The sequence below is a fragment of the Lactuca serriola genome, chromosome 7 (assembly GCF_051521515.1).
Source record: "Lactuca serriola cultivar US96UC23 chromosome 7, Lser_US96UC23_V15, whole genome shotgun sequence".
In the NCBI taxonomy this organism is placed as follows: Eukaryota; Viridiplantae; Streptophyta; class Magnoliopsida; order Asterales; family Asteraceae; genus Lactuca; species Lactuca serriola.
In genome coordinates this window covers 40,086,471-40,230,649 of record NC_136414.1, presented here as the reverse complement: position 1 = coordinate 40,230,649, position 144,179 = coordinate 40,086,471, and the positions used below count along the sequence as shown (strand labels likewise).

At 39.5% G+C, this 144,179-nt stretch overlaps 4 protein-coding genes across 4 annotated transcripts; 3 read left to right on the top strand and 1 right to left on the bottom strand.

Annotated features, from left to right (window-relative positions):
- Positions 1-37,604: 37,604 nt before the first annotated feature.
- On the top strand, positions 37,605-102,507 carry LOC145063896 (uncharacterized). Its single transcript, XM_079011458.1, has 4 exons — positions 37,605-38,330; positions 100,721-100,803; positions 101,630-101,684; positions 102,484-102,507. Exons 1-4 carry the CDS (start codon positions 37,605-37,607, stop codon positions 102,505-102,507), a joined length of 888 nt encoding a protein of 295 aa, XP_078867584.1.
- Positions 102,508-121,541: 19,034 nt separating this feature from the next.
- Positions 121,542-124,198, bottom strand: LOC145061675 (Transketolase family protein). Its single transcript, XM_079009211.1, has 4 exons — positions 123,861-124,198; positions 123,614-123,720; positions 123,474-123,517; positions 121,542-122,708 (listed from the first exon to the last, which is right to left on the bottom strand). Exons 1-4 carry the CDS (start codon positions 123,961-123,963, stop codon positions 121,736-121,738), a joined length of 1,227 nt encoding a protein of 408 aa, XP_078865337.1. The 5' UTR covers positions 123,964-124,198; the 3' UTR covers positions 121,542-121,735.
- Positions 124,199-131,112: 6,914 nt separating this feature from the next.
- LOC145063894 (uncharacterized) lies at positions 131,113-131,649 on the top strand. The gene has a single exon (XM_079011457.1). The coding sequence runs from the start codon at positions 131,113-131,115 to the stop codon at positions 131,647-131,649; it is 537 nt and encodes a 178-aa protein (XP_078867583.1).
- Positions 131,650-132,213: 564 nt separating this feature from the next.
- LOC145063893 (uncharacterized) lies at positions 132,214-133,857 on the top strand. The gene is made up of 3 exons (XM_079011456.1): positions 132,214-132,610; positions 132,709-132,852; positions 133,166-133,857. The coding sequence occupies exons 1-3, from the start codon at positions 132,214-132,216 to the stop codon at positions 133,855-133,857; spliced, it is 1,233 nt and encodes a 410-aa protein (XP_078867582.1).
- The last annotated feature ends 10,322 nt before the right edge of the window (positions 133,858-144,179 follow it).

Below are 144,179 nucleotides of genomic sequence, written 5' to 3'. Positions count from 1 at the left end.
AGAAAAACCCTCTCCTCACAACAAAGATAAAATTTTCACTCGGTCTAAGAAGAGATATCCAAACGACTTCTGTGGATAGCTGATGAAAATACAACGCTCACTACAAGGTTCGAGCTTGTTGTGAGTCTCTCGTCTTACAAAAGCCTTGCAACCCCAAATATTGATATGTGCTAACGATGGAACCTTCCCTGTCCACATTTCATGAGGTGTTTTGGTGACCTTTTTAGTTGAGACTAGAATAAGGATATGGGCGACAGTCTCTAAGGCATACCCCCAGAATGAGATAGGTAACGAAGCTCGACTCATCATGGAGCGAACCATGTCTAATAAGGTTTGATTGCGCCTCTCAGCCACACCATTAAGTTGTGGTGTCCTAGATGGCGTCAATTATGAAACAATTCCACATTCCTTAAGATAGTCATGGAGCTCGATACTAAGATACTCTCCTCCTCGAGCAAATCAGAACATCTTTATCTTTCTGCTGAACTGATTCTTCACTTCTTGTTTAAACTCTTTGAACTTTTCAAAGGTTTCTGACTTATGCTTGATTAAGTAGATACAACCATATCTACTTTAATCATCAATAAAAGCCACATAGAAGCGGTTAGCATCCCTTGTGGCGAATCTGAAGGGTCCACACACATCTGTGTGTATGAGATCCAACAAACCCTCACCCCTTGCACAAGAACCAGTGAAGGGTGACTTGGTCATCTTTCCAAGAAAACAAGATTCGCATGTGTCATCTGACTTTAAGTCAAATGACTCCAACACTCCATCCTTTTGGAGTTGGGCTATGCCCTTCTTGTTGACATGTCCAAGATGACAATGTCATAAGCATGCTTTATTCAAACCATAGGACGAATCGATATGCAACACATTATTTTCTAAGTTATCTACAACCATCACAGTTTCATATATACCATTACAAGGCAATGCTTCAAAACAAAATTTACCATTATAATAAGCATTAGTACTACCAATCTCACTACTAAATGAAAAAGTAAAACCTTGTTCATACAAACCATGAAAAGAAATAATATTTCTGGCTATATCAGACGAGTATCAACAATTATTCAATTCTAAATTTAACCCACTACTAAGCAATAAAGAATAAACTCCAATCTTGGTGACATGCGGCTTTTTCCTATTCCCCGTGATCAAGTTCATCTTCTCGTGCTCCACATCCCTACTTCTTTTTAGACCCTGCAAATCAGAATAAATGTGAAAACCACATCTTGTATCAAGGACCAAGAATTAGCATGTGATGAGTTATTAGACAGAATAGTAAAAATACCTACAAAAGTGGGCTTGATCTTCCCATCCTTTATATCCTGCAAGTATTTGGGGCAACTTTGTTTCCAGTTCCCCTTTTCATGACAATGGAAGCATTCTGCTTCCTTTAGAATGGAAGAGGGTTTAGCAGAACCAACTTTGGTCCCAATGGAAGAGGATCCATCATGGGACTTTCCCTTGTGGCTCTTAGAAGGAGCCATCCTCGTCTTTCCCTTCCCTTTTCTAATTACCAAGACAGGGGCAGCAACAGTAGGAGAAGGTACAACAGAGTTGCCTTTCAAACTGCTTTTAACGATTCTCACAAGACCTTGAAGCTTTCTTAGAGTGACCTCCTCCTAGTTCATATGATAAGTCATACGAAACTGATCATAACAAGAAGGAAAATAGTGTAGGATAATGTCAATGGCCAACTCTTCATTAAAGTTAACATTAAGCTTCAACAAGCGGTCCACAAACCTTTGTATCTTTTGTAAGTGGGTTGTGATGGACTCTCCATCCTTCATTTTGGTTGTGATTATGGAGACAATGATCGCATACATTTCCTGTCGAGCACTTTGATGGTATCTTTCCATCATATCTTGGTGCATTTCATAAGGCCAAAAGTCCTCATAGGACTTCTAAAGTTCAGCAGTCATGGTAGAAATCATGATACACGACACTTTTTTCGCGTCCCTCTCATGAGTCTTATACTCAGCAATCTGTTTGGGAGTAGCAGTTTTTTCATCAATCTCCCTTAGCTCTTTATCGAAAAAATATTGCTTGTCCTCATACCGAATGGCCATTCGAATGTTTTGAATCCCGTCATTAAAGTTCAATCCATCAAATATAACCCTCCCACATAGGTTCATGAGGGAGAAAGAGCCCGAAGAGTTTGGGTTTGATGTGGTGTTTGAAGTAGACATCTGAAAAGAAAGACAAAGTTTAGATTTGATACGGATCCTTAATATAACACCCAAATGAAATATTAAGGCTAGGACCCAACACAATATTTCATAATTCGAAAGAGGGATGCCGTCATCCAATTGCAAAATATTTGAAGGTAAGTAAATGACGATTTACCAATTTTCACCATGAAAAACAAAATTGATTATTAAGTTTTAAATGGATTGAAATTCCTAGATTCTTTTAAGATTTATTGAACTTCTCAATGGCATGTTTAAATCTCGATTATGCCCTTCAAGTTTGTGATTGAGATACCGAGGATCACAAACAAGGTGTGAATAACCATGCAAATGTGCTTGGACTCTTGATGTTACATATCACCTAATTAATGTGTCGGTTAACCACACATTCTCCATTGATCTATGATAAACATCAAGCTACCCTATGCCACCCTTGTTAGTCCCAAATTAGTGTTTCAGTTAACCACACACGCTTCACTAACGACTTAGCAAGGTGCAGAGTGCAATTTCATGGAATAGCACCATTTTCACATTTTTCCTAAAGTAACTAAGATTGGGAATTTATAAATATTTAGTTACTTTATAATATCATTATACTTATTAATGAGGATTTTCCTATCCTACCCGTTCGGCTAACGACCCTCCACCAGTCAAGGAAGCGGTCGGTGAGAGTGGACGCCCATTCAATCACCATTTTATAGGCAATTTCCTTATACCCTCTTATAGACCGACTTCGTGAATGAAGCCTACTAACGGTAAGACTAAATTGATTTATACATATATATATATATATATATATATATATATATATATATATATATATATATAAGTATTATACTTTAATATTATAATAGTATAGGGTTGAATTTTAAACTTTTAAAATTCTAGGGTTTGGAATTAAAGTTTCATAAATGAGACTTTTTAAATCTCAAAACTTGAGGACAAGTTTTGAAACTCTTCAAAAACTCTTGAGTTTTAGAATTTATGTTACATAAAAGAGATTTTCCAAGTTCCATAACTTGAGAACAAGTTATGAAACTCTCCAAGACTTTTGGAATTCTATAACTTAAAGATTTAATGCTTCATGATTGAGACTTTTCATATTTCATAACTTGAGGACAAGTTATGAAACTCTTCAAGAAACATTTAAATCAAATTTAAACTAATACAATTATCAAATAATATGTCATTTACCAATTTGACCTAATTTAGTTCATATAGCATGACAATTTCTAATTCTACAAATAATTAGTTTTTCCACAAAATCAAGTAATTATCTTAAAATTGTCAATCATCATGTTATTGGATGGGGATAATCATTACCATACTAGTAAAATCAAATTTTACGAACCAAAATAATTTGTGGTAATGATCCTAATCCAAAACAGGCCAAAAACTCAAAAATTCTGCCAACATATGACCCAACTCATCGATCCAAGCAATGGACTCGCCAATTTCATGGCCAAATTCATCCAACTCGTCGATTCCCTCTTAGGACTCATCGAGTCCATCAGGCAGTGGCCATAAATGTCATTTTTTCAACTTTGAAAATCAAACAATTGCATCAATATAATAGAAAACACCCATGGCTCTGATACAACTGATGGGTTTTATGTACTCTAACATCCCCATGGTGCACATACAACCCTAATGCTTTGGATCTAAGTTTTCTCTAATTATACATGCAATATTGTTTTTCCAAAGCATGAAGCCTAAACTACCATACAACTTGACATATGAATCATGAAAACTAGTTAGAAGATTACCTCTTGTTGTAGCTTGTTTGTATTTGGAATTTAAGAGCTTAGCACCCCAAGTGTGATGCCTCAAATGTTTCACAACACACCAAGAATGTAACGACCCGTCTCCGATATGATGATTCCATAGTATTTAATTAGAAGTTATCAAGAGTGACTCGGCGAGTCTATAGCCCGACTCGCCGAGTGGGGACGGGATTTTGAGCACGTGTAAGTCGGCGACTCGGCGAGTCCATATTCGGGACTCGACGAGTCTACCTGCCTGGAAGAAACCCTAAATCCCCAGGTTGCTCACTATTTAAACAACCTTATGAGCCCCAATCTCGCCTCCTTCACCCTCAGAGAGCTGTGAGAAAACCCTAATCCATCTTTGAGTGATTTAAGTGTTTCGGGTGTGGATTTTGAAGGCTTCAAGAAGAAGAAGAAGAAAGGAGCAAAAAGAAGAGGTGTAGAGCAAAGATCCAAGGGCAAAATCAAAGTTCATTGAGGTATTTCCCTGGATTCCTTCTGTTTTATGCTTTATACCTCCATTAGAACTCTTCTAGGACTAGTTTGATGCTTTTCTCAAGCCTTATGATTGTATGGATGTTCTAATAGGTCGAGATATCCTTAGATCTGTTCATTGAGGAGTTGTAGAGCCCGGATCTATTGCCTTTTTGAAGATACTTTGCATGAAAACCCTAGATCTAGCCTTTATTATGCTTTTTGAGCCATTTTATCTTTATGGATGCATATGGGCACGTAAAGATAGAATCTTTACGTGCTAATCGAGTTAAGGGAGCCCAGATCTATAAGTTTTATACACTGGATTCAAGTAGAATCGAGTTTAGAGTTGCTGCATGCAAGCGACTCGGCGAGTCGGAAGAACGACTCGGCGAGTCGAGTCGCGAGTCCTCGATTTTCCCTTTCTGAGTGATGCCGAGTGGGGACCAGTGAGTAGTAGAGTGAACTCAACGAGTTGGAGGTCAGACTCAGTAATGGAGGGACTCGGCGAGTTGTTCATATAACTCGGTGAGTCCAAGGCAATCTTCTTAGCTCGAAGAACAACTCGTCGAGTTGTTCATACGACTCGGCGAGTCGGATGCAGATTGCCTGAGTTTTAGGATTGAGAGGGAACCCGTCGAGTTGACGCCATACTCGACGAGTAGCAGCGAGTAGGGTTGAGAAGTGAGAATATGGACTCGGCGAGTTGGCGGCCCAACTCGGCGAGTCAGGTCAACTGTAGGTTGACTTTGACCAGGAGAGTTGACTTTGACCAAAGGTAAAAGAGTCATTTTACCCCAGTATAATGATTAGCATTTGATTGAGTGTGTTATGGATTGTAGCCGGGGAGATACCGGAGCAGCAACAGTTAGCTTCCAGAGCCATACACACAGCAGCCAGTTCACGAGGTGAGTTTCCTTCCAGTAGGAACGGGTCTAAGGCCATAATGCCGGCCCGTTCAGTTAGCAGTAGTTTTTGGGCTTCGGTCCAATGCAGTAGTTAGTATGTTTGACGCCTTCGTGGCTCAGACAGGAGTTATGTGCTTATGCTAATTGATATATGATGCTATGATCAGTCAGCTTCGGATTTCGGTCCGATGTAGGGGACAAGGTCCCAGTCAGTTAGCTTCGGGCTTCAGTCCGATGTAGGGGACAAGGTCCCAGTCAGTTAGCTTCGGACTTCGATCCGATGTAGGGGACAAGGTCCCAGTCAGTTAGCTTCGGACTTCGGTCCGATGTAGGGGACAAGGTCCCAGTCAGTCAGCTTCGGACTTCGGTCCGATGTAGGGGACAAGGTCCCGGTCAGTCAGCTTCGGACTTCGGTCCGATGTAGGGGACAAGGTCCCAGTCAGTCAGCTTCGGACTTCAGTCCGATGGAGGGGGCAAGGCCCCAGTATGTGCTTTATATGTTATTGCATGGTATGTGGTAGTTTGGGGGAGCTCACTAAGCTTCGTGCTTACAGTTTCAGTTTTGGTTTCAGGTACTTCCACAAGCAAAGGGAAGAGCTCGGGATGATGGCATCGCACACACCACAACTTTAGTTTTGTCCTGGGAGTTGATTCAGTTTTGATATGTTTGGATACAGTTGTGATATATCTTTCTCACAGTATTTTATTATGGATTTCGAACACGCGGCATATGGTTTTATTATGTGATACTCAGATTTATGGTTTTTGGTTATATTAAAAATCGAAAAATTTTTGGGTAGTATTTTTGGGTCGTTTCAAGTTGGTATCAGAGCCTTGGTTTGAGGGATTCGGATACACTTCCGGGTGTATCTGAACTCAAATTAAGGGAAAAGTAAAAAGGTTTTTAAAAAGGAAAATGTTTTCTAAAGAATTTTGAAAGCACTTAGAAAGAAAGGAATTTTTTTAAACGAGATAAGGGTGTGGTGCATGCGATCAGCCGAGCTCAAGTAAGTACTCCCAAATTACCCATACAAGTTTATTAGTTCAGTTCCAGTTTCAGTTTCAGTTTCAGTAGAACAGCATGCTAGTATAGGACTAAGGATCTAGGAGGATGCCTTATGTGCCTGCTATATGTGTTTCAGCTTTATGAGAATTGCATGCTAGTATTGAGCAGACAACAATAGGATAGCCTGTTTAGGTTATGCCTGATAGTATGAGTTTAGCATTGTATGCTACTACAGTTTCCTCGTTATGGGGAAAGGATTGCTTGAGTAGTTTCTTGTGTCCGGATGCTGCTTGCTTTGTGCTTTGTGGGACTCCGAGTGATGGGAGTTAGCCATCAGGTGAATACGTCACATCACATGTGATCAGGGTTGAATAATCTCAGAGTGTTGGATTTGGCCCTATTTCACAGCTCTCGTTTGAGTCCAACCGTTGTAGGGACGAGCTCTTTACTCGAAGAATTATCTGAGCCTCATCACATGTGATGGTATTTAGGTGATGACTAATTAGCATTATAAGGAGGCCTTCAGCTGCTGAGGGCTGGTTGAGAGGAGTCAGAGATTTCCCTAGGGCAAGCCTAGGATGAGAGTAGCAGAGATCAGTAGTAGTAGAAGTGACTAGGTGGAATCAAGGCAGTTCTTGAGGAAAGTATGGATAGATGTGGAAGGTAGTATGGGCCCGTACTACTGAAAGCAGAGGATCCGTAGTCGAATCAAGGAAGGCCGAGACAAGACCAGGAAGCTAGTAGTAGTATCGATGATCCCTCGAGATATTTCAGTTTTCTGATGTTGCTATGATGTGTTTCAGAATGGTGGTATTACATTCGAGGTCAGCAGCCGACAGTGGAGGTGCCGGGGAGGGATCAGGATCAGGCTCGGGAGACGAGCGCATGGACGAGCAGACCCACGAGTTTCTTTCTTCAGAGATTACTCGCATCATTGTAGAGCAGACTCATGTGATCTTCGGTTCGATCAAGGAGGGTATCCTAGAGCTAATGGATGAGAGGTTGGGCACTTTCCATGCCGAGGTGGCGGCCATGATGGGGTCGCGCACACTTACGTTCAAGGAGTTCCGGGCATGTGGGGCTCCAGACTATCACGGGGCGCGGGACCCCATAGCGAGTACTAGATGGTTGGCGGATGTGGCCAACGCGTTCCGCACGAGCAGGTGTCCCGAGGGGGACAAGGTTAGATTGGCGTCCTGTCTTCTGAAGGACAGGGCACGAGATTGGTGGGAGGAGGTCGGACATACCATTGGAGATGATGCAGCTTTGGATGCCATGACGTGGGCTGATTTCTCTACCAGGTTCATAGTGGAGTTTGCACCGGTTATTGAGGTGCAACAGTTAGCCAGAGAGTTTCAGGACCTCACCCAGACTACAGAGACCGTGGCGGAGTTCACCGCCAAGTTCAGGGACTGGGCTCTTCTTGTTCCTCAGTATGCGGCCGATGAGGAGATGAAGAAGGCCCGTTATCATGAGATGTTGCGGAGCGATATCCGCCAGTTTGTGAGCCGGTCCAGCAGTAAAACGCTGGATGACATGATTGCTAGAGCTCGAGAGAATGAGATTGATTTAGAGATGGAGAAGAAGAGGAAACCGGAGGCGGTTTCGGGTTCAGGTAGTTCTGGCAAAAAGCCCAAGGTTTCAGATCACGATCTAGGATTCAGCCGAGCCACGGTCGATGTGGAAGGTGTGGGAAGATGCACGATGGGGTGTGCAAGGCAGGGAGTTCCGGCTGCTTCAAGTGCGGTCGGACTGGGCATATGAGCAGGGATTGTACGGCTCCTGTTTCTGTCGTTGCAGCATCAGATCTGATTTGCTTTCAGTGCAATCAGAGGGGACATAAAAAGTCCCAGTGTCCGAGTTTAGCCACAGCAGGGAAGGTGGCTGCACCTGCCCCTGCTACTTTGAGGATTACAGATGGCCGGCAGGGCCGAGCCGAGGCGCCAGTGGCGAAGAGTAGGGCGTTTCAGATGACAGCAGAGGAGGCGCGAGTGACTCCTGATGTGGTGACGGGGTCGTTCTCTGTGAATGGCATTTCTGCTATGGTATTATTTGATTCGGGGGCTACCCGCGCATTTGTATCACTTGCGCTTAGCAAGAGATTTAGTAGAGCTCCAGGGGAGCTGGATTGTCCACTAGAGGTTGAGATAGCAGATAACAGGACCGTGAGGGTCGCCAGAGTATATAGAGGGTGTTCGCTTCAGTTGTTTGACGAGCAGTTTCCGGTGGACCTGGTTCCTATTCCCCTGAGAGGGAATAAGGTTATAGTAGGCATGGATTGGCTGAGCCCCAATGGGGCGGTGATTGATTGTGAGCAGTTAGTGAGGGTTCGCACTCCCAGTGGGGGAGAGTTAGTGATTCAGGGCGAAAGGCCACAGCGCGGACCGACCTTTTGTTCCGCCACGAGAGCGAGACGTTATTTCCAGCAGGGATGCGTCGGATATATAGCTTATGTTGTAGATGCCCGGGAGAAGGGTAAAGTGGCAGTAGATGATGTTCCGGTAGTGCGAGACTACCCGAATGTATTTCCTGAGGATTTATCGGGAATACCTCCTGAGAGGCAGGTTGAGTTTAGGATCGACCTGATTCCTGGTGCGGCTCCGATAGCCAAGGCACCGTATCGCCTAGCTCCCCCTGAGATGCAGGAGTTGTCTACGCAGCTGCAAGAGCTGCTAGACAAGGGTTTCATTCGGCCGAGTAGTTCGCCTTGGGGAGCGCCGATCCTGTTTGTGAGGAAGAAGGATGGGTCGCATCGTATGTGTATAGATTACCGGGAGTTGAATAAGGTAACGATGAAGAACCGTTACCCACTTCCGAGGATAGATGATTTGTTTGACCAGCTTTAGGGAGCGTCTTGGTTCTCCAAGATCGATCTACGCTTTGGTTATCATCAGATGCGGGTTAGGGATGAGGATGTACAGAAGACTACTTTCAGGACCAGGTATGGTCATTATGAGTTTGTGGTGATGCCATTTGGGCTCACCAATGCTCTTGCCGCGTTCATGGATCTCATGAATCGCGTGTGCAGGCCGATGTTGGATCGGTCAGTGATATTATTCATAGATGATATCTTGGTGTATTCCAAGACGCAGGAGCAGCACGAGGAGCACCTGAGGGAGGTGCTGGAAGTTTTGAGGAGGGAGAGACTTTTCGCAAAGTTCTCCAAGTGTGAGTTCTGGTTGCGCGAGGTGCAGTTCCTTGGTCACCTCATCAACCAGAAGGGTATTTTGGTAGATCCGGCCAAGATAGAGGCCGTGATGCAGTGGGAGGTCCCGAAGTCTCTATCCGAGATTCGGAGCTTCCTAGGGTTGGCAGGGTATTATCGGAGATTCATTCAGGATTTCTCCAAGATAGCAGTGCCGCTCACCCGACTGACCAAGAAGTCGGTGGTATTTCGTAGGGGGCCTGAGCAGCAGGTAGCATTCGAGACCCTCAGACAGAAATTGTGCAAGGCTCCGATCGTTACCTTGCCAGTGGGAGTAGAGGACTTTGTAGTCTACTGTGATGCCTCAATCACAGGTATGGGAGTAATGTTGATGCAGCGAGGCCATGTGATAGCTTACGCCTCGAGACAGTTGAAGCCTCACGAGGCTAACTATCCTACCCATGATTTAGAGCTGGGGGCGGTTGTGTTTGCCCTCAATATTTGGAGACATTATCTTTATGGGGTCCATTGTACTATCTACACGGATCACAAGAGTTTGAGGTACCTTATGGATTAGCCGAGTCTGAACATGAGGCAGAGGAGATGGTTGGATGTGCTGAAGGATTATGACTGTGAGATTCTTTACCATCCAGGGAAGGCCAACGTGGTGGCCGACGCCCTAAGCCGCAAAGTGTCGGCATCCCCTATCAGAGATTTGTGTTTGAGGATGACAGTGATCACTCCATTGTTGGAGCGGATCAAGGAGGCTCAGGTTGAGGGCCTCAAGGAGGAGAGGCAAAAGTGTGAGAGGATAGTGGGCCGAGTAGCTTCGTTTGATTATGACAGTCGGGGATTGCTGACGTTTCACGGGAGAGTGTGGGTACCGTACTGGGGTGGAGTACGGCAGGTGTTGACGGACGAGGCTCATAAGTCTCGATTTTCTATCCACCCAGGGGCGACGAAGATGTATAGAGGTCTTCGACCCGATTATTGGTGGCCCTGCATGAAGCGGGACGTCGCTTGGTATGTTGAGAGATGCCTAACCTGCAGAAAGGTCAAGGCGGAGCACCAGAGGCCTCACGGCAAGATGTAGCCATTAGACATTCCCGTGTGGAAATGGGAGGACATCACCATGGATTTTATCACCAAGCTTCCCAGGACCACACGAGGAGTAGATTCGATATGGGTATTAGTGGATCGGTTGACAAAGAGTGCTCATTTCATCCCGATCCAGGAGAGTATATCGGCAGAAAAGTTAGCCGATATCTATGTGCGTGAGATTGTGGCACGTCATGGAGTGTCGGTATCGGTGGTGTCAGACCGAGATGTCTGTTTTACATCCAGATTCTGGAAGCGGTTCCACGACGAGATGAATACTCGTCTCCATTTCAGCACCGCTTTCCACCCTCAGATGGACGGGCAGAGCTAGAGGACGATCCAGACTCTCGAGGACATGCTCAGGGCATGTGTTCTGGATTTCGGTGGCAGTTGGGATACGTATCTTCTATTAGCGGAATTTTCATATAACAACAGTTATCATGCGAGCATTGATCGACCTCCCTTTGAGATGCTTTATGGGAGGAAGTGTAGGACCCCGATTTGTTGCGGCGAGGTCGGTCAGCGAGTCATTGGGAGCACAGAGGTGGTGCTCAAGACGACCGAGTTGATCCAGCAGGTCCGTAGTAGACTGCAGACTGCGCAGAGTCGGCAGAAGAGCTACGCCGACAGGAGGCATTCAGACTTGGAGTTCCGGGTGGGCGATATGGTCCTTCTGAAGGTCTCACCTTGGAAGGGTGTCATCAGGTTCCGGAAGAGGGGCAAGCTGGGTCCCAGGTTTATTGGTCCTTTCAGGGTTTTGGCCCGGGTGGGTCGGGTTGCTTATCGGTTGGATCTTCCTGTAGAGCTTAGCCAGATCCACAACACTTTCCATGTGTCTCAGTTGAGGAAGTGTTTGGTGGATGAGTCAGCAGTTGTTCCCCTAGAGGATATTCAGCTTGATAGCAGCCTGAATTATATTGAGAGGCCAATTGCGATTCTGGACCGAAAGACAAAGACCCTGAGGAACAAGGAGATTCAGTTAGTGAAGGTGCAGTGGCAGCATCGGAAGGGGTCTGAGTGGACGTGGGAGGCTGAGGAGGAGATGAGAGAGCACTACCCGGAGATATTTGCAGATTCAGCCGTAGCAGACTTCGAGGACGAAGTTTGAGACAAGTGGGGGAGAATTGTAACGACCCGTCTCCGGTATGATGATTCCATAGTATTTAATTAGAAGTTTTCAAGAGGGACTCGACGAGTCTATAGCCCGACTCGCCGAGTGGGGACGGGATTTTGAGCACGTGTTAGTCGGCGACTCGGCGAGTCCATATTCGGGACTCGACGAGTCTGCCTGCCTGGAAGAAACCCTAAATCCCCAGGTTGCTCACTCTTTAAACAACCTTATGAGCCCTAATCTCGCCTCCTTCACCCTCAGAGAGCTGTGAGAAAACCCTAATCCATCTTTGAGTGATTTAAGTGTTTTGGGTGTGGATTTTGAATTCTTGAAGAAGAAGAAGAAGAAAGGAGCAAAGAGAAGAGGTGTAGAGCAAAGATCCAAGGGCAAAATCAAAGTTCATTGAGGTATTTCCCTGGATTCCTTCTGTTTTATGCTTTATACCTCCATTAGAACTCTTCTAGGACTAGTTTGATGCTTTTCTCAAGCCTTATGATTGTATGGATGCTCTAATAGGTCGAGATATCCTTAGATCTGTTCATTGAGGAGTTGTAGAGCCCGGATCTATTGCCTTTTTGAAGATACTTTGCATGAAAACCCTAGATCTAGACTTTATTATGCTTTTTGAGCCATTTTATCTTTATGGATGAATATGGGCACGTAAAGATAGAATCTTTACGTGCTAATCGAGTTAAGGGAGCCCAGATCTATAAGTTTTATACACTAGATTCAAGCAGAATCGAGTTTAGAGTTGCTGCATGCAAGCGACTCGGCGAGTCGGAAGAACGACTCGGCGAGTCGAGTCGCGAGTCCTCGATTTTCCCTTTTTGAGTGATGCCGAGTGGGGACCAGTGAGTAGTAGAGTGAACTCAGCGAGTTGGAGGTCAGACTCAATAATGGAGGGACTCGGCGAGTTGTTCATACAAGTCGGCGAGTCCAAGGCAATCTTCTTAGCTCGAAGAACAACTCGTCGAGTTGTTCATACGACTCGGCGAGTCGGATGCAGATTGCCTGAGTTTTAGGTTTGAGAGGGAACCCGTCGAGTTAAGAAGTGAGAATATGGACTCGGCGAGTTGGCGGCCCAACTCAGCGAGTCAGGTCAACTGTAGGTTGACTTTGACCAAGGGTAAAAGAGTCATTTTACCCCAGTACAGTGATTAGCATTTGATTGAATGTGTTATGGATTGTAGCCGGGGAGATACCGGAGCAGCAGCAGTTAGCTTCCAGAGCCATACACACAGCAGCCAGTTCACGAGGTGAGTTTCCTTCCAGTAGGAACGGGTCTAAGGCCACAATGCCGGCCCGTTTAGTTAGCAGTAGTTTTTGGGTTTCGGTCCAATGCAGTAGTTAGTATGTTTGACGCCTTCGTGGCTCAGACAGGAGTTATGTGCTTATGCTAATTGATATATGATGCTATGATCAGTCAGCTTCGGATTTCGGTCCGATGTAGGGGACAAGGTCCCAGTCAGTTAGCTTCGGGCTTCGGTCCGATGTAGGGGACAAGGTCCCAGTCAGTTAGCTTCGGACTTCGATCCGATGTAGGGGACAAGGTCCCAGTCAGTTAGCTTCGGACTTCGGTCCGATGTAGGGGACAAGGTCCCAGTCAGTCAGCTTCGGACTTCGGTCCGATGTAGGGGACAAGGTCCCGGTCAGTCAGCTTCGGACTTCGGTCCGATGTAGGGGACAAGGTCCCAGTCAGTCAGCTTCGGACTTCAGTCCGATGGAGGGGGCAAGGCCCCAGTATGTGCTTTATATGTTATTGCATGGTATGTGGTAGTTTGGGGGAGCTCACTAAGCTTCGTGCTTACAGTTTCAGTTTTTGTTTCAGGTACTTCCGCAGGCAAAGGGAAGAGCTCGGGATGATGGCATCGCACACACCACAACTTTAGTTTTGTCCTGGGAGTTGATTCAGTTTTGATATGTTTGGATACAGTTGTGATATATCTTTCTCACAGTATTTTATTATGGATTTTGAACACGCAGCATATGGTTTTATTATGTGATACTCAGATTTATGGTTTTTGGTTATATTAAAAATTGAAAAAATTTTGGGTAGTATTTTTGGGTCGTTTCAAAGAACAAGAGGAGGCTTGTGAGAGAGAGGCTAGGAAGTACAAATCGGCTAGTATTCTCCTTTTGAATGCATCAATTGATTTTAGGGAGTTAGGGGTTACTTTCATAGCTTAGGGTTTCATCCATGCAAACCCTAATTCACCATGACCCTTCATATTTCATAGTCCTTTTAGGATAAACTTCATCGACTCTTATAAAAGTTTAGTACAACCCTAATCAACATGGATCATTGGTCCAAACTATAAGTATTATTGATTTACCTAATCAGTCCCCGTAAATTTAATCAGTCTCTTTTGATCACTAACTTAATTCCAAATCAATTCTTGATCAATACTAATTAAATAATATGATTTCTCAATTAATATAGTATACATATAATATATTAATAAATCACAAATAACCTCTTTTTCAAATATACATCCTATCAAATTGTTCCAATGAATTGCAACCCAAATAGACAATGCTACTTTCGGGTCCTGTACATACCAGTTATAGTTATGGGCTTAGACACCTAATCTGTGACATCCCTATATTTCTCGGCCATAAAAGACCGATTTAATTTATGCTTTTTAAAATAAAATCAGAGAAATCTTTTTATAAGATATTGCGGAATTGGTCCCCAAACAATATATGATAAAAGTTTATCAAAATCCTTCATTAAGAAGGTATATATATATATATATATACATATATATATATATATATATATATATGTATATATATATATATAACAAAACGTCAGGATGTCATGTTCCGATACAGATCAAAAGCATAAACAAGACATTATAAGCCTTTTAATAATTATTTACAACTACTGGCCTATAATCCAAAAATCTCTCGTCATCCTCCGACTATGCTCGGGGTCCACTACCTGTAATCATAAAACTGAGTGGGTCAGGCTTGGGAGCCTGGTGAGCATATAGGGTTTTCAACCCACAATAATAATATACTTATTAAGTTCACCAATCAACAATAACCCTGATTACCCATTCCCGTTGTCCTCACTTTACGTCCCTAAACACCTATCACAAGGGACCTAGCCTAAGGATTATCATCGGGATGGACACTACTGCTAAGGGGTTTCCTCAGCCATACATGTCCTTAAGGCAACCATGAGGGGGATGAAGTACACCAATGAACATATAATTCATCAACACCTACAAGTTGCGAACCTGCTAGTGTTCCACTGGACTATCTAGAAAGTCCGTGGTCGTCATCTATACTTCGCTAGATGACAACAACAACAACATCAACATCGAGGCCTCTCACCATTTTAACACACATCAACTATTTCATCTACCCATGTTCTACCCAACATATTTTGTAGAAAAAAACCATATACAGTTTAAAACTTGTATAAAACATCAATTCAACAGTCACCTCGAATAAACAATTAGCATATTTACACATAACACGTATTTCAAGGTAAATACTTCATATCTATGCGTAAATTAAAAGTAACTACACACTCACGTATTTTGGTTAAAATCGGGCAGCAATTCGTTTCCTAAAACGATCGTTTCTAATAAAACCGGGAGTTTTATTGAGAAACTGGGCTCTGCGAAAGGTCGGGCTTCGAAACCGAAAAGATAAATTTTCCTGGCTTCTCGGGCACTTCGTGGGGTATTCCGGGCTTTACAATCGCTACCAGGGCTTTGGGGGATTCTAAGATGAAGAAAATATGAAGAGAGGGGCTAAAAATGGAAAAATTCCAAAAGTAACCGGGAACCCTCGCAGGTACCCTTCTATTTATAGGGTCCGAAGTTCTGATCCAAGGGCTGAGAAGTCTCCTGATCCGACGGCTAAGAGGCTTCGCAGGGGGGTGGCTCGCACATGGCTCGCATGGCTCGCACATGCGAGGGCTTGCTGGTGGCTTCTAAGTGAACCGCGACTTGCTGGCGCACCTGCGAGGCTCGGAGCTAGGCTATGCGAGGCTCGGAGCTGGGTGCGAGGCTCGGACAGAAGGCTGGCAGCTTTGGATTGGGCCTTCTCCTCGGTCGAATCAGAAGATGACACGTGGCTTCGCATGACTCAACAGCCTAGGTGACTCAGCAGCCTAGTGACTCAGCAGGACACGTGTCACATTCTAAGCGAGGGTGACGTGGCAATTGTGACTATGCGAAATTTCTCGGTTTTTGTGCCAAAAACTTCTAAAATTCATAACTTTCGCATACGAGCTCCGTTTTTGACGTTCTTTATATGCACACGTAGCTAAAATTACGATCTACAACTTCCGTTTACACTTCGTCGGCTAATTTTGATTTTAAATTTTATATTATTATTTTTAACAGACCGGGACAGGAAATCCGTTAAAAATTCATAACTTCTTTATTCGATGTCCGTTTTCGTCAGACTTTTTACTGTTGTGCTCCTAATGACGAGACCTTTAATTCTCGTTTAGGTTGTGTCGGCTAAAAATCACTCGGTCTAAAATTCGTGTTTTTAGCTGTCTACTGCTACGCTGAAACTTCGAAAAATCATAACTTCCTCATACGAAGTCAGATTTGGGCGTTCTTTTTATCGAACTTCTCGGTTTAACGAATACTACAAATTTCATTTAGATTACTAAGGCTAAAAAGTAGCTTATCAAAGAACTCACTTTTTACGACATTCAGCACCGTGCCGGTTTTGTTGCGAAACTTCGACAGGTCATAACTTCTTCGTTATAACTCGGATTTTGGTATTCTTTATATCCCCGAAATCCTTGTTTTGACCACTAAAACTTTATGTAAATATATCGGGCTTATCTCACACTTTAATTTTGATGCTTATTTTTATTCTTAATTAATTAAGCCTTGATAATTAAGCATAAAACACATAATTCACATAATATTCACATAAATCCTTTTCATTTCTTCAAAATGAGTTACAAAGGTTAACCTAGACTATCAACTCAATACAAATGCCTAGGCTAGAAACACGAGTGTTACAATTCTCTCCCCCTTAGGATGATTCCGTCCCCGGAATCACATATCACCAAACAACTGCGGGTAGCGACTCATCATGTCACTCTCTGTTTCCCTAGTGAGATTTGGTCCATTCGTATGTTTCCAGTGCATAAGCACTAAATCGACCATCTTGCGTCGTAACTTCATAGTCTTACGGTCAACGATTGTCTCAGGTTCTTCGATCAACCTCTTGTTTTCATCCAACCTTAACTCAGAAATCGGAATTATGTCGGGCACATCTCCTGTGAACTTTCTCAAATAACACACATGAAAGGTGTTGTGAATACCCTCTAGTTCTTCCGGTAACTCTAGCTTGTAAGCTTGATTCCTGATCCTCTAAAGAACTTTAAATGGTCCAATAAACCTTGGACTCAACTTCCCTTGTTTCCCAAATCTTATAAGTCCCTTCCACGGCGAGACTTTAAGTAAAACCGAATCTCCAACATCGAAGGATATCGGTTTTCTTTTCTTGTCAGCATAACTCTTTTGTCGATCTTGAGCAGCTAACATCCTTTCCCTTATCACTTTCAACTTTTCAACAGTCTCAGGGACTATTTCAGGTCCCATAAACTGCTTTTTCCCAGCTTCCAGCCAACATGATGGCGTTCGACACTTTTCCCCATACAAAGCGTGATAAGGTGCCATCTTAATGCTTGAGTGGAAACTATTATTATAGGAGAATTCTACTAAAGGTAAGTGTTCATCCCAGTTACCTTGGAACTCTAGGGTACATGCTCTTAGCATATCCTCTAATGTTTGAATCGTTCGCTCGCTCTGACCATCGGTTTGCGGATGGTAAGTTGTACTCAAACACAACTTGGTACCCAATTCCTCTTGTAGACTCCTCCAAAATCTTGAGGTAAAACGAATATCACGATCGGACACAATCGTTAGCGGAACACCGTGAAGCCTCACAATTTCCTTCACGTAAGAATTCGCAAGTTTATCCATAGACCATTTCTCATTTGGCCGCTATGAAATGCGCACTCTTAGTGAAGTGATCAATGACCACCCAAATCATGTCGTGACCGTTCCTTGTTCTGGGTAGTTTAGTCACAAAATCCATGGTGACGTCTTCCCATTTACCCATGGGTACGGGTAAAGGTTCTAAACTCCCATACGGTTTCTGATGTTGTGCCTTAACCCTAGAACAAGTTACACACTCGGCCACATACTTAGCAACATCGAGCTTCATCGTCGGCCACCAATAATAGGGTTTCAGATCCCTATACATTTTCGTACTGCCGGGATGAATTGAGTACATGGTCTTGTGAGCTTCTTCCATCAGAAGATCTCTTATTCCGCCCGTCTTAGGTACCCAAATTCTATCTTGGAATACCTTGAACCCTTGGTTGTTTGTACCGAACACTAACGTTTTTCCCAAACGTTCTTCCTTTCGGTCATTTTTCTCTAAATCTTCCTCTTGAGCTTTCTTTATACTTTCCACAATTGTCGAGACATCTTCAATTCTCAACGCTCTTGTCCTTTTCTTTTCAAGTTTTACCTTCCGACTGAGAGCATCAGCAACCACATTTGCTTTACCAGGGTGGTAAAGTATTTCACATTCGTAGTCCTTGAGTAACTCTAGCCAGCGTCGTTGCCTCATGTTCAATTCCTTATGATTAAAGAGATATTGGAGACTCTTATGATCAGTGAAAAGTTTACACTTTGTGCCATAAAGATAATGCCTCCATATCTTCAAGGCAAATACTACCGCTGCCAACTCCAAATCATGAGTGGGGTAGTTCTTTTCATGCTCCTTCAATTGCCTCGATGCATACGCGATCACTTTATCCCTTTGGGTCAGAACACAACCTAACCCAACTCCAGATGCATCGCTATAAACTGCAAAGTCATCAACTCCTTCAGGCAATGAAAGAATCGGTGCTTCACACAATCTCTTCTTCAACTTCTCAAAGGCTTCCTTATGCTTCTCATTCTAAGCATAAGTGGCTCCTTTGTGGGTCAAAGCTATTAATGGAGTAGCAATCGAAGAAAAGCCTTGGATAAACCTTCGGTAATATCCAGCTAATCCTAAAAAGCTTCGAATCTCCGTAGGACTTTTTGGTTGTTCCCACTTCATTACAGCTTCAATCTTTGTTGGGTCAACCATTATTCCTTCTTGGTTAACCACATGACCTAAAAATTGGACTTCTTGAATCCAAAATTCACACTTGGAGAACTTTGCATACAGCTTCTCCTTTTTCAGGACTTTTAGCACTTCACGCAGATGCTTTTCATGCTCCTGGTTGCTTTTCGAATAAATCAAGATATCGTCTATGAATACTATCACGGATTTATCTAAGAATGGTTTACAAACCCTATTCATCAAATCCATGAAAGCTGCTGGGGCATTGGTTAGTCCGAACGACATAACCAAAAATTCATAGTGTTTATATCTCGTTCTAAAAGCAGTCTTTTCGATATCCTGCTCTCTCACCTTTAGTTGATGGTATCCCGACCTAAGATCGATCTTCGAGAAATAGCTCGAACCCTGCAACTGGTCGAACAAGTCATTGATCCTTGGCAATGGGTACTTGTTCTTTATCGTCACTTTGTTCAGCTCTCTGTAATCGATGCACATTCTCATGCTTCCGTCTTTCTTCTTTACAAATAACACAGGGGCTCCCCAGGGTGATGAACTAGGTCGAATAAAACCTTTGTCCAATAACTCCTGAAGTTGTGTCATAAGTTCTTTCATTTCGGTTGCGCTAATCGATAAGGTGCTTTCGCTATCGGCGTCGTTCCTAGTAACAAGTCGATACGAAATTCTACTTGTCGATCAGGGGGCAATCCAGGAAGATCTTCGGGAAAGACTTCCGGATAATCACACACCACCGGAATATTCTGTACCTCCTTCTTTTCCATCTTGGCATCGATCAAGAACGCTAGATATGATGTACATCCCTTGGCCAAACACTTTCTGGCTTTCATTAGGGAAATGATTCCAGAGTCTACCCTGCGTTTGTCTCCGTACACCATGAACGACTCTTTCCCTGGCGGGTTTACTTTTACTATCTTCTTTCTACATAGTATTTCTGCGTCGTTGGCGCTAAGCCAATCCATTCCTAAAACTATGTCGAATCCATTTAACTCGATAGGCAATAATTCATCTTGGAACTTATTCCCATCCAAGTCAATGAGGATGTTTTTCATACGATGGCTAACAGGTACAAACTTGCCACTAGCAATCTCGACTATTATAGCATTAACTAGCATATCTACAGGCAAAGCTAGCTTTCTACCAAATTCATGCGATATAAAGGAGTAATTGGCTCCAGAATCAAACAAAATTTGGGCAGGCAATTCGTTTACGAGAAAGGTACCTGAAGCGACATCGGCTTCTTCTTTCGCAGCTTCGAGCGTCATCTGGAAGGCTCTCGCCTTCGGCTTTGGTGGTAGATTGGGTTTTGCTGCGTCCTTCTTCTTCGGGCAGTCCCTCAAAATATGCCCGTCTTCATTGCACCCAAAACATACGTTCTTATTGAAGGTGCATTCATTGGCATAATGCCCTAGCTTTCCACATTTGTAACAAGTGACTTCCACGCTGCACTTCCTAGCATGTTTCTTCCTACACTTGTCACACCACTTGGCTTTGCTTCCTCCTCCAAACTTTCTCGAACCAGTCTTCGAGAATTTGTTCTTTTTATTGGAACCTGAAGTTCCTTCAAACTTTCTCTTTTCGCCAACTTCAACCTTGCTGGCGGCTCTCCCTTTTATCATGTCTTCAACAGACTTGGCAGCCCAGATAGCTGCCTCCAAAGTAAGTGCCTGACGTACTGGCACCGCGTACTCCCATGGAAGTCCCTTTGCGTACCTGTCTATTTTTGCCAACTCATCTGGGAAAATACGCAAAGCAAACTCCATTTTGTCTGTGAAGTTATTTGTATATTCGTCAACGGTCATACTCCCTTTCTGCAACGTTAGAAATTGGTTTTCTAATTCAAGTACGTTTTGGGCCGAGCAGTACTTGCGCTTGAAGTGCACCAAGAACTCTGCCTAAGTTAATTGCAGTGGCTCATTAGGGCTTAGGGTTTTCCCCAAAGTGCTCCACCAACGAGCAGCACTACCCTTGAACTGGCGTACTGCAAACGTAGTTTGTAACTTGCCTTGGCAATCACAAGTCATGAAAGCCAACTCCATTTCCGAGATCCAGTCCATTACTACGACAGGATCTTCTTTTCCATTGAAGGTCGATGGCTTGCAAGTCATAAAGTCCTTATACTTGCACCCATTTCTCTCCACTCTACCCTCATGGTTATTCCTCCCAACCACAAGCGGTTCACTATGACCAACCGATCTACTGTTGTTCCCTTCTTCAGATCGATCGTCATTTAGTTCACGTTGATCAACAGGAACTGAAGGTTCATCCCTGTCGTTCAGCAACATTTGCCTCAATTCCTCCCTCTGTTCAGCCAACATGGCCTGAATCATAGTTCGTACTCCAGCCATGGTGATGGGTTCGGATGCAGCTCCTACTATAGGCACCTGTTCCACCACTTGAGGTTGAGGTTTTTTAATTTCTGTTCGCATTTCCAACTCCACTCCGAGTTCTTGCCATTATAATCTATATACCGAATAAGGCGAATTTAGGTCTTTATCCTTGTTAGACATGTCAATTCCCTTATCACTCCGAAACGTTTACATGTTAGTTCTAATCTCGTATTCATACGCTTAGAATCCTACACACATAAAGTTTCCAGATCCGGTCAGCAACAGACCATAGATCCGAACAAATAATGGCACACATGGCAAACACATAACATTTAGCACATAAGGGCATTTTAGGCATCTTCCCTAAAATAAACTAGTGCTCGTGTCTAAAATATGGTAGACACTCATCTCACAATCATCACTTAGCATTCTAAGTTCAAGTCTAGAAATTCTACAATTTCTTAGTTCGCTTAAACTAATGCTCTGATACCAACTGTGACATCCCCATATTTCTCGGCAAGAAAAGACCGATTTAATTTATGCTTTTTAAAATAAAATCAGAGAAATCTTTTTATAAGATATTGCGGAATTGGTCCCCACACAATATATGATAAAAGTTTATCAAAATCCTTCATTAAGAAGGTATATATTTTCCATATATATATATATATATCAAAACCTCGGGATGTCATGTTCCGATACAGATCAAAAGCATAAACAAGACATTATAAGCCTTTCAATAGTTATTTACAACTACTGGCCTATAATCCAAAAATCTCTCGTCATCCTCCGACTATGCTCGGGGTCCACTACCTGTAATCATAAAACTTAGTGGGTCAGGCTTGGGAGCCTGGTGAGCATATAGGGTTTTCAACCCACAATAATAATATACTTATTAAGTTCACCAATCAACAATAACCCTGATTACCCATTCCCGTTGTCCTCACTTTACGTCCCTAAACACCTATCACAAGGGACCTAGCCTAAGGATTATCATCGGGATGGACACTACTGCTAAGGGGTTTCCTCAGCCATACATGTCCTTAAGGCAACCATGAGGGGGATGAAGTACGCCAATGAACATTTAATTCATCAACACCTACAAGTTGCGAACCTGCTAGTGTTACACTAGACTATCTAGAAAGTCCATGGTCGTCATCTATACTTCGCTAGATAACTACAACAACAACAACAACAACATCAACATCGAGGCCTCTCACCATTTTAACACACATCAACTATTTCATCTACCCATGTTCTACCCAACATATTTTGTAGATAAAAAGCATATATAGTTTAAAACTTGTATAAAACATCAATTCAACAGTCACCTCGAATAAACAATTAGCATATTTACACATAACACGTATTTCAAGGTAAATACTTCATATCTATGTGTAAATTGAAAGTAACTACACACTCACGTATTTTGGTGAAAATCGGGCAGCAATTCATTTCCTAAAACGATCGTTTCTAATAAAACCGGGAGTTTTATTGAGAAACCGGGCTCTGCAAAAGGTCGGGCTTCGAAACCGAAAAGATAAATTTTCCGGGCTTCTCGGGCACTTCGTGGGGTATTCCGGGCTTTACAATCGATACCAGGGCTTTGGGGGATTCTAAGATGAAGAAAATATGAAGAGAGGGGCTAAAAATGGCAAAATTCCAAAAGTAACCGGGAACCCTCGCAGGTACCCTTCTATTTATAGGGTCCGAAGTTCTGATCCAAGGGCTGAGAAGTCTCCTGATCCGACGGCTAAGAGGCTTCGCAGGGGGGTGGCTCGCACATGCGAGGGCTCGCTGGCGGCTTCTAAGTGGACCGCGGCTTGCTGGCGCACCTGCGAGGCTCGGAGCTAGGATATGCGAGGCTCGGAGCTAGGTGTGAGGCTCGGACTGAAGGCTGGCAGCTTCGGATTGGGCCTCCTCCTCGGTCGAATCAGAAGATGACACGTGGCTTCGCATGACTCAGCAGCCTCGGTGACTCAGCAGCCTAATGACTCAGTAGCCTAGTGACTCAGCAGGACACGTGTCACATTCTAAGCGAGGGTGACGTGGCAATTGTGACTATGCGAAATTTCTTGGTTCTCGTGCCAAAAACTTCTAAAATTCATAACTTATGCATACGAGCTCCGTTTTTGACGTTCTTTATATGCACGCGGAGCTAAAATTACGATCTACAACTTCCATTTAGACTTCGTCGGCTAATTTTGACTTTAAATTTTATATTATTATTTTAACAGACCGGGACAGGAAATCCGTTAAAAATTCATAACTTCTTTATCCGACGTCCGTTTTCGTCAGACTTTTTACCGTTGTGCTCCTAAAAATCACTCGATCTAAAATTCGAGTTTTTAGCTGTCTACTGCTACGCTGAAACTTCGAAAAATCATAACTTCCTCATACGAAGTCAGATTTGGGCGTTCTTTTTATCGAACTTCTCGGTTTAACGAATACTACGAATTTCGTTTAGATTACTAAGGCTAAAAAGTAGTTTATTAAAAAACTCACTTTTTACGACATTCAGCACCGTGCCAGTTTTGTCACGAAACTTCGACAGGTCATAACTTCTTCGTTATAACTCGGATTTTGGTATTCTTTATATCCCCGAAATCCTTGTTTTGACCACTACAACTTTATGTAAAGATATCGAGCTTATCTCACACTTTAATTTTGACGCTTATTTTTATTCTTAATTAATTAAACCCTAATAATTATGCATAAAACACATAATTCACATAATATTCACATAACTCCTTTTCATTTCTTCAAAATGAGTTACAAAGGTTAACCTAGACTATCAACTCAATATAAATGCCTAGGCTAGAAACACGAGTGTTACATAATCCTACAACTTCTAATGACAAAGTAAGTGAGAGGTACATGGAACTTGAAGTAGCTCAAGAACCATAATCTTATGTAGTAATTGTTGGCGCTAGTTTTAACAAGGATTGTTAAACTTGAATAATAGCTATTCACAAACACAAATTGTTTGCATTAGTGGTAGAACTCATTTATGACTTGATAAATATGGAATCTCTTATTTATGAGATTTTATTGATGGTTTCTGGAAAATCCATCAAATACCAAGATGCTATGTCAGATCTCGAATTTGATAAATCACTTAGAGTCGTGAACATGAGATGATATCCATATATGAGAATCATGTATGGGCTTGATTAAAATTTATCCCAATAGCAAGGCTATAATGAGACAATGATTCTTCTAGAAAGAATAAATTACATGGATAACCATACACATTTAAAGCAATACTTATTGTAAAAGGATTTTCTCATACTCATGTCATTGAATATGATCCTCATTATACTCACAACATTGATTGTGATAAAGCCTTTTTCACATGTAGCTATGATTATATCAACAATAATATTCTTTGCTATAAATTCATATTCTTAATATAGTAAATAGATTACAAGAAAGACCGCTTTTCTTAATAGACTCTACTCGAAGATATCTATATAGATTAGCTGGGAGGTTTTCTTAATCCAAGTTATCCTAACAAAATGTGTAGAGCTTGAGATCCACTTGTGGATATAAAGCAAACATCTAAATGTTATAAACCTCATTTTATGTAAAACCACAAGGTGTATTTTTTATATCAAAATGAATAGAACATGTGTGTTTACTAAGAACTAGTGGGAGCATAGTGAAATTCCTGATCTTGTATGAATAAGACACACTTAATCATTTGAAATCACATTCTGACTAAGCAAGGTCGTTTTCACCTTGACTCGGAAGGTGTTTCTAAAATGAAAGACCTAGGAAGGAGAAGATACATTCTTGGAATGTAAAATCTATAAGGGATAGATAAAATGAATGTTAAAAGTTTCATTTCCTTATACATATATTGGTAATATCTTGAAACGGATGGAGACAAAAGATTCTTTTGGAGAATTCTTAGCATTGTCATATGGCACCATTTTGAGATAGCCTGAAAAATACATAGCTTATAGGTTTGAACTAGATGAAATGATTTATATTCCATTTGCTTGGAAAATGAGTTCATCATTTTCGCCATATTATGCATAGGACATGGTTTTTGATCGTGCTGTAAGCATGTCATAGGATACTAATTGAATACATGGTTCATTCACTAGATGACTAAAAGAGCATTCTAAGAGTACTTTAGAATAAATAAGAGAATGTATATGAAACAATCATTTTAGAAAGGATCTTTATGGAAAGATCTACACAAGATGTTAATTTCTTAACAAATATAAATACTTATGAATCATAATTCGATTTAAATTCATTATGGAATGAAAGGTATGTTTTGTTGGAATGAGATCCAAGCAAAACATAATGACATAATCTACTACAAAATAAGAATACACTACTTTAGAAGTTGAATTCAAATATGATTGGATGAATGGGATCATTGAGAAACTATGTTGATTTCTTCCATTCAAGGATCACATAGAAATCTTTGTGACTTCGAGAGTATACTTAATCAAGCTAAGAGACTCTATATCACGAAAGAACACCAATCATATTCTCCAAGATATTCAGTTATACTTAGAGTAAAGTCAAATATGGAGATCATTGTATTCACAGAATTCACACAAATTAAATTTCTTCATATCCATTGAAAAAGTCGTTCGTTCGAGCTAAGTATGAATGGTCACACTACAACTATAAGACTTTGTTATTCTAGAAATGGATTTTGATTTGGATTTAGTATTTGGATACTGGAACATTATAACAATAACTATTAGATAATTATCTGATATATTGGGATGTAGTCATCACATTAATACTTATTGTGTTCTATATTAACATGTTCAATCCAGGAATAATGTTATTCTCTTAAAAGTTCATAGTCGGTTATAATTGTGGGAGAAATTATGAATTAAGAATAATATGAATTGGATTGGTTGACTCTCACTAGATGAAAGTAGGCAAATGGTTGTAACCAAGTTTCATAGGTACTTGTCAGAGAACTAGTATTGAACTAACTTGCATCAAGATCATCTCATGGATCGTTATCATGAATGATACTTGATTAAAAGGTACTATCTTTGTATCCTTAACACCTGAGATACATAGTGGGATTTAAGTGTAGGGAGTAATATGCTTTGATATGGTCAAATGTTGTTCCTTAACTAGGCAGTTATAAAAGCCATTTTCAGGTATCTTGTGAACTATGCAAGAGGCTTATGTAGTCAATATGGGATTCGTTCCTCTTATGTGTTGAGAGTTAGACATCTAAGGAACCTTACCAAATTTTGAAGAACTAATGAGATTGATTGCGATCCGTATCTCATGTTCAACATGATGTTTGTAACAAAGGGATATGTAACGACCCAAAAATACGACCCAAAAATTTCTTTTAATGAAGCGTTACTTTAAAACAAATCCATCATTCCAAAACATAAATTGAGTATTAGTTTTCAAAACACATGTTCATTATCAGAGTAAAACATTCCCAGGCTGATTGATCTATGGTGTGTGCCATGCGATCATCCCGAGCTCCATCATCCGCTACCGGAAGTACCTGAAACCAAAACTAAAAGCTGTAAGCACGAAGCTTAGTGAGTTCCCCAGATACCACATACCATACAAACCATTCATAGCCAAGAACCATACATAACCGACTTATCCATAATCTAGTAAGGTGCTATGTGCCAAACATAGTCTTGCCATTATGCCACGGGCCGCACGTGGTCTTCCTGGTCAAGCCTGGGCCGCTCCCTGGGTCTTACAGACAAGTGCCAAGGGCCACCCCCTGGTCTTCCAGACGTGTGCCAAGGGCCACCCCCTGGTCTTCTATGCAAGTATCACAAAGACAACCGTACATACTACTCTACTTAGCTAAACAGCATATAGTGTGCCAGAAGCCACCTCCTGGTCTTTCATATAAAATAGAATACAAAGCGCCAGGAGCCACCTCCTGGTCTTTCATACATAATAGAATACAATGCGCCAGAAGCCACCCCTTGGTCTTTTATACATATTGCCTAGGGCTAACCCCCGGGTCTTCCTGTCATACATAATAACATGTTGTGCGCCAGGAGCCACCCCCTGGTCTTTCATGCATATTGCCTAGGGCTAACCCCCGGGTCTTCCTATTATACGTAATAACATACTGTGTGCCAAGAGCCACCCCCTGGTCTTTCATGCATATTCTAAATGTGCCGGCATTGGTGCCTTAGACCCATACAAACAGTGAGGAGACTCACCTCGCGCTGCTGAACTCTGCTGATAATCCTCTGGCTTCTGACCGACAACTCTCTGAATTCCTGCTCCACCCGCTCCCCAAGCTACCAATGTCAAAGCAACACTGAGTCTAACTGACCCCCGAAAGACAACCAAGTCAACTCAGGCCAAAGTCAAAGTCCTGGTCAAAGTCAACCTTCCAGGTCAACCCTAGTCGTCGAGTCACCCTACTGACTCGCCGAGTTCATAAGTCCAGAGTTCTTCCACTCGCGACTCTACTCGCCGAGTCAGTACATGACTCGCCGAGTCTGCCAATTTCCGAGTCCTGACCTGTCCAACTAACCGAGTCTCTAGTCGACTCACTGATTCGAGTCTAAGCTTGAAGGGTTTGGGGTTTCGCGACTTGACTCGCCGAGTCCAAGACCATCTTCATCCAACTCGCCGAGTTGTTCTTCCAACTCGTCGAGTTCATGCCCAACTTCATCCGCCTCGACGAGCTGTTCATCCCACTCGTCGAGTTCCTCCTCATCTTCAAGCTACTCGCCGAGTCCACTCAAAGGACTCGCCGAGTCCATTCAGATCTACATACATGCAGAGGACTTTCGAGTCATGCATGGACTCCAAACTGTAGATCTACCCTTCCCAAGCCTATCCCCCACGTAAAGTTGCAAACTTTACGTGTAGAGAGGGAGATCTAGGCAATAAGCACCATAAACTAGGGTTTAAGGCCAAGGGGCTTCAAAATCGACTCAAGGGTTGATACTTTATGCTTCTCCAGTCCCTAACACACCTGGATCTGAAGTAGCAACTCCAGATCTGGCTCCTAACTCAAAGTAATATCATTATGGCTAAAGATCCCCAACAACCACACATAAATCTAAATGCAAAAAGGGTCCAGGAACTAGTTTATACCTCCAAAAGCTCAGAAATGTCTTCCCAATCCCGGATCTACAGCCCCCTTCTTGCACTCTCAAGATTCTTCTTCTTTCTCCAAGCTAAATGCACTCTTGAAGGAAATAAATGGCTCAAATAGAGGATATGGCGGCTAGGGTTCAATATCCAGGGCTTAAGAGGCAGTAAGGAACCTTAGGAAGAAGATTAAGACGTTTATATAGGCTCCAAGTCCCGAATTTAGGGTTTTCCTCGCACAGACCCTACTCGCCGAGTCGCCTTGGCCGACTCGCCGAGTCGCCTTGGCCGACTCGCCGAGTCCCTCCTAAATTTAGGGTTTTCTTTCCTTTCTTGGCCTTCAAAACTTTGGGTGTTACAGGATAACTGATAAACTTACCTTATACACCAATTGTAGCTTTGAGCTTTTTGGGAATTGGGTGTTGATAGAATGGCACAAAGTCGTATGTTGTTAGGAGCAGTGAAATGTTGCTAGACATTCACCACTATTTATATTAATCTAATATGAGTCTTGTGCAAGTGGGAGATTGAAAGGTCTCGTATGCTCAAGAGTCATATTAAAATGATATTGCTAATTAACATATAATACTAATGGGTCACACTAACAACAACTTGATATAATTTATTATTTATTAGAAATTGATTTTAGTAAATATTCAATAAAACTCTTATAATTAAATTGGAAATTATTTATTTCATGGAAATAATAATTTTCATTAGCAAGTAATATAACACATTATTTCATAATGTATGAATTAATAAGTCATGTACAACATTTTGGACTAGATAAATTCTTTTTTCTTTTACCAAAAAGTTAAAGTTTATATTTTATAAACTTCGTTTATAAAATATACAACTTTTGTCTTCTTCCTTTTATTATTTTTATAAAATAAGAGTCAAAAGACAAGAGTATGGCTTTCGTGTTTGTTTAATCAAAAGTAATTAGAAGCATGGGAGACATGTAAGCTTTAGGGAGATGATTGTCTAAAGTGGAAGGAGCTAATGGTTAATGACTTCACTTTAAGACAATATAAATATGAGGATTCCACTCTTGAATTGGGTGATTCATTCCTCCCTCTTAAAACCGTAACCTCCTTAAAGGAGGTTGCTCTCTCCCTTTTGTTCTTCTTTTCTTCAAGATTACTTGCATCTTCATGCCCTCTTTAAGTTAATATTAGTTATGAACTTAAAGCTTAAGGGATTAAGATTTTATGGACTAGCATCTACATCAATCTGAGTCATTATTGGTGTCTTAAAGGTTCCACATTCTTCAAAATTCGAAGTCTTCTGTTGCCATATTTTTCTAGTTTATGAAGCTATTTTTTAACTAAAACCCAACAGGTTGTTATGAAAGTTTATGCTCCTTTTCCCACTGAACACTTCACAAACATCAAATTTAAGGGATTCAGAGGAGCAAGTCGCATTGAAGAAGACTTCACACTTGCTGATCTACCATGTATGAATCTGAATGATTGGATTTCATTTTTTCTAATTTTATCCAAGGATGAAGTGAAGTATGAGCCAAACGTTTCTCATTTAAAAAGAATGTTGATTTACTACATCCATGAAGTTGCAAAACTGGATGTGGAAATCGCTTCTGTACTGAAGAAAAGGCCAGTTTTGAGATCTGAAGAGGATCCAATGGACTTTCAAGAGTGGAGGCTGGGTAAGATTAAGAAAACAAATTGGAGCATGGTGTATCAACGGAAAGAGGGTGAATATTTTCAGAAATGTTTGTTCTTTTTATTAGACAAAACATTTGTACTCCACTACTACACTGAACAACATCATAGGCTTAACTGTCGCATGAAAAGCAAACAATGATGCAAATCTGAAGTGCTTCAATGACATGATAAAGTGGTATCTTGTGATCATAAATAATCTTCTGAATTTGATGACCAAGTTGTTCAAGGTTCAGAAGATACAACAATGAAGAATCTCCTTTCTTTATTTAACACAAAGGGGGAGATTCTTGGGCTATTTAATGTGTGTGTCAAATGTTTTGTACATATATAGTCTTATTTATAACGGATTGGGCCTATCCATCCAGGTTTATGGTTTGCAAGGGTTAGACTACTTAATGTGCATGCATGTATCGTTCTAGGGTTATTGATTGTATTTTCCCTACTTAGCTTTTACAAAAAAGTTCACGTTGAAATCTACTAAAGCTATTCAATCTAAGCATTCGACACCTTTTGATCTACATTGTTCGTGTTATTTTGTTCACATCATTTACAGAATCTATGGATCTACGTTTTATTGTTTCAACAAAAAGATTCAAGCATGTGAGTCAAAATTTATTTGTTCCTTTTTTACCTAATGGGAAAAACGATATGTTTGGACCTCTCGATGATTTGATGTCGACAGCTGAAGAGCTTGGCCTAGCCTGGACATAATTGTTTTGTTCAATTAGTAGTCCGATTTCAGTCGTCATAAATCAGGAAATCGAAAAACATAATTTTGGACAATGAGATTCATTTCAATCTATGTATCATATACATACGACATCTAGAAGAACGTAGGAATATTTGATCACTTATCTAAAGGACAAATATCTGATCGGATCAGAGTTTGACAATTGCTTTAAAAAGCACCATTTGCTATTAATTTAGAAGTTATACCTGTAATTTAGTTTTAGACTTATCCAAGTGGGAGATTGTTCGATTAGGTGTCTAAGCCAATAACTGAATTAGTATAAATTTGAATTATTAGCAAAGTCCTTTTGGGTTGCCCTCAAACCTAGTAGTTGACTAGATTGCTATTTGGAGAGATAGATTAATTTATTAATTTATTATATAGTTAATCAATTAAATAGAAATCAAAATAAATGATTTATTAATATATTATAGGAATAATATATTATTTAGAAATAGTATTGTTTAATTAAGAATTAATTAGAAATTAATTGGAATTAATTTTGGGGTTAATTGGATTAATTAAAAGTGGAAGGATTAAAGGTAACAATGTTCAAAAGTTGAACATTGACCAATTCTAGAACCTCCCTAGGAGGAGGGACGAAATTCTAGTTGGTTATAAGGTTTCTAGAGCTTTTCTTGGGCTCTAAGGAAACTTGGATGCCTTAAGGGGAAAGCAAAAAGGATAAGGCTTATCTAAGGAAATTGTCTTATCCTTAGCCTCCTTATCACCTATATAAACCCTCCTAAGGGTTCACAATTTCGTTCATCCCTTCTACAAGAGATAGAAATAAAAATTGTTCCTCCTCACCTCTCTCCTCTTTAGCCTCCAACTTGCTAGGTTTTGAGTGTGACTCATTAGAGGCATGTGACTTCTGGTGCTTGCTTTCTAAAGCTAGACCAATAAAAAATAATTGTTTATTTACCACAAAAACATAGGGTAAGTATTTTATAATAATCTTTTAGTTATTTTCGAAAATAGTAAGGTACTTCTAGAGTTCTTGACATTCAAGAGTTGTTTGCAGATCATAGTGAGAACATAGATCCTTTAGGGCGCATGTGAACTTAGTGTTTATATTTTTCCACCAAATTAAGATTTTTGTAACATGTAAACCCATCAGAGTTCCTATTGAAACTATTCTTTTCCACCTTTGATAATCATCATTATAAACTTTGTAGTTGTATTAAATTATAGGTGCTGTTTGTTTTTTCGAAGCGAAAATTCATGATGTCTGTAGACTACCTCTGCAACAAACGAGGTGGACCAAACGGATGCAACCTTAAGCGAAAAAGTATGTTTGTTTTTAAACATTTGCAGGCTGGTGCAATAAACTGGAATTTAAAAAAACTGATTTTTCAAACTGAGAATAGTTCTCAAACACTAAAATTTTAATAATTAGAGTCTTAAAATATTGAAAGAATACTAAAAAGAACATGTAAAAAAATAAAATTTCTAAAAAAACTGAAATAATATAAAAGAAGTTATCAGTTTTTTTAGAAACAACTAGTTTTAGCGGATATAAAAGAAAATTATCAAAAATATTAAGAAAATATTATAAACAATATCTAGAAAATTCGTAAAAGAATCACACATATTAAAAAAGATGTAACTGAAACTTAAAATATTATTAAAAGAAACAGTGAAAAAATTAAAAAAATCAAGTTATAAAAAAATATAGAAACTATAAAAAGAAAATGTATCAAAACCATAAATTAATGTTTAAATAACAATACAAGTTATACCAAATTTCTAAAAAAAATCACTTGGAAAAAATAAAAATTAAAGTGACTTGAATAGGCAAGTCAAGTGTTGTTTGGAGCAGAATACGTACAAAAAGTTTTTTAGTCAGAAGCCTTCCCAAAAAATAACTCTTGCGAGATGATAAATGATATGCGTGTGCTACGTCACGCAACAAAGAATAGTCGAAGTTTTTCTAAAAAAAAACAAGCAGTCTCATATTTTATCATTTAGACAATATGCTTATACATTGTTACTTTTATACCTTGTTACTTGTCAAGCGATTACACTATTTCACTTTCATTACATCATTTGGATTAAAGTCATAGCTTCCCATTATTTTCGACAAAATTGCAAGAATTGTCCCTATGGTTAGGTGGAAATTGCCACTTTGGGCCAAAAAGGTTTGTGCTAGCACTCGTGGTCCACAGGTTTTCATTTTGTTGCGAGTTTGGTCCATTTGTCTTGATTTTTTAATAAAATGACGATTTTACCCTTTGTTTTTTCTTTTTTCAGTTTTTTTATTATAAAAATTAAAAAAGGAAAAAGAAAAAAAGAAAGTAGCCCTCCTTACTCCCTCTCTCTCTCTCTCTCTCTCGTTCTTGATTTTGATCTCCGACGAAGAAAGGAGGTTGCCGACCACCACCTTCGCAGCCCATCCCTGCCTCCCTCCGGTTGTGCAGGACCACCAAACACCCATCCCTTCACCCTCCTATCTCCAACAAATCAACCCCAGTTATCTCTCCCTGTCGTGAAACGCTCCCATCATCTTCTTCTTGAACTTGTTCCTCACCTACACCACCACTCTACCATTCAAGACCACTAAGTTTTGGAAAATCAAGAAAAAAAATCAAGATTTTGAGATTAAAAAAAAATCAGAACTAATATTCCTCCACCAGCACCGACTCAACCTCCAAATCGACCACCATCTGAACCCTTAGTCTTAATCTTGCCATCGCAGATCCACCTGCAACTTGAGAACCAGAAGCAGAAAGAGGAAAATACTCTAAAAAACGATTATCATTGTAAACCATTTGTGTGTATATGTGTTCAACCCTCCAAACACATACACACACCCACACACACACACAAAATTCCTTTTATCACATCAAGATTCATGAACAAAAATCGGACATAGAAATTGACCAATCGAAGCTATCCTGAAACTCTTAACCTATTCAATTTGCTAGAGGTGGTGGTGACGAATCAGATCTGAAAACCAAGCTGAGAAATAATCCCATCTTCGGGAGGCTGTCAAACTCCGACAGATTGCCATGACCACCACTGCCTTTACCACCGGACTTCTCTTCCTCCATCGGCAGCTCAATGGTTACAGAAAGATAACAGAGAGGTCGGCGTCGTGGTTTTTTATAGGGGAAAGGTTGGTCTGCAAATTTTGTTTCTGATTGAAGAAAGAAATTAGGATCAGTAAATCTAATTGGATCTGTTATATTGTTTTCTTATACTGATTGAAGAAAGAAATCAAAAGGGTGTTCTATTAATTGAAGAACCCTAAATCTAACTGTATTTTTCGATTTCTTTCTGGGGATGATGAAGAAGTTGCAGGTGAAGGATTTTGAATAAGAAAATGAAGGTAGGTGGGTTCTGATGAAAAACAACGAAGAGAGAGAGAGAGAGAGAGAGAGAGAGAGGGAGAGAGAGAGAGAGAAAGAGAGAGAGAGGGCAACTTTCTTTTTTCTTTTTCCTTTTTTAATTTTTATAATAAAAAAACTAAAAAAAGAAAAAACAAAGGGTAAAATCGTCATTTTATAAAAAAATCCAGACAAATGGACCAAACTCGCAACAAAATGAAAACCTGTGGACCACGAGTGCTAGCACAAACCTTTTTGGCCCAAAGTGGCAATTTCCACCTAACCACAGGGACCATTCTTGCAATTTTGTCATTATTTTCTTATCTTCTTCTTATCATTTCTCTTTTATCTTCCATTATTTTCTTACATTCTAGACAAAACCGCAAATTTGGTCCCTGTGGTTTGTAAAAATCTTTGGATGCAGTCCAAAATGTTTCCAGCTTATATAGAAGATCCAAAATCAAGGTTTTATGGGTTTTTGGTCCAAAAAAACTTGAAAAGACGGTTATACCCTTTTACTTTCTTTTTATATATATATTTTTTAAAAATTTTCAAATACTATTTTAATTTAAAAATAAAAATAAGAGAAAATAACTCTCTCTCTCTCTCTCTCTACTTTCACTTGTAATCAAATGAAAAAAAAAACAGATCAGTAAACAAATCCATGTCAAAAATGGAATAAGAATTGCCCATTTCCCGACCATCTTATTCCCATGTTAATCAAACACCCCGCCCCCGAGTGAATCGATTGAACCCACCTACCTCATCTTTATCTTGTGCCTCATCGGAAAAACGTGATACGGTGTCTCCGACGAATTTAAGCCTCTGTCACTGACAAGCTAAAACTTGTTGCTCCCCTAATTTGATCTCCATTCCTGCAATTAAAGGGGATTTTTTGGTTGCTGGTCTTACCCCTCTTTGTGAAAATCAAAAACCCAGAAGATGAGATGATGTAAACCGAAAACCCAGAAGAATATTTAAACCAAGGGCGGAGAAGATGAAGTGGGTGGGTGAGCGATTTCATCAGATCTCTTGACTCCTAAAACCAACACCTCCATTAGCGAATTTCATTTGTGAGATGCTTGATTTGCATGATGTATATGTGAGAGGTTTCATTTGTAGTAGAATGCGAGAAAGAAGAAGATGGGAGGGGGTGGTGTTGAACATGCATCAACGTATGTGTCTTCGTTATCAGATAATTCGTCAATGATGTTTGTTTTGGAGTAGAACCTGCAATTGTTTATGAGCCTCAACACCTGAAACAATATCTAAATCTATAAACATGTGCGTTGAATCTGAAATCAAGAGAGACCTTCTTGTAGCAGCAGGGGCATTTAAGATCAACATTCTGGTACATGTTACACATTATGATGATTTCATTCATGTCTTTGATCGAGATTCTAACAAACAAATATGTATAATCTTGTACCCAAGTAGCAAAAATTTGGGTTTTTTTTTTCCGGATTCGATAAATGAGAAGAAGAAGAAGAAGAAGAAGAAGAAGAAGAAGAAGAAGAAGAAGAAGAAGAAGAAGAAGAAGAAGAGAGAGAGAGAGAGAGGATAATACATTTTTTTCTTTTTATTTTTAAGTTAAAATGATATTATAATAAGTGTAAAAAAAATTAAAAAATAAAATAAAAAGGTATAATCGTCTTTTCAAGTTTTTTTGGACTAAAAACCCAGAAAAACTTTGATTTTGGACTTTCTGTGCAAGCTGAAAACTTTTTGAACCCCATCCAAAAAATTTTGCAAACCACAAGGACCAAATTTACAGTTTTGTCTACATTCTATCTATCTTACTCTTTTATCTTTGGTTCCTTACGTGATACATATTTAGGCATTATATATTCACTTTTAACCTATACTTACCATAATATTAGTAACTGTTCCTTATACTCTTATGTTTGTCTTTCGATGATAAATCATATCACCAATATTAATTTTTTTATTAATATTACTTATACCATTAACCATAATTTAGATCGATCATCGTAGTGACATGAGTCAATTCTTTATTCAGTGTTGACATTTCAAATTCGGTTTTGCATGGGAAACAAGAGCACTAGCTTCTTCTGTATCTTTTTGCCCTTTGGCCATCTTTCGTTCTTTAGTGTTCTTTCTTATTGCTCTAATCAGCATCTCATTTCTCACTTCTCGTATATTTATTTCGAGACATCTTTATCTTTATTTTCTAATATTTGAAGAGTTGGTGTTGTATGTAATCTAATCCTAAAATATACATGTGTCTTTTATTTTTAGCTTCCTAGCTTCTAGCTACTGTTTTAATAGAATTTTTGTTGTTTCATAAACAAATTATTGCATCATCAAAATCACACGACCAAAATATTGGTCGGTTGTATAATTAAGATTTTTACATTTTCCATTCAAGATTTAAACATCTCACATCCGGTTTATCAATTTATGAAGAAAACAAATTTTCATCAAATTGAAAACAAAGGAAACTATAAAAAGTATTTCCTCTAACATATCTCTACTTCGCATATCCTTCAAACCATGATACTAGGATGCACATCCATGAAAAAATAGTCAATGTGTCTTGCATACTACACTTTAGTAGGTCACATATTCGTTGAGGAGTATTCAACAATCAATATCCAATAATGTTGATCTTTAAGAATAATATGATGTTAACTAATATCTAAAGCCATTTCAATTTATCCGTTATTAGAGTTGTATACTTGTATGCGATTGTTCTTTCTTGAGCCGCATTGATAGGAACATATAGATATAGACATTTTGCCCATTGTGTATTTATTATATATGTTAGAAGATAAGATGAAGACACTATTAATTTGTTGATGCGACATTTTTGCCCTTCAAATGGGACAATAAGTATCACGTGGTGGGGTTATTTCTTGCTCAAACGATAATCTACGTTTGATGTGCTCCTTTTTCATTGTGAAGCATTCTAAAACACCATGGCAAAAAAGAATCCAGTGAGTACCTAACTAGTAATTCGATCAAAAAATAAACATATATATATATATATATATATATATATATATATATATATATATATATATATATATATATATATATATATATATATATATATATTGTTGGGTTAATCAGTTTTGGTATAGGAAAGTTGCATTTTATTAATTCCCAGTTTTAGATTAGGAGTCAAAGTCTTTTATTTTATTGTTTTAGAAGTTTGAGTATGTTTCAATTTCTTCTAGTATAAAATAGGTGTCAAGGGTCATTAGTTTTATTTTCAATTTAAATACTTACGTTTTAATAAAAACTTTGTGTGCAAGTCAATAACTTTTCACTTATTTTATTCTTTGTTTCGTTTCTCCTTTATACACTATAAATTTTTCTAGTTTATTTTTTACACTTGGTATCAGAGCAGTTTCGTTGAAGGGGGTGTGATTCGAGGTTGATTAGAAGCAACCCCGGTTTCTTTTAATCGGGCTTATGAGAGACTAACCGGAGGCGCGGATTAAACGAACGGGAAGACGTCAAAGCGGGTGGCTTTGATTCTGTTCGTTTTGCGGGTGACGAAAGACGGTAAAGGTGGTCGTGACCTTGTCTTGTTGTCCGGTGGGAGAGTGCTCTCGGAACAAACTTGATTAAAGAAGTCGGGATTAAGGAGAAAAGGATGTCGTTGGTTAAAGAAGGAGGTTCGTTGACATATCAAGCTCCGGTTTTGACACCAACGAATTATCAGGTGTGGCCGGTTAAAGTCAATTCAATTATGGATGCACATGGCATATGGGAGACGGTCGAACCGAAGACGTCAGATAAAGCACCAGATCAAAAGAAGTCAAAACAAGCTCTTGCTTTTTTGTTTCAAGCGATACATGAAGACATGGTGTTGCAAATGGCGAGTTACACCGACCCAAAGCAAGTGTGGGATGAGCTAAAAACACGGTATTTGGGAGTGGATCGGGTGAGAACGGCTCGACTTGCAACCTTAAAAAGGGAGCTTGAAAGTTTACGCATGAAAGAGGATGAAACGTTTGATGATGATTTTGTGACGAAATTATCCGGTTTAGCATCAAAAGTAAGGAGTCTTGGATATGAGCTTGAAGAAGGTGATTTGGTAAAAAGGTTACTAGATTTGATGCCTAAGTCGTTTCTCCAAATCGTGGCTTCAATAGATCAATGTTTCGAGTTGGATTCAATGTTATTCAATGAAGCGGTTGGTAGATTAAAGGCGTACGAGGAGCGTATAAGAGGAACTGAGAAAGTGGAGGACACTCAAGGTGGGTTGTTGTTGGCTAGTGACGAAAAGTCACATGTTTGTAAGCATTGTGGCAATGGACGTTCAAATCGGGATGACTTTGGACATGGCCGGGGAAGAGGTCGGGGAGAAGTCGAGATGGTAATGAACGTGTCCGGGATAAAAGTCACGTTAGATGTTACAAATGTGGTGAGCTTGGTCACTATAAAACCGAGTGTCCTAAATGGGAAAAGGAAGAAGCGGATCTAATCGAAGAGGAACCGACATTGTTTTGAACGACGAGTGGCTCGTATGACAAATCCGATTAAGGGGGTGATTGTTGGGTTAATCAGTTTTCGTATAGGAAAGTTGCCTTTTATTAATTCCCAGTTTTAGATTAGGAGTCAGAGTCTTTTATTTTATTGTTTTAGAAGTTTGAGTAGGTTTCAATTTCTTCTAGTATAAAATAGGTGTCAAGGGTCATTAGTTTTATTTTCAATTTAAATAGTTACGATTTTAATAAAAACTTTGTGTGCAAGTCAATAAATTCTTCACCTATTTTATTCTTTGTTTCGTTTCTCCTTTATACACTAGAAATTTTTCTAGTTTATTTTATATATATATATATATATATATATATATATATATATATATATATATATATATATATATATATATATATATATATATATATATATATATATATAAACTTGAACTTTCAAAACGTCTTCACATAAGATAACTAACTAACTAAAACTATGTCTTGTTTACTCCCAAAGTCGTGGTTCAAAAGACTAAATCTGATATTGATATTTTTGCCTTGCAAAATACACAATAAAACTTTGAACCGTGAAAGGAGTTTTGTAAATATAGACTCTTTTTAAAATCTCTTTTCGAATTTGTCCCAGGGCACAAACTGACTCATCCATTCTCAATATTATAAAACAGATCCTCATAATTCATAAATTACAGTTTTGATATGCTACATCATTAAATAGAACTATTCAGTATTTTCAAATGGATACCAATAATAAATATATTACACTATTATGAAATTACAAACCAGTTCAATGCGACATTATAACACAAATCAAAGGATATATCACAATAAGAATTAAACACATAATTATAACATCAAAATAGCACAAAAGACACTAAGTTTATATTAAAATTTTAATTTGATATTGTGTTTTTTTTCTCAAATTTGACACTGCGTTTTTCAATTTTTTATAATTATGACCACTTGATTGGTCAACCCGGTTATTTGCTGATGTGGAATGATGACGTGGCATGCTGACATGACATGTTGACGTGTCAAAATTGAATTCTTTTTCTATAAAAGACACTAAGTTTTTATTTTTTCGATTTTGACACTAAATTTAATTTTTCTTTTAATTTTAACATTCTATTTTTTTATTTCAAATCAAACATCATTTTTTTCTAGTTTTGTTCAATGTTGACAATTTTCCATTTGAAAATGTATAAAAATTTTTTTAATATATTTTAAAACGTATGATACATTTTTTTCATTTAAAAACCATATGTTTGTATAAATACAAGGTTTTTTTTTACATTCAAACCAGAATTTTATGTATAAATATATATTAGTTATATAAAAACTTTATTTTACATTAAATATGCAATTTCAAAATGAGTTTGGAATTTTGTAAGCGTGTAGTCGATCAAAACCGATATATTCAATTTGCAACCCGTAAAATTTTCACATCTTATTCAATGTTCATGATTTGTTTGGTTCTCATGATATAACTAATGAATATTTATACATTTTAATTTGAATGTAAAAAAAAAAAAAAAAAAAAAAAAAAAAAAAAAAAAAAAAAAAACCTTGTATTTAAACAAAAATGTGGTTTTTAAACGAAAAAAATATATTTATACGGTTTAAAATATAATAAATAATATATTTATACAGTTTCAAATGGAAAATAGTCAAAATTGAATAAAATTGGAAAAATGTTGTTCAATTTGGAACAAAAAAACAGAGTGTCAAAACTAAAAGAAAAAATTAAACTTAGCGTCAAAATCGAAAAAAAAAAAAAAAGTAAAAACTTAGTGTCTTTTGTTAAAAAAAATCAATTTTGACACGTCACCATGTCACTTCATCATGTCACGTCAGCAGGTAACCGGGTTGACCGGTCAAGTGGTCAGAATTTTAAAAATTTAGAAAACATAGTGTCAAATTTAAGACAAAAAAAATCACAATGTCAAATTAAAATTTTACTGTAAACTTAGTCTCTTTTATACTATTTACCCTTAATAAAATTATATATTCACGTCGTATTCTTCTTGCATGAGAAATTATACAATTTCTTCTATTTTGTCCAGGTTGGTGGCATAGGCCACATCGATGAGGTTTGTTAGGATGATGAATGTCCATCTCATTACAGCTTGAATGCCTCCAATCCTGATAATTTGAGAGTTTCGAGTAATCATTTTCAATCTTCCAATCCAACTTCAACCAATAATTAGTGTGAAAATTTGGTACACAAGCATACTTATAATGATGTTTATGTTAAATTAATGCACTAATTGTTCATAATTGAAAGAGGGTCATCCCCTCTATGCCGATAAATTTAAAGAGCATGTGAACATAGAAATTCTCCATTTTTCACTTATCATATGTGTATGTTTATTGGAAATAATGGACTAATATCTCAATTTCCTCCGGTGTTACTTATCCGTAACATTCTGAAAACTATGTAAACATCTTCATTGTAGTCAAACTTAGTTAAATTGTGGCTTTGTGCATGAAATTATTTTTAATGTGTCGAAGACAAAAACGATGGTATGTTAACGACTCTTTACATTTCTATAGATTTTTCATTGCATGAATTATTTATTGATGCATATATAAAATTACACATAATTATCTATCTTGAGAAACAAAATGTTTGAGCTAGTGAACGAATTGGTGCATCGGAGAGTTTGGGCTCTAATGCTTCAAAATTGCAGGAAAAAAAAAAACTACAAAAAGAGTACTGGTTTGCGGCATTATTTGTCGTTGAACAACTTTTTCAACTTCAATAACAAAATTGAGCGCGATAATTTTCTCATAAGTAGCCAAGTAATTCATTACATCTAGACTTTAATCATTTACGAACCATTAAATATTAGACTGCCAATTAAAATAGTAGCATTGTGAGATATTCAATGTATATGCCATTTGTTCAATTCCAACAGGTGCATAAACAAAGTACTTAAATTCTTCATGGTGTATTTTATGTCCAAAAATATTTGAGGTGAACAAAGTTGAAAGATCACAGTTTATGAAATCATTATCATATTCAATATTACCATTATAATATAAAATAATTATAAACGGACGATCTAAAATCATAATAATAAATATATCAAAATAAAATATACAATAAATCATAAATCACAAGATGAAAAGACATAAATATCTATGATATCTATGATGTTTCTTATTAGTGTATGTTAGATATATAAACAATAATAAATAATAAATACCTTTGTTATGGTTGAATGAATGATAAAAGGAATGAATGAAGGGAGGCATTCTATTTGTTCTAAGTGATGAAAAAAATGAGAATAAGAACGTAAAATTTATAAGGGTGTTATCTTTTCAATTAAAAAATCAAACATACAAACATTCATTACTCATACATGGAAATACACCAAAGGTACATATAAAATAAGCTAATTTATAATTCCAAAAAGCAAACTGATTAGACATTTCATTTAATTGCTTCCTTGAGTTTTCCTAAACAGTGAAAATCGTATTTGTGGCAGATGTGCTTTTATAAACGGGCTATAATCAACATGTGACTTTTGGAGTCTTTAAATTTTAAAAGAGTAAACTACATGAACAGTCCTATGGTTTGGGTTAATTTGTAAGTTTGACCCTTGATTTATTTTTTTAACGTGGAAATCTTTTACTGTTTTTTTTTACACGTTTGGTCCCTACTGTTTGTGTTTGTTACGTGTTTGGTCATTATCTTACCTAAAAATATTATGATTTAAATAGGGAAAATAATGGGGTAGGTAAGGTAAGGTGAGGAGAGTGAGATTGAGGGTGTATTTATTTGAATAAATTAAAAAATCAAGGACAAAATAATTATTTTAGGTAAGACAGGGACCAAACGCATAACAAAAACAAACAGTAAAAACCTTCCGAGTTAAAAAAATTGGTTATTGACCAAACACACAAATTATCATAAATCATAGGGACCATACATGTAATTTACGCAAATTACCATACCTGGTATCTTGAAATTTGAAGTTTAATTTTTATGTTTAAAAAAACTTTTCGATACTTTTTTTGTTTCAAAACTTTTAATAAATTTGAAATTTAGTTTATAAGTTTAAAAAAACCTTATAAATGATCTCTGTAATTTCAAAACATTCAACCTACAGTCTTTTATCCACATAAAAAAAAAAACTTATATACCCTTTCTTTCTATTTCTTTTTAGAATTAATTTTATATAATTCTATTTAAAAAAAATAGGAAAACAAAATAACTAATTCTTTAGTCTCTCTCTCTCTCTCTCATATTCAATATTTGTATTTATTTGAAATTATAGATGAGACATTTTTTTGAACGACAAATACTAACGTATATCTACAGTTGGACTTGAACCCTCAACCTTAAGAAGGGATGACAGCACTGGATACCGTTGTGTTAGAAGCCTTTTGGTGGATAAGACATATTTAATTAATTATTTTGCTAAAAAGAATATATAAATCGTAATTATATATATATATATATATATATATATATATATATATATATATATATATATATATATATATATATATATATATATAGGAATGAGTTCTATGGAAAACAAATAACTAGGGCAACATCTACCGGAACCAATAATCAAATGACACGTGTCCATTTCTTTCTGTACAAGTAATGTATTGTGGAAGTTATTGTGAAAATGATGTGTTGTCATGTTTTCATTGGTTTAAATATGTGTTGTCCTAATCATTCATTTTCCATATAACTCTTCCCTATATATATATATATATATATATATATATATATATATATATATATATATATATATAAGGGTAATTATTTTAGTTTTTAATATTAAAATAGACAAAGTTGTAAAAATGGTCTCTATGGTTTATAGTTTTTCAGGGTTTTGATACAAACCTTGAAAGATTTGGATAAATGGCCTTTTTAGCAGATTGATTTAGTGGATTTGGTATCCGTTTAACTTAAAATGTATATTTTATCCTTTTAAATATAATTTTTTAAACTTTTTTATCATTTACTAAAATAGATATATATTATTAAAATAAATATATATTATTGTTTTTGTAAATTTGGTAACCGTTTGTAACATCCCGACTCCCATGTATAATATTTATATATGTAATTATGAGTTAAGTGGGCAACTCGACAAGTGGGTGCCCCAAGTCGTCAAGTAGAGACGGATTTGATCACATGGGTTATGGGGACCCCTAGGGGGTAAAATGGTCTTTTACCCATTCCAAAAGTTGAGAGAGAAAACAACTTAGTTTATTTAGAGTCGTGATTTAAGTGTTGATTAGAGATAATTATCCTATATGTTAAGCAGAGGCTAGTTCGAGATTCCTGTACGATGTGATTCATTTGTTTGCTTACGAGGTGAGTCTTCTCACTATACTTACCTAGAGTGCTAACCTTTGTGTGACCGGAGGGTGTTATGTGCTTATATTGAGTATTGGATATCCTGCAATATGTCTTTGTGATTTACGATGTGTTATTTTGAGCTTACTGAGTTAGAACCAGAGGGTCTACCCGAGTTGTGGGACCAGAGGGTCCCACTGAGACATATTGACCAGAGGGTCTTATTTGAGCATAGCCATGAGAGGCTAATGAAATGTATGGTATTTTGGGGAACTTACTAAACTTCGTGCTTATTGTGTTATGTGTTATGTGTTATGTGTTTCAGGTACTTCTCAGGATCACAGGAAGACACCGACTTGATTGTACACACACGAGTTGGAGATTTGTTTTGGAGGATCCTGGATTATGTTTTAAACAATTTATGAACATGTGTTTTTGATAACTTGATAGTTTTGGGGGTTTTGTGATTGTGTTAATGAGATTAAAGTGAATTTTAAATGAAAAAATTTGTTTGAAAATTAACGGCGTTACGCCGTTAAACTTGAAATGTCTATTTTATCCTTTTAAATATAGTTTTTTAAACTTTTTTTTTATCATTTACTAATATATATATATATATATATATATATATATATATATATATATATATATATATATTATATATATATATATATATATATATATATATATATATATATATATATATATATATATATATATTATTAAATGAAAATGGCCTATAAACAACCCTCATGATATCTGCCACCCACCTCCTCCTCTACGCATACGATTCATCGAACATCGCCTCATTCCCTTCCACCAACACCCGCCACCACTTCCTTATCCTTCCATGATTGCCTTCTACATCTCACTAGCCTCAACCATTTTTGAGTTTCCACCCTTTTATGTCGCCCCTCCCATGTTCTGACTCTTGTCGTGTTCTCCAATGAGTTTGCTGGTTATGATTATCAATCTCAAGATCGATTTTGTGCAAATTAAATTCCAAAGAAGATCCACCTTAATTAATGTCGTAGATGGGGTTAATTTCCTACATTTATATCTACACATTTCCTAATTTTGATGATTATGAAATCACTCGTTGAAAAGATTGACGAACTAAGAACTCTAAAAAAACATTATGTCAAAATCAAGATGAAATCACTTATTCGGAATTCAGATTCAGGATTAGTGTTTATTTTTGTAAGTTTTGGTTTGGTTTTCAACATCGATCTTCAAACGTGTCTATGTTGATTTTTTCAACTTGGATATGTTTTTATTTCTTCAGCAACATCCTAAAAACCATGGTAAAAATTATCATTTCCAAAAGATATTTTCATAAAATCCATGGGATCATCAAAAATTGTTTCCAAAACAAAACCATAAAAATCGAAGTATCAATAGCATCTTTCAAAGAATAAATCAGCAGGAGCATATGTACGATCATGCCTTCGCCTTGCCCCAATCATCTGAAGTACCTAAAAACATTTAAATCCACAATTGTAAACCAACACTTAGTGAGTTCCTCCAAAATACCCCACACAACAATACACATACAATACATACACACATGAGCATATAGTTTGGATGGACCGCCTCGCAAGACCTCCAGGATGCTTGGATCGCTCTTCTCAGCCTATAGTCTATTGGAATGCCTCGTAAGGATTATAATAGTTGGACTGCTCCCTTGGGCCTACAGTCTGATTGGACCGCCTCGTAAGGACTATAGTACATTGGACCGCCCGAGTATCTTGCCTTCCAGCACAAAGCAGGACCACCTCAACCCAAACCATAATATGTCTACATGTGCACATAAACAAACAAACAGACAATAACAAACAATACATGTAAACATAACAAATCTACCAATCAAACAAATCGGTACAACATACCAACATCCTACACACAAGGATACATTGTAACACCCAAAAATCACAAAAAATTTTAAATTTTCAAAAACAACCCATTTCGACCATAAAGTGTTTACAAAACCATTGTTTCAAAAGGATAAATATGATCATAATTTTTCCCAAGACCTATTAACATAAAGCCAAGAGATGTGCACGATCACGCCTTCACTTTCCCGCGATCATCAGAAGTACCTGAAACAATAAACTGAAATTGTAAGCCAAAACTTAGTGAGTTCCCCCAATGTACCACCATGCAACACATAACATATACAATACAACATGTTGGGTCCACAACCTCCTGGTTGGAATACCTTGGCCCACAACTTCCCAGTTATATTGCCATGCATACCACGTACTAGGTCCACAACCTTCCGGTGGGATTACCCTGGCCCACAACGTCCCAGTTGGATTGCCCCAATCTGTTAACTAACATCAAAAAGCAGTAGTCTCAAACCCAACATAAGTCAACATATAATAGATAACAAACATATTCAGCGGACATATAATCATACAACCGGTAATCACAGGTAGTCCTATAGGTCTACTAGTCTAACGCCTATCAGTAGCTATCATATAATCATACAGATCTACTGCATGCTCAACATATAATCAAAAAAATTATAGCTGGATATCGAACGATTGGGCCGGCCTTAGTGCCTTTGACCCGCAAGTACAACAAAGAAAACTCACCTCTCAGTATGAAAAAGACCGCTGAAAAAAACACAACTCTGAATATCAACTCAAACGGTAACCTATTCATCAAATAATGACCAATATCACTTAACACTCAGAATACCCAAAATAACCTTAGGTCGACTTGCTCAAAACAGGTCAAAGTCAACAAACTAGCTGAGTCAACCTAGCTAAGTACATTGGATGTTCCTAGCTGAACGCGAGGTGTAACACTCAGTTTCATATTTAACTTGTTGCTTGGGGCTGCGGCCCAATCATCAGTTCTCATGGGGTTTAGGGCTTCAGGAAAGGAAGGATTTAGTCCATTTTGGATGTAGTTTCCATGGTTTAAGTGATCCATGTATTTGATTATGCCTTTGGAAGCCAAGGGTATGACTGTAAATTGATAACTCGATTTTTTATGGGTTTTGGGTTTTAATTGGAAGGTTTTAAGGCTTGGGTGTGTTGTTAGGAGCTTAGGGATTCTCGCCACCTCTTCATGGATATAAGATTCGTTAGAAACGGACCTAGGATGAGTGAGTAATGGCATTTTGAAGTTATTGACAAAATTGCCCTTGGATGGAAAAGTTTATAAATCAGTCCCATGCATGCAAGGATGCATGCGTGTGTTTAGCTGGGTACGCCCAACGTAAGCTGGGGTACGCCCAACGTAGATATGGAAAAGTGGACGCATGTTTTGGAGACATACGCCCAGCGTACGCTCAGGATCCCCAAAACCCTAATTGTTAGGATTTGCACCATATATAAAGACCTTATGCGCTCGAACCTTCATCCTTTTAGCCTCCATTGTCCCTAAAGAGTAGAAATCGAACCCTAAGCCTCTTGTATGCCTTGTGAGCTATTTTGGTGTACATTTGGGGTGGTCTTGGTGGTTTAGAAGAAGAAGGAGCAAGAATGTGAAAAGAGCTTGTAGATCCAGGAGTTTAGCATCTTTTCTGACTCATTTGAGGTATCATGCTTTAACCTTGTCCATTGCATATTTAGATATTGTTTTGGGATGTTATTTGTGGCATTTTGGCCCCATAGTTGAGACTTCTTGTGTTCTGGTAGTTCCAGTCCATAAGAGTTGTCCTTTTGAGCTCTTGGAAGCATTTAGAACCATAAAAATCGGGCCTTGATGATTAAGCCACAACCATGCGAGAGTTAGATGGTCACAAAGTGTGTTTAAGGACATAAATCATGTCTTAACCCCCATATATGCATGCAAAGACATAAAGTTTGTAACTTTATGGCTTAAGACGTCTTCAATGGCCTGGATCTATGTTTTGGATATCGGGACTTAATGAATTAAGTCACAAAGGAGTTTCTTAGGAGGTTGGTCAGTATGTCGGTTGTACCCCTCGTACATTGCGCATACTAGGTCAACCTCCCTGAAGTTGGTCAACGCCAGCGTACGCTGCACGTATGTGCCATGTATGTCGCGCGTACACATGCAGAGTGGTCAAAGGTGTTTTTTGGGCCTTAGGATGTTGGGCATGAGGTTGTTGGGTGTCATGACCCACTGTGAAGTAAGGGCTTTAGGCCTAGACCTAGCTTTTGTATCGGGCTTTAGTGGGCCTAATGTTTTTGGGATTTAGTGAGCCCAATGGGCTTAGACCTTTGGGTCATCGGAGAATTATTAGTTGATAAGGGTTATTGGGCTTTAGGGTAAGGCCCATGTAAGGGTTTGGGTCCAATTTGGAAAATTAGGCCATTAGTGGGCTTATATGGATTTTGGAGTTTTGGGCTTGTTTGGTTTTGGGCTTGGGCCTTACTTATGAATCTTGTTGGGCCAGGGGTAAAATGGTCATTTTACCCCAAGTATGGATTATGGATCATGGTTTGGGACCTAATTGCTAATTGGGTGGCATTTTGGTATTGATAGCTCGAGGAGTTGCCAGGGCAGCAACTAAGGATTTCTTGTAGTGAACTTCAATAGTGTGAGGTGAGTTACCTTCTCTGTATGAGTGGGTCGAAGGCACCAATGCTGGCCTACTAGTATTTCTTTATAGTAGAGATTATTGTCTTTGTGATAATTGTCTGGTATGCCACTATCTGGAGAGATTTATGTGCTTGTATGCTATATTATTATGTGGTAGTGGTAGGAGGGGTGAAATAGACCCCGTAACTGGTTGAAATAAACTGGAGGGTAGTTCGGGCACCCAGATATGTCTGACAATATGTTTATGATATGATATTATGTGGTAGTGGTAATGTGGTGAAATAGACCCCATAACCGGTTGTAATAGACCGGAGGGTAGCTCGGGCACATAAATATGCCTGGCATGGGTAGGTCGGCCACCCAGGTATGCCTGATTGGGTAGGTCGGACACCCCAGTATGTCTGACATGGGTAGGTTGAGCACCTAGGTATGCTCGGCAGGGTAGGTCAGGCACCCAGATATGTTTGATAGTATGTTTATTATATGGTATGTGGTATGATGGGGGTACTCACTAAGCTTCGTGCTTACGGTTTTCAGTTTTGGTTTCAGGTACTTTTTCTTAAAAAGGAAAAGAGTCGGCATGATCGCAACGCATCACACTATGATTTTCCGCATATGAGATCTTTGGGGGTTGTACTCTGATAATATTTTCTATGAAATTTTTTGGTTAATTGACATACTGGTTTTGATATGGATTGGCACTATTGATGTTTCGGACTACTGGTTTTTGTAATTACTTATTTAAAAATGAAATTTTTGGTCATGAATTTTGGGATGTTACAGGTTGGTATCAGAGCCTTGGTTTGAGGGATTCAGACACACTCTTGGGTGTGTCTGGACTCAAATCGAGGGTTTAAGAGATTTTTACAAGAAAAATAATTCTTCTAAAATTTAAAATTAAGGGTTTTTATAAAGAACAAGGAGTGTGATGCATGCAATCGGTCGGGCTCAAGTATGTTTTCCTCAAGATACCCATACATGTTATATTATGATATGAAGTATGAATATGTGAACTACATGCTAGATTAGGGCTAAGGATCTAAGAAGGATGCTTTGTATGCCTACTGTATGTGCCTATTGAATTGTATTCTAGTATTGATTAAATAGTGGTAGGATGGCTTGTTTAGGTTATGTCTGATTGTATGAGCCTTAGAACTGCATGCTAGTATAGATTCCTGATAAGAGGATAGAATGGATTGATGGAGTATGTTGGTTAGATTTTCCATTATTTGAATGATGCTTGCATTGTGCTTTGTGGGACTCTTAGCAATGTAAGCTAGCTACTAAGTGAATATGCTAAGTCACATTTGGCACAGACTGGATAATATTAGAGTGATGGACTTGGCCCTATTGCGCAACTCTTGTTTGAGTGCAACCGTTCTAGGATTGAGTCTTTTACTCGAAGGATTATCTCATCTCTATTGTATGTGGCTATATTCATGAGGTAGCTAGTTGACATTAATGGGAATTCCTTTAGCAGCTGAGTATTGGGTGGGTTCAGGAACCTAGGATATGCTTCAGTGGGTCAGTAGTGCGGTTAGTGAGTTTTGGGTGCATCAGTTTGAAGAAGTGATTTAGAGGATCCCGGAGGATCGCCGAGGAAAGTATGGATAAGTGTGGAAGGTAGTATTAGGCCCATACTACTGGAAGCACAATCCATACTTGAATCGGTAAAAGTCCCAGAGAATCTAAGAAGCTTAAGGGAGGAGAATTCTTGGTTATGTTCTGATCTTGAGGATAGTGGCTTTTCAGGTTGGTGATGAGCACGCATGGAGGTGGTTCAGGATTAGGTCTCGGCTCAGGTAGTGAGCCAGTCGGTGGAAGGAATGCCAGGATTTTGAGTTCGTGTTGGATTGAGGAGATGGAAGGTGTTTTCCACACTAGTCCCTACCCCATAGAAGCCAAGGTTCGGTTCGACTTGGATATTCTGTATCTAGCAGCAAGGAGTTGCTGGGAATTGATTGTGTGATCTATTACGCTTTCTGATTTGGAGACTATGTCTTGGGAGGATTTTGTGACCCGGTTTAGGGCAGAGGATGTTCCAATTGTTGCAGTTCAGCCATTGGCGAGTGAGCTGGTGAGCGTGTCAGGGTGTCAAACCCTGATTGATATGACTTCCAGAGCCCAAGGACGGGAGATCGATTCGTAGCATCTTGGGAAGAGATGGACATACCAGATGCATACAATGGAGAGTCCGGGGAAAAGACCCAAGTATTCAGACCATCGATTGAGGTGGCCAGCAGGGCCAGGATCAGTGCATCATGTGTGGGAAACGACATGATGGGGTTTGTTGTTCCAGGGGTATGGGTTGCTACAAGTGTGGCGGTGTTGAGCATGTCAGCAGGGACTGTCCTCAGGGGGCAAGCCCGTTATGTTTTCTCTGCGACCAAGCAGGCCACAAGAGGTCCGTATGTCCGAGGAAGAGGGGAGGAGCAGTGAGTGCGCCTGCTTCGGCTATTTTGCGAATCTCTGGATGGTTGGGAGGGTAGGGCAGGAGCCCCATTAGAGAGGAGTCAGGCTCTGCAGTGTCAGACAAGAGAGGTCAGGACTCCAACGGTCGATGTTGCGTGTATGTATCTTTTGCTCTCTTTTCAATTTTATTTGTACTTTGTTATTGGGAACCTCGCATTGGATTGGGTAAGCATTATCTATGGTTTGGTCCTTTACTATTTTCTGGGTTATCAAGGATTTTTATATGCCATTCTGCATGCCGAGAAGTCCTTGATAAACCTACAGATTAACGTATCTTGTAGAGTGGGTTCCGCGTGTACCGTTATTGTTGTGGGTCTTTGTCAGGATCCATTCAGGAGTATTGCTTGGAGGATATTTGGTCAGGAATTAGCAGGGTAGTTCTCCAGTGAAGCCAAGGTTCAATGGTTCTATCATCTGTTCGGGTATGAACGACATTTGCCTAAGAAGGAACTTTGGAGTTCAAGGCACTACCATTGCTAGGAAAGGACTGGTAGCATGAAGATGGTGGTGTTTGTTGCGTGAGTTGTTTGATCATTGGATGAGTCAAGGGAATCGTATCTTCGCGTGGACTGAATTCGGTTAGAGTTCAATGATTCCTTGAGAATAGAAATCAGAGTAGAAGTTCTTTAGTTCATGGCTAGAGTCATGATTGTCAGTCGCATGTATAGGAACTCAAGGAATTGGTATGGTATCATGGGAGGTGATTTGAATCATCAGACTGGTTAAGGCCTCAAGAGTATTCTTCCAGATTTCAGGAGTTGGGCAATCGTTGAGATTGGCTAACAATGGAACGCTAGTATGGTAAGCACATGTCATAGGCAGTTCACGCTATATGAGGCTCGATGGTTTGGGAATCCATCAGACTTATGGGATGAAGGAGCTTCGTCGAATCCATGTGGGGGAGAATCGACCAAAATTTCCGAGTGTTGAATCCGGTGTGGAACTAAGGAAAGTTTCACATACTGGTCAGGAATAGCGACGACCCAAGTGGTCGTTTAGATGAAAGTGGTGTAAGTGGGAGTTCAGGGAACTCACGACATTTGTAAGATATCTTCTTGTTCTGCATAGTAGTTTGTGGATGGATTCAGGTCGAGGGTTATGTCGGAGCCTCGCTGTCTGTTCTTGTCTGATAAAGGCTTTAGGGTTCGAAACCTAACTCAGACACTTGATTGGGAGCATGGTCTGGTGTGTGTTTGACTCAGGATGAGTATTGTTGGATTGGTGGTAGGCCCATGATTGTCAGATAGTACTAGGGTGATGTAAGACTGCGGGTGTAGCGGTAGCATTCACTAGGTTGTCAGATAGTGTTAGAGTGTTATAAGAATGCAGGTCTAGCCGTAGCATTCACTAGGTTGTCAGATAGTGATAGAGTGTTGTAAGACTGTGGGTGTAGCCATAGCATCCACAAGTTCGTCAGATAGTGCTAGAGTGTTGTAAGACTATGAGGGTAGCTGTAGCATTCGAAAGGTTGTCAGATAGAGCTAGAGTGTGGTAAGACTATGGGGGTAGCCGTAGCAGTCTCTAGGTTGGTAGATAACATGGGATTGTTGTTAGATCACGGAAAGAACCACAACACCTACCAGTTTTGGTACAACAGTAAGGGCGTGGCAAACCCACGAATTGGGATACGGGTTCACCTAGATGGATTAGACCTGTTTGAGCCAGTGATAAGACCGTAGGAACACCACTGCAGTCACAGGATTAAGGAAGCGATGAACCGTATAAGGTCGTTTGTGATATAAGGATACCTTTGGTCATCTAGCAATCACTTTTAGCCTTGGATTTGATGTCATCAAGATTCGACGAAAGGACCCAATCGATTGGGTGAGAAGGTCGTTAGGGCCATAGTGGCTTGATAACTAATGGCAACTATCAACAAATGAGGATTTTGTTCGAAAGTCATGTGGGGCAACTACATAGGAGTATTTTGGCTCAACAACAGGGCTGGAACCCAGTATTGCTGATGACGGGCAGATGAATTGAGAACAGGGAGGTCTCGGTGAATTTTGAAAAAGAAACTAGGAGGCAGCATGTTGTTTGGGGCAGTTAAGTGTTTTGGGCAGTTTCAATGTTTCGGGCAATATTAGTGTTTTTTTAGGATTTCATGTATGGATAGAGTAACTGGTTGCTTGGGATAATGCTAAATCACTCATAACGGGATTACATAATCTTAGAGTAATTTATTTGGCCCTGTTGTGCAGCTTTCATCTGAGTCTAACCGTTGTAGGGATGAATCTTCCACTCGAAGGATTATCTGAGCCTTCTGTTAAGTATAAGTGTTTTGCAGCTGGTTTGGGTCAGTGGACTATTTATCGTAAGTCACATAAAGATGATCAGGGTTAGAAATGTATGTTTATTTTGCTACTCGGTAAAAGGCTTGATTTGGTAATATTACGACATGGGCGATCTGTCACGAAGTAAGACCAATGCAGATTTTAGGACTCGGAAAGGTAGAAGTGGCCTAGCAGGAGCTTAGGGGTTGTTTTTCTTCGGGACGGAATTTTGGCTGTGGTTTCGGTTATCTCAGGAAGATTATCTTATGCGTTGAATCTTCGGTTGCGTTCCTCAAATTGTTGTTTTGATATGAGTGTTAGTAAGGAGCAATTTCGAGGACGAAATCTAATTTAAGTGGAGAAGAGTTGTAACACTCGGTTTCAGATATGCCTTGTTGCTTGGGGTTGCGGCCCAATCATCATTTGTCATGGGGTTTAGGGCTTCGGGAAAGGAAGGATTTAGCCCATTTCGGATGTAGTTGCCATGGTATAAGTGATACATGTATTCGATCGTGACTTCGAAAGCCAAGGGTATGACTGTAAATTGGTAACTCAGTCTTTTATGGGATTTGGGTTTTAATTGGAAGGTTTTAAGGCTCGGGTGTGTTGTTAGGAGCATAGGGCTTCTCGCCACCTTTTCGTGGATATAAGATTCGTTGTAAAAGAACTTAGGATTAGTGAGTTATGGCATTTTGAAGTTATTGACTTAGTTCGCCCTTGGATGGAAAAACATGCAAATCAGTCCCATGCATGCAAGGATAAATGCGTGTGTTTATCTGGGAACGCCCAGTGTAAGCTGGGGTACGCCCAACGTAGAGATGGAAAAGTGGACACGGGTTTGGGAGATGTACGCCCAACGCACAGGAAATACGCCCAATGTATGCTCAGTATTCATAAAACCATGATTGTTAGGGTTTGCACCATATATAAAGACCTTATGTTCGCCCCAACCTTCATTCTTTTAGCCTCCACTATCCCTAAAGAGTAGAAATCGAACCCTAAGCCTCTTGTATGCCTTGTGAGCTATTTTGGTGCACATTTTGGGTGGTTTTGGTGGTTTAGAAGAAGAAGGAGTTATAAGAAGGTGCAAGAACATGAAAAGAACTTGCAGATCCAGGAGTTTAGTATCTTTTCTTACTCATTTGAGGTATCAAGCTTTAACCTTGACCATTACATGTTTAGATATAGTTTTGGAGTGTTATTTGTGGTATTTTGGACCCATACTTGAGACTTCTTGTGTTCTGGTAGTTCCAGTCCATGAGAGTTGTCCTTTTGAGCTCTTGGAAGCATTTAGAACCATAAAAATCGAGCCTTGATGGTTAAGCCACATGTAACATCCCAAAATCCAAGACCAAAAATTTCATTTTTTATTTAATAATTCATAAAATAGATTATTAAAAACATCATTGAGTTGTCCCATATCATAAAAACCCATAAGTCATATGTCTCGAAACAAATCATAATAATATCAGAGTACAAATCCCAAGAACATCATAGTGCGGAAAATAGTGGTGTGATGCGATGTAGTCATGTCGACTCCTTTCCTTTCGATGAAGATGTACCTGAAACCAAAACTGAAACCGTAAGCACAAAGCTTTGTGAATTCCCCCATCATACCACGTGCCATATAATCACATAACGCCTAGCATATCTGCGTGTTGGCCTCCCCTTCCGTCTCTTTCAACCGGTAACTGCCTTGCATATTTGGGTGCTAGCCTCTCCTTCGGTCTCTTTCAACCAGTAACTGCCTAGCATATCTGGGTGCTGGCCTACCCTTTGGTCTCTTTCAACTGGTAACCGGGGACTATTTCACCCCCTACAACTACTGTATAATACCCTAGGATATACTTATAAATCATATACAACGTTACATATCTGGGTGCTAGCCTCCCCTTCGGTCTCTTTCAACCGGTAGTCGGGGACTATTTCACCCCTTCCACTACTACATAATAACATAACACACTAGCATATAAAGCATAACAGATAGTGACATACCCGATAATTATAACAAATACAATTATCTCAACTATAATCAATACTAGTGGGTCGGCATTGGTGCCTTCGACCCACTCCTACTAGAAGGTAACTCACCTTGATAACTGTGAATAGCTGTACAAACTCCAACTCTGAAATTAACCCCTCTCAAACTCCTATACAGAAACATTTCCTTTAATTACCCTTCTCATACTTATAACCCCCTTAAGGGTCAACTTTGGTCAAAGTCGAAGTCAAAGTCAACATCCTCGTCAAAGTCAACATTTTGGTTGACTCAACTCGTCGAGTTAGTCCACCAACTTGTTGAATTCCATGAACCATAAGTCCTGAAATCATGATCCAACTTGTCGAGTTCCTCCTATCCATGGAATCGGGACTTCTCCAATCAACTCGTCGAGTCCTCCTTGAACTCGTCGAGTTTTTCCCTTTACAGACTCAGGACACTTTGACCAAACTCGTCAAGTTCCTCTATGGACTCGAAGAGTTCTTCAGCCTGTTGATCCATCTTAATGGCTTAAGTCCTTATCCTTCAAATCCAAACTCCATACCTCTACTACATATTGAAAATGTCCTATTAAGGGTAAAGTTTCCAACTTTACCTGTTAATATCCCTACTTAACGGGTTTAGCTCAATCCCTAATTCTTTAAGACCTAAATCTTGACCCAAAAGCCATAATACTTCACACTAAAGCATAACAACTGAGATCTAGGCCCTAGACACCATATGAATATGTAAAGTCCCTAACTTTCCCTCCATGCATGGCCTTTTGGAGCTTAAAAGGCCAAAATGACACCTTAAAGCTTGCATGGGCTTCCATTGCCATAAAGTTTGCACCTTTATGTCATGAAACCCCTTCTAGTACCCAGATCTGAAAGAGTAATCACTTGGGACGTCCAAGTCTCAAAAGCAAGCAATCTCGGACCAAAACATGGAGAAATCACTCCAAAACTAGATCTAAACATTGAATAGACAAGATAGGAGCTTTATGCCTCCAATGAACTAGAAATAGAGCTCAACTTCTGGATCTACTCTTCTCCTTCACTTCCTTGCTCCTTCTTCAAGTCTCTTCTTTACAAAAACCTTAAGAAAGCACTAAGAATGGCTTAAAACTCTCAAAAATGTATTAGGTTTTCGAGGCTACAGTTTGGGACAATGGAGGTTGTAAATGAGGCCAACCTTTGGAGGTTAAGGTGTTTAAATAGGGTGCTAAACCCTTAAAATTAGGTTTTCATTATGGCACCCCTACTCGTTGAGTTGGGTCCCTCAACTCATCGAGTAGACTTTAAGTTCCACGTCCAAAATCCATTCCTACTCCACGATTTTGGGACCTCCAACTCGTCAAGTTCCTAAAAAAATGAATAAATCTTATTTAAAATACATACCAGGAACAGAGCGTTACAAATCTCCCCCACTTATTTTAGACTTTTTCCTCGAAAACTATAGCATCTGGAAATAGCTCTGGTTAGTGCTCCCTTATCTCGTCCTCCGGCTCCCAAGTCCATTCTAAGCCCTTGTGGTGCTGCCATTGCACCTTCACTAACCCAACCCTCTTGTTCCTCAGATCCTTTGTCTTCCTGTCAAGAATGGTTGCCGGTCGTTTGATGTAGTTCAGGCTCTCGTCCACCTGAATATCCTCTAGATGCACCGTTGTGGAGTCATCTACCAAGCACTTTTGCAGCTGGGAGACATGAAACGTGTTGTGGATCTAACTAAGCTCGGCTGGCAGATGTAGTCGGTATGCAACTCGGCCCTCCTGGTCCAAAACCCTAAACAGACCAATATATCTGGTGCCCAACTTGCCCCGCTTCCTGAATCGGATGACACCTTTCCAAGGTGACACCTTCAGGAGGGTCATATCTCCTACCTGAAACTCTAGGTCTGATCGACGTCTGTCGGCGTAGTTCTTCTGTCGACTCTGGGTCGTCTGGAGTCTACTCCAAACCTACTGGATCGTCTCTGTCATCTTGAGTACCACTTCAATACTCCCCATGACCCTCTGTCTAACCTCACGCTAACATATCATGGTTCTGCACTTCCTCTCATATAACATATTGAAGGGAGGACGGTCGAAGCTGGCATGGTAGCTATTATTGTAGGAGAACTCTGCCAAGGGAAGATAGGTATCCCAACTACCACCAAAGTCTAATACACATGCCCGCAGCATATCCTCCAAAGTCTGGATGGTCTGCTCGCTCTAACCATCCGTCTGCGGGTGAAAAGTCGTGCTGAAGTGCATACGAGTACCCTACTCCTCATGAAATGTCTTCAAGAATCAGGAAATGAACCGTACATCTCGGTCCAAAATCATGTAAACTGGCACTCCGTGTCTTGCTACTACCTCTCTGATGTAGATTTCGGCCAACTTCTTGTCCGAAATGCTCTCCTGGATCGGGATGAAATGGGCACTCTTGGTCAATCGATCCATGATGACCCAAATCGAATCCACTCCTCGTGCGGTCCTGGGAAGCTTCTTGATGAAATCCACAGTAATATCCTCCCATTTCCACATAGGGATATCTAACGATTGTGTCTTGCAGTGAGGTCTCGAGTGCTCGCCCTTGACCTTCCTGCAGGTCAGGCATCTCTCGAGGTACCATGCTACATCCCGCTTCATGCAGGGCCATGAGTAATCAGGGCGAAGATCTCTGTACATCTTTGTCGCCCCGGGATGGATGGAAAATTTGGACTTATGCGCCTCCTCCATCAGGATTCTGGCGCACACCACTTGCATATGGAACCCACACTCTACGGTAAAGTGTCAAAAGCCCGCGACTATCATAGTCGAACGAGGAAATCTGGCCCACTATACATTCACTCTTCCGGTGTTCCTCCTTCATAGCCTCTTGTTGGGCCTCCCGGATCTTCTCTAGAAGCAGATTCACCACTGTCATCCCCAGACAGATGTCTCTGATCGGGTCCACAAATGCCTTGTGGCTAAGTGCATTGGCCACTACATTGGCCTTCCCCGGGTGGTAGAGGATCTCACAGTCGTAATCCTTCACCATATCTAACCACCGACGCTGCCTCATGTTGAGATTTGGCTGATCCACGAGGTACTTCAAGCTCTTGTGGTCCGTGTAAATGGTACAACATACCCCATAGAGGTAGTGTCATCAAATATTGAGGGCAAAAACAACCGCCCCCAACTCCAAGTCGTGTGTCGGGTAGTTTGCCTCGTGAGGCTTCAGGTGGCTCGAGGCTTAGACAATGACGTGCCCCTTCTGCATTAACACTGCGCCCAAACCCAAGATGGACGCATCTCAGTATACTACAAAATCCTCAATGTCCCCTGGCAGAGCTAAAATCGGCGCCTCACACAACTTCTGCCTCAATGTCTCAAACGCTACCTGCTGCTAAGGCCCCCAATAAAACACAACTTCCTTCTTTTTCAGTCGGGTCAAATGTACTGCTATCTTGAAGAACTCCTATATGAATCTCCGGTAATAGCCTGCTAACCTGAGGAAACTCCAAATCTGATATGGAGACTTCAGAACCTCCCATCTCATCACGACCTCTACTTTGTTCGGGTCAACCAGAATATCGTTCTGGTTGACAAGATGTCCTATAAGCTGCACCCCACGCAACTAGAACTCACACTTGGAGAGCTTGGCATACAAGCTCTCCCTCCTCAGGGTACCAACACCTCATGCAAGTGCTCATCATGTTGCTCCTGCGTCTTGGAGTAAACCAAAATGTCATCAATAAAGACTATCACCGACTGATCCAACATAGGTCTGCATATGCAGTTCATGAGGTCCATCAACACAACAGGGGAATTGGTGAGCCCAAAAGGCACCACCACGAACTCATAGTGGCCATAGCGAGTCCGGAAAGCAATCTTTTGTACATCCTCATCTCTGACTCACATCTGGTGATAGCCTGAATGCAAATCTATCTTGGAAAACCAAGATGCCCCTTGTAGCTGGTCGAAGAGATCATCAATCATCGGGGGTGGGTAACGGTTCATCACCATTACCTTGTTCAGCTCGCGGTAGTCTATACACATCCGATGCGGCTCGTCTTTCTTCTTCACAAACAGGATTGGGGCTCCCCAAGGCGAACTGCTCGGCCTGATAAATCCATTGTCTAACAGCTCCTGCAGCTGTGTAGACAACTCCTGCATCTTAGGAGGAGCCTCTTAGCCCACTATACAAGTTACAGATGAATTACATAATCAACCCATATACTTAATTAGTTATCTTTTGATCACTTAATTAATTCTTGATCAATACTAGTTAAATAATACTATTAATATATTAGAACTTATAATATATTAATAAACCACAAGTGTTGTTTCTCTCATTTAGTCTATCCAATTGCATGGTGCAATGCAACCCAAATGGACCATGCCAGGTCGGGTCAAGTACATACCAAACATAGTTATGGACTTAGACACCTTATCCAACAGTCTCCCACTTGGATAAGTGTAATAACTATAACTGCAAGTATGACTTCAGGAACCGATCAGCAATCGTAGCTCTTTCAAGGTCTCTCGGAACTGAGAAGATGATGATACACCATTTAAGATAAGTGATCATATAATCATCTATTCTAGATATCAGCCAGACAAATACATGGAACAATGTCTTACTTATTGTCCAGCAGTTTGTTTCCCGATTTCCGATTTGTTTGACAAAGAACTTAATGGAACACATCAACTTAGTTCTGACCGGGCCCGGTACATAGGTCAAAACAAAATCATCGAGGGGCCCAGATATCAGCTTCTAATCCAAGAAGGAACAGATAAACTTCGACTCATATGTTTGTTCTACTACTCATTGAATTATGCACAAGAGCACGTTTTATAACATCGAGTTACCAATGTGTTTACATACAATCAATGCATAACCAACTCATAAGTAACGAATCTAGGTTTGAAGACTTATATGATATTACCGTCTCATGATCACTCGAGCTAAATTCCATGAAGTGATTCCAGTGAGCATGGGTTGAGTCTAATGCTCAGAACTTATGAGCACTCATGATTGTTGTAGCCATGTCCAACACCTTAGACCTCCGCAACCAATCATGAAAGTCTTGATTCATACCTAATTCCGAAATATGACCGACTGTGGAGGTTCGAATAATATGATATACCAAACATAATTATTCTGGAAGTCAAAACATGCAAAAGAAATATAGTAAACGATCGACAAGAGATAGCAACACTTTACTCATAAATAAAACACCTGTTATTCATCATCTAATGTCAATTACACTTTACAAATTTCAAGGTTATATAACTACTAAATCTAATATCATCCTTTAGCCCTATGCTCCAAGCATGTTGGAGATGCTTAACCTGAGTCAGTCCCTTCGTGGGGGGGATCTGATGGATTCTTATCCGATGATACCCTCTTTTCCACGAGGAGTCCTTCTTCTATTCGATGTCTGATGAAATGGTATTTTCTGTCGATGTGTCTGGATCTCCCGTGATCCCTTGGTTCCTTGGCTAAGGCAACTGCACTTTCATTATCACAGAAAATTTCCATTGGCTCTTTAATAGCTGGTACAACTCCAAGGTCTCCAATGAAGTTCTTCATCCATATCACCTCCTTTGCTACCTCACTAGCTGCTATATACTCTGATTCGAAAGTTGAATCAGCCACTGTCTCTTGCTTGGAACTCTTCCAAGAAATTGCTCCTCCGTTTAAATTAAAGACCCAGCTTGACTGAGAGTGGAAAGTATCCCTATCAGTCTGAAAGCTAGCATCACTATTCCCTACAACTCTCAAGTCATCACTCCCACCGAGGGTAAGGACCCAGTCCTTAGTCCTCCGTAGGTACTTGAGGATATTCTTTATCGCAGTCCAGTGTGACTTTCTAGGGTTCCCCTGATACCTGCTAACCATGCTCAAGGAAAAGGCTACATCAGGTCGAGTACACGTCATAGCATACATGGTTGATCCTACAACCGAAGCATAAGGTATTCGACTCATTTATGCTATCTCAGCCTCAGTACTAGGGCTTTGTCTCTTACTCAATCTGGCGTTACTCTAGATGGGTAACTCTCCTTTCTTGGAGTCCTGCATGCCGAATCTCTTCAGCACCTTATCCAAGTAGGTACTCTGACTAAGTCCAATTAGTCTTTTACTTCGGTCTCTCAAGATCCTTATCCCTAGAATATAGGCAGCTTCTCCTAGGTCCTTCATAGAGAAACACTTCCCAAGCCAGGACTTAACTTCCTGCAGAGTTGGGATGTCATTTCCTATGAGTAGTATGTCATCCACATACAATACCAAAAACCTAACTATACTCCCAGTAGCCTTAACATATACACAAGATTCATCTTTACTCCTAGAAATGCCAAATTCTTTGACTTTCTCATCAAAGCAAAGATTCCATCTGCGAGGTGCTTGCTTTAATCCATAAATGGATTTCTCAAGCTTACACACTCTATTAGGGTACTCTGTATTGACAAAACCCTATGGATGGCTCATGTAAACATCCTCAACCGACTTTCCATTAAGGAAAGCGGTTTCGACATCCATTTTCCATATTTCATAGTCATGAAATGCGGCTATGGCTAACAGAAGCCTAATAGACTTAATCTTGGCCATTGGAGAAAAGGTCTCATCATAATCAACTCCCGGAGTTTGTGAGAAACCCTTTGCAACCAGTCGTGCCTTATAAGTGTGTACATTACCATCCATGTCGGTCTTCTTCTTGAAGATCCATTTGCACCCTACAGTCTTACGACCTGGTACATTCTCAACCAAGTTCCAAACTTGATTGTCATACATGGACTGTATCTCGTTGTCCATTGCCTCTTTCCACTTGGCTGACTCAGGGCCTGCTATGGCTTCCGCGTAACTGTTAGGTTCATCCAGACCTATCAATGTCTCATCACTGATAAGTGTATCACCTTTTGCACTAATATGAAATCCATAGTAATGCTCAGGTGCATTCCTAACCCTTGTGGAACGCCTTAAAGGTACAGACTTGTCAATTGGCTCAACATGAGTTTCCTCCTCAAGTTGAGTGCTAGGGTTTGAAGTTCCTTCACCACTTGACTCTTGAATTTCTTCAAGGTCAACTTGCCTCCCACTGTTTCCTTGGCTTATGGACTCTCTCTCTCTCTCTCTCCCTCTCTCTCTCTCTCGACAGCCCTCCTAGCTACAAAGGCCACATTTTCACTAGGTCTGTAGAAGAGGTAACCAAAGGATTGTTTTGGGTAGCCGATGAAAATACACCTCTCGCTTCGAGGTTCGAGCTTATCATGAGTCTCGCGTCTCACGAAAGCCTTGCAACCCTTAATCTTAATGTGGTCTAGTTTGGGTACTTTACCAGTCCACATCTCATGAGGAGTTTTGTCAACTTTCTTTGTAGGGACTAGATTAAGGATATGGGAGGCAGTCTCTAAGGCATACCACCAAAATGAGATTGGTAGTGAAGCTCGACTTATCATGGAACAAACCATATCCAACAAGGTTCGATTATGCCTCTCAGCCACACCATTCAACTGCGGTATCCTGGGAGGTGTCAATTATGAGACAATCCCACATTCCCTAAGATAGTCGAGGAATTATGAACTAAGATACTCACCACCTCGATCGGATCGAAGCATCTTAATGTTCCTGCCCAATTGATTCTCAACTTCCTGTTTAAATTCTTTAAACCTTTCGAAAGTCTCTGACTTATGCTTGATTAAGTAGACATATCCATATCTACTATAATCATCAGTAAAAGTCAGATAATAACGATTACCATCCCTTGTGGCATGTTTTAAGGGTCCACACACATCCGTGTGTATAAGATCTAACAAACCTTCACCCCTCTCACAAGAACCTGTGAAAGGTGACTTTGTCATTTTTCCAAGTAAGCATGATTCGCAACTATCATCTGACTTTAGGTCAAATGACTCCAAGACTCCATCCTTTTGGAGTTGGCCTATGCGTTTCTTGCTTATATGTCCAAGACGACAATGCCATAATGATGCTTTATCCAAGTTATTATCATTAACAGAATCAATACACAATACATTATTCCCTAAGTTATCAACCACAGACACAGTTTCATACACACCATCACAAGGTAAAGCTTTCAAATAAAGAACATTTATTAAAGAAAGCATTAATCGAACCAACTTCATTATCAAATGAAAATGTGTAACCTTGTTTATAGAATGCATGAAAGGAAATACTGTTTCTTGCCACTTCTAGCGAATAACAACATTTATTCAGATCTAAACTAAACCCACTACTTAGCGATAAAGTATAAACTCCAATCTTGGTGACAGGTAAAGCTTTCATATTCCCCATGATTAAGTTTATTCTTCCATGCTCCACATTCTCACTTCTTCTTAGTCCCTGCAAGTCAGAACAGATATGAATACTACAACCGGTATCAAGGACCCAAGAATTAGAATGGGGTAAGTTATTAGATAAGATAGTGTAAATACTTGCATGGTTGGGTTTAACTTTCCCATCCTTCACATCTTGCTGGTATTTTGGGCAGTTCCGCTTCCAATGTGACTTTTCATGGAAATAGAAGCATTCAGCCTCTTTTGGGTCAGAAGAAGGAGTGATGAAACCTTTCTTGGTTCCACTTGAAGAAAATCCATCAAGGTCCCTAGCCTTGGTACCCTTAGAAGAGCTCTTCCTCTTCTTCCCTCGACCTTTCCCGATTGCCAAAACTGGGGCGGAGCTTGGAGTAGGAGTGTTAACAACCGACTTACCTTTAAGACCTGTTTCTGCGGTCTTGAGGAGTCCCTGAAGTTTGCTGAGTGTGACCTCTTCCTTATTCATGTGATATGTCATGCGGAATTGATCATAGGACGATGGTAAGGAGTGAAAAATGATATCTATTGAAAGCTCCTCGGGGAAGTTCACATTAAGCTTCAGCAACTGATCCACATACCTTTACATTTTCTACAAGTGGCTCATGACGGATTCCCCATCCTTCATCATGGTTGTTATCATGAAGAAAATGATTTCATACCTCTCTTGTCGTGCACTTTGATGGTATCTTTCCATCAGATCTTGGTGCATTTCAAAAGGGTAGAAGTCCTCATAGGACTTTTGGAGTTCCGCTGCCATGGTGGCCAACATGATGCATGTCACTTTGGTAGCATCCCTTTCATGTGCCTGGAAGTCAGCGGTCTCCTGGGGAGTTGCAGTGGTCTCATCAATCTCCTTAAGCTCCTTGTCAAGGACATATTCTTTGTCCTCGTAGCGGGTAATCATCCTGGTGTTTCTGATCCATTCAATGAATTTGGATCCATCAAAAGTGACTTTCCCACACAAGTTCATAAGGGTAAAGGAGCCATTAGGATTAGAGCCAGAAGCAGCGTTGTTTGAAGACATCTGAAAGAAGAGGACAAGATTAGTTTAGATATTAAGAGAGTCCTTAACAAAACACCCAAATGTAATATTAAGGCTAGGATCCAATCACAATATATTATAACTTAGAAGAGGTATGTCGTAATCCAAGTTATAACATATTTGAAAGGTAGGTAAATGACGATTCACTAATTTCCACCATGAAAAAACGAAATATAAATATTTGGTTTTTAATTGGTTCTTAGAAATTCCTAGATTCTTTTGAGATTCAATGAGCTTTTCAAAGGCATGTGTCAATCTCGAGTGTGCCCTCCAAGTTTTGTGACTGGGATACCGAGGATCACAAAACGAGGTGTGAAGTAACCATGCCAATCACTTGGTACCCTTAAAGTTTATCACTCAACCGATGTGCTGGTAAACCACACACGCTCCACCGATACTATGATAAACCTTAAGTCACCCTTTACCTACCTTGTTAAGTCCAATTTAGTGTGTCGGTTAACCACACACGCTCCACCAACGACTTAAACAAAGTTTAAAGTGTAATTTCATGGATTAGCACCTTATTCACATTTTTCCTAAAGTAACTAAGATTGAGAATTTAATAAAAGCATTTAGTTACTTTAATATATTCATCATACTTTTAATGAGAATTTATAAGTCCTTTTCTTACCCGTTCGGCTAACGACCCTCCACCGATCAAGGAAGCGGTGGGTGAGAGTGGACACCCATTAAGTTGCCATTTTATAGGCAACAACCTTATACCCCCCTTATAGACCGGCTTCGTGAATGAGACGTACTAGCGGTAAGATGACTTGATCTTATACATATATATTATTAACTTATAATATAAAGTATAAGAGTTGAATTTTAACTTTTAAAATTCTAAGGGTTGGAACTAAATTTTTAATCAAGACTTTACTTGTTCCTAAACTTGAGGGCAAGTTTTGTAAACTTTCAAAACTTTGCATTTCTTATAACTTATGAGTTAATTGAATAATAAAAATGAAGACTCTTCATTTTTATAACTTTGGTGTTCTTTTAATGGCTTTAATAAAAGTGTGACTTTTGATTTTCCATAACTTGAGGACAAGTTATGGACTCCATTAAAAGACATTATGATCATGAATTAAACTACCATGAGGGTTACAAGCAATTCCTATGATCATCTAATCTTCATAAGTTCAAGAACATGAATATGAACACTTTCAAGAATCAAAAATTACACTTAAAAAACTTGTAATTTTGATAATTGCCAATGTAAATGGATTAGCATAAACATTATACCATCTAAAATAAGTTTTATTACACCAAAACAGTTTAGGGTAATGTTTCTTGTCCATTTCTAGCAGCAAAAGTTGAAAATCTACATTCTGAAGCTCCTACTCGTCGAGTGCACGAACCTACTCGGCGAGTAGGATGAATTTACACATGAACTCGGCGAGTCCCCCCATGGACTCAGCGAGTTTAGCAAGCAGACAACACAAAATCGAATTTTTTCAACAATTTAGCACAAATAACAAACAAACAAGCCTAGGCTCTGATACCACTGATGGGTTTTAAGCATTCTAACACTTCCTAAGTGTACATGCAACCCTAATAACCTTGGATCTATGTTTGTCTAATTATCATGCAAAGTTGAATTCTAAGGTTATATTCCTATCTAGCATACATGGGGAACAATTTTTAACTTGAATGAAAGATAGAATAACTTACCTTGTTGTTGCTTATGATCCTTGAAACCTTGTGAGCCTAGCACCCCAAGTGTGATGCCTCAAATGCTTCACACAACACCAAATGCAAAGGAGTAAACTTTTGAAAGAATCTTACACTTGCAAAAATCGGCCTAGCCCTCACTTGTTCATGTGTAGCCGATTTTGGTGGAGAATGGGTTCCTTATATAGTGTTGACACATCTAGGGTTACACCATGTATACCTTAATGTGTCATGACTCTTCATTTCCATGACCCATGGGTTTGTAACTCCCATGGAGCATCCTATGGGTTTAACCCAACTTGATAATCCATGGAGCCTCTTAGCCCACTATACAAGTTATGGATGATTTACATAATCAACCCATATATTTAATTAGTTATCTTTTGATCACTTAATTAATTCCAAATTAATTCTTCATCAATACTAATTAAATAATACTATTAATATATTAGAACTTATAATATATTAATAAACCACAAGTGTTATTTCTCTTATTTAGTCTATCCAATTGCATGGTGCCATGCAACCCAAATGGACCATGTCGGGTCGGGTCAAGTACATACCAGAAATAGTTATGGACTTAGACACCTTATCCAACAATGTCATGGTATCGGGTCTTCTTCATCTCCTCGTCACCTGCATACTGAGGCACCAGTAACGCCCTCTCCCTAAACTTGGCAGTAATCTCCGCTATCGACTCTATAGTCTGTCTCATATCCATAAACTCCCTGGCCAACTGCTGAAGCTCCACAGCCGGCACAAACTTAGCCCTAAACCTGGTCACAAAGTCCGACCAAGTCATAGCCTCAATGTTTGGGGCTCCTAAAGAATCACTGACTACCTCCCACCAGTTTCTAGCTCTGTCTCTCAAACATCCCGCACCATACCGGACCTTCGACCCCTCAGGCAGAAGCTCGTCAATTGTGCAGACTCGATGTCTGCAATCCATCTCTTGGCCACAATGGGTTCCTTCACCCCATGAGAGTTTGGTGCACCACATCCCCTGAAGACTTTGAAGAAAAGTGTCCGGGTCCCTGACTGGCTATATGTCATGTCACTCCGGAATGCCCTGAGGCGATCCTCCATTAGCTCAATGATCCCATCCTTGATTGACCCGAAAATCACCGGGGTCGCCTCAAGGATGCCTCTTGTAACTCGCGTAATTTGTCATCAACCGGATCGGAACCCAAACCCAAACCTGAACCTGATCCAGACCCTGAACCTCATGCTTCGTGACGTGTCACCACCATTCTGAAACAAAACACATAATCGACAAGGTCATATATAATCTCGAGAGGTCTCACACACTCTACAAGTTCCCTGGTTCCATCTCAGCCCTCCTTGACTTGAGTACGGATCCTCTACTTTCAGTAGTACGTACCTTCCACATCAATCCGTACTTTGCTCAAGGATTTCCTTGACTTCACCAATTCCCTTTCACTACTACTGCTTGATGCACTAATCTCATCCTAGGCTTACCCTAGGGTAACCTCCGACCTACTCTCCGCCATCAGCTGCATAAGAAATCCTTGCTACCTTTACCTAACTAGCTCACGAATACCATTATTTATCACTAAGACCAGATAATTCTTCGAATGAGAGGTCTCTCCCTACAACGGTTAGACACAAACGAGAGCTGTGAAATAAGGCTAAACCTAACCTTCTGAAATTATTTAGTCCTTGTAATATGTAACTTAGCGTATTCGTTTGCTAGTTAGTTAAAGATAACTAGAACTCCTAAAAGCACAAAGCAAGCAACATTCGGGCGTTGAGTAACCGAAACCAAGCATATCCTAATCAGGCTATCATATCACTGACTAATCAGTACTATCATGCATCTCAATAATCACATACAGCTGGTATATCAGGCATCTTCCTAGATCCTTAGCCCTAATCTAGCATGCAGTTCTCATACATATATAGTAGGCATACAAGACATCCTTCCTAGATCCTTATCCCTAGTCTAGCATGCAGTTCTCGTAATCATATCATATATCATAACAAACATGTATGGGTATCTTGGGGAAAACTTACTTGAGCTCGGCCAATTGCACGCATCACATACCTTGTTCTTTCTCAAAACTGTTTATTTTGATTTTTAGAAAAATTATTCTCTTGTAAAATTATTTCAAACCCTCGATTTGAGTCCAAATACCACCGAAGGTGTGTCCGAATCCCTCAAACCAAGGCTCTGATACCAACTTGTAACACACCAAAATCCAAGACCAAAATTTTCATTTTGTTCTATGAGAATAAAAGTGATATCTTGGCCACTTGATGATTTGTTTTGACTTATGTGCCGGGCCCGATCAGAATGAAGTTGATGTGTTCAACTAAATTCTATGTCAAACAAATCGGAAATCAAGGAACTCCTACTGGACAATAAGCATTGTCAACATGATATCCAGAACAGAGGATTATACGATCCTTTATCTAAAGGACAAGTTGATCAGAATAAAGAGCTACGATTGCTAATCGGATTTTGAAGTCATATGCGAGGTATAGTTACTAGACTTATCCAAGTGGGAGACTATTGGAATAGTGTCTAAGCCCGTAACTATATTTGGTGTGTACTTGACCCGGTTGTGCATGGTCCTTTTGGGTTGCCTTCTTCAAAGCAACTTGACAAGGTAATTTAAGGAGAAAGAGAGAATATTATGGTTTATTAATATATTATAAGAAAAATATATTAAAGGAGAAATCATATTTATTTAATTAGTATTGGTCATAAATTAATTAGGAATTAATTTGGTGACCAAAAGAGATTAATTGAATAAAGGGGTATAAACTGTCAAATGTATGATAGTTTAGTTTTGGGTTAAGGAAACCTAATGGGCTTGAGGGGGAACGAAATTATGATGGGTATCCATCATATTTTCGTCCAAGGCCTTATTCCAGAAGGTTCCTTGGGCTGCTTGGTGGCTAAGTTGTCCATTAGGGTTTAGACTTAAACCCTAGTAGCCTGTAAGTATAAATATGACCCCTAGGGCATTGAATTGGGATACCACTTGATTCTAAGAGAACCCTAGGCCGATTTCTAGCCTCCTTCTCCCTCTCTCATATTGCCTTCTCTTGTGGGGTTTGTGAACCATTAGAGGAGTTGCATTTGTGACTCTAAGCTCAAGAGAAGAAGAGAAGAGGATCTAAGCCAATATTTGAAGAGGTAAACATCTAGATCTGATTCTATATATTGTTTTTGTTATTTGTATGCTAGATTAGGGTTTGTAAGTCTTGGAATCAAATCATGTTCAATAGAGAAACCTAGATCCGAGCATTAGGGTTTGTATGAGCACATAGGAACGTTTCTTATGCATAAAACCCATCAGTGGGTACATAGGGTTTTCAACCCATAGTAATATAGTTAATTTGTTTCTTCACATACTTTATGTCCAACAATTGACCCGATTACCCATCCCCATTATCTTCTTTATTTTTAAGGATCTACCCTAAAAATCATCTATTCTTCCATATTTATTCCTAAGGAATAGGCACGAATTCCATCGCTGCCAGGGTTTATCTAACATGCACTAAGTCCATAGTTGTTGATGTTATCTATTGGGCACAACTGCCAATGTTCATTTATAAGGCACTAAGTCCATAGTTGCCAATGTTCAATTGTAAGGCACTAAGTCCATAGCTGCCAGGGTTTTAGAGTACATATGGTGAACATGTCATTCACAAACATCTACAGGTTGTGAGGTTGCTAGCGTTCCACTGGATTGTATAGAATAGTTTGTGGTCGTCATCTATACTCTGCTAGATGACAGGATCAGTTTTAAAGTCAAGGCTTTTCATCATCTTTCACCTCTCATCATTTATATCATCTTTCATCTCTCATCATTCGTCTACCCATTTTTATCCAATATATTTATAGGTATAAAAATACATATACAGTTTAAATCACGTAAAACATGTATAAATCGTTCATGTAGCATAGATATCAGGAACATAGATAATAAGAACATATAGCATGTATTAATACTTCATATCTATGTGTAAGATGAAAGTAACCATGCACTCACTTGTTAAAGTGACGACTCGAACTTCGGGCAGCGCTTCGCTTCTAGTAATTGTCTTTTCCATCGATGTAACCTAGTATTATTATCACTAAGTTTTAGTCTAATATTTATTGCGACTAATTATTAGTCTAAATTCATAATTAACTCAAAGTCCATTTCAAGATCTATCAAGTAAGGAACAACCATGTAGGATCATATTGGAGGTAGGGTCCGTTTGTTATACAAAGTATATTGTTTGGAAATCCCACTTTAAACACCTCAAGAATCATAGCCTAGACATCATCCCCGTAAGTAGATCAACCAATATAACGACTTGGAATCACTGATAAATCATGTTTATAGGTTCATAATAACAATAATGAACTTAAACATAAGTTATACTTAAAGTACGGTAAGCATAACTTGACTTACAGGTGGTTTAGCGAGGAACCGAGCTCTGTGTAAGCAGAACTTTTGAGCTGAAAGCTCTTCTTCTCAGGGCCTTCTGGCGCTTCGGGACTCGCTACTAACACCTAGGAGGTGCTATGGAAGGGCTTAGTGGGTTTGGGGGTGTTTAAGAGAGAATGGGTTGAAGAGGTGTGAAGAAACGAGTGATTTGCACCTTCTATTTATAGGCTGTGAAGAGGCCGTATGTTGGGCGTACTCCAGCATTATGTTGGGTGTAATGTGGCCACATGTCACCATCTGGTGGCAAGCCGTGGGGAATAAGCTGCGGCCCAGATCGTGCCGTGTGTCACTTGCTGGTTACTCCAAAAACTATTTATCTTCTAAAATCTGTAACTTTCGCAAACGAACTCTGTTTTTGACGTTCCTTATATCCATTCGTAGGTATCGAAGGGATCTATAACTTTCATTTAGACTCCATTGACTAATTTTAATATAATTTTTAAAGTTATATTTTAACAGGATTGCATATTTGAAGTCCGTTAAAAATTCATAACTTTGTCAACCGACATCCGTTTTCGACTGTCTTTATATCGTTGAGATCCTATTAACGAGATCTTTAATTCTCGTTTAGGTTGTGTCGGCCAAAAAACGATCGATCTAAAATTTGATTTCCGGGCTGTGTACTGTTACGCTAAATCTTAGAAAATTCATAAATTCCTTAAATGAAGTCAGATTTATGTGTTCTCTATGTGCACGATCTCGGTTTAATGTCTACAACGACTGTCATTTAGGTCGCTAAGGATAAAAAGTATTTCGCCAAAAAATTCACATTTTACAATACGTGGAGTCGTGTCGGTTTAATCATGAAATTTCAATGGATCATAACTTCATCGTTATAAGTTGGATTTCAACGTTCTTTATATGTACGGAATCCTTGCGACATATACTATAACTTTGGTTAAGATTATGTATTCTAAATAATCTTCTATCCAAAATTCATTTTAACGCTTATTATCTCTAAATTGACTAGCCCGAATATGTGGCCGTTACATTATCCAAACACTGTCATAAAACCATAGTTAATCAGAGTGTATCAAAAAACATCCAAGTACATTAGAATTTTATAGAACGGGGAACATTATGGTGTGTGCACTGCAGTCATCCCAAGCTCTTCGCTTTCGAAATAGAAGTACCTAAAACATAAACTTTAAATCGTAAGCACAAAGGTTAGTGAGTTCCCCAAGATACCACATACCACACATATAAAACATACAATGGGCCCACCCAGCGTCGATCCCCACTCGGTAAACATATATGTTAGTTATCAGGCCTCATCTGGCATCGGGCCCCGCCCGGTATACATATAAACATATAAACATACAATCATACAACACATGCAATAATCACAAAGATAAATCACATACAGTATAGTCAACGGGCCCTTCCCGGTAAACATATAACACATATAACATGCCATAGTCACACAAACAAATAGCATCCTAAACATAACAAACCATGGGACAACATTAGTGCCTTCTACCCGCTAAACACAGTGAGGAAAATCACCTCTAGCTGCTGAATCTCTCAAATAAATCTCGCTCTACTGGTCCAAAAAATCCATGCGCTAACATCATCAAATAATACCCAATTAATAATTGGATTCTCGACCCATAATCAAGAATCTAAGCTACTTGTCCAATCTCCAAGGTAAAAGACCATTTTACCATTTTTCTTACTTGGCCTAAAACTAAGGCCCAACCCATTAGCTCAAAAGGCCCATATTCCTAAATGGCATCCCATGGACCAATAAGGCCTAACTTCCAAATTAGGCCCAAAAATCAGTATCGACCTAATCCCAAGAAAGTCCATAGTCTATCCACAGCCCAAACTCAGAAGTCTAATGGCCCAACAAGGCCCAAACCCTAAAAGGCCGAAGCATGGACATCTTAAGGAGTACACCATACGTACTTGAAACATACGCCCTGAATACCGAATGTCGAAGCACAACGTACAAGTTGCCAATGCATGAAACCTGTATTACGCTAAGCGTACTCTCCTACGTATGCCCAACGTATGCATCAGAGGCCCAATAATCCGAAATAAGCTCTTAATGGTAAATACGAATGCATCCAAACACTTATCTGAATCTAAATGATGTCTTAACATGTAAAGTTGGCAACTTTACTCCTTTGTATGACCTAATGGGAGCAAATCTTTGTTTTTATCCACATTAAGAACACCAACTCTTGAATGTATCAACAAGAACCCTCAAGATGACATTTTTATGACTTAACAAAGTGACAAGGACCAAATATGAGGCTGAAAGGTCTTGGAGTAGCTCTTACTCACACAATCAACAACCTTGGTACCAAAACATGGAAAACACCACCCAAAACTAGATATATACTATACAGCCATAAAGTTTGAAGCTTTACGCCTCCAGAAGGTAGATCAAGATGCACCAAGCCTGGACCCATTAGCTTCAAGCAATCCCACACTTCTCAAAGAAGTTCCTTCTTCTTTAATGAGCACCAAAATGCAAGAAATCAAACCAAAAGCTCAAGAAACACACCAATGGATGCTAGGGTTTTGTTTCTTGGGTTTAATGGGATGGAGGCTGAAGATAAGACGGTTTGAACACAAGTTAAGGAGCTTAAATAGAGTCCAAGACCCTAAATTAGGGTTTGGGTCTGACTGGAGTACGCACAACGTACTCCATGAGGCATCCACGACCGACTTTCCTAATACGCCTAGCGTACTCCTATGTACGCCCAGCGTACTAGGCTTAGCCTTAAACCTACTAAACTTCTGAAAGCCATAACTTCTTCAGTCTAAGCCCGATTTCGACGATCCTTATATCCACAGAAAGGTAACAAGAATCTATACGCTTCTATCAACTCTCCTTTGCCTTAAAATTTTCTGAACTTAAACCCAAAATTCATAAAAGGCTTGAACTAACACTTTACCGATATACCCTTGGGCTCCAAAACACAAACCGAATTCACGGGTCATCCAAACTACATTTTCCACACTCAAATGGAAAATTATTTCTTTCCTAAAGGCCCTAAGCCTTAAGATAACTGGTCTTCGGGTCACGGCCCCGAATTAGAAAATGATTCAGAACAGGGTGTTACAATATATATATATATATATATATATATATATATATATATATATATATATATATATATAGTTTGGTAATAGTTGGTTTCGTAGGTTTCATAATTATAAATTATTATCATAATAATGTTGTTGGATTGAAAACCCAATGTGTCTCACCAGGTTTCCCAACCTAACCCACTCAATTTATATGCATCACAGGTTAAGCAGTTATCGCGGTCAAATATATAATAGTGGTCACCGGCCGTTATTTGAAATCGCGGTTTTCGTAGCGGTATAGCGGTGATATAACGTTTTTTTATATTATTTAGAATTTATATATATTAGAGTATTAATCAGTAAATCATACTTTAAAGTTCAACCTAATCTAGTTGATTAGTTAATCAGTAATCATATTCAGTTAATCATACTTCACATATCATAATTAGTTAATCATACTTCACAGATCGGTTACCAATGCCCCAGTTAATCATACTTTAACACAATTAACAAGAAAACATATGAAATGCTTACTATTTTATCATACTTTAACACAATTACAGTTATCAAATAAAATTATTAAGCAATTTGATAGTTAATCATAATGTATTACTTCAAGTTTTCAACACAATTAACAACACAACACATACATGGTTTCAATGGAAGTCATGACAGTCACAAAATTGCAATTTTATTCAGTTGAACGACACAAAAGTTTTAGTTAGGGGTTAAGAAAAAAACAATTTTATTCAATGGAATGACACAAAAAAATGTTATTTTTTTATGTAAAATAGCCCAAAAATGGAATTTATTCAAATAGTGGTTATAGCGCTGCTATAACGGTGACCATAATTGCGGTAAATCGCGGTGCTAATAGTGTCTCCGCTATTCTAAACAACTATTTCGAAATTGCGTTTTCTTACCTCCGCTAACCGCTATAGTGTCGCTATAGCACCTCTATTGTGCCGCTATTGACTACATAGATCACAGGTTACATGATTAAGGCTCCTAGAACTTGATTAAGATGTCAAGTGATTAAGAGACAGCCTGCATTACTTTCAGGACCTTAGGTCTTTATGTTGTAACAATGTTATGTATTGATTGACATCCTTAGAGTTTTGTATTTTGAAACAACATATTTGCTCAAAGATATTTTAATAAAACAAATCGGTTTCCGCAAAATGTTTTATTATATTGGGATTTCCGGCAAACAAAAGTGCTATGATTTTAAAGCGTAAAGAAAAAAAACTTTTTTCTGAAAAATAAGGGATGTCACAGTTGGTATCAGAATATTAGTTTAAGCGAACTATAAATAGTGATTATTTCTAGACTTAAACTTAAAGATTAAGCGATGATGCTGAGAGGTGTGTCTTGAATATTTTAGGTTGTATGCCTCAATTTAAAATAAAGACACAAACACTAGAATATTTTAGGGTAAATGCCTTAATTAATGTTATGTGCTAATAAAATTATTTTATAGCATGCCTTAGGTTTTATACCTTACTCTTTGTTAGGAGCACCAACATACTTTAGGAGTAATGCCTTGTTTGCTAATATGTAGTAATTGATATGTGTTATAGCATGTGTTAGGTTGCCTACCTAGATTTGTTATTAATTAAAGGAATTCAAGGTCTATTGCCGACCTTGATTTAGAAAAAGAGAATTTTATGTGCATAGGGTTCAAAACGGTTAACTACTATATTATAATTGGCATGTAATCTTTCGAGGAGATAAGAAGACTTACGATAGTTAACATCAGTTACTTTATAAATAGTATATAAATACCAATAGAGTGGTATCATACCTTTAGAGTGCATTTGGCGAAATGATAGTACCTTCAGAATGTCATTGTACATTTGAAGTACATTGATAAGTGGCAAGACGATAAGAGTTTGGCGATTCTACCGCCGACCAGATTGAAGCATTGATGGCTTATGGATTTAGAAGTATTGAAGATAGTGATAAAAACTTCAAACAACATCGAAGTTGGAGTTATATAAGATGATATGAAGAATTCATAGAATTTAAGAAACACAAAAGGAAAGGCCAACAGAGTTTTCAGACTCATTAGGCCGATACTTTTTCAATTGTTGAAATATAGTATGCAGTTTGAGTGGAGTGTTTGTTAAGAGATGATATATACCATATACAGGATACTCTGACTTGGTATTTAATAATACTGAGTGATAATTGACTTCTATCACATCCTTAAGAGAATTCCATAGTGTGTTAAGCCGATTGTAACATACAAGACTAGAATAGTGTAATTAATTATTGGTATGTGAAGTTCTAAATAACGTACTCATTTAGTAAAATTATAATATTTAGCTAAAGAGGTGATACATCTATAGTATTACACAAGGAGAAATGTTAATGACATGATATGAAAAAGGCTAAGTGGAAGGTAGTAAAACATGTAGAAGTGGAACTGGAATGCAAAATTTAGGATTAACTGCTATAAAGTAAAGGACGATGATGTGCACGGTGACTTTCATGTATCAAAAGGTGGTGTAAGTATTTGGAGAGCGTTGGTCTCCATATCACTAGAGTAAATGTTGATATAGAGTGCCTTGAAGACTGGACCCTACGCGAGAAAGAAATTATACAAAGAATTTGAAAGTAGAGTTCAAAGAGAACTAAGAAAAAGTGTTATTATATGCTAGATCTAGCATATGTGCAAGAAGAATCCTATAAGGTGAGTGTAGGAAGCTTTAATATATGCTTAGTATAGAAGCATAAATCCAAGTGGAGTCTAGGAAAGTTTGTTGTATGTTTTCATTTTGAAACATAAACATATGCTAAATTATTTTGTGGTTTTCATGTGTTGTGACTTGGGAACATCGAGGCAATTCTTGGGATAAGTATGAACAGGTGGGAATGGTAGTATAGGCTTGTACTACCAGAATCACATGATTCATACTTGGATCATGATGAGTCACAAGGTTACTGAGGCACTAGTAGTTGATTTTTTTTTGTTTGTTCTCGTTATTACATGCATTAGGGGTGATAACTAGGAAAGTAGTTTTGACTCAAACCCAAGTGGTCAGGAGGTATTGATTCTAAATGATATAAATTTGTGTAAGTGAGTGGATTGGTTTAGAGTATCGTTTCTTCTGTAGTGACCGAATTTAGTCGGGAGATTAAAGAAGGTGATGATTGAAGTGATCGACAGAAGTATTGTAACCTTCATTAGGGCTAAGCAACCAGTAGTTAGAGATACTACCTGCTATGATATGGTTTTAGGTCGTTCTTTTTTGACCAAAAAAGGAACGATCAGGTTGTTAACACAATATGGAAGATGTCTTCCAGGTTAATGTCTTTTGTAGATATGAGAGTTTAGTTCATTAGATAAGTATTGTGTTATGCAACGAAAGGTCATTAGAGTAACCATTTGATCTGTTACTATAGCTTAAGTAAAGACCATATATTGGTTTGTGGTACTTTTATCTCGTTATTACGTAAATATGTTTATGTAATATTTTATAGTGGGTTGTTAGACCTGAATATGTGTACGAGATTTCGTGATATGGTGCTATTACGAACCCAATGATTTGTTAAATGTTGATTTGTTCGGTAAGGGTTATACACCCTAGTTAACTGATATTGTTTGATAGGGATAACAAGTTATAGGGTTAGGTCGTTAAATGATTGTATTTGGAAACTTTACTAATTTGGTGACAAATGGTTACCAAATCTAGTTAGTGACCAGGTAATCGATCACTATGATTGATATAGTGGTACAATTAGATAAGTTCTAATGAACTTGATATATTGTCCAAATAAGGTTGGACAAGTGATAATTTGGAAAGCATCACAGAACTGGATGCCAAAATAATAGTTAGTCTTCACTAGCTAATCAAGTGAGTAACCTTATCTTTCTCTAGATTATTAACATCTAGATATATGATATTGTTATGTATGATCAAAGTAGAGTATAATATCTAAATTGTTATTTATTAGTATCGTATGAGTTGAGTATTTGTTATAAATGAGAATTATAGTTGTCTAATGTTGTATGCGAGATTCAGTAGAGTAGTTGAGAACTATAGTATTTTATTACTGTTTGAATAAATATATGAATATAATTGAGATACATAAAGAAGTATTATATTTTAGCGAGTATAGTCGAGATATAAAGCGTAGTATCAAAAGATGTGTTAATGAGTGATTATGGTTGAGATATATAGTCTTATATTATGATAGGAGTTAGGAAGTAAGTATTACTTGGACATATAATAAAGTATTGATATGAGTTAATGAGTTTGCATGATTGGGATTTAAACAGATAAAAAGAGTATGAGCATATAGAGAGAAATAGAGAAAGTAGGAGTAACAAAGAGAGTATATGGGTGTAAAGAGGAAGTGTAAGTATAAACATGGAGAGCTAGAGTGAGTGTGAGTGTAGAGAGAGAGCATGAATATAGAGACGACTGGAGAAAGAGATGGTATGAGTATGTAGAGAAAGAGAGAGAATGTGATTGCGTATAAAGAAAGAGAATGATATATATATATATATATATAGAGAGAGAGAGAGAGAGAGAGAATGAGTAGAGAGTCAGTGTAGAAAAAGAATACGAGGAGTTAGGAAATGAGTAATCGTAAACTTTAGTTGGTAAGATAGTTTCGAGTAACTATACATCTGACGGTTCATGTATTTATGTCATAATTGGTATGTGTAACATTGTTAAGAAATATACACTAAGCTCTTTCATAGCTTATATTTTTTATTGTTGTGTTTTTTGTAGGTAAATTTATTTAAGAAGTAAGGATCAAAGAAAAGAGATAGTGATACTCGACGCAGATCATTGTATTTTATTTTCTTTGAATTGATCTTTTGATAACTACTTGTACTCAACTATTAATGTAAGTATATCCAGTGTGTTTTTAAAAATAATAAGTGAAACTTTTTTGTTGTACCTTATGTTAAAAATTCAGTGTTCCAACAAGATAAAAAGTTTCTAACTTCAATTATATATCCGATTATGATAGTGATGGTGGTGAAGCAAAAATCCATCTTTATTTCCTTATATCTATAGATTTTTGAAGTTAGCATTGGTTTAGCCAGATACAACAGCAACACTAGAGATGTTGGGCTATATTTAGTTGTTTATGCTTTGTTTTGAATGTATTATGTTGTTCTCGGTGGGCTTAGTGTGTTCTCGGTGGGCTTTAGGTTATCGGTTTAGTATATATATATGGTCTTTATATAGCCGTTCTTAGCTAATGCGTTTTTAGTGAATACTAGTGATTCACGACTGAAGTGTGATTGAATGTACTTGACACTTATTAAACAGAATTGTGTGCATTCATATTATTGAAACGTGTTCTTAATATATCTAATTGATTGTTTCGTATCATTGTTTGATTAAGATTCCGCATTAAATCAAACGATTGCATTGATACTTTGATAGATCCGATTTCAGGGACTAACAAGTGGTATCAGAGCCTTAAAATCGATTTAATGCCATTTTAGTATCAATTATCAAAACAATAATTTGCTTGTGGTGCTTTCTAGGTTGTTTTGAAAAAGGATTTTTGCTTTTCAGTGTGCTGTTGTCCATCGTGTTCACTATTTTCTTAGTGTTCTTCACTAATTTTGGAGGATATTCCGTTAGAGATCGTTTTTGGTAAATTACCAAATTTGGGATTCATTGGATAAGGAAAATCGAATAAAAACCTTGATTTCGGTTTGGTTTTAGTGTTCTTGGCGGCTGAATAACGTTCTCAGTAACAAGATATAGGGTTCTCGGCTTGGAAGAGTTCTCGGCCAAGGAATATCTGTGACAACCCAATGTTATTCCGTTATATAATTCCGTTTTCGCTAACGGAATATGCCGTTCTATAAAAAGTCCCGTAAATTGGAGTCGTCAAATAAATAAATATTCATTTATTTAATTATATTTCATGTGATCATTACCATAGTAAATTAAATATAACCCGTTAATGTTATTTACATTTAATGGAATAAAGTTATATTATTCAACCACTTAACCCGGGTAAAAAGTTTAAACCCCATTAAACATTAGCATCGGGTAGTCGTGTACCGGGTGCAATACCCGAGGCATATATAAGAAGAGTGAACACCTCTTTGAACTCTTTTACCACTCAAACACTCTCTCTCTCTCTCACTACTTTCTCTCTCTAGCTCGTTTTCGGCTCCAAAACCGCAATTTCCGGCTCCTAAACGTAAGATCTTCAACCCTAACTTGTTCTAAACATACGATATTGTCTTTATAGCTCAAAAATCACATGATTGGGACATGGAAAAGGAGTTTACGGCCTAAGAACCTCCTTAGGCCGTAAACACCCAAAAGTTGGCCAAAAGTCCCAAATTTCCTTCTTTTAAGCTTGGATACTAGTTAGGGATTTTACCTAGGAGTGTTTGAACATCAAAACCATGACAATTAGGGCATTAAAGAGAGTTTATGGCCCAAGCACATGCTTAGGCCGTAAACACCCTTTTTCCATGTAAAAATGCCCCAAAACCCTTCCAATGCATGTTTAGGCTTGAGATATGATTTTAGGAAATACCATTTCGAGTTTGGGGCCATTAAACATCACATTTTGAGGGGTAATTTAGAGTTTACAGCCGAAGCACAAGCTAGGACCGTAAACTCCCCCAAACCTCACCAAATGAGGGTTTAAACCCCCTAATTAGCCCTAGACCTTCACTAGAAAATTAAAGGAATTGATTTAAGGGCTTTAACATCAAAATTGGGGAGTGAACAAGAGTTCACGGCCAAGCCATGAGGCTTACGGCCGTAAACTCCCAAGGAGTGGCCTTTGGGCCGTAAACTCCAAGGGAGTAAACTCTTGGACCCCCTTAGTACCCCTTTTGGCCTTGTACAATCCCCGAGAACCACTTCCAATCCATAAGACCTCGAATCAATTTAGAATATGTAAAAGTCTTTAAATAAAAGTATAAGTGGCTAATTTCTTGTAAAACATATATATCACATGTTAATAGGGACTTAAAAGGTGTACAAGTCCTAAATTGACACCAAACGCGCAACCGACACTTTCACCCGATTTACCCGATTTCAGGTGAGTTCATACCCCATAATGAACCTTTCTAACATTTTCATATGTTTTAGGGGGGAGGGGGATACAAGTCAAATATACATTTTTATGGAAATCAATCACATGTGATTTACTATCCGTAGTTCAAATCACATGTGATATATCACTATGCTTTATAAAAGAACTTTAAGCTTTCAAAACTACTTTGGAAAATTAAACTATTTTCTAAATGCTTTCTTTGGTCAAGATTTTTATTAAATTACTTTTCTTATAAAATGTATCTACATTAATATATTTATATAAGTAAGACTTGAAGGGCTTAGGACCGATAGCTCGCCTTATTTCCTGTTCTTGTTTGATGTGGGCTTAGGGTATTTGTTATCCGTCTGACTGTCGTTCATTTCTTAGTTATATATCATGTATATCGGTGTTAGATACGAGCATTTTCATCTCATTCGATACCTATATTACTTAATTGCCAAGAACCACACACACTAAGTTAACTATAATAGGTATAGTTAAGGTCACTACTACTTGTTACCGCTACTACTATACATACTATAATTCATACTATTACAAAACGATACACGAATAAGAGAACACACTATGAACTACATAAAAGACTACTACACTATATTACAAGAGAAAACACTAACTTGGAAGATAACACACTAAACTCTTTTCAAGATACTCTACGTGCTACATATTGTGACTAGAGCTTTCCTGAAGGAAGGCGACGCTACATGTATAGATCTATACGGAGCAGACACTATTAGATCCCGACTGTTAACTTCAGTCCGAGCCGAGCAGGCCCAGGGATGGCACTACTTCACTACACTGTGCATGTCCGGGAAGGTCATGGGATCCTCTATTACTCACACTATTGGTCACATAAAAAGGAATACACTATATCCACACTAAAATAATAAGACTAAAGTCTCAGTTAATATCCCGAAGTAAAATAAGTATCTATTACTAATGGAAGTTCGCACCACTATCACTGTCAACAGGCATAACTTTTCTTTTACCTACACTACATACTGGAGATTTAGTACCCCACTTTTACAACAAACAGTTTTCAATGATAAAACTTACATGCAACTTAGAGTCTTTCACTTACGATGTATTTTCCAGAAAATATAGGATTTTCTAGAGTTTTCTACTACTTATAAATGTAAATTGCAGTTTTTCACACTATATGTTCTAATACATTTTATACAAAATTCACACTAAATTCTTATGAACTCACCAGCTTTATGCTGATACTCGTTTTCAAAATAACTTGTATCCTCAGGTCAAAGATAGACAGGTACAGGTGCAGCATTTTGGAGAAGATGGAGCATACAAGATCCATCTCTTATTTTTGTATTATTTTTGGTGTCTATTGAAACTTTACTGAACACAATTGTAATTAAACTCACTATGTAATGAAATGGTTGTATGTTTCTTGTTTTTACTATTATGCAATTGTGATGATACTGTACATGACGTCCTCCACCTCGAAACGTATTCCGCCGTTATCGGTTTTGGGGTGTGACAATATCGTTCTCGGTTGACTGTTTTCGGTCAAACAATTGGCTATTAGGGATCTCTGTCAAACTGGTTGACTTTCATGGTTTTCGGTCAAAGGGCATTTATCTTGGTTTTCGGTCAAAATCAAATTGCACGATCAGATTTTTACTGTTGGTAAATTATGAGCTCTTACAACAGTTCAATAAGTGAAACCTTATGCTCTCAGTCCTGTGAAGATAAAATAAATAATACCATGAACAAAATGAATTATTAGTTAGAGAGGTTTTTGATCTTAAAAATTAATTCTATGAAATTAAGAAAGTAAACAAACCACTTAAAGAAAAACTAGAAGCACAAACTAAAGATTTAAGTAGGATTAAAGAAGAATATAGCACCAAATGTGTTCACTATCGTTTTGCCAAATAGAAAACTGTGAACTTAACTGTCGAACTTGATGCATTAAAGGCTAAATTTAAGGATGCTGACTTTAATTTTAAGAAATTTGATGTGTCAAGTGAGATAGTTGAGCCTATCATTGAAAAACAGTTAAAGTGGAAGAGTAACCAGAAAGAGGGTCTGGGTTATCACAGTGTACCACCTCTTTTCAATGATAACTATGCTCCAACTTCATAGAGACAAAAAAATATGCTCAACATGGTCAACCTACTGTAATTGCTTCAGTTAAGACTGAACAATCTGGCAGAACTGAGAATATTGAGGTGAACGATACTAATGTTTCTACTTCATGTGCAGAGAAAATAACAGTGCAAGATGGGTGCGAGAAAAACAAAGATAATTCTAGTTTTGATGAAAACTCTTCAAAAGCTAGCAATTTTAAGCCACATAAAGTTGTGAAACAATCTGTTAAATGTGCATGTACTTGTGGAAATTTTGTTGGACAGGGACCAAGTTTTGAACGTACTCCTTTTAAAAGACAAACCTGCTTTAACTGTGGAATTACTGGTCACATTGCCAGAAATTGTCCAAATCGTGCATATATTACCAATTATGCCCAAGGTAGGCAGAACGTATCTCGAGGAAGATCTTTCAAGAGAAACTCCTCGAGATCATGTGATGATGACTTGAATACTGCCAAGACCAAAAATTAGACTCTTAAGAACTAAAAGGTCATGTTTGACAAGAGATCTGATTTGAGAAATAGTTCAGTCAAACCATGATCAATAAGGTCAAAGTCATATTAACGATCAGTCTCAATCTCTAAAACAAGTACTGAAGCATCCATCTGATTAAACAAGAAAATGGTTAAACCTGACTAGAGATGCGTACCAAAAGTTCCTACTTCCAAATCACCTATAAATTCTAAAATATCTTCATTTTCTGTGTTTGATAAACATGATATGACTTGGGAATGCGTATCATGCGTAGATGGAAAATGTCAACCTAGTTTCAAAATGGACTGGATTCCCAAAACCAATTAATCCCGCACTCTGTGCCGAAGCAGCTATGGAGGAATATCATCAGACTTCGGTATGTTGATAGTGGTTGTTCCATGCATATGATAGGAGACATCTCTCATCTGCATGACATTCAAAATTTTAATGGAGAGCATGTGTCCTTTGCGGGAAAAGAAAATGAAAGATCACAAATGGGGGTTACATCAATTGCTGAATTATGGTTTGAATTTTCTAACTCTTCTATTCTCTGTGATAATAATGATGATTTTTAATCCTCCAAAAACCTATTTTTTTTAAAAAAAAAACCAAGCTCATGCTTGTAGGATTTCTTAAGATGATACGTTTCGAAGACTGAAATTTCTTTTCAATTTTATTTAGTATTTCTTATTTTATTTCATTTTGTTTTACTTTTAGAAAAAGAAATTTCTGACAATCTTTTGGGAAGTGATATGAGTTAGTGATAAAGGGCAAACGAAATACGTGTAATGCACTAAAGCTGAATTGTCTAAACACTATGTTCAATGTGTTGGTAGGCATAAAGGACTAAAACCTATGGAGTAGACAATGTGGACTCATTTGAACTTAGAAAATCTCAATTGGACTGACAATATGACGCTTGGATAGATTTAATAGTAAAATAGTCAAGGAGGCCTATGACATAAATTGAAGCTAACTATCATCTAGATCTGTGGCTCAACACTTCATTGGCGTATGGACTTGTGTCCTTAATTCTTATGTTGACAGGGGGTGACTAACTGGTTCTGATAAATTAGGTCTGTTTAAAATCATTATTCTTTCTTTCTTAGTCAGCCATATGTTGTCCCCTCTGCATGATCGGAATATTAGACCTGGGACACAACATATGCACTCAGATGATGCTCACTGCTTTTAAGTTAGTATATTGTCTCCTACATATATCCTACTCTCTAAGTTAGTCATATGTTGTCCCCTTTGCGTGATCGGTAGATCTGACATGGGACACAGCATATGCATTCCACAATGATTATTTACTCACCTGAAGTAAAGGATTTCGAAGAAATTTCCTTGATTACAGGGGTATGCCTTGAAGTGGGGAGCATGTTCCAATGTACTAACATTAACTGTACCCATAACTAAAGGATGACTGGTAGATTTTACTAGCTAAATTTAAGTGGACAACAATATCCCTGGTCGTCGTCAGACAAAATGGTCTATCTAGGAATATAGTAACTATATATCGTCGCTCATGATCTGTCCTAAAAAATGTCATTTGTGCTTAAATGGATCACAATATTAATGATTGATCAGAGCTTTTCATGAACGTGTGTGATGATAAACCTCATTAATTTGCTTCATAACGTTTGATCCTAAAAGCTTTTGTTTTATTAGAATCTGTTTGTTACATTTTTTTTATTTAAATTTGTACATATTTTCACTGTTTTGCGCAAATTTAGCGGGAGAAATCATATCATAAAAAAACAAAATAATAAAATAAAATAATTAAAAAACAAAAACAATAAAAAATATATTTAATTTCGTTTTTTTTGTATTCGGTTTTTGAAACGTAAAATCGAAAAAAAAATATTAAAAAAATGGGGAATTTTTTTTCTTTGGGCCGAAATTGTTTTGGTGGGCCATTTGGGCCGACTTCTCGGTCTTATATATAATTTTCGTTTTTGGCTGGTTAATGTTTATCACCGGAAAACCCCCAAATTGTCATCATTGTTTTCTCTCATCTTTCTTCGAGATTTTCTGCAACCTACTTAGTCATTGCTTTGTTGCAAATTGTTCGGTGAATCAAGTATCTTTTTGATTTTCGATCATGACAATGGTATTTAAGTTGTTTTTGGTGTACTCGGTTTCACAAATTTGCGAGTTTTTAAGTGGATTTTACAAGGTTTTCGACGAACTGCGTTGGAACAGCATCTGATGAGATTTCGGGTTTTCGGTTCAACCCGGATTCGACTGAGAACATATGAAGATCCGACCCAATCTGACTGCAATCTAGATTCTCGGCTGAAATCAACCAACATTGACTGAAATCGTCTGGTCAATAAGTGATCTCAACCGAAATCGATCATCTTTGATCGAAATCGATTGAAATTTTTAACTTTGACCTTGACTTTGACCAAAATCGAATTTCAGACTCAATATATATATATATATATATATATATATATATATATATATATATATAGAGAGAGAGAGAGAGAGAGAGAGAGAGAGAGAGAAAGTGAGAGAGAGAGAGAGTTAAGATCATATATAACCATTAATTATTATGTGAATGTATGGCTAATTCTTGACCAATAGTTTGATAGAAGTAATTTTGTAATTTAACTAATTAAATTAGATATTATATATTATAAATTCCCTATAATTTTGGTAACTCAGTAATGGTTTCCTATAATTATGATCTCTATAAACAAACTTGCCGGCAAAATCTTCTTGTCACCTCTCCTCAATCTATGCAGTGCCTATTGATCAATAGATGTTTCTAGCTCTTCTATCTTATTTTGCTATAGGGTTCTAGAGAGGTGCCCCAATATTCACACATAAATTTTCTTAAATAACACTTTGATGGTGGAAAAAAATGTTGGAATAGGAAGACGCATAAAAACTATCATAGAGTGCTGCCGCGTTCTTTCTTCCGGTAAATATTTATGTTTAATTGTAATAATTGTTCATATTTGTTATTTAATTTGTGTTTAATACCTTTTTGTCGGTAATTGATTCTAGATTACTTGCTTCATAAATCAATTGATTCTTGGCGTTTATGTTTATTGGTTTTCACGATTAACATGTTCTTGTCTGTTTTTTATTATTAATATTTTTGTTTATTGTTTTTTTAACATTCAATGAAGAATGAGACATGCTTCCTAAATCTCTATTTAAGAAAAGATACGTGATCGTATATAGACAAAATTCACTAACAGCATTTGGGACCTATTTTTATTTCATTTTAGTTTTAAATTAAATTCACAATTTGATAAGTAAATTCAATTTGAGGAGTACTGGTCCAATGAAAATCATAGCTTTTTTGTTTTCTCTCTTATTTTATATTTTCGAATTATCTTTAGCACTTATTGAATTACTAATTCAACAACCGTTAATCATCTTTTTGTGTAATAGCCATTATTATCATCTTGTCAAGCAACATTCCAACACTACTAACTACAAACCCATACGGAGCAGAAAAAAATAAAGAGAACGAAAGGGTAAAAATATCTTCAAATGAATAAATTCTTCAAGAATCGTATTCTTCAAGTATTTTTCAAGAACAATTGACTTATTCAAGAATTCTTTAATTGTATAAAAAAAATGGTGTTACATACATGCAAATCGATTGTATATATAAATGAGACATTTGATGTAACAATCATTTTCGAAGAAATATACGTTTATATGATTCAAATAAAAATATTAAAATGAGATATTTTGATTTACCTGTTATTCTTAAAAAATATGAATATAAGTAATCAATAAAGTTCATAGAGAAATCAGTAAAATGAACCAAATGAACGAAGAAAAATCAGCAAATAAACCAACACAGCGAAGGTAACGGTTATTCCCAAAGAATATAAACTACTGGATGATGTTAATTCATTTAATCATGTTTAAGGATCAGTATATTCTTAAAGAATGCAAATTCTTCAAGAATATACTAAACTATATTCACATATTTTTAAGGAATTCTACGCTATTTTTTTCAAAGATATATATTTCTAAAGAATGCAAGAAAACTAACAAACTTTTTAAGAAAAAATCAACATGGTTGATGTTTACTAAATGTCGTACGTTATTAATTTAAAATGAAAAAAAATATTTTATTTTTTTGAATTTTAATTTTAAATTGTATCCCTTAAAATTCTTACTTTTCATAACTTGTGATTAACCGAATAGTCTAATTTACCCTTTTCGATTTTTTTTAAAATGAAAACAATTAATTTTTTTTACAATTAATTACCATCATGCCATTATCATCTTAACCACTCATTGTTTTGATCTAATGGATAAAATTTGGTTATACAATCATACAATATTTGCAATTCACATTTGATCCTAAACCTATATATATATATATATATATATATATATATATATATATATATTAAAGGTGTTTTAATAAATGAATAGTGAACTTTTGTGTTTTTGGCAGAAATGATCCCTTGATTATAGAATTTTGGTAAAGGGGTGTTTTGTGGAAAATGTTTTATTCTCTGTCCCGTGTTGGTCATCGTGCCCGGTCTCTCAATATTTGATGTTTATCGGTTTTCGTTTGCTTCACGATCCTTCCACCACCTCCCAAATCGAGTATCCTCTCTTCTTCTACCATTTGCTCCCTCCGCTTCTCTTATACTTCTTCGTCGCTTCTCCAACCTTAAGCAATCAGCAAGATAACGCACGAACCTCCTATCACTGCAATAGTATATGTTTAAAAGAAACATTGTTCTTTCCGATCAGGTATGTATTTTGTGTCCCCCACCTTTCAACCCATCTAGTCCATCTCCATCTTTCTCTTCTCTTTCTTCCATCCTTCGCTAAAATACCATCCTCCGCTAAAATGCCTCCTGCGATCGGGCACCAGGACCATTTATGTTGACTACCACAATGCCACTGCTCGCTGCCATGACATGGCTACAACCTCCTAAAGATGTCGCCTCCATTTCTTCATGTTATTCACTAGGGTTGCTCTAGATTTGAATCGACGATGGCTGTTGTTTGTTTGGGTTTAAGACTTCCATAACAACTTCCCTAAATTTTGTTAATCTCTCCTTCGATTAAGCGCCACCGTCACTATTCACGTCTGTTTTTTTATTTCCTTTGCAGACGTTTCTTCTTCGTGGGTGATTCAGAACGACTTGAAGGTAATGTTTTCTTCTACTTTGAGGGTATCGGCTATGGTGGTGGGGTTTCTTGGCCTTTGTGTGCGTGAACAGGGCTGGATTTTGAAGATTTATGGAGGTGGTGACCGGTAGTTGATATCGAGGGCTAGGGGTGCTATTGGGTGCCAGTGATGTGACAACCCGAAATTGATTCCCTCATATTTAACCCCTCCTTCCGATAATAAGCCTCGTTTTATTTAAACTGTCTGTTAACCTTATGGAAGAGGTTAATTAATGTGAGGATTTTATAATGACTTGGAAAGGGTTGAAATAAATTGGAAACACTACAATATTCCCATGAAAATTTTTAGTTTCAACCAAGTCAAAATACTACCGTTTCATCGGGTGCGACTAAAAAGCCCCGTTTAACGGCAGTATCAGGTAGATTTCCATTGAGCCCCAAATCAAACCCCTATATAAGGGGGAGTGGACTCCATTCACACTCTTTCCACTATCTCTACAACTTGTTTTCTGAGCCAAAAACGTCCATTTCGAGCCTCAAACGAGTAAGCAATCTACCCTAACTTGTTGTATAGCTTAACTAACATGCAAATTCGTGTTTAAGGAATCAAATAGGGGCAAGAGTAGGTGTTTATGGCCCAAGAACACTCTTGGACCGTGAACACCATTAAATGGGGTTTTTAAGCCCCAAAACCCCTCTAAACTACCCCTAAGACTTAGATATGGCTAAATGACTTATGGGAACGGACTTAGAACACCTTGAACTTAAATTTTGGGGAGTAAACTTGAGTTTACTGCCCAAGATCATGCTTGGGCCGTAAACTCCCCTTCATGGGGAGTAAACTCAAATTCAAGTGTGAGAAATGCCCTCAAACACCTCCTATAGCCTTGGAAAAATGTCTAGAAGCAAACCCATTGAAGTAAATGCTTTAAACATTAAAGAAACCAAGGGAATAGGAGTTTACGCCCGTAAACCCCCCTAGGAAAGGTCCATGGGCCGTAAACTCCCAAAAAGTGGCCAAATGATGCCCTAACACCCCCATTTGACTTGGAAAAATACATAGGATTTTATTATTTACCATTTAAGACCTTAAAACACAAAAGAAATGAGCACATGAGAGCTTATGGCCGGAAAATCCTTGTTTATGGCCATAAGCTCCCTAAAATGGTGCATTTGAGGCCTTAAACCCTTTCTAAATCCTAGATTTGAGCCTAGCAAAATTCCACAATTGATATAAGACACTTTAGCATCCTAGAACACCCTCACCATGAGTTTACGACCGTAAACTCATGGGGAGTTAGTCCCAGGGCCGTGAACTCTATAAAGAGTTTACTCTCGAAGAGTAAACTCCCTATCTAAGCCATTCGCACCCTTAGATGTTACCCGGGACACTCCAAGCACTTAACCAAAGTGTTTTCCGCACTTTAGGGTGCGTATACTTGTTTAATTAGTATTATATGTACTAATTGTATGTAAACATATGTTATCATATGTTAATAGGTCACTAAGTGTGTTCAAGTCTTTACTTGACACCGAGCACCCAACCGACACCTTCGTTCGATCCACTTACAACAGGTGAGTTCATACCCCTGAATTAACCTTTTTTTGAATGTTTTTACATGTTTTATGGAGGGGAATACAAGTTAAACATGCCAGTTATCACATCAATCACATGTGATTGATAACCTGCATGCACAAGGATTTATTACATTGTCAACTGTTTTACCAAGTATGATATTGTAAATGGTTTTCCAAAATGTTTTCACTTGTTCAAAGCTCTTCTCAAATTGTCTCTCACGCGGTATGTTTTAAATTCAAACTCAGTTACAACAGCATTTTAAACAAAGGTTTTCTGTATTTATATTGTTTTATCAAAGTTATAATCTAAACTTGTTTATGAATGATTTTAGAGGGTTTCTAAAGGTTTTCAAACTTCTTTTACAAAAGAATACCAAGTCATGATTTTCTTAAGTACAAAGATTTTTCCAAAGTTTTTCTTCTATGTTTTTATACTCCTACTTTGTTAGATACTACTGCTTCGTTATACTTCCACTTAGTTAATGCTACTACTTCGTAACGCTTTTACTTCGTGATACGCTTTTACTTCACCATACGCTCCTACTTCACGATACGCTTCTACTTGTTAAACACTTCAACTTCGTTAAATGTTCCTATTGGTTAAATGTATGCATGTGCTTGTATAGATATATATATAAATAATGTTTAAAGGACTTAGGAAGGCTTGTTCGCCCTATTTCCTTTTCTTTGTTGAGATGTGGTCTGGTGGGATCCGATATCCGTCTGAAGGTCGTTTGATCATTAGTTATATATTATGTATACAAGCATAGACATATAGGATTACATCGATCAGTTCACTTCCCTTGGGTAGCAAGGGCATCCTCCCACTCGTCACTCATAGATCAGAGTCACTAGTAACTATTATAGGAATAGTTAGGAGACTCTATCTCTCACTCTATCTCTCTCTTTCTCTCTCTATGTCTCTCTCTTACTTTAGAATGTGATACACTATTTCCCACTACGGCGCTTCATTGCGCCAACTCCATGGAACCTGAGTCTCTGGGAAGGAGAGAGAACATTATGTGTATAGATCTATACGGGATTGACACTCCCACACTCTGACTACTAGCTACAGTCTGCGCCGGTAAGGCCCATGGGTGACATGAAGCCACTACTACTACTGCCACTACCTCTACGCATGACCTGGAGGGTCATCGGATACTCTATTGTCGATCAGCATGGTTACATACGAGTTCACATTCACTCTTTGTTTTAGACCTTGCAAGACGTATCATTCAGTTGATATTGTATGGGGTCTGTGTTCACTGTTTTTAGGCCTTGCTAGACGTATCTTTCATTTGATACCGTCTGGGGTCTGTGTCTCCTTTTGTTAGACTAAGCCAGGCGTGTCGTTCACTCGATACTCTCTTGGAGTCTATGATTTCTTTGCCTTAGTCAACAGTATCTTCTGCTGACGCATATGCTATTTTCCCTTGTATTTTACTAGTGATATTCTTCTACTTCCTTTAAACTCAAATACCGTATTTTGGTAATGATAATATTTTAGGGAAATTCTCTTCAAAACATAACACTGTCGGGTCTTGGTAGAAGACTACTTTTATTTAAGAAAATATAGGATTTTCTGGAAAGGACTCTAATACACTCTTGATTCTAAACTACTACTACTTATATAAAGTTATTTGGATAAAATGACACTAAATACTTATGAACTCACCAGCATTTATAAAAATGCTGATACTCACTTTCAAATAACTTGTATTCTCAGGTCAGCAATAGACAGGTACATTCCAGGAGCTTTTGATGAAGACAGTTTAGTACCAAGCTGCACTTATATTACCACTTGTATTACTTTGCTGTTTCTATGTAATGTAAACCCTGTAAAACTATTACTATTAATGCAATGGTTGTTGTACTTTGATTACTATACTGCATATGTTGTGATACTTGACATGACATCATCCATCCCAGAACGTTTCCGCCGTTTCCGGTTTTGGGGTGTGACAGATTGGTATCAGAGCATTGTTTATAGTGAGTTAAGTATATCAATTCATAAAAGATATACAACCTATAAATATATAGGGATAAAACACTCTGACCAAGAATTATACTTTAAAATATAAGCATATTTTACCAAAGTATAAGAGCATCCAGAATCTAAACACTCGAACACAAGTATCACAAGAAGAACAAGAATAAAAGTCTTCGGATGTTGAGCCTTACCGTCAAACCTGGGCAGTTATGTAATCGTAAGATGGAATAAATGTAACCTGATCAACTACATTTATTCGAGATGCGATGAACGTGTGCTTAGGAGTGATAGTGGTGTTGCAACAGGTCTGAAACTTACCAACTAGGTATGCTAGAGCCAAACATAAAGTTTAAAAATACTATGGGAGTATTTTGGAATACTAAAAGACTCACATTAATCCCAAAATCATATTCAGAAGATAAGAAACAAACAAGAATTAAAATACCATAGGGGTATTTTAGGATCCATAGATAACCTTGTGTGAAGAACTAAAAAGATCCTTATCAATATACCTAAAATTACATAGGGTATACTCCCAAGGTTATATATAATAAGGATCCCATAGGCTAAGAATGTGTGGTTTCGCTCTACTTCCTTTTCCTCGTTGGGATGTGGATATAGAGTAGTATCACATATTCGAAGGCCTATCGGATCTAAGCTATATATGATTTGTATACCCTGTGTAATCGTAGCAGGACTCGATATGGATCACTCAGTGAAATGTTAATAATCTCTTAGGATTCTTTAGACATTTCCCTTCTTGCACGAACCCTGTAGAAAACCCTATCCACTTCAGTGCTTGACAGAAGAGTTGATTCAGACCCAGAAGAGGTTCATTGAGAAGATTTCCAGTTCGGAAATAAATGAACTAGGTCGAGACTATTGAATTCACCAAGTGCCTATATCTTTTAGGGGCATGGTGGAAAATTCGCCTAAACTTCCGAGATTTCCAGTCATCCATCCTGAAGTGATGACACTCAGAGTCAGAATCAGAAGGAAGGCGGAGTAGAGATTCAATATGTCCATACGAGGAGAGAACCCTAGGTAACTACCCGAAGGAAACCAACGCCGGTCCCAGTCAAATATACGAGGTAGACAGAAGGAGCCAGTACATGGAACCCGAGAAGTGTCTTTTCCTCGTGTTCATCACGCTAATACACCCATAAAATAATACAATTTAGTGAGTTAGTGGTCACACTACTCACACTATGTGTTAGGTAAATCGCCTTTTCCCGTTGCCAGTAACACAATTAGAGCGGATCCCCACATCTCTATAGAGAGTTTAGCCATAAGTCTTCATGAGCCTTTCTTTTCGCGGTATTCGTTCCGAACTGTTCTAAGATCTCTCCAAGCCGGACAGTGAAACCTTCCCAGTATAAAGGTAACTTAGTAGGAACGACTCTCATCTTATGGCTTTTTCCGATACTCATACTCCTACCTTAAATACCAGGACTACATAATAGGGATGTAGGTCGACACTCAGACAACCAATATCCGAAGCACGGGAAAAATTTATGCCTAATACAGTAAGGACAAATATGTCCAGGGTTAACCATCGTCTCTCATCCGCTTGAGTTCCTTTCCGTATAGGGAAAAACCATGCCTCCGAGCAAGCGTAACCAATCCACTAGCAAGAAACCTACTCTCCTACTCGATGAAGCTACCTTCCAGATTGCAGTCTCGGCAGCCGTTGCAGCTGCCATGGCTCAGCTGAATGCTAACAACGCCAATGTTAGCAAGAGCCCTATCGGGAATTCCGATCCTAGTGGTGGACAGCAGAAACCAACCCCTGCATACCCAGCCACCCAAGGACCTCAACCAAATCCACTGAAGAGAAAACTCAAGATCGAGGAGGGATGTACCTCGGCTCAAGGACCTTCCGAAGGGCAACGAGCTAAGACTGTCAATACCACTGCCAGCCCTTCCACCCCGACTTCAAGAAGACCATACCTAGGAAACCTTCCCCACTGCAGCAAGTGCAGCTACCATCATCATGGTGTCTGTCGGGAACTCTTTTGTGCTAGGTGCAATATGAAGGGCCATGCTGCTCGCGTCTGCAGAATCCTGGTTAAGTTTATTACATCAACCACCAATGTGGCAGACAACCCAGTTTACCGCCTATGTGGTAAGGATGGACACTTCAAGAAGAACTATCCAAACTGAAGGAAACAACAAAGACTCAGGAGGAGTCTGACTCTAATGCTTAGGGAGAAGCATCAAAGAACCTGGTAGATTTTGGTACGTCTCTCAATCTCAGATAACTAATCGGAAACATTAAAAGGCTAATTCAAAAATGTAAATATTTCCCCAGTAAGGCGAAAGTCGCAGCACTGTTATAAAATTTAAAATTCATCAGGTGAAACTACAATGGCTAAACATATACGTTACGACCATGTATAATTGAGATGGATAGACCTAGAGTGAGTGAATGCCGCCTCATTTCCTGTTCCTCGTTTGGTTGTGGATTTAGGGCGGAGTCGCTCAGTCAACAGACCTCCCCACCTTAATTATACATGACTAGTATATGTTTGGCAATTATAGAAATGCCTCGTGAGAATCCATTCATGAAAAGGTACTCTATTCAGAAACACTCAGGACCCTCTATAGTTCCGCTTCGACTCTATCAGTCCAAGTATCCGCAGCAGTGATACACGGGACGAAACCCGAGGCATCTAGAACTTGTGTGCCCGTTCGGCACATGACTCTATCGATCCTCATTTTATATCATGTCGAAGTATGCCAACTTTGACGCCTCTATCGATCATGGTTCGACTTCGTGCAACCATGTGTAAATCCTTAGTGCTGTGTAAAAAGAACTTTCTCCATAGCCATTCGGCAAATAAAGGTTCTTCCGAACCTAAACAAAATTAGAATAATAAAGACTAAACCGATCCGTCAGTCGTCGCTCTTATTTCAAAACCCTTCCGAAGTACCCAGGAGAAGAGTACCGCGCGCTGTTAACCAACCCTTCTTAGACAGAAAGAAACTGAAGTGAAGACACTGCAGGTATTCCAGAAGATGATAACCACCCGAAGCATACTCTGTAGGTCCCCCAGAAAGACACTTCGCACCTCGCAAATCAGGTTCGTGAACCCAGAGGATAGAACTCATGGGACTGACTACTATAACTGAGCATATGCATAAGGGTGGTATATAATTAAGATCAAAAAGATTTAAGATGTGTGCTTCCTCCCTACTCCCTGTTCCTCGTTGGGTTGTGGGTCTGGGGTGGATTCGCACAACTGAACATCCTGCCGACCTCAATTATATACGCTTTGCATACACCAAGTATTAGTGGTTAAGCCAAGTATGAGCTCTACCACGAACCTCATAGTAAAACCCTTCATCCTAACCCCTACGGGTTGAGCTACTATAATGACCACAAATCCGAAATTTGTTGTCATCCCGGTTAAGCCAACATAGTAGCTAACACCCTCAGTTGATAAAGAAATCTGAGTCGTAAGAGTCAAGGACATTGACTACGACCATCCACTCACGCTTAATTCCCAGAAATAGGCATCTCAGCGGATATCCCGTATCCCTGGAAGCTACGATAAGTTAAATTCTGAGAAGAGTGGATGAGGAGATTAAAGTTCCAAGTGATGGAACCCTATACTCATTAGATTTGGCATAAAACGAGAGAACTCAGAACCTTCGGAAGAGTAGTTGCAGAAGATGTTCGCACTACTCAGGCACTTCGTCCACCCCATTACCGACGAATAGTACCTAGGACCTTCCGCCCTCTCGCGTGGAGGAAATCACCGTCGCCCTATAGACGATGGACCGCATTCTCCGAAGTGAACACTAGAATACCGAGAACCACGGGATAACCTCCGCATCCAAGTATACTTGGTCAAAATATGGAAGTAGTTTCGTTAAGCCTTATAACCCAGATCCCGAAGAGATTATAGACTTGACACCAGTCTAGGTGTTAGTCGATGGGTTATACAGGAGCACGCGCTTTCCGCACTAGAATAAACTAACACCTTGGAAATTAGGGCATGTCTTACAAGATTCATTGGACTATCAGGTGTTCCATGAATACTATCTCACGCAGAAATAGTAGAACCACCTCCTGAGATAGTCCAACACTCGGTTGGTGAAACCCTATCTCCCCGACCCTGAGGGTTTCCGTTAGGAATATCTCAAGATTCATTAGTGCAGGTTCGTGTTGCACAAGATTGAGATAGCTACTCTATAGCAAACAGATACCCGTAGACACGCAATCCATCCGATGATCTAGAAACAACCTGAAGGACTACACTTCCAGTATGAGAGAGAACGTTTAGAAATTCGGAATGGCGATCATGCCAGTGATGATCTCGCCATAGAAGTACACTATGTTCTAAGTACTGAAAAGCTCTACCCTTCCGAGGGCTTAGGACCATCCGAGATTCTTTACGGAGATTGGTCCAACCCTCGTCATACCACTACTACTTTCGGAAATCCTACAAGTTTCTAGACTTGCTCAGTACGTGCCCGACGCCACTCTTTGTATCCCACCCATCTTGATAGAAACCATGGAGAACCCTAACTTCGTAGACATACCTGTAGGAAATCGCTAACTGCATGAGACGGAATCCACACCCCATAGGCGAAGGTTTGTTGGAATGACAGACACATGCCATAGATCACTTGGGAGTGCAAGGCAAACTGAATAGGAAGTACCTTCATCTCATTACTCGGTCATTTATACCTAATTCCTTGCGTAAACCTGAATTTCGGGACGAAATTCCCTCTAACGGGGGGATGATGTGACAACCCGAAATTGATTCCGTCATATTTAACCCCTCCTTCCGTTAATAACCCTCGTTTTATTTAAACTGTCCGTTAACCTTTTGGAAGAGGTTAATTAATGTGGGACTTTTATAATGACTTGGAAAGGGTTGAAATAAATTGGAAACACTACAATATTCCCTTGAAAATTTTTAGTTTCAACCAAGTCAAAATACGACCGTTTAATCGGGTGCGACCAAAAAGCCCCGTTTAACGGCAGTATCGGGTAGATTTCCACTGAGCCCCAACTTAAACCCCTATATAAGGGGGAGTGGGCTCCATTCACACTCTTTCCACTCTCTCTACACTCTCTCTCTACAACTTGTTTTCCGAGCCAAAAACGTCCATTTCGAGCCCCAAACGAGTAAGCAATCTACCCTAACTTGTTGTATAGCTTAACTAACATGCAAATTCGTGTTTAAGGAATCAAATAGGGGCAAGAGTAGGTGTTTATGGCCCAAGAACACTCTTGGACTGTGAACACCATTAAATGGGGTTTTTAAGCCCCCAAACCCCTCTAAACTACCCTTAAGACTTAGATATGGCTAAATGACTTATGGGAACGGACTTAGAACACCTTGAACTTAAATTTTGGGGAGTAAACTTGAGTTTACTGCCCAAGATCATGCTTGGTCCGTAAACTCCCCTTCATGGGGAGTAAACTCAAATTCAAGTGTGAGAAATGCCCTCAAACACCTCCTATAGCCTTGGAAAAATGTCTAGAAGCAAACCCATTGAAGTAAATGCTTTAAACATTAAAGAAACCAAGGGAATAGGAGTTTACGCCCGTAAACCCCCCTAGGAAAGGTCCATGGGCCGTAAACTCCCAAAAAGTGGCCAAATGATGCCCTAACACCCCCATTTGACTTGGAAAAATACATAGGATTTTATTATTTACCATTTAAGACCTTAAAACACAAAAGAAATGAGCACATGAGAGCTTATGGCCGGAAAATCCTTGTTTAGGGCCATAAGCTCCCTAAAATGGTGCATTTGAGGCCTTAAACCCTTTCTAAATCCTAGATTTGAGCCTAGCAAAATTCCACAATTGATATAAGACATTTTAGCATCCTAGAACACCCTCACCATGAGTTTACGACCGTAAACTCATGGGGAGTTAGTCCCAGGGCCGTGAACTCTATAAAGAGTTTACTCTCGAAGAGTAAACTCCCTATCTAAGCCATTCGCACCCTTAGATGTTACCCGGGACACTCCAAGCACTTAACCAAAGTGTTTTCCGCACTTTAGGATGCATATACTTGTTTAATTAGTATTATATGTACTAATTGTATGTAAACATATGTTATCATATGTTAATAGGTCACTAAGTGTGTTCAAGTCTTTACTTGACACCGATCACCCAACCGACACCTTCGTTCAATCCACTTATAACAGGTGAGTTCATACACCTGAATTAACCTTTTTTAAATGTTTTTACATGTTTTATGGGGGTGGGGATACAAGTTAAACATGCCAGTTATCACATCAATCACATGTGATTGATAACCCGCATGAACAAGGATTTATTACACTGTCAACTGTTTTACCAAGTATGATATTGTAAATGGTTTTCCAAAATGTTTTAACTTGTTCAAAGCTCTTCTCAAATTGTCTCTCACGCGATATGTTTTAAATTCAAAATCAGTTACAACAACATTTTAAACAAATTGTCTCTCACGCGATAATGTCTAAACTTGTTTATGAATGATTTTAGAGGGTTTCTAAAGGTTTTCAAACTTATTTTACAAAAGAATACCAAGTCATGATTTTCTTAAGTATAAAGGTTTTTCCAAAGTTTTTCATCAAAGTTTTTCTTCTATGTTTTTATACTCCTACTTTGTTAGATACTACTGCTTCGTTATACTTCCACTTAGTTAATGCTACTACTTCGTAACGCTTTTACTTCGTGATACGCTTTTACTTCACCATACGCTCCTACTTCACGATACGCTTCTACTTGTTAAACACTTCAACTTCGTTAAATGTTCCTATTGGTTAAATGTATGCTTGTGCTTGTATAAATATATATAAATAATGTTTAAAGGACTTAGGAAGGCTTGTTCGCCCTATTTCCTTTTCTTTGTTGAGATGTGGTCTGGTGGGATCCGATATCCGTCTGAAGGTCGTTTGATCATTAGTTATATATTATGTATACAAGCATAGACATATAGGATTACATCGATCAGTTCACTTCCCTTGGGTAGCAAGGGCATCCTCCCACTCGTCACTCATAGATCAGAGTCACTAGTAACTATTATAGGAATAGTTAGGAGACTCTATCTCTCACTCTATCTCTCTCTTTCTCTCTCTATGTCTCTCTCTTACTTTAGAATGTGATACACTATTTCCCACTACGGCGCTTCATTGCGCCAACTCCATGGAACCTGAGTCTCTGGGAAGGAGAGAGAACATTATGTGTATAGATCTATACGGGATTGACACTCCCACACTCTGACTACTAGCTACAGTCTGCGCCGGTAAGGCCCATGGGTGACATGAAGCCACTACTACTACTGCCACTACCTCTACGCATGACCTGGAGGGTCATCGGATACTCTATTGTCGATCAGCATGGTTACATACGAGTTCACATTCACTCTTTGTTTTAGACCTTGCAAGACGTATCATTCAGTTGATATTGTATGGGGTCTGTGTTCACTGTTTTTAGGCCTTGCTAGACGTATCTTTCATTTGATACCGTCTGGGGTCTGTGTCTCCTTTTGTTAGACTAAGCCAGGCGTGTCGTTCACTCGATACTCTCTTGGAGTCTATGATTTCTTTGCCTTAGTCAACAGTATCTTCTGCTGACGCATATGCTATTTTCCCTTGTATTTTACTAGTGATATTCTTCTACTTCCTTTAAACTCAAATACCGTATTTTGGTAATGATAATATTTTAGGGAAATTCTCTTCAAAACATAACACTGTCGGGTCTTGGTAGAAGACTACTTTTATTTAAGAAAATATAGGATTTTCTGGAAAGGACTCTAATACACTCTTGATTCTAAACTACTACTACTTATATAAAGTTATTTGGATAAAATGACACTAAATACTTATGAACTCACCAGCATTTATAAAAATGCTGATACTCACTTTCAAATAACTTGTATTCTCAGGTCAGCAATAGACAGGTACATTCCAGGAGCTTTTGATGAAGACAGTTTAGTACCAAGCTGCACTTATATTACCACTTGTATTACTTTGCTGTTTCTATGTAATGTAAACCCTGTAAAACTATTACTATTAATGCAATGGTTGTTGTACTTTGATTACTATACTGCATATGTTGTGATACTTGACATGACATCATCCACTCTAGAACGTTTCCGCCGTTTCGGTTTTGGGGTGTGACAAGTGAAGATGATAGGTAAAAAAAACCCATGAACTCTTCTATTTCCTCTTCACTGGAGACCTAAAGTCCACTGACACAAATGACTTTCTCCGATTATCATCGGTTCTGATTTATATGTTTTATTTGTGTTTAATTTCGTCTACATATTTCTGTTTTATGACTATCGAATTCTTTGTTTTCATAAAAAAGTGAAATTGAGGGTAAAGAATGGTAGAAATGGCATTTGTATCCATTTGTAGGAAGAACAGGCTCCACGATCCCGACTGCTTCTGCCTGCTTCTACAGGTGGCGCTGACGAATTCAATTGGGTTCTGATCGTTACACTGCTTCACCACATGTCACCTCCAGCAAAAAGAGGAAAGAATGAGTTGTGAACATAAGTTGCTCGATGAAATTCTTCAGAGAAAAATACTTCTAATATTAGCACTTTGCTCAACTACCATTTCCTTACCCTTCTTAATTCATCATCTTTGTTATGCACTCGCGGTATCTCTTATTTGAAATGATGAAAGTGTTGCTTTGTACATTGCTCATATATGTTTTAGTAAAGCCATTTGGAATGCCATGTTTTTCTTCAATGGACCGGGCAGACTAACAACTTAGGACATATTAGAAGCTTTTGTTGGCTACCTTTCGACCGTTACGTCTCAGATTAGACCACCTGTTATTATATCTTTAGTTGTTTTCATTTTTTTACTTGATAATTTTTTAAAAGACTTTTTCTTCTGTAACTGCTCTTCTATCGTTTATTGCTCAGGTTAGGAATCACTTGGTTGCAAGAATAGCGTTGCCTATGAGGTAATTACTAAACTGCTATGAATTTTTTATTTATTTATTTGTTTACATTTTTGTTATTGCTTTGAAGCAGATATTCACTACCTTAGATCAGTCTGTGTTTTTATGTATCTATCTGTGTGCATTTGTTGTCAGATAATGCAAATCAATGCTTTTCGTTGATTGATTTCATTCTTTAGTTCAATAACTTGGATGAATGTTAATGGTGCTTTGGAAAATTGTGCTTCATGTTTGAAAAATGCTGAAGGATAGAATTGTCATTAACTCATATTCAGACAGTGTATTCAGTCCAAAAAAGAAACAGACTTTATTATTTATAACACATACTCCATACATGCATCATTTACTGACATCACTTTAAGTTAAGAAGAAGTGTAGAATGGTCATTTACTCACATCCAAACAGTTTATTCATTCTGTCCAAAAAAGAAACAAACTTTGTTTATATACTTTAGACATCAATCATTTACTCACCTTTGTTTTATAACCAACACAGAAGCTTAGGAAGTTATTCTCCTTCAAGTATTATTTATTGATCAGCAAAATTTATAAGGTATTGTATATACATAAGTGTTCCTTTGGTTTATATTTGAATTATAATTATAATCTGCAATTTATTTTTTTATTTATTATTTTATTGTTGACTTTTAGGTGAAGAATATTCACAAGAAAAAGAAGGGAATCAACTCAAGTGAAAAAGCTATAATTTACTTGAAGCCAGAAGATGAAATATTTCATAATTTACTTGTCTTTTTTCTAATTATTTATTAATTATTTTTTTAGCTTGAGGAATTCTGATTTATTTATTATTTTTTTTATAAATTCATCAGCTCAGTGTATGGTCCTTCTGCTTTCCCTTGCGCACTACAGGTCACCACCAATGAGGTACGTTTTATTTAAATAAAAATTAAGTTATTTAACTATATACATAATTTAAATTAATATTTCTGTAATTTTATATAAAACTTAAAGTTATTTCATTTTGATTAAAGCCCTGGTCGACTTCATAACTAGCGATGGGGTTACAAACAGTGTTTAATTTAGAAGGACATAATTTGAGGTTTAAAAAAATAAAAAATAAAAATAGAAATTCTTCATACATTAAAATAATTTAAAATAAATTTAAATAGTGATTGTGTCCCACCTTTCCGGCAGCAGTTACATTCGTTAATAGACTAATAATAATATTGTGTTACATTTTTTGAAAGTGCACATTTAGCCCTTGTAGATTTCGTTTCTTCATTTTCTACCTCCATGTTTCTTGTAGAGTTTCGTTTAGAAATTTTGTTTCCCTTATCATTGGTGTGACATTGTCTTTACATACAATCAATACACGAACCCCAAGTTTGACCACTTTCATATTTGTTTTATTATTACTTGCATCCAACTATTTATTCTATCTACTCACCTATGATTAAAGTATAAATCAGGTAAGAAAATAATAAGACATTAAAATGTAAATGAAAAAAATAATAATTTACATACTCCACTAGGTTAGAAGCGCTTCAAGACTTATAAAACTATTCATACCTTTTTTTGCATCTTTTTCATAAATTGCATGGAAAACATGCTACAATCCATCTCTGGTGAAGGATTTAATCTCCCCCGTCATTTATATTAAACCGTTTGACTTTGTAAAGAAATTGATTTTTGTTTTTTTTTTTTTTTTTTTTTTTTTTTGTAGTGGAAAAGGCGGCTTCTGGAATGATGAAAGACATGATTTATTATTTTAAAATGGTGAATGAACTTTATCGATGACTTTTATTTATTGTTTTTGTTGCAGATCTGAACCGAAAAGGTCTGTTCAATGTCATCTCTTCCATCAAAGACGGGGCATTAAGTTTACACCGTTCTTTCTTTCTCATGCCCTAACTTCTTAGCTTATATTCTTCATCTAAGGTCTAATCTTTAGCCCTAAAAACTCAAATTTTGAAATCTCTCTTGGTTTTTTTGTAGGTAGCTCCGCTGAATGTAACCCTGGTTTGTCAAATTCTGAATGAAATTTTCACAAACTTCTGTTTATCTTTTTGGTATGCACAGTTGACAAAATTAACGATTTGTTTTCCCGATTTCTATTACCCATTTGTTTTTCCAATTTGTCAAATTCTGATATTACCCCTTTGCAAATTTGTCAGATTTGTCATAAGATACAACATTGTAGAGCTAAAGAGGAAGACCAGTGTAAACTTAATGTTAAACAACCGTAAACCCCTATGAAAAAGAAAGCAAGAGTCGATTTGAAGCATCCGACAAATGAAATTGAAAGGTAGAGGTGATGCACTTCTTTTTTCTTTTAAATTTAAACCGCTTAGTTTGTGTTAGATTATTTAGAACCCGATTGTAAAGGGACAAGAAGGAGAATAAATATTAAAATGTATGTCTGCCACCCAAAAATAACATTTTACTTTTATAGTACAATGCTATAATTGGGTATATCTTTAAAATTGCCAGCCAAAAGTAGTATTTTATTATGAAACATAGTTACCAATGTTAGTTAATTAATTAAAATGAATATTTAAATTTTATTTTATATATTCTTTGCTAATATAAGCATATTAAGTGCAAGTTATAGTTAAAATAAGTTTTGCATTTGTATTTAATTTAGTAACTATTTTCTGTCAAAAATTCGTTTATGACCCAAGCTGCACAAATAAAAACATAATTTTTCACTCTGTTGCGTTTTAATGTGTAATCGGCTCTTACTCTATAAATAACTAAAAGTGGCAATTACTTGGCTGGATTTTTTTAGGGCACACAAAGACTTACCAATTTGCCCCTTGGTTTCAAAGCTGATTGTGTATCTTTCTTTACCACATATGTCGACCCTCTTTTCACACACACATTTTATCTTGGTTTAACAAACATGAATACACTGTATATTTGATTTTATATTTCTTTACCACATATGTTAACCCTCTTTTCACAAACACATTTTACCTTGGTTTAACAATCATGAATACATTATTGGTATGCTTACATTCAGGTGTTTAGTATACAAGAAAACAAAAAACTACTGGTATGGTTTCTTTTAAGTCTATTTTTCTTTATAAAAATTAATCTATTCTGTCATTGTCTAAATTTTCATCTTTGATAAACTAAAAACATTGTGTTTTCATCTTTGATAAACTAAAAACATTGTTTTGTACAATTGCATGCAATTCCACTTTTTAATGTTCAATAACCTTTTTTACTTATTACCATTACCAAATTTGTATTTTTGTTGATTGTTTAAGATGCTCATGTACATGTATTATCCATGCTTACGAATGTATACAATAGAGTAGTGAAGCAAAACTGGATTTTATTCAACATGGTCCAAGTCTCCAAGATTTAAAAGGTAAACTCCTTATTTGTATCTTTAAAAAATTAAATGGTATTATAATGTTGAAAAAAATGTTGTTTTTTTACCTTCCACATTACTTTAATTTTCAGGAACTATTTGGGTTTACTGCTGCATTTACAATTGACACAGAGTGTTATTCATTTTGTTGGAGAAGATGGATCATTAGTCTTTTTAGATCATTTAAAACCTCATAAAGATGGAAACAACTCAAATCTATCTTTTTGGTCCACTTTTTACACAAACACCCGAAGATATGCTGGGGGTTGATTTTGAAATTAATAACCATGCCCTTAAAATTTCCAAAGTTGACCTTCACTACAAAGCACATATGCTTGAAAATTCTAATTATATACTTTTAATTCTCATCTTGTATAGTTAGTAAATCAGATAGATATTTCCCTGAATTCAGTTTATACTTTATATTGAGGAAAACTTGGTGCTCATGTTGCAGAAACACAACATTTAATGAATGGTCTTCACTGGGCAGTCGTTGACTGAAACCCTGGTTGTAACCGAACCCCGCGGAGCGGGGTACCCCAGCTAGTTAATTTTGAATTAGTTCTTACTTGGCTAGTTTGGAGCAAATAAATGGTAGAGGAACTTAAATTTGTAGACTCTCACAACATTGCTGGATATCTCACAGATCCTCCTACTGCTCATCCATAATTCAAATCCATGATGGTGGGTTTGAACAACTTTAAGATCTCTGTAACGCCCCAAAAATACCGGCTAAAAATTTCATTTTTAAATTAGGTTAATACGTAAAAACATCATTACAAATCATTCATAATAATACTCCGTGTCTGAAAACCGGTAATATCATAATAATATTTCAGAGTACATCCCAGAAAATCCATAGTGCGGAAAACAAGAGTGTGTGTCATATGCTGCTACCGCGCCGGCTCCTTTCCCTTAGCTGAAGAGGTACCTGAAACCAAAACTGAATACTGTAAACACGAAGCTTAGTGATTTCCCCCACTGTACCACATACCATATAATCACATAACATACATATATTGTCAGACATATCTGGGTGTCCGACCTACCCCTTCGGTCCTCTCGACCGGACGTTGCCTAGCACACCTGGGTGCTGGCCTCCCCTTCGGTCCTCTCGACCGGATACTGCCTAGCATATCTGGGTGCTGGCCTCCCCTTCGGTCCTCTCGACCGGATACTGCCTAGCATATCTGGGTGCTGGCCTCCCCTTCGGTCCTCTCGACCGGATACTGGGGAACTATTTCTCCCATCTACTACTACCACATAACATGTATCACAATATCAGAATCTATCTAGCATGGCTGGGTATGACTACCCCTTCGGCCCTACCGACCGGATATCTTGGGGACACTCTCCCCCTACTGTCACTAGCACATAGCATCATATCATACAAGCACATAACATAACACATGTAGTAGTAATCCCTAGATAAATATCACAGAGACAATCATCTACATACAACCCCTACTGGTGGGCCGGCATTGTGGCCGTAGACCCACCGCTACTGGAAGGTAACTCACCTCGATGTAGCTGCTGATCTGTGTGGGGATTAACTGTCTGCTGCTGTTGCTGCTGCTCCGGAAATCCTCCGGCTATAATTCCCACAAAACACTCAATCAACCACTGCTAACTGTCCCTTGGGGTAAAATGACCATTTTACCCCTGACCAAGTCATAAGCCAAGGTCAGAGTCAACTTTCAGTTGACCCGACTCGCCGAGTAGGCTCTCCAACTCGCCGAGTCTCTATCCAATCGATTGACCTGTATCCCGTCTCTACTCGTCGAGTTAGGCGTTCACTCGACGAGTTCTCCTTCTAAACTGATGTCCAAGTCCTTCATCCTACTTGCCGAGTTGTATGAACAACTCGACGAGTTCATCTTCATCCGAAGAACACTTTATGCTGTGACTCGGCGAGTTGTATGAACAACTCGTCGAGTCTGTTCTTGATCTAAGAAGATTGCCTTGAACTCGTCGAGTCAGGGCATTGACTCGCCAAGTTCCTTCATGGATGAGTTCGGCTTCCAACTCACCGAGTCCACCCCGGACTCACTACACTACTCGGCATAACGAAAAAGGGGGAAAACCCGAGGACTCGCGTCTCGAGTCGCCGAGTCCGATGAACGACTCGCCGAGTCGTTACCATGCAATTACTATATGGTCGATTCTGCATGAATCCAGCTCATGCCATACATAGATCCGTGATCCTGGGGCTTGATTAACACGTAAAGTTTCCAACTTTACGTGTAAATAGACAACCATGAGGGTTTTAGGGTCCAAAATGCACCAAAAGGGTAGATCTAGGACTTTCATGCAATATGGTTCCAAAAAGACAGTAGATCTGAGCTCCTGGAGCTCAACCACGCCTAGATCTAAAGGTTAATCAGCTTATTATGAACCCTCAAACATACACAAGCTTGGAAATGGTTCAAGAAGGACTTTAATGGAGCTATAAGGGAAAATAAGCATGAAAACAAGGGGGAAATCGAGTCATACCTTAGGGAACACACTGAGATAGCTCAAAGATGCTTGACCTCCTCTTCTTCTTCTTGATCTACTCTCCTTCCCACTCCAAAACTTCAAGAGAACACACCAAATGCTTCAAACTCACAAAGAAACAAAGCTTGAACGAGGTATAGGGCTCTGAGGGTGAATGGGGGCGAGATTGGGGAGGAATGAGAGTTTAAATAGGGTGCAAACCCCTGAAACTTAGGGTTTCATCCAACAGCGGTGACTCGCCGAGTCCAGAATACGGACTCGCCGAGTCGCCAACTTAAAACGTGTCCCGGGTCCCGACTCTACTCGGCGAGTCGGGCCTACAACTCGCCGAGTACAAGGCTAAAAATGCAAACACTTATACAAATTTCCACATACTAGGAATCAGGTGCTACAAATCTCCCCCACTTATTTTAGACTTCGTCCTCGAAGTCTGCTGCTCGATCCCGAAACAGCTCAGGGTAATGCTCCATCATTTCTTCCACCGGCTCCCAAGTCCACTCTGAACCCTTTCGGTGCTGCCATTGCACCTTCACTAATTCCACCTTCTTGTTCCTCAGATCCTTCGACTTCCAATCGAGGATCGCGACTGGGCGCTCAATGTAATTCTGGCTGTCATCAACCTGAATATCCTCTAATGGCACCACCGTTGAATCATCCACGAGACACTTCCGCAGCTAAGAGACATGGAAGGTGTTGTGGATCTGGTTGAGCTCGACTGACAGATCCAGCCTATATGCTACCTTGCCCACCCGGGCTACAACCCTGAATGGTCCGATGAATCTCGGGCCCAACTTGCCCCGCTTCCTGAATCGAATGACGCCTTTCCAAGGCGACACCTTCAAGAGAACCATATCCCCGACCTGGAACTCCAAGTCGGATCGACGCTTGTCGGCGTAACTTTTCTGCCGACTCTGAGCAGTCTGAAGCCTGCTCCGAACTTGCTGGATCCTCTCGGTCGTCTTGAGCACCACCTCGGTGCTCCCCATGACCCTCTGGCCAACTTCACCCTAGCATATCGGGGTCCTGCACCTCCGACCGTACAACATCTCGAATGGGGGACGGTCAATACTCGCATAGTAGCTGTTGTTGTACGAGAACTCAGCCAAAGGAAGATAAGTATCCCAGCTACCACCGAAGTCTAGCACGCATGCCCGCAACATATCCTCCATAGTCTGGATGGTCCGCTCGCTCTGACCATCTGTCTGCGGGTGAAAGGCGGTGCTAAAATGCAAATGAGTGCCCAACTCGTCATGAAACTTCTTCCAAAATTTGGAAGTGAACCGCACATCTTGGTCTGATATCACTGACACTGGCACCCCGTGCCGCGCTACTATCTCCCTGATGTAGATATCAGCCAAATTTTCGGTCGAGATGCTCTCCTGGATCGGAATAAAATGGGCGCTCTTGGTCAATCGATCCACGATGACCCAAATCGAATCTACTCCACGCGCAGTCCTGGGAAGCTTCGTGATAAAATCCATCGTGATATCTTCCCATTTCCACAGCAGAATATCCAATGGCTGCATCTTGCCATGCGGTCTCTGATGTTTGGCCTTAACCTTCCTGCAGGTCAAGTACCGCTCGACGTACCATGCCACATCCCGCTTCATGCAGGGCCACCAATAGTCTAGGCGAAGATCCCGATACATCTTCGTCGCCCCTGGATGAATAGAGAATCGGGATTTGTGCGCCTCCTCCATCAAGATCTGGCGCATGCCTCCATGATACGACACCAACACCCTACAATGTAGTGTCAATAACCCCCGGCTATAATAATCGAAAGAGGTGACTTGACCCACTATTCGCTCACTCTTCCGATGCTCCTCCTTCATAGCCTCCTGTTGAGCCTCCAGAATCTGCTCCAACAGGGGAGTCACCACAGTCATCCTCATGCAAATATCCCTGATTGGCGCCGCCTTGTGACTAAGCGCATCGGCCACCACATTGGCCTTTCCTGGGTAGTAAAGGATCTCACAATCATAATCCTTCACCACGTCCAACCACCGACGCTGCCTCATGTTCAGATTCGGCTGATCCATGAGGTACCTCAAACTCTTGTGGTCCGTGTAAATGGAACACCGAACCCCGTATAGGTAATGCCGCCAAATCTTGAGAGCGAAAACCACCGCCCCCAACTCCAAATCATGCGTCAGGTAGTTCGCCTCGTGAGGCTTCAGCTGCCTCAAGGCATAAGCAATGACATGCCCCCTCTGCATCAATACTGCACCTAGGCCTGAGATCGAGGCATCACAATATACCACAAAATCCTCTACGCCCTCGGGTAGGGCTAAGATTGACGCCTTGCACAATCTCTGCCTCAGAGTCTCGAACGCTGCCTGCTGCTCATGCCCCCATCGAAAGACCACGGCTTTCCTAGTCAACCGTGTCAGGGGTACGACTATCTTGGAGAAATCCCGAATGAATCTCCGATAGTAGCCTGCCAATCCTAGGAAACGCCGAATCTCGGATGGAGACTTCGAAACCTCCCACCTCATCACAACCTCCACCTTGGCCGGGTCTACTGAAACCCGTCCTGGTTGACGAGATGCCAAAGGAATTGCACCTCGCGCAACCAAAACTCACACTTGGAGAACTTGGCGTACAAGCTCTCCCTCCTCAGGGTCTCTAAAACCTCTCTCAGATGCTCCTCGTGCTCCTCCTGTGTCTTGGAATAAACCAAGATGTCGTCAATGAAAACTATCACAGACCGATCCAGCATCGGCCTGCACACGCGGTTCATGAGGTCCATGAACGTGGCAGGAGCATTGGTGAGCCCAAACAGCATCACCACGAACTCGTAATGGCCATAACGCGTCCGAAACGCGGTCTTCTGTATATCCTCCTCCCTAACCCTCATCTAATGATAGCCTGAATGCAAATCGATCTTGGAGAACCAAGATGCTCCCTGCAACTGATCAAAGAGGTCATCAATCCTCGGGAGTGGGTAACGGTTCTTCACCGTTACCTTATTCAGCTCCCGGTAATCTATACACATCCAGTGCGACCCATCCTTCTTCTTCACAAACAGGATCGGGGCTCCCCAGGGTGAACTGCTCGGACGAATAAATCCCTTGTCTAGCAGCTCCTGCAGCTACGTAGACAACTCTTGCATCTTGGGAGGAGCCAACCGATACGGTGCCTTGGCTATCGGAGCCGCACCAGGAACGAGGTCAATTCTGAACTCCACCTGTCGCTCCGGAGGTATCCCAGGAAGCTCCTCTGGGAAAACATCTGTAAAATCTCGCACCACCGGAACCTCGCTCACTGTCACCTTACCCACCTCCCGGGTATCCATCACGTACGCGACATATCCTGCGCATCCCTGCTGAAGGTAGCGTCTAGCCCTCGCTGCTGAACATACTACGGGTCCACACTGCGGCCTCTCGCCATGAATCACTAACTCTCCCCCACCTGGGGTCCTGACTCGCACTAGCTGTTGCGCGCAATCTATCACCGCCCCATTAGGGCTTAACCAATCCATGCCTATAATCACCTTGTTCCCACGCACCGGAATGGGAACCAAATCCACCAAATTGCACTCCTCGAATAACCTCAGAACACAATCTCTGAACACTGATGACACTCGCACCGATCGATCGTCGGCAATCTCCACCTCCAAAGGGAAATCCAACATGCCCGAAGACTCAGTGAACTTCTTGCTAAGCGCAAGGGAAACAAACGATCGGGTAGCACCCGAGTCGAACAACACCTGGACTGGGATACCGTTCACATGGAACGATCCTAATACATATATATACATATACCGAGCACATATCAATATCATAACATCATATAAATAAATGAGAAGGAAAGAATCATACCCGTCACCACATCGGGTGCTGTGCGTGCCTCTTTAGCGGTCAGCTGAAATGCCCGGCTCCTCACCACTGGAGCCTCTGCCATGCCCTGCCAGCCATCTGTGATCCGCAGGGTCACAGGAGCTGGCGCCTTCACTGGTGCTGCAACTGTCAACTGGGGGCAATTGGCCTTCTTGTGGCCCCTCTGGTTGCAGTGGAAACACAACTCAGACGTCTGAATAACTGCTGCCGGAGGAGTGCAATCCCTGCTATAGTGCCCAGACTTGCCGCACTTATAGCAGCCTGATGATCCCAACTTGCATGCCCCCTCGTGTGTCTTGTCGCATTTCCTGCAGCGGCCCCGTCCCTGTTAGCCTTTCGGCCCCAAATCTGATCCCTTGGGCTTCTTCCCCGAAGCCCCTCCCTACTGTCCCTCTTCTGCCTTCCGTTTCCGGATGTGCTCCAGATCTATGTCCCTCTCCCTCGCCCTGGCAATCATAGAGTCCAAGGTGGGGCAAGCTGAAAAACTAACATGCTCCCGTATATCAGCTCGGAGCATGTCATGATAGCGGGTCCTCCTCATGTCCTCGTCACCCGCATATTGGGGCACCAACAACGCCCTCTCCCGGAACTTGGCGGTGATCTCCACCACAGTCTCTGTCGTCTGCCTCATGTCCAAAAACTCCCTGGCCAGCTGCTGAAGCTTGACAGCCGGCGCAAACTCTGCCCTGAATCTGGTCACAAAGTCCGACCAGGTCATAGCCTCGACCGCTGAGGCTCCCAACAAGTCACTCACTGACTCCCACCAGTCTTGAGCTCGGTCTCATAAACACCCTGCTGCATACCTCACCTTCGACCCCTCGGGGCAGAAGCTAGTCAACTGTGCAAACTCGATGTCTGCAATCCATCGTCTGGCGGCAATGGGGTCTTTCACCCCGTGGAAATCCGGCGCACCACTGCTCCTGAAGTCCTTAAAGGACAGTGTGCGAGATCCCGAATGTCCAGATGCCATGTCGCTCCTGAACGCCCGGAGGCGATCTTCCATCAACTCGATGATCCCTCCTTGATCGACCCGAAGATAATGGGGGTCGACTCAAGGATAACCCTGGTGATCTCTGACGCGATGAACGCGCGTAGTCCCTCATCCACTGGCTCAGAACCTGATCCCGAACTTGACCCTTCTCCTGAACCGCCATATATCGGCCTCGATTGTAGTACCACCATTCTGCAATACATAAATAACAATCATTAGTGATACTGATACTTCTTGAGGGATCACAACTACTTACAAGTTCCCTGGTCTTATCTTGGCCTTCCTTGGTTCGGGTATGGATCCTCTGCTTTTAGTAGTACGGGCCCATACTACCTTCCACATCTATCCGTACCTTCTTCAAGGACTGCCTCAACTCCAGTTGATTCCTTCCACTACTGCTGATCACCACTATACTCATCCTAGGCTTGCCCTAGGAAATCTCAGGCTCCACCCTACTAGGTCCTCAGCTGCTGAAGGCCTCCTAGTAATGCCAATTAACTATTTCCTGAATACCATCACATGGGGTGAGGCTCGGATAATCCTTCGAGTAACAGACTCGTCCCTACAACGGTTAGACTCAAACGAGAGCTGCGCAATAGGGCCAAATCCAACACTCTAAGATTATTCAACCCTGATCACATGTGACGTGACATATTCACCTAATGGCTAACTCCCACCACTCAGAGTCCCACAAAGCACAAAGCAAGCAGCATTCGATCTAAGGGAACAATCTCAAGCAAATCCGCTCTCATAGAGAGAAACTGATCTAGCATACAGAGCTAATACTCATACTATCAGGCATAACCTAATAGGCTATCCTACTGCTGTCTACTCAATTCTAGCATGCAATTTTCATACACTGAAGCGCATAAAGCAGGCACATAAGGCATCACTACTAGATCCTTAGTCCTATTCTAGCATGCTGTTCTACTGAAACTGATAAACACAACATAAGCTTTTATGGGTACTTTGGGGAATACTTACTTGAGCTCGGCCAGTTGTGCACATCACACACTTCGTTCTTTCTCAAACCCTTTTCTTAATTCTTAGAAAACATTTCTTTTTGGAAAATCTTTTACTCTCTCGATTTGAGTTCAGACACCCCCGAAGGTGAGTCCGAATCCCTCAAACCAGGGCTCTGATACCAACTTGTAACGCCCCAAAAATATCGGCTAAAAATTTCATTTTTAAATTAGGTTAATATGTAAAAACATCATTACAAATCATTCATAATAATACTCCGTGTCTGAAAACCGGTAATATCATAATAATATTTCAGAGTACATCCCAGAAAATCCATAGTGCGGAAAACAAGAGTGTGTGTGATATGTTGCTACCGCGTCGGCTCCTTTCCCTTAGCTGAAGAGGTACCTGAAACCAAAACTGAAAACTGCAAGCATGAAGCTTAGTGAGTTCCCCCACTGTACCACATACCATATAATCACATAACATACATATATTGTCAGACATATCTGGGTGCCCGACCTACCCCTTCGGTTGTCACACCCCAAAACCGGAACGGCGGAAACGTTCTGGGGTGGATGGCATCATGTCAAGTATCACAACACATGCATTATAGTAATCAAAGTACAACAAAACATTGCATTAATAATAATAGTTTTACATGGTTTACATTACAACATAATAAAGTGTACAAACAAATATAATAAGAACCGCCTGGTACTAGGCTATCTTCATCAACAGCTCCGGGGATGTACTTGTCTAATTGCTGACCTGAGATCACAAGTTATTTGAAAAGCGAGTATCAGCATTTTTACAAATGCTGGTGAGTTCATAAGTATTAGGTGACGTTTCAATCAAATAACTTTAATAAGTAGTAGTTTAAGTGTTTTTTGTATATTAGAGTTCTTTCCAGAAAATCATATATTTTCTTTAATAAAGCAGCCTTCTACCAAGACTGGTCAGCGTTAAGTGGTAAAAAGTAGTTTTCCCTAACTTTCTATCATTATCGAAATACTGAATTTGATTATTAAGAAAGCAACAGGCGCCAGGGAAATAACATATGCCTCAGCAGTGAGGACTGCTGACTAAGGCAAAGGAATCATAGACTCCAGGAAAGTAACGAATGAACAACATGCCTGGTTCCGTCTATCAAATGGAGACACAGACCCCAGAAGGTACCAAATGAAGGGTACAACTGCTAAGGTCTAAATGGTGAATACAGACCGCAGGCGATACCAAATGAAAGGTACATCTTGCAAGGTCAAAACAGAGACTACAGACCGCATACAGTATCAAATGAAAGATACATCTGGCAAGGTCAAAACAGAGACTACAGACCGCAGACAGTATCAAATGAAAGATACATCTAGAAAGGTCAAAACAGAGACTACATACCGCAGACAGTATCAAATGAAAGATACATCTGGCAAGGTCAAAACAGAGACTACAGACCGCAGACAGTATCAAATGAAAGATACATCTGGCAAGGTCAAAACAGTGTGACTCTAGAAAAGTGATACCAGCATACAGTGTAAATTGTTGGCGAAATACCGTTACCTTAAGGCCAAAGAATTATAAGGTAACCCGGGATACTCGTAACCATACTGACTAGAGTTCCAGACGCCCTACAAGCATCCATACAATGTGACATTTGTCACCCATTGGCTTGGTAGGCCGGGACTGTAGCTAGCAGTCAGGGTGCGGGGTTGTCAATCCTGTATAGATCTATACACACAATGTCCGCTCTCTCTACAGGAGACTCTGGATACCAACTAGACGACAGAGAAGGCCGTGTCCTAAAGATGCATCCCAAATAGTGGGTATAGACTTCCAAATAGTGGGTGGTGTGTAAGTGCTGAAGTAGAGGTAGAGACTTCCCAATAGTGGGTTTCTAATGTAAGTGTAGACTAGAGGTAGAGACTCTTAACTAAACTGACTAGAGAATTCCTATATGTCCATACTCATATACATAATATATAAATATTGAATCAAACGACCTTCGGATGGCCATCCGATCCCACCAGACCACATCTCAACGAAGAAAAGGAAATAGGGCGGACGAGCCTTCCTAAGTCCCTCAATCATTACTTATATGTATCTATATACGCATAGACATACATCTAACTATTGCTGGGTGTGTATTAAGTGGAGACATATCATTATGGTGTGAATTCATACAATGTAGATAGATCGAGTCGCGAAGTATAAGCGTACCCGATATAAGTGATATAGAGACGATAACAGGTATAAGCGATATAGAGACGATAACAGGTATAAGCGATATAGAGACGATAACAGGTATAAGCGATATAGAGACGATAACGTGCATAAACGCATCACGAAGTGTAAGAGTTATCGAGTAGGAGTTTAAAATATATGAAAGTGAAGCTGCAGTATCTAAAAAGTAAAAGTATAAATCGTGAAAGGATACTTTGATGAAAAACCTTCATATTTGGAAAAAAAAATCACAGTTGGTATTCTTTTGTAAAATATGTTAAAAAAACCCTTGGAAATCCTTCATAAACCAGTTTAGAATGAATTTGGATAAATCAGTATAAGTAAAAGTTTTGAAACAAGTAAAAATCATTATAGTGTCCTACTCGATAAAACAATGTAAAATGGTGGTAAAATCTTGTGCATGCGGGTTATCAATCACATGTGATTGATATGATAACTGGCATGTTAAACTTGTAATCCCCCCTATAAAAACATTTAAAAGCATTTAAAAGGTTCATTCAGGGGTATGAACTCACCTGGTGTAAGTAGGTCCGACGAAGGTGTCGTTTGGGCGTTCGGTGTTACGCAAGGACTTGAACACACACAATGACCTATTTTAACATATGATAACATAGGTTCACATAAAATTAGCATATTATACACTAATTAAACAACTATACGTGCTCAAAGGAGCGGAAAACACCTTGGCTAAGTGTTTGGGTGTCCCGGGTAGCGTCTAAAGGTGTGTATGGCTAAGGAATGGAGTTTACTCTCCAAGATTAAGCCCCCAAAGTTGAGTTTACGGCCCAGGGACATCTCACCATGAGTTTACGGTCGTAAACTCATGGTGATGGGTTCTAGGGTGTTTAATGCTTCTACCTTACTCATGGAATTATTCTAAGTACTTTTCACAAAAGGTATGAGTGGGTTTGAGGCTTCTAAGGGCATTTTCTATCAGTTTACGGCCAAGGGACCACTCCTAAGGGAGTTTACGGCCGTAAACTCTCATCCTTAGAGTTTTGTGAAGTTTAAAGCCCCTAATGCCTTTCTAGTAATTTCTAATGAAGTATGATGCTATTTTGGGGGATTAAAACTATCATTTGAATGAGTTTTGGGGAGTTTACGGCCTAGGTACTTGCTTGGGCTGTAAACTCCAAGTCACCCCATATTTCCTTGTGTTTAAGTCCTTAAATTCTTCCTAGCATTTCATAGAAATAGTTTAAGGCCATTTGGGGGGGGGGGGGGGGCAAAAACCATATTTTTGGCACATTTAGGGGTGTTTACGGCCTTGGTATATACCTGGGCCGTAAACTCCCTTTTCCCTTTCATTTCATTGAGTTTAAATGGTCTAAACCCAAAATACCAAGTCCTTAATTTATGTGTGAGGCCTAAGGGTGGTTTGGGAGTGTTTTGGAGGCATTTTAACAAGGTTTTGAGGGGTTTACGGCCTAAGCTTGTGCTTGGGCCGTAAGTTCTCTTTTACCCCCTAATTCCATGCATTTTAATGTTTTAAACACTCCTAGGTTAATACCTCAATTTATTTCCTAGCCATTAGGGACAAGTTTGGGTCATTTTGGCCTCATTTTAGGTGTTTACGGCCTAAGGAGGAGCTTAGGCCGTAAAATCCTTTTCTATTGCTTCTAAGTCCGAATTTTGGGCTATAAACACAAATCAATATGCTTAGAATAAGCTAGGGTAAGAGGACTTACAATTTGGAAGCGTTTGGTTGCGGATTTGGGGCGACAACGGATCTAGAGAGAGAGTATAGAGAGAGAGTGTGTAAAAAGTCTCCAATAGACTCCACTCACCCTTATATAGGGTTTTGAGTCGGGGCTCGGTGGAATTCTACCAAATACTGTCGTTAAACGGGGCTTTTGGTCGCACCCGATTTAGTGGTCGTAACAATAAAACTTAACACTTCCAATTAAATGAAAATATGTATTATTTGTTTTATTTCCTTTTTGTCACGACTTAACGGCATTTTTTTTAAATGTTAACTATTGGGATGTTTATCAATTTGACGGAACTTTTATACAGTGGAATATTCCGTTAACGGTAACGGGGAAATGTAACGGAACAACTTGGGTTGTCACATCGGTCCTCTCGACCGGACGTTGCCTAGCATACCTAGGTGCTGGCCTCCCTTTCGGTCCTCTAGACCGGATACTGCCTAGCATATCTGGGTGCTGGCCTCCCCTTCGGTCCTCTCGACCGGATACTGCCTAGCATATCTGGGTGCTGGCCTCCCCTTCGGTCCTCTCGACCGGATACTGGGGAACTATTTTGCCCATCTACTACTACCACATAACATGTATCACAATATCAGAATCTATCTAGCATGGCTGGGTATGACTACCCCTTCGGCCCTACCGACCGGATATCTTGGGGACTATCTCCCCCTATTGTCACTAGCACATAGCATCATATCATACTAGCACATAACATAACACATGTAGTAGTAATCCCTAGATGAATATCACAGAGACAATCATCTACATATAACTCCTACTGGTGGGCCGACATTGTGGCCGTAGACCCACCGCTACTGGAAGGTAACTCACCTCGATGTAGCTGCTGATCTGTGTAGGGATTAACTGTCTGCTGATGCTGCTGCTCTGGAAATCCTCCGGCTATAATTCCCACAAAACACTCAATCAACCACTGCTAACTGTCCCTTGGGGTAAAATGACCATTTTACCCCTGACCAAGTCATAAGCCAAGGTCAGAGTCAACTTTCAGTTGACCCGACTCGCCAAGTTGGCTCTCCAACTCGCCGAGTCTCTATCCAATCGATTGACTTGTATCCCGTCTCTACTCGTCGAGTTAGGCGTTGACTCGACGAGTTCTCCTTCTAAACTGATGTCCAAGTCCTTCATCCTACTCGCCAAGTTGTATGAACAACTCGACGAGTTCATCTTCATCCGAAGAACACTTTATGTTGTGACTCGCCGAGTTGTATGAACAACTTGTCGAGTCTGTTATTGATCTAAGAAGATTGCCTTGAACTCGCCGAGTCAGGGCATTGACTCGCCGAGTTCCTTCATGGATGAGTTCGGCTTCCAACTCACCGAGTCCACCCCGGACTCACTACACTACTCGGCATAACGAAAAAGGGGGAAAACCCGGGGACTCGCGTCTCGACTCGCCGAGTCCGATGAACGACTCGCCGAGTCGTTACCATGCAATTACTATATGGTCGATTCTGCATGAATCCAGCTCATGCCATACATAGATCTGTGATCCTGGGGCTTGATTAACACGTAAAGTTTCCAACTTTACGTGTAAATAGACAACCATGAGGGTTTTAGGGTCCAAAATGCACCAAAAGGGTAGATCTAGGGCTTTCATGCAATATGGTTCCAAAAAGACAGTAGATCTGAGCTCCTGGAGCTCAACCACGCCTAGATCTAAAGGTTAATCAACTTATTATGAACCCTCAAACATACACAAGCTTGGAAATGGTTGAAGAAGGACTTTAATGGAGCTATAAGGGACAATAAGCATGAAAACAAGGGGGAAATCGAGTCATACCTTAGGGAACACACTGAGATAGCTCAAAGATGCTTGACCTCCTCTTCTTCTTCTTGATCTACTCTCCTTCCCACTCCAAAACTTCAAGAGAACACACCAAATGCTTCAAACTCACAAAGAAACAAAGCTTGAACGAGGTATAGGGCTCTAAGGGTGAATGGGGGCGAGATTGGGGCGGAATGAGAGTTTAAATAGGGTGCAAACCCCTGAAACTTAGGGTTTCATCCAACAGCGGTGACTCGCCGAGTCGCCAACTTAAAACGTGTCCCAGGTCCTGACTCTACTCGGCGAGTCGGGCCTACAACTCGCCGAGTACAAGGCTAAAAATGCAAACACTTATACAAATTTCCACATACCAGGAATCAGGTGCTACAATCTCTCAAGCCCTTCGTGCCAATCCAATAATTCACAGAGACCTAATCACTAATTTTTGGAAAAATGCTTCGATCAAAAAGCTTGGAGCAAATGGAGCTGGTACAGTGGAATCTATGGTGAAAGGAACCCAAGTGATTATCTTTGAACAAATTATCCGAGAGGTACTCAAATTTGGTGATGCATCTGCATTCCCAATTGAGTATTCTGCTAATCGTGTTAAGGTAGTTCAGGAGAAAATGTGCTATGAAGGAACCTATCCTCCCACTATCAACAAGCTTCTGCCACCCTACTGTAGGTTCTTGGCACACTTCTTTGTGAGTTGCATTTTCGGAAGAAAAGGAGGCTCTGACAAAATCAGTCAGACTGTGACCTCAACCATTGTTTCTCTAGCTATGGACTGAGATTACAAATTCTCAAAGTTCGTCTTCGAAGAAATGAAGAGCAACCTCCTGGGAAAGAAAATGACCTATTTTTGATGTACCCCAGGTTCCTTCAAATGATTTTTAATGAAAAATATCCCCAAATTGAAAGGACGCCCGATACATTGGATATGAAAGCTTTAGGTCCCAACACTTTTGGACCCATTAAGCAATCAAGAAAGTATGCCAAAGTTGCTTATCAAGGATTAAAGGAGTTAGTTAAATTTGGAAAGTTTGCTGAGATTGAAGACACTCCTGTTGTTGGTTCAATAAATGTTGTGGTTGCCAACGAACATGTGGTGCCCAAACCAAAGTTTCAATTTGTTTTTGCAGAGATTGAATTATCTGATGATGAAGAAGATCAAGAGGATCAAGAAAATGAATTGACAGAAAATGAGTTTGAAGACTTTATTCAGCAAAGTATCTCAAACCCAGAGAAGGATGCAGCTGTCACACCACCAGTTGTGACTGAAAGGGAAAGTGACACAACAATGCAATATTCCATACCGACACCTGAACAGATGGATGCTCTCATAGCATAACTTCAACGAACTGCAAGGAAGCCTCCCTAAACAGTTCCTATCACCACTGAACCTCCATATGAAAGTGGTCCAGATGACTCAGCCTACGCTTTACTCCCAAAGAAGCGAAAAAGAAGAGATCCAAGGCCGGGAATGTTTATCAGGGACCTAGTTCAAAAGAAAACTACACCAATTGAGCCTGGTTCTATGGCTCAAAACATACAAAGCACATTCACTGAGTCCTCTCCAGTGATTCAAGACATACCAAGCTTGATCCTTGAGCCCATTCCTATGGATTGGGATTTTCAAATCCTAATTATTGAAGAAGAAGTCATACCTTCAGAAGGAGCTCAAGCTTTAGGAAGCTCATTTGAAACACCCGAGCTAGACATCTCCAAAGGAAAAAGCAAGTTGCCTGAATCTGATTTTGTTGATGTCGTTCAGCTTCAGAACAGAGCCTTTGATCTGGAACAAAACTCTGCTGAAAAGGATTTGATAATGGGAAAGCAAGATATTCGAATCAGTGAGCTTGAGAAAGAGAACTCCGATAAAGATTCAAAGATCTCAGAGCTTCAAGCGAATCTCGGTGGTTTAACTGCTCTATTATGTGATCTAAAACAACGCCTATTTTAGAAGTTTGGTGATGAATTTCAACCCTTGGGCGCTGAAGGAGAAAGATCAATGCTTCTAGTTCATGTCCCGTCAATCCAACTTCACAATCTTCAAGTGAAAGAGCTGCAAGACCTGCTCCAGATGCTAATCTTGATACATTCTTATCCTCTGCTTCTCTTTCTGCTCAAGAAAGAAGAGAGAAGCAAATCAGGGTGCAGCAACTAAAAGGGAAAATGCTTGTGATGAAGAATTCAAATCAAAATGTTCCAGGTGATCACCCTGAAATGTTCTTCAAGGAAACTGGGAAGAAGTTCACAGACAAATATGGTGATCGTTTTGGCATCATGTGGGGATACGATGCTGAAAAGAAGATGTGGATCGTGAAACGAAATAGTGGAAGAATTGAATATTATGAGAAGAAACTTGACTTCTTGTCCTGGACAAAAGTTGATCTTTCAGAACTAATACACGCACCTTTCTACAATCCAACCAATGATACCATGACATGGTCCTTTAAGAATTTTCTTAAGATTAAAGCGAAAAATAACTTTAAAGAACTAAAGACTGCTTACTAAGAAGGCCAATGGTGTCGTTGATCCACGCAAAAACAAAACAATGGTGAATGTCATGTGGCCACCCACAAAGCAAGCCAAAAGGATTCCTCTTCCCAAGCGCTTACCTGAAGGCACTTTGGATACAATGCAATTATAGGTTTACGATGAGGCTACTACAACGGTGGTGATCAAGCTGAAGAAAAACCTGTTTTGTATTGTTGATCCTAAAGATTTGTTGAAGTTTGGAGAACGTGATATCCATACTTTATCAAACTTTCAGATTATCGTGGAGAATGAATTATTTGAAGCTACCGCGAAAGCTTTCACTGGAATGGTAGATACAATAATCGACAAGAAGCTGTGGGCAGGGGCATTTGACCAAGCAGATGTACATCTTGTAGAGAATCCAAAAGAAAACAGAAAACAATAAACCAAGGGGGGTTGTTGGACTATATTTAATGGTTTATGCTTTGTTTTGAATGTATTATGTTGTTCTCGGTGGGCTTAGTGTATTCTCGGTGGACTTATTATGTATGGGCTTTAGGTTATCGGTTTAGTATATATATGGTCTGTGTATAGCGGTTCTTAGCTAATGCGTTTTTGGTAAATACTAGTGATTCACGGCTAAAGTGTGATTGAATGTACTTGACAATTATTCAATAGAATTATATACATTCATATTATTGAAACGTGTTCTTGATAATTATTGTTTGATTAAGATTCCGCATTAAATCAAATTATTGCATTGATACTTTGATAGATCCGATTTCAGGGACTAACAAGAGAAGAGAGAATACACTTTCTGGAATGAAGCTTTGGATCATATTGGTGCAATCGAATTTCTGATGATTTACCAAAACTATAAATAAAGATAACATGAATCATTTGCAAAATATAAAAACTCGTATAGAACAAATGGACTATCCAAATCATCATAGGCCAAACACAGAAAAAAAACAAGTTCAAACAAACTAGAAACATCAACGAGCTTTTAGTTCCATAACCATAATCCCCACATAAACCAAAACAAAACCGATAGAAAACCGATATAAATTGACTTTTTTATCCTTCATCTCTTTCACCGACAAAGCTGCTCCACCGCCGCCACAATCTGCGGTGGCTGAACCACCGTCCACTCCTCCAACGTCCCCGCATACGGCGTCGGCACATCCTGTGAAGATAAACACACAATCGGCGCATCCAAATAATCTTGAAAATTCTCATTAATAGCCGCAGTTAAACTCGCCCCAATTCCACCTGTTCTCATACATTCCTCCACAATAATCACGCGATGAGTCTTCTTAATCGAATTCCCAATCGTATGAAGATCAAACGGCTTCAACGAACGAATATCAATCACTTCGGGGTCAAACCCTTTGTTGACCAAAGTCTTCGCCGCTTGCATCACATGATACCTCATCCTCGAATACGTCAAAATCGTCACATGTTCCCCTGGTCTCACCATTTCCGCTTCCTCAAGATTCAAAACATATTCCTCATCGGGAATCGTTTCCTTCAAATTATACAACAAAACATGTTCAAAAAGAATCACAGGATTATCACTACGAATCGCAGCTTTCATTAACCCTTTGGCATTGTAAGGAGTCGAGCATGCCACCATTTGGATTCCAGGGATGGATTGGAAATACGATTCCAATCTTTGAGAGTGTTCGGCACCGAGCTGTCTTCCGACTCCACCGGGCCCACGGATGACAACCGGAATCTTGAATTGCCCTCCGGAAGTGTAATGGAGCATTCCACAGTTGTTGGAGATTTGGTTGAAGGCTAAGAGGAGGAATCCCATGTTCATTCCTTCGATTACGGGGCGTAATCCGGTCATGGCGGCTCCGATTCCCATTCCGGTGAAAGCGTTCTCGGCGATTGGAGTGTCTAGAACGCGTAAATCGCCGTATTTTGGGGCGAGACCTTTTGAGACTTTGTAGGAGCCTCCGTAGTGGCCCACATCTTCTCCCATTATGCATACATGTGGGTCCCGCTCCATTTCTTCCTCGAGGCCTTCTCTTAGAGCTTCGAAGAGTAATAGTTCGTGCCTATAGAATCAAAATGATCATTGTTAGTTGTAGATTCGAGTATACTTTCATTTATTTGTGTATTATAGCATCCTACTTTTGAAAATCTACCTAATTATTGTAGTGAAAATTGTTTTGTATTTGAGTGATAGTATTTGTTGTAATTGGTAGGTTTTGTTAAGTAAAATGCTTTGATATGAAGAAATGAATGTATGATGCTATAATAAATAAATCAATGAACGTTTGTTGCTATTTCTTGAATTATGCAGATATTGTGAGTATTTAGGATCGAAATAGTTAAATTTAGAGAAGCGTATAAGGAGACTAAGAACCCATCTAAAGTTCAAGATTCTCCATTCAAGTTATAAACAAAGCACAAAACAGCCTTCAATTACATCAAATTTTACTTTTCCTAATTTTTTTTCATTGTAATAAAAAGGGACGAAGGGTATGTTAAAGAAACAAATCCCAAATTAGGCTTCCTTTCAAGGCATCAAAGATCAGGCAAAGATACATACGATTCACAAAAGGGCAAATTTCAGGAAATAGCAGCACACTTTTCTTGTATTTCTAGTTCAATCAAGAATTGTTGTCAAAAGTGAAAATCTTTTTTCCAAAATTGATGATTGTTGGTAATTTTGGCCATAGAAAAGCTGTAATCGTGAAGAAGTTGAATCTTTTTCACATAGGTATGATTTTTAAAGTCCATTGATTAAATTAGAAATGAAGTGAAAGTGCTAACTCCTCAAACTATATATATACATATATGAGATGAAATAAGCATACCCAGGTTTGGATGCAGTAGATGCTGCTGAAGTGTCAGGTTTTGTCTGCAATACATGAACGATTCAAGAGTTCAATACGAAGAACACACACACACACACACAAATGAATAGAGAGAGAAGAAGAAGAAGAAGAAGAATTACCGCAACAGCATTTGTAACCAATTGATCAGCTCTACCCCCAATTTTGTTCAAACCAGTGTTCATCTTAGCAGCATCAGATCTAACCACAAGAAAACTCGATTTCCTTTCTGAAATGTAAATAACAAGCTACACAAATCAGCAATTAACTAAACCACAACCAAAAGCAGCAGACACGATCAATGTAACTACAAATCAACCCAAAAAAAATCATAACATGGCATGATTGAATCGAACTGAATGACGATACCTGAAGAGGATTTGCGAGAAGAAAGGTGGAATTTCTTGGTGTCGAATGAGGCGTTGGACGAGAGAGATGTAACAGCTCCGACTGTTTGAAAAATCGAAGCCATTTTTGGTGAAATTGAAGAGGTGATGTGGGGTTATTACAGATCAAAAGATTGGGCAAATTTGAAACGAAAATGTAATGTTGCTTTATAGGGTTTGTAGAGATTTGTTTAAAAGGGAAGAGGGGCGGAGAAATTGAGGAAGGCTTCTCTGGTTCTTGTGTTTGTTGGTCGATTTGATTGAGAAAGAGTTGAGTGTTGCAAAGAGTTTGGACTTCGATCGTAACGCCTCTTCGCTTATTATGACTCAACTACAGCTTGTTAGGCACCTGACACGTTAGGAAATGTCTAAAATACCCTCGCGCTTACAAAAGTCTACAATGAGGGATGTTTGGACTTCGAATCTTTGGTAAACCTATTATCACAACTACTTAAATAGTTAATGTTGTTTAATACAAGTTTGATTATTGTGACTTAGGACTTAGGTGCCGTTTTTTTTTTTGCTAAAAACTTTTTTTTTTTTTGGTGTGTGTGTGGAGCGAGAGGATATTTTATTTGCATACTAGTTGTGACATCCGTATGTTATACGGGTTGGATAAAACAAAAAAATTAAATATGAAGGTTTAAATAAAAACTTATTTAAATTTAAAATTTAAAATTTAAAATTTGAATTTATAATGAAACATATTCAATAATATGAGTTGTAATATTGTAATTTAATTATTATTTTCAAATAAGGCAATTAATAATTGAGGTTTAAATATGATGTGTTAATTAAAAAAAGATAAACAATGAGAAAATGATACATGGTAAAAACATTTATTCAGAAATACCAAAAAATGACATGTGTCGAAGTTAATGAGAGAATGACATGTGGCAAAATTATTTTCATTTATTAGGGACTAGACTAGATGTAAACCCCATATATTACATGAGTGTATTTAAAATAATTAAATATTTATAAATATTTGAGAAATTTAAATTTATAAGAAAAATGAAAAAAATATTGAATTACTAAAATTAAAATGTTTTTTTTTTAAATTTAAACAAATCATTTAAATAAAATAATCAAAGCAAATTAATCACATTTTATTTTAAAATTTTGAAATTATAAGGAAAGTCCATTAATGAAATTGATATGCATTTATTATTAAATTTAAATACCATATGAAATAGGAAAACCACAAAATTATATATGAAATAAAAATTAATTTAAAATAACCACAAAATGACATGTGGCAAAATGATGAGAGTATGACAAGTGACAAAAAAAAACCTTCATTTATTAGAAAAGATGATTGTTTTTTAGAATATTACAGGTCTAAAAATATATGTATCTTCTTCTTGCAAAAAAAGATGGGACAAAGTCTTCTAAAATGGAACATTACATCCTATTTGAATATTACGGCTTATTTGAATGGCATTTGATCTATTAAATATTATTATATAATTTAATGTTTTTTTTTTGACTAATATTTTATATAAAACAAGAAATAAATTATTCATTGTCTGTTAAAGAAATAATAATATGTTTTTTGGAAACAACAAATAAATTAAGTGAAGGCTTACTCATAACATATCAGCGAGCACCTTAGGTTCGAATTCTTTCACATGGCAAACACTCCTTAGAAATTTTAAGGGAAAATTTTTCCACATGTAATACCACAAGAGATAGTTTAAGTGAATAAAAATATTACTATTGAAATTCTAAATATACTTGTAATAATAACTAATAAAAGTATTATAACGAACAAGTTATTAGTATAATATAACATTTTATAGTATTATAATATTTTATTGTTATTAAAGTTATCAGCATTAATACATAAACATAATAATAATTATATTTACGAAAATCTTCAAAAATAATCCATGTGGTTTTAAAAAAAAAATCGAGTTTCATCATTAACTTCTTTTGTCTTCAAGGATTATCCATGTGGTTTGAAAACTTTTAAGGGCAATTCCGACCACAAAACATTAAAATTATAACTTTTTAACAAAAAAATACAGTTTCATTCCAACCACACACTAAAATTTTACATTAAAAACATATTTTAATATCATTATATTAAAAACCAATTTCATTATTATTATAATTCAATTTAAACCATTCCAATTAATATTATATTAACATATAATAGAAAAGTAGTTTGATGTTGATGAGAAGCACCGCTATATTTGGCGGCCAAATTTTCTTGCACAAAATAAAAGCCAATTTAACGGACGATTGGAACACAAACTAACACAATTTCACTATTTTAGTGGCCGGTTGGACTTGGCCTAATGGATGGTTCTTTTAGGTGACTCTGTCAGATTTGAGTCGTTAACTGCCCTCACATCCAGTAATTAAATGAATGATTTCAAAACAAGAAGATCAAAATTAAGATTCTAGAAATATCGTTTTTAAACCAAATCTCATTTGCTTTCAAAAAATCATTTGCTAAAACTGAAAATGTGAGAAAGAGCTCGAATCTTTTAAAGTTCTGGTTATAATCTCTCTCAATCTTACTCTCACTGAGCAAAAGTAAGATTATTTATATAATTGTTTGTGTAAAGTTTTTTTTTAATGTCTTTATTTGAAATTCTTCTAAGTATTGTGTACAGTTTTTATTTTTGAAATCATTATATGTGTTGGTTTGAAGTAAAAAACAAAAAGAAAAGGGTGTAGGTCCAACTGTTCACAAGAGACAAGGGATGAATGCGTACTTGTGTAACTTTCATTTGCTTGTTGCTTCTTAAGGAAGTAAGTTTCGTCAGGGGCATTATGGTCCAACTTGACACAAGAAAAGAAACACAAGTGTTATCTCTAAGATTGAGAATATAGTAGGTTGCAAAAGAATGACAAGGTGTAATGTTGTGATGTTTTGACCAGGACTTAAGATAAATGATTACAGTTGGGAGAAGAGCTAGTTGAGTATCGATCTTTAACTGTTATGATAATTGGTTCAAAGAAATTAAAAAAGATTCGTACAGTGCATGGATATTAAGGGTATTTTGGTGTTGTTCGTAAAATAAAAAAAAAGGGGACCATTATCTGATTTATTTTTAAATGCTTTGACAGTGTCATATTGTGCAGCTTCAAAATCTTTAGCTACATTTGGTAATTGAACTCTCCAAATTTGACATGTGATCAAACTGATCATTCAAAGCTTGGTATTTGAACTCACGATGACAGGGTTATTTTGGTCAATTTCATGTGTTGTCAAGAAATTAATCTCTCAAGGGGCTGTTTGGTCAATGCAGGTACATAGTACAAATTAACTCAAGGAGTAAAAATAAGCAAAAGAATGGTTGACATGGTCTTCATATAAATAGGGTAGCTACATGTCAGATAAATGCTTTTAAAGTCAAATTCAAGTGATTTTTTTACAAGTCAGTACTCAAAGTCCAGATTTCCATCGACCAAGAAGGTTTCCATTTTATCATAATTAAACATCATGCTGACCTCAAGTGTTTATCTTCAGTCAGTGTACATATAAATCACATGATTATCCTTCATTTGAAGACATATATTATCACCATGTCGTCTTAAACCAAAACTTCATCGGTTTTACTTAACTCAGAATCAAAAGGAATGTCATGTAGCTTGTATGCTTGCTGATAAATAAGTTCAAGATGTTTGGACTCTCATGATGTTTTTCCAATAATCTACAATCATGATCATGTCTGTTTTATCCAACTTCACCTTCTAGTATTAAAGACTTCAGCTTGAAAAATTCTCTATCCAAGGAAACTTCTCATGCTTCTCTCTTATCAGTGTCAAATCATCATCTGTGGAACTCAAATGAGTCTTTACAAAAGTTGGAAAATGGAGAAAATTTCACTAATGGAGCTCTCATGTTGATAAATTTCATGGAGAGCAAAAGATCTACAAAGCTTGGTACTCTATTTTCTATCTGATTTCCTCACTCTATTTGTTGTGTATTGTCCTTGTGATCATAATTGCTTCAGGAGTTATGAAAAAAGAGCAGGTCTCCTATGCCCTCTTTCTGCATGGTACTACTTCTGTGATTCATGTAAAATGCATAGTTGTCATATGATATTTGGGTCCCACGTAAAGATGTTGTCTCTGCTTGTTGTTCCTGATGTTGTCTTTGAAAAATAGAAGGAATTGCATAGACATGTAGAGACTATGTTCAAGATCGAGTTTATAAGGAAAATATTTCTCGCTGATTGATTTTCACGCTGACTCTCACGCTTGAAGTTTTAAAGAAAAGAGTCTCAAGGTTCAATTCTTGTGGTCGTTTGTTCTTAAGATGATGTTAAGCTGCAAACAATAAATTTCGTGAGTAGCAAAAACAGCTCATCCCTGTCATCGATCTTCTCCAAAATCCAAACAAGTCTCAATCACATCCATGGTTGTACCAATGGCTTCCCACCATTCTCACCCCAATCCTCAAAACTACATGTGCACTAACAACCATCATAAAACTCCAATCCTCTTTTCTTATTCATCATAATCGCTACCACATTGTCGCTGATATTTTCACCATGGAAGATGATGTACAGTGCCTTCTACACTTGAATGTATCGTCCTCTGATTCACAAGATAAGCTCATCATATGGTAATTCAAGCGACTCCGTCACATTCTTATGTAATCTTGTTGGAGTTTCGTGTAGAAATGAGAAAGAAAACCAACACATCTTCAGCATCGAGCCTCCTGCAACAATCCGTTCACTACTTCTTCCATCTACTGATCTTTTTCGTCAAGGGTATTATTGGTATTTTTCTTTTCAAATGGGTTGTTCATTTGTTGAAATGAACGTATTATCCAACAGAGTACATGACATGGTTTAAATTGCCTTGCATGAAGCTATATGGGTATTATGTTAAGAGAATGGTTTACGTAGCCGAGTAGAAGAATGCATGGGTCTTACAATTTGATGTGGGCCTCGACGTGGAGGAGCGAGCCCTAACCTTTTTGGATCATTTTGATGAGCTGTGTGTCTAAATCATTGGGCTTATAATCTATTTTTTTCCTAGTTTTGGTTTTGCTTTGTGTTTGACTTTTGGGCTTTACTTCCTGTTTAAAATCTCGTTGCTTTGACAGTAAGTTTTCAGTTTTCTAGAATGAAAGAATATTTTGTTTCCATCTGTTCCAATACTTAATTCTTTGTAAGATTGTGTATTGATGCCTTGATCCGGTATTCACTTAACTGTGAATCATCGGGTTTGGAAGAGTTACAGTTGGTATTTGTGTGTATAAATCAACACCTGTGATTGTTTTATCTAATTTTAGGTTTCCGCTGCATCACAATTCTGATATGCAAAGACCACAAAAAAGAAAAAAAAAAGAGTTGCAGCAAGGTTTGTTTGGTCCAGACAGTAAAAGTAAAAATGAAACGAGGCTTGACATGGAAGCATTGTGATCGTGATGTGTACGCAAATCTCCAAAGAAAAGGGTTTGGGTTACTGTGATGCTACAACAGATTTAAGTCCATATGTCAAGGCTTGTTGAGCAGTCGCTATCAACAGGAAGCTTGTACAAGGTATATAACAAGTGCTTCTTGAGACTGCATTCTCTAGACATGGTGGATATGTTCTTGTTTTTATGCTAGACATAAGGGTGTTTGTGGGAGTTTACAAGAGAGAGATAATGATAATGAAACTGCAGTTGTCCTTGATATATATTCACATGCTTTGATCAATTGAATACATGATTTAAATGGAGACAACAAATTCATGATCTCACTGTCAAGAAGAATAGAAATGGCTTGGGCTGGCCTCTCTTACGTGGAGTACAAAGATATAGGGAAGATAGTTTGTACGAAATGCTTTGTAGATGGGTTATGTGGCTGAAAGTGACTGGACATATATTATCTCTACATCCTCAATTGATACGTGATCTTGGTAAAGCAAAGAAACAATGGAGTTGTTGGTTATTCATATTACGTTTCTCTTATGTCCCACCTGAAAAGAAATATGATTAGGTGGTAGGTCTTCCAAAGCAACAGTGAAAGAAGACAAGACTGATCAGGTCAACGGTATTATCGTCTGTAACAGGTTGATATCTCTGTTGTTTGTCTGATGATGCTCTCTGAATCCGTCTACAAGTGTAAGGCCGGAGGGAGTGGTGCCACAAGAACCGCACTCCCTCCTATGACACGTAGGAGCCACATCCTTTTTACCACACAAAGTGTGGTTCTTTACCACACCTTGTAGCACCCAAAATCTGGAAGGCCAAGAAAGGAAAGAAAACCTTAATTTTTAGGGGAGACTCGGCGAGTCCAAGGAGGAACTCGGCGAGTCCGAGCGGGATCCGGGTCAAGGAGTAAGTGACCGACTCGGCGAGTCGGGCAAGGAGACTCGGTGAGTCTGGTCTGTGCGAGGAAAAACCTAATTCTGGGAGTTGTATCCTATATAAAGGGTGTTATGTCCCTCCCTCAGCCTCCATATCATCCTAGAGAACCTGTAAACTCTATATTTCGTGTGAGCTTCCATCATTTGAGAGAAATAGCTTTGGAGGAAGGAAATTTTGGAAAGGAACATGAAGATCAAGAAGGTTGCTTCAAAGGAGAGGTGTATATCCGAGATCTACTTCAGTTTGTGTTCATCTTGGAGGTATTAAGCTGCCATTTTCCCTTCTTTGCATCTAGATCTATTTTGTTATGAGATTTAGGGGTTTTATGGTTGATTGAGACCCAATTCGAGTTTAGGGGCTTAGATATGTTGTTGCCACTTCAGATCTAGTGTTAGGATGGTCCAATATGTCATAAAGCATCAGAAGATGAGTAGTTGGTGAAGCCCTTTTGTCCTTAAACCAAACCCTAGTATGTTTTGAGCCTAGATCTCTTTAGTTATACGTAAAGTTTGCAACTTTACGTGGGGATTGAGATTTGGAAGTATGGATCTATGGTTTGGAGTCCCTGCATGACTCAAAAGTCCTCTGCATGTTTGGGGATCTGAATGGACTCGGCGAGTAGCATGAAGATTTGGAGAAACTCGACGAGTGGGATGATAGGCGTGGTTGCTGCCCGGAGGTGTACACTGTCTCGGAGAAGCAACAGCCAGCCAAGTCGCCAAAGAACCGGTACTGCGAGTACCACAAAAGTAAGACGCATGACACAGCCAACTGTTTGGTGTTAAAAAAAGAAATGGAGGAGAAGCAGCTTAAAGGGGACTTGGTGGAAATAGCATGAAGCTTGCGTGCCAAGTTTGATGCTGAAAATGTTAAAAACACATCTCGTGAAGGGGTCCAGCCCAAGGAGATATTCATGATACGAAGTAAGAGAAGCAGAGGAGAACAACAAACGGAACAGGGGACCACCAGAACCCCGATGCGCACGCTCACATTCTCCGTTCAAGACCATCGCCCGGAGGGATGGAGAGGCGACGACCCACTAGTGATCCAAGCCTCCATCAGGGATGTAACCATACACAGGGTCTACATGGACACGGGAAGTTTGGCGGACATCATTTATGAGCATTGTTTTCGGCTCCTTCTAGATCGCTGGAAGGACAACCTACAGCCCACAATGGGGAGGCTGGTCGGGTTCACTGGCCATAGCCTATGGCCGCTGGGCACAATTCACCTCCCCTTGACCATAACCAGCCACGATAAGCAGCAAAAGAAAACTGCCCTGATCGACTTTGTGGCCATTCGGCATGCGGCGGAACACAATATTATTCTAGGGAGAACAACTCTTTTAAAGCTAGGGGCGGTTCCATCAACCATGCATGGAGTTATGAAGTTCAACACCCCAATGGGCGCATCCATGATACTGGCCACTCCACCGAAAGAATTGCAATGATTTGCAGTTATGAAACCAGTAGAGATAACTAAAGAGGCCAAGAAGTTGAGACGCAACCCCGCAAAGGGAAAGGAGGTGATCAACAAGGAACACCCTGACCAGCCGGTCAATATTGGATGTGACCTCCCAAGTCACGTAAGAAGAGAGTTAGTCGACCTGCTCAAGCGGTATAAACACGTGTTTGCATGGACCCCCATGGACATGGTGGGGGTAGAAAGGAAAGTCATTGAGCACAAGCTTGTAATTAAACCAGGAGTAAAGGAGGTTAAGCAAAAGAAGAGGGTCCATGGTGGGGACCGTAATAGGGCAATCAACGCTAAGGTGGCCAAACTAGCAGAAGCTGGAATAGTAAGAGAAGCGATATTCCCGACGTGGATTGCCAACCCAGTTATGGTCCGCAATCAAGATGGGTCATGGCGAATGTGCATAGACTTCTCTAACTTAAAGAAAGCATGCCCTAAAGATTGCTACCCCCTCCCAAAAATTGACCAAAAGGTAGATTCGCTGCAAGGATTTAAGCTGAAGTGTTTCTTAGATGCATATAAAGGGTATCACTAGATATTAATGAGCAAAGAGGACGAGGAAAAAACGGCTTTTTATACGGACAACGACACTTTCCGTTACACTAAGATGCCTTTTGGTCTAAAGAATGCAGGGGCTACATACCAACGCCTAGTTGACTCGATCTTTGCCAAACAAATTGTGAGAAACAGTGAAGTATCTGTGGATGATATAGTGATCAAGAACCCGCACGAAGATAAAATGTTACAAGACATCGAAGAGACGTTCCAAACCCTAGAGAAGGTAAAGATGAAGCTAAACCCGGCTAAATGCACGTTTGGGGTGGAAGAGGGGCAGTTCTTGGGGTACTATGTCACCAGGCAGGGCATCCAGCCCAACCCGACCAAGGTGGACGAGTTTATTGAAACGCCAACCCCAGGCACCCTCAGGGACGCGCAAGGTCTAAATGGGAAGCTCACGACTCTGAGCAGGTTCATCTCCAAATCCACTGACAAGGTCATGCCGTTGTTTCACATGTTAAAATGTTGCATTGAAAAGAGGAACTTCCAGTAGACGAACGAAGCAAAAATAGTGCTCCAGAAAATCAAGGAGACATTACACCAGCTACCCACGTTGGCCAGTCCCGTCCCGGGGGAAACGTTGCAGATGTATCTTTCGACCTCAAACGAAGCGATATCCTCGGTATTAACTGTAGAAAGAGAAGGAGAGCAGAGGCCGGTGTATTTTGTAAGCAGAGCGCTACAGGGGCCAGAACTCAACTACCCCACCCTGGAAAAGCTAGTCTTGGCGCTCATCTACGCGACACGGTGACTAAGGCGGTATTTTCAAGCACATCAGATCGAAGTGCTAACGAACTGCCCCATCAAACAAATACTGCTTAAACCAGAGGCGTCGGGCCGGCTGGCGAAATGGGCAATCGAGCTAGGGGAGCATGACATAAGTTACCATCCGAGGACAAGTATTAAGGGATAAGCATTGGCCGATTTCCTGATAGAAATCCCGGACGAAGGGGGCCCTGGTAAGGAGAAGGTATGGGCAGTTGAAGGAGCTCCACTCGACAATAGTTCGTGGACATTATACACGGACGGAGCATCTAGCAGGGAGGGCTCGGGGGCGGGGCTAATCTTGACTAGCCGTGAGGGGGAAGAAGTGACCTACGCCCTCCGTTTTGATTTTCACACATCAAGCAATGAAGCGGAGTATGAGGCCCTCCTTGCAGGATTGCGACTAGCCAAGCAAATGGGTGCAAAGGCTGTAACAACCCTGAATGACTCAAGGTTAGCAGCGATCCAGGTCAATGGAAGTTTCGAGGTGAGAGATCAGAGAATGGGAAGGTACGTGAAGATGGTGAAACAACTAACTAAACCGTTTAAACAGTTCACAATTAGGCAGATACCTAGGAGCGAAAACAAGAGGGCGGATGCTTTAAGCAAATTGGCATCCACGTGCTTTGATCACCTATCGAAGAAAGTCTTGGTAGAGGTGCTCCGAGAAAGAAGTATAGACGAGCGGCATGTGAATACCCTGATGACCAGTGGACCAACGTGGATGACACCATTCAGGGAATACCTACAGAGAGGGGTGCTCCCAAATGATCACAGCGAGGCCAGGAAGGTACGCATAAAAGCGCCCTCATATGCACTAATAAATGGAGAACTATACAAGAAAAGATTCACAACGCCATAGATCAAGTATGTAGACCGAGCCAAAGGGGGAGAGATGCTACAGGAAGCACACACAGGCCAAGTAGGTGCACACGAGGGGGCACGGGCCTTGACAGGCAAAGTACTTCGAATTGGTGTATACTGGCCCACAATATAACAAGATACGCTAGAGATAACTAGGAAATGCAGGGAATGCCAATCATACGCTCCAGTCTAAACAAACTCCCCAACACCATTGCACAACATATCTAGCCTGTGGCCATTCTACCAATGGGGTATAGATATAGTTGGCCCATTCCCGGAAGCACTAGGGAAGCTGAAATATATGGTGGTGGTCGTGGATTACTTCACAAAATGGATTGAAGCGGAGCCATTAGCATGCATCTCAGGGAGACACATGATAAAGTTTGTAGGGAAGAATATTATGACAAGATTTGGGACGCCCAAAGTACTCATTAATGACAACAACCTACAGTTTGTTGAGAATCCATTCAAGGAGTGGTGCGCCACCAAAGGGATAAGTCAACGATTCACATCAGTCGCGCACCCACAAGCGAACGGACAGACGGAGGTGTCCAATCGAACCATCGTGAATGGAATCAAGAAAAGGCTGGGCAAAGCAAAAGGGAATTGGCAGAGGAGATACCGACAGTGCTATGGTCGTACAGGACCATGCCACGAACGAGCACGCAAGAGACCCCGTTCAGCTTGACATACGGGACAGAAGCCATGCTCCCCATGGAGTTAACGGTGAGTACACTAAGGGTGGCTAACACGGATGAAGAAAGCAACACACAGGACCTGAGGATGAACCTAGATATCCTAGAAGAAAAACGCAAAAAATCAGAAATGCGCCAGGCTGCATACAAACACGCAACAAAAAGGTATTATAACCAAAGGGTAAAAGAGAAAGTGTTCAAGGTGGGTGAGTATGTTCTGAGGAAAAACGAAGCGAGTAGAGCCCAACCCCAGGGCAAAATAGGCCCAACGTGGGAAGGCCCTTACAAAGTCACGAAAGTAAATCGAAATGGCGCATATGTCTTAGAAACGATGGAAGGAAGGCAGGTTTCAAGAATGTGGAACGCCAGGAACTTGAGAACGTTTTTTTTTTTGAAAAAGAAAGAAGTGTAGCCCCAGTCGATCAATGCGCTGCTTAGTGCGGTACATCCCAAGTACTTAGTGTACACAAGTTCATGCTTAGTGACATAAGTCTGATACTTAGTGTATTTATGGTCCATGGATAATGTAATGGGATTATTCAACTGCTAATTGATAAAAATGCTTAGTGACATGAGTCCAATACTTAGTGTATTTCCTTAATACTTAGTGTATTAATTCTTAAACGATTGAAAATGTGCGTAGAGATGCATTCGTTGGGAGCTAAGAGTACCCAAGGTCGACACTTAACGTGTCGACGATAACATAGGCAAAATAGAATGCCTAGTGCATCAGAGAGCTATGTCCTTTTCAGAAAGAAAAGAAAATATACAAGGAAAAGTAAGCAACAAACAAGTAACATTTAGAGTCCATGTTCACACGCACAAAACAGAAAATATTGTCCAAAAAACCCATACAAACTAAAGGCACCATACGGCCATCAAAAGAAGCATGCAAGATATGAACTAAAACATGTAAAGAAATTTTCACGCCCCAGATGGGGTAGCACACGATGCCAGAGCATCATCAACAGCATCATCTTCGCCACGTACGACTTCGTTTCCCACAATAACCACCTGACCTTCTCCACGATCACCATCACCACCCTCGTTCACCTTTTCACCACCAACCTTAGCCGCCTGCACAATATCTTGACCCACCGCACTTTCCAGAGTACCCTCTGAACCACCAAACGAGCACAATTCTCGGAGACCTCCAACATCCACTTCACCTAAACCCAACAGGGGTGCATGATCCATGCTGGAAAAAGATAACAAAGCATCATTCACACTAACCACGAGACCGACAGAAGCAGCATCAACACCAACTCTCCACCACCAGCACCAATAGAAGTCTTCTGAACCGACTCAATCTCGACCACAAAAGCAGCATGCCGGATGAAACTTATCGCGTGGGTAAAGTCCGGATGCAAAATCAATTTATCAACAATACGAACAACACCAACATGTACCAACCAGTCCAAATCCTGACGAGAAGCATCCTAATCTGATTGCAACGATGAAATAAGCTTATCACGGTCAGCAGCATCGCGTTCGAGACTTTCCACCTGGATCATCAAACCTTCATTCACTTAAGTCAAGGAGTCGACTTTAGCTTCCAAGACTGCCCTAGTTTCGTCAAGAACGGTCTTCTCAGAGGATAGCAATTCACACTTCTGCTCAAACAGACGGAGGTCCTCGCCAAGCTCGCCAAGGCAATGCTCCAGCCCCGCCACGCGTGACCCACAGGTAGCATGGGCGGCCTCCATCTCGCCAAGAGCATGAACATGATGGGAACCCACGACGAGGTAAAACATGGCCTGCGTAGCAGCATAAGCCATGTTATGAGCAAGTGCAGGATTACCCATAGCCTCTATATCGCCAACGGCAGCCGGAGGAAAAGCATGGCGGGAAAATTCCATAGCATTGTTCCAAACAGAGAGTCGAGATTCGTTGCGAAGATCCCAGGAACAAAAATAGGAGACTTAGCAGAGCTATCTCCAGAAACACCACCTAGAGGAACTGGAACCGGACTAGGGCCGCTAGAACCTTTCACCGGAGAAAGCCTCGGGGAAACCAATGAAACACTTGGAGCAGGAATAGAGGGGAAAGTAGGAGCAATGGGCTGTTCAGTCACCCCGTTGACCCCTTTGGACTGTTGCGTGTCGTCATCAGGGATCACGACCACACCGGCCGGTGTGGAAGTCATAGAGATCAACAGACGAGAGAAGTTGCGCCGGGTATCAACTCTTTTGGTAGCAGTTGGCACGCCGGTAACCGGCTTACCCATGGCCAAGACAACTTTTCTTTTTGCCTACATTCGTCGGGCATCCGCGATAATCTCTTCCTTGTTGTCTTCGCTACCATCCACGGAGGAAGAGCGAGTACCACCCAGGGGCATGACAACGGAGATGGGGCGAGCGTTTAAAGGGTCACCCTCAGACGCCGATGAACCTATAGGAGGGGCGGAAGGAGCAGCAGTTAAGGCATGCTAGTCCAGTCAGAGGGGTGGAGGAAGCCGCTCAGCCAGATCCACCTCACGATACTCTAGCTTGCCCCGATAACGCTTCCGTAACACCTCGTCCATGAACAGAGAAGATTCAACACCTAGAGATATCAAAACAAGGAATGTCAATAACGGTAGTAACAAGGGGAGAAAAGAAAAGAAGGGTGCATCACTCATCATCGACGACGGAGAAAAACACCGCTATTTTGCCGCGACGCCTCCAAGAGGGGGTCATCCCTACACCAGAAAGCAGAGCCTCAGAATAATCCTTGGGAGATACTTGCATACACTTCAAATAATCAGCGACACTTTGGTTGTGAGGGAAGAGCTTGGGGATGGTATCAGCAAAAGCATTCGCACGATACCGGCTATTCCCGACCAACTCCTGGTTCACCCATAGCCACTTGTCCTGCCAATTCTTAGGGGTCCGTCCGTCGGGAACTAAGGCGTGCCCCCCTCGCCAGACTGAAAAAGTGCACTCGTCCCCAGTGACGCAGAATCGAAAGAAGAACTTGAAAACAAAGTAATCTGGAAGATACCCATTGGCCCTGCAAATCATCTCAATCGCAACCACTTTGTTGACCGTATTAGGGGTCAACATCTGAAGACTACAACCATCTTTTTGAAAGACCTCCTCCTAAAAGTCAGTCAGAGGGAAACGTATACCAGCTTCCAAGGTTTTCAAGTAAACCCTAATCTTTCTGGGGGGAGGGGATGAGATACTGGAACCGGGTGCAGGAAACTCTACACCTTCCAAAGAAGATAAGCCATATGTGACCTCCAGTTGATGATACTCAGTGACAGAAGGGAGGATTCCGGGAAGGTTTGCCATGAGAAGAAAGGAGAAGAAGAAGAAGAAGATAGATAAGAAAGGAGGAAGACGAAGAGGGAAGGAGGAAAAGATAAAGAAGAGGCGGGATATTTAAACGCCTGAGACGGTGACGTAACTGCCAGGCATCATGCGCAGTCATGTTGCCATTAAAGACGGAACGACGGGTAAAGAAAAACCAACACACATAAGCTAACTAAGTCCAAAACTCCATAACTAGCGTTGCAACGCTACAGCTACAGGACTGGGGGACTTGATGACGTGCCTAAGGCAGCATGGCAGAAGCACGAGCCGGACATGCCAACCGGGCCCGACCCAGCAGGCTTAGCGTCCGCTGGAACCCCCGGGAGCGGAAGGCACAGGCGAAAGGCTCGTGTACACCAACCAGGCTCAGCCCAGCAGGCTTAGCGTCCGCTGGCGCCCTCGGGAGCGGAACACACAGGCGAAAGGCTCGCGCCCGCCAAGAGACGCTCCCAGCTCCAAGACAATAGATACGGTCAGGAGACAAGCAGGAGGATCAGAACATTACCTTCAGATCCAATAAGAGCGCCCTAACGGTTGAAGGCGCATGACTCTCCAATCAGCGCTCCTGATCCTGTCTCCCCAAAAAGTGATCTTGTCTGGTACGGATTAGGCAAGGGAGCTAGGTATAAAAGGATATGCTCTCAGGCCTACGAGGTAAGCTCTCTGGACTCTGAAGGAGCGCACACCCAAAGATCCTAAACACTCTCTAACTTGACCGTCGGAGTGTTCTTCCGGGAACTCCTCCCGGAAAACGGCTGACGACCTTCTTTCTTTGTGATCTTGCAGAGGCAGCCGAGAATCCAAGTGAGCAACACTAATCGAGCGGAGTCAAGGTCGTATCATGATGATACTTGAGACAAATATGGGTAGGTGTGGAAGGTAGTATGGGCCCGTACTACTAAAAGCACAGGACCCATATGTGTAGCAAGGAAGTCACAACCCCTAGGGTTTAGTCGGGAGTTGGTTCCCTGTTGTTTGTGCGGATTATCTGATATCTTCCTGGTGTATTTTCAGTATGGTGATTACGAGGCGTTTTGTGACTAGATCCAGATCGGGATCAGGGCAGGGCGATCAGGGTGCCTCAGTAGCACCAGAGATCATCAGTCAGGATGGGCTGACATTGACAGAGAACCGAGTCAGGGAGATCATCCGCGAGAAGGTGGTAGAGATTGTCTGGGGTCAGATTCCGGAGACGTTTGGGTCTAACAAGACCGCTATGATGGAGTATTTTGATTATAGGTATGCAGCCCTAGCCGAGACGGTTGCCACAACAGCTACAGAAGTTGTAACAGTGTCAGGGGGAGGAGCTAATCGGGGTTTTCAGTACCGGGACTTCGATAACACGAAGCCCCCGACCTTCGATGGGACTCAGGATCCGATCATAGCCATGAGGTGGCTGTCTGACATGGAGAGATGTTTCCTCACGTGCTCATGTCCTATTAGCCAGAAGGTCAGATGTTCCCTGGACTTTTTAAGGTCTGGGGCAAAGGACTGGTGGAGATTGTTGTCTGGGTCGTATACGGATGACCAGAGAGCTGTTTTTACTTGGAAGCAGTTTAGGGATATGTTCCATGATCACTACATTCGACGAGTCGAGCGCGAGAAGTTGCCACAAGAATTATTGGATCTGAGACATGGTACGGAGTCGGTGACGGAGATCACCCGCATGTTTACCGAGAAGGCAATGTTTTGCCTAGAGTTTGCTTCTGAGTAGGCTTAGATGACACGTTATCTGAGCATGCTCAAGAGTGACATCTGTCAGTTCGTTGCCACCCAGCGATGTGATACACTGCTGGAGTTACAAAGAGTCCGCTAGGCGGCTTGAGTTAGAGATTGAGCTGCAGTTGAGGGAGCAGCGGCAAGCCCCGACAGAGTCACAGCCGACGCCAAAGCGGTCTAAGACCGCTGATACTAGGACTGGAGTACAGTCAGACCGCATTTGTGGGAAGTGCGGAAAGGCTCACTCAGGCGTGTGTCGATCAGGGAGCAGGTTCCACAAATATGGAAAGCAGGGCCACATTGCTAGGGATTGTAGGCATCAGACTGCAGCTCCTAGGGTCAGGCTATGTTACCATTATGAGCAGGTGGGCCATATGAAGGCCTAGTGTCCCCTACTAGCCGCCAAGCCGGCACAGGCTCCTACGCCGGCTACATTGAGGATTACGGACGGGAGGCCAGGTATAGCAAAGCCCCCGAATGCCTAGGGACTCGCCTTCTAGCTGACAATAGAGGAGGCCAGAGCAGCGCCATACATGGTTGATGGTATGTTTCTATTCCTTATCTCACTGATTATACATGTTTTATGCTTATATGCTTGTACCTATGAATAGGTACGTTTTTAGTGAACTCCTTACCTGCTTTTGTATTATTTGACTCGGGGCGAGTCAGTCATTTGTTTCTCAATCTTTCAGTACGGAGTTTGGGTTGCCAGTGGGAGAGTTGGAGTGTCCGTTGCAAGTATCCATCGCCAACGAACATGTGGTTTCCTCTTCTTCGGTCTATCGGGTTTACGTATCGGAGATTTTCGAGGTATCTTTTTTGATAGAATCGATTCTGATTCCCATGAGGGATGTGTGTGTTGTAGTGATAAAGAACATGGTTTGGCATGCGGAATTAAAGCTTGCACAATTGAACATGGTGATTTGGGTGTTTAAGAGATATATTGAATGTATATGGTGTTACACAAAAAGGATCTAGATCTAGACTACATAATTAACACACACTTACACACTCACTTCTACATCTCTCAAGCACACCTCTACAAGTGGACAAACCCACTATTTATAGAGGTGTTTACATGTCTCTCTCTCACTCTCTAACAAATGGCTCTAAAGGCTAAAGCACCACATGCAAGTGGGTTTTACAAAAGTCAAACATTTACAAAGTCATGAATGAATAACTTTGCAACCCCAACATTCTCCCCCTCAAAGTTAGGAATGAATGACCCACTTCAAATCTTCAAAAATCAAGCACTACGCGGTTCAAGCCTCAAAGGTGACACATGTCGAAACGAACTTCAATCTTCAATTCTTCCATGACTCTTCAATTTGGGCTCTAGGATGTGAGACCATACAAACCAAGCAGCAACGAATGATCAAGAGCATTCCAAACTCCAAATAATCACCCAAAATTGCGCATAAAAACACACCCCAAAAATCTTCAATAATACCAAACCCATTTCGAAAACATCACCTCCGAACTTCCAATTGCATCATCTCGTAATCTTCAAAACTTCAAGATCACTTTGGTCTTCAAATCCGCATAATATGAAAAATTCAAGTTCGAATTTCCATATAAAACTTCTCCCCCTTTTTATAATCGAAATTTGATTATAAAACTCCGAGGAAAAAGAACGTGCTCTATTTAGAATTTTTCATGTCAAAACTCCCTGTTAACATGTGGCATAAACTTTTTGCTTCAATCCGAAAAATCCAAAAAATAATGAATTTTTATCATCGTTCACGGATCGCCTTTGACATAATTTCTCAAAAATGGGTAGAAATTGTCAATTTCAAAATTCTGCAGTGACCCGTTGCGCCTAAACAGTCAAATATGCTAAACATACCCCCATTTGCAAAACTGGGTAGAATGTGTAAATTCGCACAAACTGCAGGGGCCTGAAATGCACAATCTTCAATTTTCAGCAAAAACAGTCCTTTTTCGAATTTGGGTGAAAAGTGTCAAACATGCGAAATTTTAGTTAATTTGCGAAGTGTAAAATATTCAAAGGTTCAGGGGCTGTTTTCGAAACTTCTTCCCTTTTGTTCTCCAAACATGCGAAGAGTAGACCCTTTTCTTACGAAATCTCTTGTCAAACAAACAAAACATTAAGGGCCAGTTTCGTAAATTCGACTTCTTTTTCAATTCATATATTTCACAGTCACTTGCTTTGCAAGTTGCAGTCAAACAAATTCTTCGCAAATCACTGATGCGAACCATGATGAAAATACTTCGCATCTTAACCCAACTTAACCAAATGTGAAATATTGAGACCCAAATGCGAACTCATGTTTGAAACCAGATGCGAACTTGATTTTGATCTCATATGCGAACCGTTCTTGATGCGAACCCAACAGAAATCAATCAAAAATTTTTATTATTCTCATTTCAACAATCGAACTTGCGAACTGATTTTGTCCTCAAATTTGTTTAATCAAATGCGAAGTGAGTTTAAACATTAACCCCTTTCGTTATCACGGCTCAAACACAAGCAATCAATTGTTCATTCTCCTGTAACATCTTCCCAGTTCATTCTTTGCAATAACGAACTCTATTTTGACTTCAATCGATTGAATCCAACCCATTATAAACAACGAAATACAATCAATATCGATTTCAAAAACAACCGATTCCAATTTCTTTTGATTTCGTCTAATAATCATTTGTTCTTCAATCAATCGTCCTTTGACTTTCGAAAGTCAATCAAACCATTTTAAACATAAAATCGAAATCTGATCTTTACATATCCTTCGATGCTTTTAATCACAAAACACCAAATTAACATCTTTTTGTTGTTTCCAAGATCAAATCGAGATCTTCAATAGTATTCAACAGATTCACCGATTGTTATTATCACAAAACCAAGAGATAATCTCAATTTGTTTCATGAATAAAAAAGAAACTTGAACTCTCAGTGAATAATGATGAAGTGAAATCGATATCAAACATATAGATTGAGAACAAAATCGATTATCAACAGATTCAAAACAAGACTCATTCAACTTGATTTTAACAATGAATCACCGGTGAAATTAAAACTCAAAGAAGTCGAAATTTTTGATTATTATGAGCAGATCGACTAATCTGAATTGAATCAAAAATCAAAAAATAATTTTCACCACACAAGAGATACTGATTATAAATCGATTCACAACAATTAATCAATAGAGAACATTGATTCACAAATTGCGTGAAAAAAATATGTGCGAATTGAATAGAACAAATTGATTATCGAACAAATAATGAATTGGGACTCAATCTTGGGTTGAATGAACAGTAAAGGTTATGGATCGAAAACAATTGGACCTTTTTTTTAAAAAAAAGTGGATCAAATGTTTGAGTTTAGAACTTGTATCCAATCAATCAATTTAGAAAAAAGGTTTGGGCCATATGAATTTACACATGAACAGTAAAATAAAATGAATTGATTGGGCTTGATCTTAAAAAAAATTTGTTGAATCACCAATGGGGTAAAAACGGATTAGATTCAACGAAACAAATTGATCAAAATTAAAAAACGTAACGCACGATTCAATGAGATTAAGAGAGATCATAGAGAGAGACTCACCAAAATTGCTCAAAATTGCGACAAAAATTGCCAAACCGAGAATCGTTCTTCAAAAATCACCTTGATCTTGAAGACCCACTCTGATACCAATTGTAGTGACAAAGAACATGGTTTGGCATGTGGAATAGAGCTTGCACAATTGAACATGGTGATTTGGGTGTTTAAGAGATATATTGAATGTATATGGTGTTACACAAAAAGGATCTAGATCTAGACTACATAATTAACACACACTTACACACTCACTTCTACATCTCTCAAGCACACCTCTACAAGTGGACAAACCCACTATTTATAGAGGTGTTTACATGTCTCTCTCTCACTCTCTAACAAATGGGTCTAAAGGCTAAAGCACCATATGCAAGTGGGTTTTACAAAAGTCAAACATTTACAAAGTCATGAATGAATAACTTTGCAACCCCAACATGTGTGATTGTGGGTATGGACTGGCTTAGTCGTTTCGGTGCCATGATTGACTGTGAGGGACAATGGGTGGTAGTTCGAACCCCAAGTGGGGGAGAACTGATTGTTTATGGTGAGGGCAACAGATTGGGATCAGGGGTTTGTTCAGCCGCCAAGGCTCGGCGGTATATTCAGCATGATTATGCGGGTTATCTAGCGTATGTGGTGGATATGCGGGTTAGGGATCAGATTTCAGTTTCAGAGGTTCCAGTAGTCAAGTAGATTGCTGATGTGTTACCAGAGGAGTTATGGGGAGTGCATCCAGAGAGGCAGGTTGAGTTTAGGATAGACCTAGTGCCAGGTACGGCCCCAATCGCTAAGACGCCGTATTGGTTGGCACCACCAGAGACACAAAAGTTGTCATCACAGCTGTAGGAGGTGCTGGGCAAGCAGTTCATTCATCGGAGCAGTTCCCTGTGGGGAGCGCCGATACTCTTCATCAGGAAGAAGGATGGTTCACACTGGATGTGCATTAATTACCGGGAGTTGAACAAGTTGACGGTGAAGAACCGTTACCCACTCCCGAGGATAGATGATCTTTTCAATCAGTTGCAGGGAGCATCTTGGTTCTCCAAGATAG

Bases quoted from the DNA above. Each gene is read 5' to 3' on its own strand.
- LOC145063896 (XM_079011458.1), top strand. From the start codon at position 37,605: ATGTCGTTGGTTAAAGAAGGAGGTTCGTTGACATATCAAGCTCCGGTT. The intron at 38,331-100,720 runs GTAATGAACGTG...ATTTTTTAAAAG, and splicing joins GTCGGGGAGAAGTCGAGATG to ACTTTTTCTTCTGTAACTGC. The intron at 101,685-102,483 runs GTACGTTTTATT...TTTTTTTTGTAG, and splicing joins TACAGGTCACCACCAATGAG to TGGAAAAGGCGGCTTCTGGA.
- LOC145061675 (XM_079009211.1), bottom strand. From the start codon at position 123,963: ATGGCTTCGATTTTTCAAACAGTCGGAGCTGTTACATCTCTCTCGTCC. The intron at 123,721-123,860 runs GTATCGTCATTC...TTTACATTTCAG, and splicing joins TTCTCGCAAATCCTCTTCAG to AAAGGAAATCGAGTTTTCTT. The intron at 123,518-123,613 runs GTAATTCTTCTT...CATGTATTGCAG, and splicing joins TGGTTACAAATGCTGTTGCG to ACAAAACCTGACACTTCAGC.
- LOC145063894 (XM_079011457.1), top strand. From the start codon at position 131,113: ATGATACGAAGTAAGAGAAGCAGAGGAGAACAACAAACGGAACAGGGG.
- LOC145063893 (XM_079011456.1), top strand. From the start codon at position 132,214: ATGAGCAAAGAGGACGAGGAAAAAACGGCTTTTTATACGGACAACGAC. The intron at 132,611-132,708 runs GTCTAAATGGGA...TGCATTGAAAAG, and splicing joins CACCCTCAGGGACGCGCAAG to AGGAACTTCCAGTAGACGAA. The intron at 132,853-133,165 runs GTATTAACTGTA...ATTTCCTGATAG, and splicing joins CAAACGAAGCGATATCCTCG to AAATCCCGGACGAAGGGGGC.